This window comes from Tasmannia lanceolata, unplaced genomic scaffold, assembly GCF_043159265.1.
Source record: "Tasmannia lanceolata isolate RefF3 unplaced genomic scaffold, GAP_Taslan_0.1 ptg000012l, whole genome shotgun sequence".
Taxonomy (NCBI): Eukaryota; Viridiplantae; Streptophyta; class Magnoliopsida; order Canellales; family Winteraceae; genus Tasmannia; species Tasmannia lanceolata.
Window position 1 is genome coordinate 51,017,789 of NW_027518689.1, and position 144,179 is coordinate 51,161,967.

The 144,179-nt window shown below is 39.8% G+C and overlaps 2 protein-coding genes and 1 pseudogene across 6 annotated transcripts; 2 read left to right on the top strand and 1 right to left on the bottom strand.

The window, feature by feature from the left end:
* Nucleotides 1-1,272: 1,272 nt before the first annotated feature.
* LOC143888435 (ARM repeat superfamily protein) lies at nt 1,273-79,023 on the top strand. 4 transcript variants are annotated; one of them, XM_077392859.1, is made up of 30 exons: nt 1,273-1,400; nt 5,003-5,195; nt 5,322-5,662; nt 6,174-6,334; nt 7,636-7,701; nt 10,725-10,842; nt 11,001-11,110; nt 11,231-11,326; nt 23,378-23,501; nt 36,634-36,701; nt 42,529-42,615; nt 42,754-42,906; nt 43,030-43,125; nt 43,536-43,595; nt 43,696-43,817; nt 43,897-43,984; nt 45,834-45,938; nt 46,014-46,118; nt 46,203-46,255; nt 46,380-46,443; nt 46,566-46,700; nt 47,797-47,909; nt 48,919-49,012; nt 59,135-59,354; nt 62,539-62,669; nt 68,160-68,306; nt 68,619-68,747; nt 70,104-70,202; nt 77,746-77,784; nt 78,069-79,023. In XM_077392859.1, exons 3-30 carry the CDS (start codon nt 5,422-5,424, stop codon nt 78,204-78,206), a joined length of 3,162 nt encoding a protein of 1,053 aa, XP_077248974.1. In that variant the 5' UTR covers nt 1,273-1,400; nt 5,003-5,195; nt 5,322-5,421; the 3' UTR covers nt 78,207-79,023. The 4 variants fall into 4 exon arrangements, with proteins under 4 accessions (XP_077248974.1, XP_077248973.1, XP_077248972.1 ...); XM_077392858.1 differs by having other exon boundaries at nt 1,277-1,480; nt 5,003-5,225; XM_077392857.1 differs by having other exon boundaries at nt 1,277-1,480.
* A 29,828-nt stretch (nt 79,024-108,851) lies between these two features.
* Nucleotides 108,852-114,296, top strand: LOC143888436 (uncharacterized; annotated as a pseudogene). Its single transcript, XR_013254595.1, has 2 exons — nt 108,852-108,993; nt 110,047-114,296. The product of XR_013254595.1 is annotated as an uncharacterized LOC143888436 (transcript).
* Nucleotides 114,297-127,707: 13,411 nt separating this feature from the next.
* LOC143888929 (uncharacterized) lies at nt 127,708-128,439 on the bottom strand. The gene has a single exon (XM_077393309.1). It carries the CDS (start codon nt 128,437-128,439, stop codon nt 127,708-127,710), a length of 732 nt encoding a protein of 243 aa, XP_077249424.1.
* Nucleotides 128,440-144,179: the final 15,740 nt, after the last annotated feature.

Sequence of the window (144,179 nt, forward strand, 5' to 3'; positions counted from 1 at the left end):
AGACTTACACCGTATAAAATCTCCTTCTTCCGCATTTAAATCAACATCCGTTTGGGCTGGATGGGGTGGAGTGGTGGACCAACTGACCTCTCACCCCACACCCCCTAAATAAAATCCTAAAATCTCTCTCATCCAATAGGAGTCTGATGCATCATGAGCACAAACGTCTATTTACCCATCGCATAATCATCAATGACTGCCTAGTTTCGTGTCGCATTCTCAATAGGACCACAATCAGTATTACATAGGTATTTAAATTTCATAATTGAAGAATTTCAGATTGATTCGTCTCTAATGGTTGTGCAACACTTGTTAAGATGTGTTACTAACTTCAATACTTACTTCAATCCACTATTGATCGATTGCATTTTGGCTAGGGTGAACCTAAAAAACTAGATTGGCGTAAAATTTAGGGGCCGTTAGGATAAGTGGATTTTAGAATCCAAGTTTTAGTTTGAAAGATGTGTAAAAATCTGAATTTTACAATGGAAGTAGATTGCAGATGAAGAGTTTGAGTAAGAAATTCAGGTTTTAGAAATCTCTCCCCATCCTGAGATTTCTAAAACCTGAAATCATGGGACTATCTCCTACTCTCTCGCTAGAAGGAAAGATGGCGAGAAATAAGAAGCGACGGACGGTCTCCTTCTCTTGTCTCCCATTCAAGATTTTGAGGAGATCCAAGATTATAAAATCCGCGTATACAAATGGCCTTTAAGCATTATATTCTACAACGTATTAACACATAAGAGTCCAATGATCTCACTCGCATCCGATCTCCGACACATTTAGTTACATATTCCATAATCATCAATGCCGCTTCCGATTATGACCATTTTCTATTTTTGTCCAGTCAATTAATATAATGTCGGCCGACATAAATCAAGATCATCCTCCTGAAATAAAGGAAAAATTATCAAATTATCAAATTAACACATAAGGGTATCCCCCATTCGAATTGAGGTTCTAGCTAAATGGTCATGGCTTTGGAGGTCGGAGGTCGGAGGTTCTATCCCAACTTACCTACCCCAAAGAATAACATAAGGGGTGTCCTGTGATCACACTCGCATCCAATCCCCTAACACATGCTCCATAATCATCAACGGCGCACATAATCCCATCAGCATTTCCAATCTCCCCACATTCCAATCCGACGGCTAAAACGACCCAGCCAAAATATCACGTGCGCACGTTAGCACATTCAAGAGATAAACACTAACATGTACCGGAGGACCCTTTTTTAAGTGAAAAAAGATCTCTCATATAATCTCGCATCGTGGGAGGAATAAAGCCAATAAATCATGGAGGTTTTTATGATTTCATGCAAGCTAAGAAATTGTTCCCTTATAAAATGCTCAACAATTGGCATCCAACAAATCCCTCAAAAAAATTTCTCCCTTTAGGTTTTTCCTCCTCACTCTCTCCGTTTTTTTTCCCTTTTTTCACAGACGCGTGCCGGAAATCCTCAATCGGGATTTAGCATGTAAGATCACCCGTTTCTGAAATCGCCTCAAGAACACGCTATGTTTTCATTTAATCCTCACTTTTTATTCTTTTTTTCTCACTTTTTTCGGAGTTCTCGATGAAAGTTTCAATCATTAAGCTATTTCGATTTAATGGATGAAGGTAGAACTGCTGTAGAGAGCTCGAATTTCCTCCATATGATTTATTTGTTTGGTCTATTTTTAATATTAGGTTTAGTGCCGATTGATTGCAATTTGTGCTGATTTATTGATGCCCTGTTTTTTGGTTAAATATGATTTGATTGCTCTTTATTTTCTCTGATTTGATATTTCATGCAATTACTAGCTGTGGTTGAGATTATCTATTGATTTGTTAGCTGTCATTGAAGTTTGATTGAGCTGAGTACCGGTTTGATAATTTCATTGGGAAGTATTGAATGCGAAAAATGGGAATCTGATTGATTTTATTTTAACATCCAGATACTTCATTGCTGTTTTATTTGTTTATTTACTTATTTACTGGGTTGAATGGGGGTCATGCATATTCTATCTCATTGCTAGATATGCAGTTTTGGACAATTCCTGCATTCAATGAACATAAGAGGAAGGAAATCTCGTTTTGGTGTTTTGCTCCATTAGCTTTTTTTTAATGACTGGTAATGTGTTACTCCATTAGTATTTTGCATATGTTGTAAGAAAAGAAAGTTGGAAATTAATTTGTTCATCCTGGCTAATGATAAATTGATAACTTAATACTTCTTGTATTCTATGTTGTCTACGATTCTTACTGAAATTGGTAAACATTAAGACCATGTTTGGCCGTGGACGTAGCCACACACATAGTGTAGTGAACCACGTAAATCTCGTGTGCTTTATTTGTGGTTTGGCTTGCACTTTTATTTATTTGTTCTTGCAAATCTACTTTGGAAACGTTGCGTAATGTTAACACACAATACCGGAAACGCACTTTCGTGTTCGGATTGTTAACGGATCACCGCGGAGGGCTATTTGGTGCCCCGATTCCGCAACAAGCTAACCATCATGGTTGGCTTTCTTAAAATAGAAATTTCATAAAACATGGTAACCAAATATTCTTAAAATAGAATATTTGTCAAAATTGCTCTTTATCTTTCAAAAAAAAAAAGAAAAGAAAAGAAAAGAAAAAATAGGCCAACATGGTTATAGACTTAAGTGTAGTCTATTCCTCAACATCGATTATCTAGAGTTTGGACTCAAGGGTGTTCTATGTTCTATTACTTTTGTTTTGATGTTTTGTCACTGACTAAAAAAATCAAATATCATACATTTATTGGCTTTTCCATAAAAAATATTGTGGCTTAAATTAAGGCTTAGCAAAACTTTTCGTTGGGTTGGGAAGTAAGTTACAGTGTTACTTTTATGGCATTTTGCCCTGTTGGACATGGCGTTGCATTTATGTGGTGTATCTTATACTGCAATAAAAAAGACTTGATTTACTATTTTTATCCGTTCTCGCCTTCTCAGCATTCTTATATGTAGTTCAAAGTTCAAACACATTTTTAAATAATGGCTATATTTTCGTGCATTTAGGCCATGTTTGGCAACCATGAATTTTCTTCTTCTTCATGGAATATAATTAGTTTACAAAGTGGTGAGAGAGGGGTAAGGGGAGTGGGAGCGGGAGAGAATTAAGAGGGCAATTGTGAGATGGTCCGATGTAGTTGGAAAATAGGAAAAAATAAAACTCTATTTTGAATAGAGTTTTTCCTATGATTTGTGGACACGGACACGGAGTGTCGGACACGGCAAATCTCCAAAATTTAGAAACTAGGACACGGCTAAAATAGAAAGGATATATATGATACAACAACCAATATTAGTTAAAGAAGAGCTAAAAAGAGTTTATAATCAAAGAATAGTTAATAATAAAAGAGGTAAACACAATATGCAGTAATAAAACGGAATGTCACACTTGACATGACGCAAAAACGTGTTCACACACCCACATGAAGTCTAACACTTAAAGCAGTACATTTAAAAGTGTCCCAAGGAGTGTTGACACGGGTGGACACGCTTGTCGTGTCGGACACGACAAGACACGTTTGTCTCCAGTAAATTCAAAGTGTCGGCCAAATCATAGAATTTTTCTTTTCCTTGATTCTGAGCCACCTCTCACCTTATCCTCACCATTGCCTTCACAATTCTCTCCCTATCCCACCCTCATAGCCCCTCTCAACAGCACTAGATAAACTAATATTCAATGAAATTTTTTTCATGGCGGCCAGACATGGCCTTAATGTTTACCAATTTCAGTAAGAATCGTAGACATCATAGAATACATGAAGTATTGAGTTATCAATTTATCATTGAACCAACTGTACGGGCAGGGTGAACTGTACCATATAAAAAGAGACAATTGAGGCTTCCGGGACCATAATTTCATTGGAAGTCAAAGCTTCTTTTGCAACCAATGTTCTATCTTTACCGTCTGCTCATTCATGCGTACCCATCTTCTCAGCAGATTCAGTTCACCAAACATCATATTCTCTAGTAAAATGGGCAAACCTGTAAATTTTTGAATTGCTTGTGAAAAAATCATCACATTCTGCACTCTTTATGTATGCATGCATGCATGTATGTATACTGTAGATTTTATGTTCTCTCTTCTTCTTGTCCTGAATATATTCTGAATTTTAATCAGGAGTTATTCATTGGGTATTTGCATCTCATATCATGTTAGGTGCATTTCCTCTCATCATTCAGTTTTAACACTTAATGCCGATCATACTTGTATTTCGTGCAGTATATTTTTTCCCCTTTCGGATTGCATATGTGCATGACAATAGCAGTTTTGTTGTCAAAATAGTTCAAACTCGACAGAAACTGTATGGTTTTTTTTTTTTTTTTGAATGGTCTCTGTATGGGTTGATTAATTGACGAAAGCCATGGACTCATGGACTTGTCTCTGCATTTTGGCATAAACGCTCACTTCTAAGGACCTAGTTCGAAACCAATGCAAGGTGACCATGTGTATATGTACAGTGATAAACTTGGACATATAGGAGGTTTATCCCTCCCTGGCCAAACTTTTGATAGTATTTTCTTCAGTTTATTGTTTGCATTTTAATGTTGCCTTTTCTGGCCATCAAGCTTGTTGATACTAGATTTATACTTTTTTTTATACCGGATTTTTACTTTTTTTATGACTTTATCTTTATATACTACAAATCTATATCCATCTGTTGATGCATTTGACCTCTATTTTTTATTGGTTTTTCTCTTTATCTGAAAATATTATACCCGCTTATAACACTGACTTGTAATTTTAAGACATGCTTACTGTCAAGTGATGACATGAATTACTAATGTTGCTGTATTGTCATCACATATAATTAGTTAGCATTTAATCAATGTTCTAAAAAATGGAAACTGATAATGACAATGTGGTTTGGGAATCTTTGTCTTCCACTGGCATACTGAATTAGGCAGATTCTAGTACTAATTAAATGCTTTCATTTTCGAGGCCTATGCGCTGATTAATTTTCCATTGTCTTTTTTCTCAGAGTTGACGTGGAGAGATTCCTTTTGTCGGACCAGTACTGCTATTGGTGCAGATATTTGTTGATGACGAGTTTTATGGGTCTTTTCTCTTGAGTTCCCATTTATATTTTGAGCGTCTCTTGACCATTCTGTAACATGGAACAATTTCGGTTAAATACCGTGCTGTACATTTGTATATAATGGAACATTCCAGTGGTAGTGCTATTCATTCAGCTCTTCAACATGGTTGACATTATAATGTTTTGAATTTGAACCGAGAAAGTGTTACTCAATTATTCTTTTATGCTAAATATATAACAACATTTCATTGGAAATTTGTAGATGTAAATTCGATATACATGGGAAGGAGAAACAATTGACTTCTTTAATCGTGGATTCCTGATCATCTGAAAATTTGGAAACTCTTCTTATTCGTCCATCAATGGAGAGCTTAGCGCAACTGGAAGCCTTGTGTGAACGCCTTTACAATTCACAGGATTCAAGTGAACGAGCTCATGCAGAGAGCACTTTGAAGTGTTTTTCTGTGAACACTGATTACATTTCACAGTGTCAATACATTCTTGACAATGCTGTGACTCCTTACGCGTTGATGTTGGCTAGTTCAAGCTTGCTGAAGCAAGTTACAGAGCACAGTCTTTCTTTGCAACTCCGACTTGATATTCGTAATACTCTTATTCTGCTCATATATTTCTATGCCTACTATCCATGGATGATTCTTACAAAGTGGCGTTTTTTTTATGACATACGGTATCCCCACCCCAATTTTGAGGCGGGACTATTCCCAAGTGGCTATTTTTTTCACTTGCTCACCTTTGCTTGTAGTTTATTGCAGTTAGCACGTCATGCATGAAAACTAAGTCATGTTAGTCTTTAGTGGTTTTCTAGAAGCATAGATTCAGTAATTTCTTCTTTGTTTTCTGGGAATGGTTTTCACTTATCCTTGGCCGGGTGTGACTTATCTTTTATGGATAAATTTGAAACATGTGGAGACTTAAATTGTTTGATGTTTAAACCCTTTCAGTTCCTTTAATGTTATCATATGATTACGCTTCACACGACCTTTATCACTCATTGGTGATTCCTATGTTATTAGCTTTCTGAAGTCTTCTATTTGATAAATATGTATTTTTTTACTTTTACTTTTCTGAATCAACCTGTCTGATTTATCTGAAGGAAACTATGTGATATCCTATTTGGCCACCAGAGGACCTGAATTGCAGTCTTTTGTAACTGGATCTTTGATCCAACTGTTTTGTCGTGTGACAAAGTTCGGGTGGTTTGATGATGACAGATTCAGAGAAGTGGTCAAGGACTCAATGAACTTTTTGAGTCAGGTGAGATAACCTCCATCACTTAGTGTTCATATACTTCAAAGAGATCCGGCAGATCCTTCTCTTCTCTGTTTGTCGAAAATGGCCTCTGCGAGTATTATGCCTTTTCCATCTCAGCATTATGTTTACTTTATATATTTTTACCTGTCTCAGTTCATTATTTTCTATGAAAATATACTGGTTTAGTTAATTCCTTTTGACTTCAGTTTGTTTCCAAATGGTGCTTTCTCCTTAAATTTCAGGTGAATTTTTATTTTCATTGCCTTTTGAAACTCACATCATTCATTTCCTTTCTCTTTGGATTTGCTAAAGAATAAAGATGTTTCTGTCAATGCAACTGCTTTTGCCCAGTTGTTTCTATTATGAATTATGTTGTTGGATATCTACTTTTTAAAAAAAAAAATGGTTTGTTGGATATCTACTTATGGTCCTTAATGGCTTTTCACATTCTGACTGCCTGGCTAAATCCAAAACCTTCTGTTAACCAACACTTACTGAACCTGAGCATCTAAACCAGAAACATGTTCCATGCTTAACCTCTCACATATACTTAACAAAGTGGGGTTGAGCCTCTAGCTCAATTGGTCAAAGGTCGGAGGTTAAGTCCCAACTTACCTACCAATATATGTGTGTGTGTGTGTGTGAAATGAACAAATCAAGGGTTCAATAAAATCATTTGTGACCATTTGATTATTTCTGGCATGTCTTTTGACGATGAGGTTTGTGAGGTTTCTATATACATCAACTGTCTCCTGCTCATAAGAAAGAGCAGCATAAAGAGTTATATCAGGTCAAACCTAAAACATAAAATGAATGCACACGCATAAATAACCATTCAAGTGTTCACTCAGTTTGCATAGTTTACTTTGTGGCAATATTATTTGTGTTACCATTTGACTATTTTCAACATGACTTTTGGCGATGAGGTATGATAAATTTCGATACATGCCGACTGTCTCCAACTCATAAAAAAGAGCATTATAAAGAGTTTAATCAGGCAAAATTTAGAAACAAATGAACACACGCATTAGAGAAAAACTATTCAGCATGTTAACCCCTTTGCGGTGTTTTGGGCGTTTCAGTATAGCATGTTATTTAATTGTTGTATGTTCATAAATAAATCTGCATTTAAAGTTGCCACTAGACTAAGTATATGATTTGTTCGAAAGTAATTATCCTTGGAATACAAATCCTCTTACTTGGTGTAAATCCAACTATTCCTGTTCTATGATATTCCTTGTGGGCAACAAAATGATTTTGCAGCTGTCAGTAATATTCATTCTTATACTTCTTGTTTTTGTCAGGCATCATCAGATCACTATTCTATTGGTTTGAAGATATTAAATCAGCTTGTGTCTGAGATTAATCAGGTCAGTCTTTCTGAATTTGATCACAGTTCTATGGAAAATTATTATCTACACAGGCAAGCCTGTAACATATGCTTAACTTGACTTTCATTCTTAGTTCCATACAAAATTTCATTTATTTTTTTTATTTTTTATGTACTTATTTTTTCTGTATAATTTTTTAAGCCTATGTGTTGAGGCTGTGATCTTGAGTTTTTGACAGCAAGAAAGTTAAAGTCAGATTTGTTGGTTATTGGTCCATTACTGGTTACCTTTCAGTGTAACTAAGTCATCTTCCTAAAATAAGGCTGTTACTTGGGTGAGCTGTATTTTTAGTTGATAAACATTTCTGCTATTTTTCTTTCTAATTCGTGAATAAACCTTGCCACTGAAAACGTTGGAGGCACTATAACAAGGATATCATCAATGCCAGCTTTGGTTTATTGGTTTATTACTTTTATTGCTCAAGAAAAAAGAAAGAAGAGAATGTAGATTACTTGTTACTTTGTTAACCCAAGTGCGACTTGAGTGAGCTTCATTTGAACTTGATGAATAAAACTGTCACTAAAAAAGGTTGTGGAGGTACTGTAACAACTATTCCATGGTTAAAAAGACATTTTGCCGCTTGAGGCTTTTGTGTTTTCATGAAAGGCTTGACGGTGACACATCGGACATTCTTAATAAAGGACTATTTATCTTATATGTAAAACGGGGATACATTGTCAATTATTCTTTCTGATGTATAAAATAACAAACTTCAATGGAAAAACTAGCCGGAGATACAAGTCATAGATCTGTATCATTGCCTAGTAAAATCTATGGAAATGCTTGCGCGCACACATGTGGAGGCATTCTGGGTCCGTGAGTTCTCATTTCTTGGGAATGGCTGTGTCTTTTAATCATAGTTTACCCTCTGTCTCTGGCGTACTCTGGTTGACTGGCTAATGTGGTTATTTTGGGTTTACACTGGTGAACTGGTTAATGTTGTGTTGCCATATTGTGCCCTGTGTCTCTACCATACTCTCGTAGTAAATGTTGAATCAAGAATTTTAGGATTTGTAAAAAGAAATTTGGATGAATATCAGAAATGCACTGCAAGGGTTGCCAGATATAATTATTTGGTAGTGACACATACTCACCCATTTCTGAAGCTCACATCACATATTTGGAAATAAATTTTTACACTCCCTAGTAGGGAAAATCAGATCTCATTAAGGCTTGAGTTGGTTTTGGTAGTGTGGTGCTTCTGTTCCATGGTCCATCTCGCGTGGCACTATTTTTCATAGTTGCTCAAATGAAGGGGTTTCACTTTCAGTTTTTTTTTTCTTTTGTCTTTTCTTGTTCCATTGTTCTTCTCCTGCTTTTAGTTTGGATTTTCCAGTGGAGGGGTTGTGCTTTATTCTTTGTTGTGCTTCTCCAAGCGGAATCCTGTTCTTTTTGCAATTTTTTTCTTCATTTGGATAGATGATGAACCTTGGCTCACACAAATGTCTGAAGGTTCTTTGTGGGCCTTCAACATGCTTGGATAATATTTTTTTATGTGAAACAGTTTAGTTACTTATTAACACCAAAATATAACCGCTCTTGAGAGCAGCGTCTTGTTTGAGATGGCCTCTCTGTTGTAGTAAATCCTTCTTTCCATTTCAGTTGTAGGACAAAAGCTCTCGGGATATTTTCAAAATTTGATGTTTTCCGCAGGGTATTAGTGGGAAAATCTCCTAGACAACAAAAAATCACACACACACACACATTTCTAGAAGGGGAAACACTATACATACCCCCTTATCTTTATAATGTCACACCTTTATTCCTGGCTTATCTGTAACATCCATTAACATCTAATTAGGGAAGTTTTAGAAGCTATTGTAAGCATCTATTAATGCCCTTCCCTATTTGTTTTTTCTCGTTTGGAATTTTAAATGACTTCAAGAAATTTTTTTGTAGAAAAGAAACTATACCTTTGATTTGAAAAAAATAAAAAATGACAAATCTTGCATTAAGTGTTGTGATATTATTGTGGAAATAATTATGTAAAATCTTGCTACATCTTGAAGCTATTCTTGTTGGATCAATGCCATATGTAATGAGAAATCGAAATGTCGGCTGTACCTTTTCCTCATATTGTCAATTTTTGTGACACCGTCACTAACTTCGTGTCACTTCCTCATGTATTTCCTGCTTCTATTAACACTTACCAGGAAGCTTCCGACGTCTCCTGTCCATGGTCCTTCATGTAGTTCTATTTCTCTAAACTGGATCATTGTTTTCAAATCTCCTTTGCTTTCTATATAGCCTTATGTGTTCAGTTAATTTTGAACTATATCTTGAAAAATGATGGGCATGCTTGTGCAAAGAAATAGAAACATTTTTTTTGTCCCCACACATCAAGCAGCATGATTCTTTAAAGGTATTTGCTAGTGTCCATCGCAGAAGGCATTTCGCGGATGGGCTGTTGCATGTGAGAGCAGCCACCTTGTAAATGAAGACAAAATCTGCTGAAAAGTGAGCATATGTAGCTGCCCTCACATGCAACAGCCCATCCACGAAATGCCTTCTGCGATGGATGCTAGCAAATCTCTTCTTTAAAATAGATCAAAATTTCATGATACTGGAGAGTTGCCATCAAAGGTTCTTCTAGTTTTTATATGGTTTAGTGTATGGTGTCGTCTAAGGATTGTTTGGTGAATAGCATCAACTTAAGCTGACATAAAGGGATTTGCTGAAACTATCTCCCATAGTTAGTCTCATATAAATTATAAAGTTCGATGCAGCGACATATGCCTTAAGAACTTAAATATTCTTCATGAGCAACAAATTCGTCTAAATTTTAAGGCTGGTTATTGATCGAATCCATTCTGGCCGACCCCAACTAGTTTGGGACAAAGCTTAGTTGAGTTGTAGTTGAATTGAGTTTATTGATCGAATCCATTCACTTTTTCCTTCTTTTAGTTTTAAATTTTTTCATGCTTATCTGTGGATTGTCACCAGATTTTTTAATCAGATTTTGTCGACTAGCGATTTCTTCACTGACGCTATGAATTTATCAGCCTAATCCAGGATTGCCTTCAACACATCATCGAAGGGTCGCTTGCAATTTCAGGGATCAGTTACTCTTCCAAATCTTCCAAATTTCTTTAACATCACTCCGCCAACTTAAAAATGACGGTAATAATGGCAGGATGTGAATGCTTTTGTCTTGGTATTTTCATGTCAGAGTCCTGGTGCTTGTATATAAATCATAATTATTTTTTTAAATGTTAGAAATCATAATTATTTGTTTTCCCATTACCCGGTGTTTGTTTTCTTTTCCATGTAATGTGCAGTGGCCAGCAAGTTGCAGGAATTGGCACTTTCTCTTTCTCTCAAGTGTTTATCTTTTGATTTTGTTGGGACATCGTTCGATGAAAGTTCAGAGGAATTTGGTACTGTGCAGGTAGTTATCTACTAATAAACACATCTTATTTGTTAAAGTTTTTTTTAATGAAGGTAATTCAGTTCATTTAAAGATATCTTGCTCCACTGTAATTTTGAATATGTTCTGGTTGTCTCCCAGATTCCGTCTTCTTGGAGACCAGTTCTTGAAGATCCTTCAACCTTGCAGATTTTTTTCGATTACTATGCAATAACTAAGCCTCCTCTCTCAAAGGAGGTTAGCACTTGTGAAGCTCAAAGTTCTCTTAATTTTATTGTACATTGCTTACTCCCAAGTGTTAGGAAATTTATTCTTTTCCAACTTACTTTCTCATATGATTTGGGAAAAAAAGTTTCTCTATGGTTGCCTTCTTTGTTTTCTGCACAATGGCAATATGAATTTTTCTCCTTTTTAATTCTCTCTCTAATCTGTCTTTCGGGAGCTGTAAATAGTCCTGCTACTTGATGTGATGGTTAAAATTATTGTCATGGTCCCTATCAGTCATAAGTTTTTTATTTATTTAGTATGTTAGAAGCTATTTTGAACTTTTTAGCTATTTACTTGATTTTCATTTCCTTCCATGGCCAGGTTACACTATCCTCTTTTAGTAAGTAGCATGCCAGAGTGTGAACTGTTGCTCCAATTTGTTTTAGCTATTTACTTGATTTTCATTTCCTTCCATGGCCATGTTACACTGACCTGTTTTATATAAGTAGCATGCCAGAGTGTGAACTGTTGCTTCAATTTGTTTTAGCTATTTAACTTTCAAAAAAATAAAAATTGTTTAAGCTATTTACTTGATTTTCATTTCCTTCCATGGCCATGCTACACTATCTTCTTTAATATAAGTTTCATGCTCGAGTGTGAACTGTTGCTTTGAACGAATAACATAATACTTGCACAAATAAATTGTTGATAAATTGATCTATTGCCTCCTTTATCATGTCGGTCCTGAAGTAGGATGGCACAGATTCTCTCAGGGATTTCTGGCCTATTAGCCTTGTGGGGAGTATCTACGAGATTCTTGCCAAGGTTCTCTAGTCAAGGCTTAGAACGGTGCTTGAAGGGCTTATTTCAACTCTTAGAGCGACTTTATAGCCATACCGGATTTTGGTTGGGTTCTTGATTGCTTGAGTGTATCGGCTCGTAGTGGAAGAGTGTGACAATGTATCTTGTGCATTTTTTTATCTGGAAAGTCCTACGACCTAGTTGAGTAGGGGCTTCCTTGTTTACTTGATGCACTATATGGGCTTTGATGCCTGGTGGAGAGGGTTGATAATCTAGTGAGTCTCCTCAGCTTGGATTTGTGCTTGTTAATGGGTTGCAAAGGGCTTCTTTTGCAAGCCCTCGTGGGCATTGTCAAGGAGACCCTCTTTCCCCATTCTTCTTCACTTTGGTGGCAAAGGCCCTAACCAGTTGGTGGCTAAGGCTTGTTGGAGGACTTCAAAGTGGACTCTTGCAATCTTTAGATCTTTCACCTGCAATGTGTAGATGATAGCCTTATTTCTGTGGAACTTCAGAGTTTCAGGCTTGCAACTTGGTGGCAGTCCCTTAGTGCTTTGAGGCGGTTTGTGGACAACGAATCATGTTTTTTAAGTTCGTGGTTGTGGGAGTTAGGGTGAAGTAGCAGATTCTTGGTAGATTTGCTTCCATCATCTGATGTAGGGTAGATGATCTTCCTTCATCTTACCTCGGCCCCCCTCTCTGTTTTGGGAGCCCTTGCAAGGCCTTGGCCACCTAATCATCGAAAGATTTTTCTACTTGGAAGACGTCTATACTTTGTCTTAGCGGGAGGGTCACTTTAGTGAAGTCCGCATTGGCCAATCTTTTGTTCTACCTCCTCTCACTCTTCCATTGCCTAGCTAGTGTCATGCAGAGTCTTGATTATCTTCAAAAGAACTTTCTTGGAAGTACCACTTGGTGGATTGGAATACAATTTGCCTCTCAAAGGAGGGATCTTTGGCCATCCATTACCTCGAACCATGAACTCGACTTTGACAAGCAAGTGGCCATGAAGTGGGGGCAGTCATTGCATCTCAAAGGTTTGTGGTTGAGCCTGTGTGGAGACTTGTCATTGCGAGGAAGTAAGCAATGAAGTGGGGGCAGTCGGCAGGCATATGATAGGGTGGGATCCTTAGGGTTTGGAGCTTGGAGAGATATCTATCAATGCGGGTATGAGTTTTATAAAAGCATCAAATTCAGGGCTAGAATTGGTGATTGCATTAGGTTTTGGCTTAATCCTTGGTTCCATTAAAAAAAAAAATCCTTGTTTCCATGCCCTTCCCCATGGGATGATCGATCCTCGTTTCTTTCAAATGGATATGGAAAATGATGCGAGTGTTCAAAGTTCTTACATGGCTAGGGAGTGTAGTGTATCTTGGATCATGCATTTTCACTGGAACTTCCGGTGGGAAGTGGATTTGATGGTTGAGTTGATTGTGATCCTTGATTCAGTTTAGATTACGAGAGTGGCTTTGGTTGGCCGGCCTGGAAGTGAACCCTATCAGGATCCTTCTCAGAGAAATCCTTATCCGTATGGTTAGCGGCGGATGTAAGGACCCTTCTTATAGATTTTGGTCTGTCCTTACATCCTTCACGTAGGTCATTTCTCTTGTGGCCGGGTGTCACATTTTAAGCCTTTTAAGGGCATTTCTAGCTCTGAGATAATCCGTATATGGGATTTCTGGTGATTGAACCATTTTAGTAGTGAAAGCTTGACCCTCAGGTGGGCACCCCCCTAGTGGGAGTTGTTTAGTTGAATTTTTGCAGATCCATCCTTGGGAACCCCGGTATGATGGGTTTTGTTGGTTCTTTCATTATCACAATGGGCTGATTAAGTTTGCTTTCTCTTGGCCAATTGGTATCAATTATTCCAATGAATCAGAGGTCCTGGCCCTCCTACCCTCCCATTATTGGCAGGACATGTTTGGGATCATTTGATTATCGAAGCGGCCTCTTGCAACCATCAAATAAATCCTTGATACGGATGGGTACTCCTCGCCGTTCATGAACTACTTTGAAGAGATCATTGACGGTATGACTTGCTTTGACATATCTTTCTAGCACGTTTGTAGATCAGCTAATGGAGATGCTGATTCATTGGCATAGATGGTATCAATTAGAGTTCAATATTTTCCTCTCATGCCTTCTCTTTGGAGGTGAATGGTCTTAGTCATGAGGTGGTTCGACTGTTCAAAGTTTTGAGTAGAAAGAGAAAGATCAACTATCAAACTTGATTTTTCTATAAATGATTTATTAATAACTATTGGCAAGCCTAAGAGTATAATTGTAATTTTATGGAAATATAAACGATAGTCAATGCCAAATCAGTTTCAGGGATGTTTTGGAAAACACAATTTAAATTCTTAAAATTTCAGATAATATCTGTTTTTAATGACTAATCAGAAGTTATTTTTCTAATGAGGGACTTATTCGCAAAAATCCCTTTTTCTATCATATATCTAAGTTTTATTAAAAGAAAAGAAAGTACAAAAAATAGCCACGGTTTGAAGGGACCACAAAAGCATAAAACATATATCACACCATGCATTTTTCTATACATCTGACATGTAATGCTGGGATTGAACCTACAACCTTAAGGTTGAGGAACAAAGCCTCAAGCAAAATTCTACAATATTTAATATTTTTATTTAATTCACATGAGAGTTAGCTTTTGCATTCCCTTTCCTATAAATGGGGAAAATGTGATCAACCATTGAACAATGACAAAAATCTGGGGAGGTCTTTTTTCAACCATTTGATCAGTAGCTTTGGGTCTCCTTTAATCCATGACTAGTTATTCTTAAACATTTGAAAAAACTTTGTGCTGCTATATATTTTCAAAACTTTGATGGCTGCTCACTTGGGAACCAAGGACCGGCCGGTATTTCGTGGAGTTTTCTGATACAGCAATGGGACAACTTTTTGGGGAAATCTCTGTACCCATTGGCATCTCGGATTGATGAGGTAGGGCGTTATGGTCTGGCCCTCAGATTTTCAGTGCCAGGTTTGGTGGGAATCTTGTATTCGAAGGTGATTCACATAGTGCTGTGAGCTGGGGTCCGGTTTATGCAGCTGGCCATGGCGATTGTCACACATAATAAATGAGATAGGGAACCTTACTAGAGGGAGTAGTTTTTACTTTTTACCTTTCAGCATCTCCTACATGATGCCAATGGCTGTGCTGAGTCGTTAAAGGGTAACCTCTGCATCACCATAATAAATGAGACAAGAAACTTACTAGAGGGAGTTATTTTACCTTTCAGCATCTCCTACATGATTCCAATGGCTTTGCTGCTTCGTTAACTAAAAGCGGTGTTAGCGGGGATCAAAAAGTAACCTTTGCATCACCAGTGATCTCATGCTATTAGTACTTTGTTTTTATGAAATAAGTTGTTGCTTCTCAAGAAAAAGATGGAGCAAAATATTATATAGTTTTTTGGTTATAAAATTAGAAAAAAGGAAATAAGAACCATAGTTGCCAGCATGGGAAACAGATTCGGAAAGCGAAAAGGGAAACGGAAGCGGGAAACGCAAGAAAAAGAAGAAGAGGGGAAATGAGAAACGAGAAAATAAAATAACATAACAAACCGTACGAGAAACGTTTTAGAAAACACATTAGAAACATTTTAGAAACGATAGAGAAACATTAATGAAAACTCATGTGAAACACAAGGAAAACATGAAAGGTATGGTTTTGTAGATTTAAATTTTGTTAAGTTCAAATTTCTTTTTGGATATTTCTTACTTTTAGTTTTTATTACGGTATACTCTGTTGTTCTCCTTTTTAATATCTTTTCCACAATTTTTTGTTTTTTATTTATTTATAAAAATGATTTTTGTAAGTTTCACACATATTGCCCACACATTTCACATACGTTTTCTATAGGTTTTTCATACGTTTCTCACGTGTTCCATGTAAGTTTCTTATATGTTTCTCATGCATTTCGGAAATGAGTTTCCCACCTTTTAGGGGAAACATCTTTTTGGAGAAACGAGTTTCCCACCTTTCCGAAACCTGTTTTAGGGGGAATGGGTTCCCCACCTGCCTAAGGAGTTTCCGGCTACTATGATCAGAACCAAGGAAGCAGGATTCTTTCCTAGGAGTGGGGAACCTCGATTCCCAGGTTCTCGAATTCGAAACGGGAATCTTCTCGAATCCCCAAAAACTGGGAATCCCGGTTCTGATTCGCCGGAAACCCGAATCCCACTTTTGGGAATCGCGGTTTATGATTGTCCAAAAATCCGATTCCTACTTTTGGGAACCACGGTTTAATGTTATGTCAAATGGGTTTTCCGGGAGATTCCTTGCGATGCCCAACTCCCCAGCGATTCCCCGGTGACTCTCCGGCAACTCTCCGGCGACCTCACGATTCCTGCTTCCTACCATCCTGGGAGCCTTCGATTCTCACTTTCGATTACCGCTCTGGCAACATTGATAAGAACAACTTAAATAACATATAAATATTTAATTACCATTCATCTACAATCCATTCAATATTACTTGTCAATTTTAAAGAGGAAAGCAGGAGGAAAAAACCGGCATATGAAATATATACCTCAATGGAAGGCTGTGATATCCCATCTCGTCACGACATGTCTGAGGAAGGAGGGTGCTCAAGTTCGAAATGGAAGGGGGAGTAGGATTTTCCGTCCATAGAAGATGATCTAAAACTACTGAAGGAACTGGAATATGAGGAGCGATTGGCTTCTGAAGATCTCCCACGCCGAGAGAAATCTCAATGAGATTCTGGAATAGACAATGGAAGCAATTTAAAAAGGACGCAAGTGTTAATGCAGAAGAGTTTTTCAGGATCACCGGGGGAAAAACTGCCAAGGAATTATTTTTTCCTTTCTATAAACTCCCCCATTTCAAGCAAGCTTTGGCTGAGGAAAGGCGGGTTCGGCGTCTCCGCTAGGAAGAGGAGAAAGTGGCAGAGATAAAGCGGTTGGAGCAGTTGGTGGTGAGTTTGGATAAGGGCTCTATCAATTCTCGAGATTTGAAGGACCTGGAAAATAGCTGTTTGATTGGAGAATCTTTGGGAAAGGGAGAAGAAAACAAAGGTAAAGGAAAAGCTTGTTTTCAGGGGTAGCTATAGAAGAAGGGATTGTTTCTGAAGAGCCAGTTGAATCGATGTCAATAGGAGATGTTTTTGGAATAGGGTTTGGGGATGGCAATGGGGTGAAGAATTTATTTGTGGTGTTAGCAGAAAGAGATATAAAGGAGAAAGGGAGAAAGAGAAGGAAAAAGTAAAAGGGAAGCGGGAGGCCTTGCCTTCTGAAATCTAGTGGTTGGCTTGTTTTGGTGTAATTAGCTGTTGTGTAGGTTTTGGTGTTTGACCTTTTTTTATTGTTTAGCTGTAACGACCTGGCTTCCATTGCCTGGGGTTGCTATGAAAAACCACAAGATTTTTTTTAAAAAACTACAACAAGATAAATAGCGGAAGCGATAAATGAAACTTAATAAATTAAAACCTTTCCATAAATATCGTTCTCAACAACTAAATTATAACCGGTTCTCAAATTTATAAACCACTATCCTAAATAATTAAATCCAACCATAACAATTTAAAACCAACTCACTAAAGTCTTTAAACCAAAAGTATAAAAAAGAAACTAAAGTCCACTAAAGACAACTCTCGGTAATGACATCATGCCACACCGAACTTCCGACACCGAACTCTTCTCATCCCGCATTGGTTTCATCAAATGTTTTCATTGGCGAAGGCTCCTTCCTCGACACTTACATTCCCTGTAGGGTAAGTGGGTTAGAAGCAAATATTGAAAAGGCTCAAAGACTAAATCTAAACAATTATCATGATATTTATCAATCAAATCTCTACAGAAAAAAATAATAGTTTGGTAAATCACAATTTTAAAATAATTGGAACACATTTAAAATAATTAGGAATGCAATGCATGACAAAATTAATCTCCTTTTTCCCCAATGATCATGCGGCAATCCCCATCGATTTTCTTCTCATGTTCCGCGGTGGCTTTTAGCTTGGCCGGTGATCATTGACCATCGAGGACCCTCCGTTCCCTAATGGAACGTGATCCACTTTAGGATCAAGGTTTTAATTTTGGTTTCGGTACCGATTTCGGAGCGGAGCGAAATCCGAAATTTCGGCGAAATCTGAAATTTCCGGCCGAAATTTGGTATTTCAGTTCGAAATTCCGGACCGAAATTTGGTATTTCAGTTCGAAATTCCGGACCGAAATTCTGAAATTTCGCCGAAATTTTGTAACACTTTTTAAAAAATAAAATAAAATGGCATTTTCTCGAAATTTCGGACCGAAATTTGAAATTTCGCCAAATTTCGGTTTCGGTAATTTCAGTTTCAGTGTCCACCAAAATCCGAAATTTCGGATTTTGATCGAAATTTAAAACCATGTTTAGGATTTCTATCGGTTCACCACAAGGGTTCCTCCCAATGCATCGCCTCCCAGCTGTCGTACGCTCTCGGACTGGTCGGCTTTTGGCTTTTCTCCCAAGGTTGGATCCAAGAGTTCTCCTTAGTCCTCCCTCCCATTTTTCCAATCCTAAGTATGATAAAACTCTTTTGATAACCATGCGTGTCTTCTTCTTTTTAACTTAAATCTTTTCTTTTTACGAATCTCCTAAATGCAATCTACTCATAATAATTTACGATTCAACTTATAACAGAGTTCATAACAAAATTTCCATTTAAAACAAGTCTTTCATAAATCATGCAATAATTTTATAACAGCTATTATCATGGTAAATATTCGAAAGATAAACTCAAGAAAATTAGAATAGCCTTAGTGATTGAGTCAGCCCAATACTTGCCTTGTTGTCTGAATTGGAGAAATCTGAAGTAGCCTCTAACAAGAGTAAGAAAGAAACAGTCCTGGAAATCATAGAATCATACGTACTAAGTTTTCCATTCACGAGAAACTATAAGTCTCATCCAAAATGAGGTACACACCCTAAAGACAGTCCTTTTACCCTAAAAATCCCCTTTTTCATAGCTATATAGTAATTATGTTTTATCCTTATAAAAATCTATAAAAAATTGATTTTTTTTATAACTTAAGTGCTAATTTCCTAAATGATGTAAGTTAGAAAATAAAATCTTTCACTTAATAGGAATCTCTTCACAAAAATAATTTGTATGTTTCCTATTACACATATACAAAAATGTTTTTCCATAAGATCCTTAACCATCTATAATTACACACAGGTAAAGGGCTGTTTTTATAAAAAAACAGTTAACAAAGTGAAATAAACATGTACAAATAGTGCTGATTTTGATTAAAATAACACCCTAAAACATGTAGATTACATATATACATCATCCCTCCTCCGAAAAACAATATTTGCACTTTACATAACAATTTTATAAAAAAAAATTACTTAAAATCAGTCCTTAAAATCAATGATTCTTGCTGATTTTTTTAGGAATCAGCCCCTTAAAAGTTTAAAAATATCATATATAAGATATGTACCATACATACAGCAATACCTATAACTTAAACAACACATAAGAAAAGAAATCAACCCAAAACAATCCCTATTCACATTGCTTATCTGCTGATTTTTGAGAAAATATACACTTTAAAACCTTTATAATACACTAGCTTATCCAAACCTATATGAATAACAAACATACATACACAACACATCGAATATATAGTAGATTTCTTTGAAAAACAGCAGTTATTATATGCTGATTTTTGTATAAAAACCTTGAAAATCATTCAAAAAAATACATATATAGATTCTTGTCACCCAAAACTAACTTCCCAACTCTTAAACAAGATTATTACACCCAAAAACCCTAAAAAGAAACATCAAATTTCCTTTCTTGATCCAAAAAAAGAAAACCCAGACTTATTCGAATGAAAAATAAAGATTAATTTCTTCTGGCACTTGATGATAAAAGTCAAATTGAATTGAAGTTCCCAACTTTTCTTCTCCTCTTCTTCTCTTCCCTCTCTTTCTTTTTCTTTCTTTCCTTCTATCTCTCTATTTCTCTCCTGGCCGTACCCTCTCTCTCCCCCAAACGTATGAAATCTTGGGAAGAGAGAGGGTCGTCCAATAATATATAGAGTGTGTGTGTGTGTGGTTTCCAAATTTTGGTGGAAACCTTTCCCAAACTAATTCCCTATTTGATTTTAATTCTATTCTCCTACTTTATTTCTAATTGCATATCCAAGGAGAATAGAAACTTTACCAAACTCTACTTGTAAGGAGAAAAGTGGCGCACACAACAATTAATAGAAGGTTTGGGAAACAAAAACATGCGCACGTCCCACCTTGGGAAGCGTGCACGCCTAAAACATTGTGGAGATTTGTATATCTCCGAAATTGTAGCATCTTGTTATAATTTCTCCTATTTACTTTCCTTCTTTATATATTTAGATCTTTTCTAATCTTATTTTTATGCCTGCTTTTATATATAATATAATATACATATTGGGATTTGTGAGCCCACAAGTGGCGCCACTCCAAATTTGGAGTGGGCGGATATATTTTTGGGAAGGATGGGGATTTTGGGGAGGATATGGGAATGAGCCTGATCTAAAGGGATTTGCAAATACGATACTATTTTTGGGGAGAAAATAGGGTACATGGCTATTTTTTTTGGAGATTGAGCTACGGCCAAAAATTGGAGGCCTCTAAATACGAAAGGAAATTTCTACATTTAACTTTGCAAGTGCCAAAACTACCATTAAGTCAATACTTGAGCAATATACTAGTTAGGGTAATTTAGTCTCACACTCTTTATTAAAATTTTGGGTTGTAAGTAACAAATTTTTAATTAAAAAAAACCCAAATCAAAGTGTCGGTTGTTACATTAGTCCTCCTTCTTAGTTGTTGCTTTAGTAGTGTGTGTCCCTCCTTCGCGGGGATTTGGGTTTCGAAAAGTTCTTGGGTTTTTAGGAATCATCCTGGAAATTGGGTGTCGTCTTGGAAAGCTAGGCACTGATAGAGTGTAATCACTATGATTGTTATGGCTTTTAGAGGGTTCTTTTTGGTGATTTTTATCTTGTTGCTTGCTCTGTAGAGCATGGGCTTCTGGCGGTTAGATTCAACATGGTTTGCGATTGGGAGAATGCTAATGCTACATCCAAGTATGCTTGAGGAACCTTGTTCTTCGCTGCTTAGGGAACTTTTCCCTGGATTCTTTCTCCGATGTTTGAGTTCGTAAAATCGAAAGGTGTGTAAAAGTCTTGATCTAGTTGCCTGATTAAATTCAGGTTTCTTTTGTCCTTTTCTCCGCATGTTTGAGGTAGTATTTGGGATTTGGTTATCTTGGTTTTAGCTGGTGGGTTGGATTCTGTCCTCTCTCGGTCAAATGTGGCCTGAAAGTATTTCAAGTGTTCGGTGGCCGGTAGACTTCATAGATCTCTTGCTGAGAGGAACACCTTTGGGAGTCTTAAGGCATTATTTGGAGTGGTTTCATTTTGCTGAAAGGAGAATCATTGTAATGCTTAAACAAGACACTTCTTTCTTGTAGTAGTTTTTTGACTGCCCCTTAGGGCTTATCCTGGTTCCTCATTTCTTGTAATTGCAAGCTGGGACCTCTTGTCCCCAATGTAATTGTTTTATATGAATACAATTGTCATTTTTCAAAAAAATATTACTAATGAATTTGTCACATGAGTTTTATGTTTTATTATGCAAAAAACAGATTGAAACCTCCAATTTTGAAGCATGACATTTAAACCCTATATATGAACGACTTAAATCAATGTACAAATAAGTGTTTTGCTAGATCTACCTTCCATCATGAATTTTATCTTTTATTATCTCGGAATATGGCATTTAAACCCGATATATCCAGGCTATCAACATTCACTAGAAGACCATGGTGGCTGATAGTCCTGCATGAATCATGACAATACCAAACTCCTTCCAGATGTAGAACTGAAGTATCTCTCCAAAGATGTCTGCCAAATCAATCATATGCCCTCTCAATTTGCTTTGGTGACCCGGAGAGTTACTGCAATCCACTGTCTGATCTCCAGAAATCCTTTGCAGTTATCCTCTTTGGGTCTGCCTTACCATTTCTTCCCGCATTAGATATACTCCGGTCCATTTCTTAAATCTTTTCGTCATCTCATAGGCTCACCATTCTCTACTAAAGTCTCTCAATCATCATCAGAACCTCATGCTACCCACTTCCTCAAAACACGCAAAAGCCTTGTCTCTCAATATCTGTTCAGTGTTCACCCCTTTTATGGTGTTTTGTGTCGTGGGGGATCATTGATCTTGTGGGCCACCAAGGGACCCCTATGGTGTCCTTTGATCACACCCCAAAGCGCCTTGATTTGGCAAGAGGTTTTTTAGGCCATTTGCTGGGAATGACCGAACAGTTAGGATCATCAGTTTTGGGTGATACTCGCGAGCACAAGGTCTACTGGTGTACCACCATATCAACACCCTGATCACTATATACATGTGCCCATGTTCACAAATATCTCTGATATTATTTTAAAGTATCTCGATATTTTGTTATGTTCTTATTAAACTACAAAATCCCAAAATTTTCCCAAGATTTTGGAAAACTGTCGAGATATCTTCATCTTTTGTTTTTACCGTGAAAATTTCACGAAAATATTGCTATAAATTCACGATATTATTTTTTATCCTAATTTTGTTCATAAATTTAATATTGTTTTAATTTTTTATTATTATAGTTTTGCCCGATATATACCTTAAAATTGCAAAAAAAAAAAAGTTAATATGTCCCGAGATACACCTTGCCTAAAAATTCTCCAGACAAAAATTTGTGACTGTGTGCCATATGAGAGCAAATAATTGATCTTGGGGGTGCATTGGTTTATAGCATTTCTTTCTGCATGTGTTTGATTGGATTTTGGACTAGGTCTTCTTCTTTTTAAACCCCCCCCACCCCAGCTCCCCCGTGCTTAAATTTTACTTTATGTTGCTGCCTTTTGCTTGTTTGCTTTTACTTTATTTCTATGCCACTTGAGCATTTTTTAAATACCGTATGCAGTTTAATCACGTACCAACTCTTATTTTTGTATGACACTTTGTATTTATCTAACTTCATTTGTTGGACACATGCTGGTTGAAAACTCGACATCCTAAATTTTTAACATTTTTGTGTTATTATTAATGGTTCACTATTTTTTCTTCTGAAATTTTTATCTTTTGAATTATTTCTTTGCACAATTCTTAATTAAAGGTGACAGAGAAATCGTTTCTAAGGTCTCATGTTTCCTTTGCTGTTTTTGTTCATAATTCTTTGCTCTATGTCCCTCAATTTTTAATGTTAGATGCTCTCTTATTTTCAGGCTTTGGAGTGCTTAGTCCGGCTTGCTTCTGTAAGGCGGTCTTTGTTTGTTAATGATACTGAACGATCCAAGTTTCTGGCCCATCTAATGACAGGAGCCAAAGAAATTCTGCAAACAGGCCAAGGTGCTATTCAATTTTACATAAACCAGATTTTTTTTCATTCTTCTCCTTTTGTCTTTTCTTCTATCGTTTGCTCACTATTCAATAAAACAAAATACAGAGTTGATACTCAATGCAAAACCAGATTATTGCAAATATAAGGGGGATAACAATGATGGAATGTGAATACCTGTATTAAACATCAAACTTAAGCTTGAAAGCTTGAATAAAACATCCATCAATATAGCTATTCATAAAAAAAAAAACATTTTTGTAATACCTTGCATAAGCTGCCATGCCTCTCAACTTATTCCTCAAGCTGCCAAATTCATTAATCTACTGGTCACATTTCTCTTCCATCAATATAGCTATTCATAAAAAAACATTTTTTAAAACCTTGCATAAGCTGCCATGCCTCAACTTATTCCTCAAGCTGCCAAATCCATTAATCTACTGGTCACATTTCTCTTAGATGACCTCCACCAAAACTGACTTAATGCATTTTGAAACCCGACTAAACTTACCAAAAGTCATAAATGTAACCAATATGCGCTGTCAAGTTTTAGCCCAAACATGACCTAGGGAGTCGTAAACTTAATTGTGAAAACACCATCCTTCCAACTCGACCCAACTCAAAACCCACCTAAACTCATCCTTAAAGTCATTAAAATCACCAGAACACCCTTTAAATTAAAAACAATCAAACTCCTTAAGTTATCTTTTGAAAAAAGCTATGATTTGGCCGACACTTTGAATTTCTTGTTGACACACGTGTCGTGTCGTGTCCGACACGACACCTGTGTCCACATGTGTTGACACTCCTTTAGACACTTTCAAATGTACTGCTTAAGTTTTAGTAACTTTATATATATGTACATGTTTAAATGTGCCACTATTTCTAGATTTTTAAGGGTTTCCATGTCAGATATCTCATATCCGTGTCAAAACTCGGCACACGAATCCTTATCCACAAATCATGATTATATGTAATTTCTATTTTAGCCGTGTCCCCGTTTCTAAATTTTGGGAGTTTGCCGTGTCCGTGTCCACAAATCAAAGCAAAAAAGTAAAATAAAAATCAAACGAAGTGAAGCTCTTTGGAGTCTAGAGTCTAGACTCCCTTCTCCTCTTGTAGGCTGCACTTGCATCATTGTTTGAGTTTCAAATCTCTTTGTTTTGTTTTTTTTTTTTGCTGCTTTTGTATCATTTGATTTTTAGCAATTAGGATTGTACGGGACTTCAAATTTTTTTTTAAAGATTTATTTTTAGGAGCAAAGCTCAGCGACAGAGAGAGATTGTATGGAAGTTATAAGAGCATACTTATTTAAAAAAAAAAAAAACGCTAAAATTTAACTTGGGACCCGGACCAACACCTTAATTTTTTTTTTTTTTTTTTTTTTTTGAAAATTGACACCTTAAATTTTATTAATATGAAAAAAAAACAATACAAGAGGGGAACATGCTGCCTTACCTCTAAGTCCAAAAGATAAACTAGAAACAATATCAGTTACTTCTATAAGAGCATGCCACTTGGTTACCTTCTATACATTAGTGGCAAGTAGTGGGAACTATAAGCTTCACCAAGTACTTGATCTCATCCTTATAATAAAGAATCGACCAAGGGATATTTCCTTTACCTTGAATGCTATCGACCAAGACCTGGCTATTGGATTCATTCCACACTCCATGGATCTCCATAGTCTTACAATATCTAAGGGCATCCGATAAAGCCCTACATTCGGCCTGCATGTTAGTTCCTTCTCCATTGTAACGAGAATAAGCAAGGATGACATTAGCCTTACTATCCCGAAAATCCCTACTATACCATATTCTCCTGGGTTGCCGTAAGAGGCACCATCAATATTCAACTTGATACAAGATTTGGGTATTTAGCAAATGACCCAAATACTTAGGTGGAGAGATTTTGATTTTATCAATGCCATTATAAGCAGACACTTGCCGCTCTTATATTTTGGTAATTTGTAGGGCAAGTCTTAGTATAGGAAGCATCTTTTTCGTTTCTATTGTAAGAAGAAGCTAATCTTGTACAACGCACAATGATCTGGTTAGATATTATTTCCAGATTGCTTAGTTTTTCTATCAAAGTTAATCTTTTTTATTACCTACATTTATGTCAAAAAAAAAAAAAACATTTGTCAATTTTTATTTGCTTCTTTCAACCTTGAGCACTGATGTTATCATTTTTTTCTTAACTTAGTCACACTTTTTCCATTAACATCAGAGATGGGTGTGGCCCCATCTCATAGTCTTACGGTCTATTTGTTATGGTTTGGCATTGTATGTCAGACGATGATACTGCAATTTCAAATGTCCATTAGGAAGCTAGTTATGTGGTGAGCAGCTTGGAAAGCTTGGTCTTGCTCTAGTAGAGTGATGTAGCCTCCAATGTTAAAAAAACAAAGAAATTTAACTTGATGCTGTGAAGATATAGAAGTACCTCTATATGTTAAATAGAATGCTCAAGGAAAAAAATTGACTGATTTCATTAATGTTAAACAGCCACAGGCCGACCTACAAGCTACTACACTCGCTCGCGGTCCATCCATTTTCTTAGTTCAGCATTACACAACTCACAATTCTCAAACTTGTTAAAACTTAAAAGACACCCCCTTATGATTATTTAGATTTAGCTCTACCCTTTCTTAGTAAGTAATTATTTTACGTAAAAGATTACCCAATCCTTATCCAATTCTAGAAAATCTTTCTATTCTTGCAAAACTACATGATAGGCTTTCCATACCAACTTTCCAGCAAATCTGACCACTCGTGCAAAATCTGCAATACAAGATTTCCATTTTATACAGAATGTGCCAGCCTGTACAAATATCCATATTCTTAGACATGCTACCATCATGTAGGCATCACAATAGATGTTGAGATGTGCTTACTATTTTTCTAAGATCTGCATAGGCCCATCCATGCCCGCCTTGTTTAGAGGGGTTTGGGTCTGCAACAATTTTCTCTCGGCTGGCAACAATTCGACTCTGATGCATTGATAACCTTATGATATCTTCTTCAAGTTTTGGACAAAGATATTGCAGAAACCACTTTTGTCAAATGAGGTATATAGAGTAAAGTTCAATACCTTTCTTCACATATCCTTTTATGTAGTTTAGAAATTCTTGTAACCAGATTTTCCAGATGTGCATATCATGTTTTCGAGGGAAGTTCATAGGATCATTGTGCACAATGTATTCAAAACACTGTTTCAAAACTACATACATGCATCAATCGTCGATTCATCCAAGTCGGCTTCCTTTTGCCGTGGTTGAGCTCTTGTTCGAGTACGCTATTTTTCTCTACGAAGTTGATCAAAACTTCTCTGACTCTCCCATGTTATGACCGCATCAACCTATTACTTGACTGCATCAACCGAGTACTCAACTGTGCCATGCCAAGTCAATGAGGATTTGCTTTGGCTGGGTTTTGGCCCACATCCACGTTTAGAAACACTGGTTCAAAAGCCTCCTCTTCTTTGAGAAATCCATTTAAAATTCAAGTTCCTACAGTCCTAAATTCTCGATATTGAATTTAACCCGTAATTAATAATGAGACTCCATGTGCTAGGTACTTTTCATCCTATTCCCTAGATTCTTCAATTTCTTTGTCATAAATTCTCTTAGCGAAATTCGCTTATCAATCCTCTTCATTTAAATGTTCATCAGAAATGAACTCTTCTTAAAATTTCAAATAATCTATGCCCTCTTGTTATGGATACTTATCGTAGTCTAGATCATCAATGCCTTTCGAAAGTTGTTCATAACTTCATCTCTAGTAGCTTGCTTAGTGTATATGAACTTTTTTTTCTTTATTGTAGGCTTTACCTTCGATTTTGGTCTGTCGAGGTAGGTTCCTTATAAAGATACCTCTAACATGAGGATTTGGCTGTTCTGTCTCACCTCTACCTCTGGTATCACTTTGCAATTGAGTAGAAGATGGTTTACGCCATACTGACGTTCCAATTAATTGATGGAACAGTGAATAGGATTATCAACATTTGTTGATTGAACTTCAGTTCATTCTTGCATTAATACTTGTGTTTCTTGAGCCATCCCATCTATCCGCTTATCCATGGCTTCTAGTTGCCTCATCATAACTAGAGAGAGATGTAACATTGTTCCTCCTCACATCAATTTGGTACTACCCATAGAGAGAACAAGGGAATAAAGACTGATTTCACAGACGGAAATAACCACCAACCTTATTTAGAAGCTTATCTCCTTTGGCTTCTAACAAAAAGAAAAACCCTAAATAGTTTGGGATTTTTCCTTAAAAACATGTTTCTTTTCTTGAAAATTTCTGGAAAACCCTAAGGCCCTATTTGGATTGCAGGAATTTTCTTCAAAAATTTGGAAGGAAAATAATTCTAAATTTTCTTAACTTTTTCAAAAATATGACTTTAACCAACCCTAATTTTTACTTGTGGGACCTTCAACTCAGACTCAACTAAGCCTTTGTCCCAAACTAGTTGGGATCGGCTAATGAGTCCTTTAGAAAATTTTCATGAAGAAGGTGAAAGAATCTACCCGGCTCTAATTGACCAAGTCTAATCCTGACACTAGTTGGGTTCGTCTACATGGATCATTTTCTTCCATTAATACCTTTCTAATCTAAATTTAATCATATCATTTCCTCTAAATTGAAGGAAGAAAAATTTTTCCCAAGAAAAAAATCTTCAGTTAAAAATGTTTTTCTTGCAATCCAATCCGGGCTTAATTTTGGAATTTTTTCTATAATTTTTACTAAAGCCTTACTTTTTCTTTAAAAGATAAAAAAAGGAATATTACCTGGAAAAGGCAAAACTTCCAATTTTTACTAAGAGCATGTTTGGATCTAGGTGAAAGAAAATTATGGAAAATAATATTTTCTTGATATTTTTACTGTTTTTTACTAAGAGCATGTTCACATGCAACAATTTTCTGGATTTTTTAATATTGTTTGGTTCCAAACTTTCTTCCTCTCCCTTCCTCATCAATATCAGATTCCCTATATTGCACCTCTGCAAGTCATCATCTTCCCCATCTCCCTTCTCTGTCATCTTCCCTTGATTTTCTCTCCTAATTCATATTCCCTAGATCTCATAACATATGCAGTTTCTCATATTTCCTCTCCTCTCTCCTTTCTTTCTCTCCTGGTGCAGAAACGCAACACCTTGCCTCTGCAATTTCTCCTCTCCCAACCTCTACTTCCCCACTCCAGAAACCCTACTGTTATATAAATCCTAATTAGAATTGCTTTTAGAACGTCTCATGTTCTTTTATCTGAATCTCTCAAATGCCTCCTACATGGCATCCATCATCACTGCAACTTTCTTTCTGGTGTTGCAGTTTCAGAAACCCATGTTAGATCAGCATGGGACTAATGACACGTTACTCTGTGGTACTGACACAATAGAAACTCAACTCAACTAAGCCTTTGTCCCAAACTAGTTGAGGTTGGCTATTCATTTCTGTGGTACTGACACAATAGAAAGTGCTCTAAAAAACAAAAAAACTATCCCATATATCCAAAATAGGAACAAATGAATTAGTAAGTCTCCTAAATATGGATCACCAACTGGATCACATCAGTTTATTTATGAAAACACTAGAATGTAAAATAGATTTCAATCTATGTATTGTGGATGATATGAGCTTCTATGACTTAGAGGAAACAGACTATGGACTAACTGAAAATCAACTTAAGAAGCTGCAAATAAGCAAAAGAGAGGAGGATGAAATCCCTTGTCAAAATTGAGAAATTAGAGTCGCCCTTGCCTAAATCACTTTCCCTTGTGAAAGTCTTGTATAACACAATCATCAATCGAGATTGAGGCAGAATATCTGTTCTCATGTATTTGTCCAATTGAATGTAAATTTATTTTTTAAAATGGGAACAAATAACACTGTTCAGAACAAAGGTATGATCAGGTGAGATAGAATGGGATACAAAACCAAAACTGGAGATGAATAAGTGGCCATCATTAGCAATTGTAATTTTCTGGTGACTGATATACTGATGGATGAGAGAAATATTCTTGTGTACTCCAATCCATGGTTTTAAATTTCGATCGAAATCCGAAATTTCGAACTGAAATTTCGGATTTCGGTGAGTAATGACACCGAAACGTACCGAAATCGAAATTCTCGTTCGAAATTTCGTCGAAATTTATGATAAAATATTAAAATTTTATTCTGTTAAAGAATTTCGATTGAAATTGCCGAAATTTAGTCCAAAAAAAAAACTGGATTTCATGGTTAATACCAAAATTCGCCCGAAATTTCGGTTTCGGATAAGTTCGAAATTTTAGCCGAAACTGAAATTTAAAACCATGCTCCAATCATGTGACTAGATGCACCAGAATCTAAACACCATACAAATGTAATAGAAATAATGATTGAGCGATCAGAGTTACTTGAAAAGCCAGATGCAGCGAGGGTCTGTCGAAATAACACTGATTAGGGCTGTTGAGATGCTCCAACCAAAATCTAAATCCCATACAAATGGAGTAGAAACTAATGATCGAGCGATCATAGTTACTTTAAAAGCCAGTAGCAGCGAGAGTCTGTCGAAATAACTCTGATTAGGGCTGTTGAGATGCTCCCTTGGGTCATCTTCTGAATAGAACCAGGAGGTGGGTGAGTCGTAGTTGTTGTCTGGTCTATGCGTGGAATTGGGGTAGGTTGATAAGCATGATGAGCTCCACCACTGACCCAGTTGTCCTTGCTGCTTACTACCTCCACGAGCCTCAGGTCTTTTGAAGCACTCAATAATGATATGTTTTGATCACCAAAAATAGCGGCAAATATTCCTCTTCCTGCAGTTCAATGTTAGGCTTTCAACTTAAAACCATAGAATTGAACCTTACTGAAATAAAGCTGTCTCTGTTTGCCTCTATCACAATGGAGAAGAAATATACTGAGCGGAGGGAGGTCCCACATTAATAGTGGCTTATGTGTGGATCCACATCTCAACACAACATCTAATAACGGATACATAGCTGACTGTAGATCTAACACTTGTCCTTGAATACTAATAGGGCAACAAACAAGGGAGAAACTTTGCTAGCTCAACCAATTAAGTAAACATTGGACACGGGATCGGAGGTTCTTTTTCTCTCGTCCTCGTGGGGTGGTAAGCCTTTTTCTTACTAATAGAGCGCTTTTAGGGGCTAGCAGGCTTTTTTTTTTTTTTTTCCCGGGCGGGCTTGACTTCCTTCACTACGCTCATGGCGGCCCGGGCTTTTGCTTACTGGCGCTTAAGGCGACCGAAAGGCTGGCTTTAGACAGGCTTACTAGCAATTAAGGAAGACTTCAAGCTCCTGCTATCTGGCCTGAAGGGTTTATGTCATTTGCCCATGTTTTCTCAAACTCTGGACGTACTTGCATGAGGACTTGATGTCCTGTTTTGTCCATAGTACCCTAACTCCAGAAGTAATGCGACTGAATGTCCTTACTCCACTGGGAAAATAATGCTCACTGCTTGAACCTTATTCCTTCATAGTAAACTATCCAAAAGCTCAATAAGTGTTTCGAGTTTGTTCAAAAGGTCATAATATACTCAAATAAGTCAGAGAAATCAATTTTAACTATGCAGGAATTTTAGATCAAAATATGATGGTAAGTTGCTCACAAATCAGATGTTAGCACAAACCAAAGAACCCTCCAACAAGATTCCAAATCCCAAAAACTGAATGAATTTTGGATCCTCGGGTTTTCTTAATCCAACATCACAAAAGGTTGAGATCACATACCACAAAGTGCTTTCTCATTGCACGAATTTAATGAGGATTTCCTCAACCAAATCTCACAAGAAAAGGCTGGAACAGTCCACAAAATCTAATCTGATAGGTCGAAGCAATCGAAGACAGCAGTCTGATTATATTAAATTATTAATACGATTGGAATTTGTAACGACTCGGATTTTTACTGCACGGATCGCTACGGGCAACAAAACATATTTATTCCTGTAATTACACAGCGTAAGGTTAAAGTACATCCTGAACTTACAAAAATCTCAAGTATGACATATTTAAAACCTTTTTACATCTGAGGAGATTGACTAGGTTCATCATTTCCGTATTTCCTCAAGTTGCTTTCACACTTCTCATAACTAAGGTTCCTCATTGACAAATACTCCCGCATCCAAATTTTCAAATCATGGCGGGAAAAAGTGGGTTAGGAGAGCAGGTATATAGAAGTTTCGATAAGTAGCTGAAATCAATAATAAGAGACACTTTTATAAAAATATGCAAAATTTGTGTAGAACATAATGTGAATTTAAAACTAATACTAATAGGATTTTTTTTTATACAAACAATTTAACCAGATAGTAAAACAAACCATTTAAAGCCCAATAGTTTCCAACTGTTTCTATTTCTGAAGTTTCCTGTAACGATCCGCCTCACCCTCGTATTGTCCGCTTTGAACTTGGCCCGCTTCCGCTTTTGGGTAAGTTGATGGCTCATAGGTACAAACACGTCACACGAGAGAGACTATCGCACATTTACCTCTTCCATTTCTTTCATTTCTCATTTTCGTTCAAACTTTTCGTGCATATGAAATCAAACATTTCATTTCATTTTCCATAATGAAACACATTTTATCATTTTGAAACAAATATGATTTGATATTTCTCAAATGTAAACAATGAATATTCGAAGTAAAACAGATAAGAAATATCTGAATAAAACAACATATAATCATATCCCCATCACTTTCATTGAGAAAAGATACCAGTCGAGTCTATCTATCACCTGCCTTATCAAACCTGAGAAGTGGGAATTTGAAGATGCTTGACCTTGAAGATGACAACGATCAGGAAGAAGTGATTCTCCTAGCCTTTTCCTTTTTCTCCCTCTCTTCTTCCCTTTTCTTTCTCCTTCTTCCTTTTCTCTTCATGGCTGCTCTATTTATAGGAAAAATTGAGGGGAATAGTAACATGTGAATAGTTTTTTTTTATGCATAATAACTGTTATTTTTACCGGGTATTACAGGACTTTTCCTGTCCGTTCAGTGCCTTATTAATAGAGGGGGGGAGCAGAAGGGATAGCGTGATTAATGGTTCGGAACTCAACCGTACTTCACAATGAGAGGGAGGAGGAACAACCCTTAATCGCGTCTGATTTCCCAATTGAAGTTATGGTTTTCTCAATCCAATCTCATTCAGAGGGAGCAACCACCCTATGGGTGCTCAATGATGAAAATCAAGCCCAAGGTTTTAAATCTCGGTTTCGGTTTCGGTTTCGGTACGAAATTTCGGACGAAATCTTGTAAAAATTTCACCGAAATTTCGGAAATTTCCGAAACGTTTCACCGAAATTTCCGAAATTTCACCGAAATTTTGTACTTCACCGAAACGTTTCACCGAAATTTCCGAAGTTTGGTACTTTTCCGACTCACAGTGAATTTCGTTTCGGTTTCGGCCGAAATTTAAAACCATGATCAAGCCACACGAAATTCCAGATCTAGGCTCCGAGGTATGGATTATAGTCACACCAAAAGAATGAAGCAATCTCCATGGCTAGATGGATATGACTTTCCTCTTGAAAATTGTCCTAGGTCCTCTTCATAAGTTGTTGATGCAGATCTTTACTAGCTCACATACCCTGCCAAATCCTATGAACTGAAGAAATTAGTGAAGAAGAGATGGGAAAAGAGGAAAGAACCCCAGGCAAACCACACATTGTTTGAAGAGTGAGGAGTTCAACTTAAGTCTTACACTTTCTACCCTTTTTTATATAAGTTAAACCAAAGTACACCAATTTCCCATTGGCCATACACAATTTCTAGGAATCCACCTAATTGACTAGCGTACACTAATGAACATATGTATATATCATATACAGAGGTATTAGTTCCAATCGAACCCCACGACTCATATACTCCATACTATGATGTATGTAAGTCCCATATAGATGCTACTCTCCACCCCGAGTTGATTTTATTCTATGATTTAGCCGACGCTTTGAACTTTCAGCAGACACGCCTGTCAACGTGTGTTTGGACAAGTGTTGACACATATCTACACTCCTTTTGACACTTGCAATTGTACCGCTTGAACTTTCAGCCTTAATGTGGGTGCATCAAGATATTATTGTACCCATAGTTGTTAAACTCTTAAGAGTCATACGAATTAACTTTCGAGTCGAGTTGAGTCGCTTGGTTTTCGAGTCGAGTAGTATGACGACTCGCCTTTGTTGAAGACTCTTACGAGTCGCTGCGAGCCGAGCCAAAAAACTAAGACTCTTACGAGTCAAGTCAAGTTGCTGGGCCTGGGCTTTCTTGTTTTGATGTTTGAAAACTTGTAAGTTGAAATTTAGAACTTAATTGCTATTTTAATGGTTGGCAATTGCATTAAATGCGAAAAAAGACAAAGGAGGTATATACAAATAAAGAGAGAGAAAAAGAAAGAGAGGAACAACCCCACTGCAAGGGTCAAGGAGGAAAGGAATCAAATAGCTCAACTCTCTCCCTAGAGACACCATCTCTAGCTAAACTGTTCGACACACCATTAGCTGACCGCTTAACACAATTGAAAGGAATCGATGCATCCCCCACCCTGTCTTGGATCTCATCGAAGAAAGAGGCAAATCTCCAAGGGAAGGAATGAGTGCCACTAAGCCACCTTATCACATTGAGCGAGTCTCCTTCTACCACTACCTTATTCAATTCTTCATTCTCAAGAAACTTTATTCCTTAGTAGATAGCACACACTTCAGCTTCATTAGTGTCTGCGACTCCAATGGGACCCGCAAAAGCCTATTTCATTCCTCCAAATTCATCCCTCATGACTCCCCCACAATTCTGGCAGGACCAGGGTTCCCCATGCTAGACTCGCCAAAGTTTAGCTTCAAAAATCCGTGTGCGAGAGGTTCCTAAGTCTTGGACAATCTTGGGTTCTTGGCCTGAACCACTACAAATCTCCTCCCAACCATACAATAAATCATGGGTGGATGGTTTTCACCCATGATTAAGTTCCAACCAGAACTCAATTATTTTTGTGCATGAGAGTTACAAGCATATAGTTATTTATATTTTTGGCGTAGTGCTTTATCTATATGATATTGGGTTATATTTTTTACAGGCTTCATTTTTTGATATGTAATTATATTTTTTCAATTAAATTTATGTTATTGTCAAAAACTCTTACGAGTCACGAGTTGTGTCTAGTCACGAGTCATAAAATTAAGAAATCAAGTCACGAGACACGGGTTGACAACTATGATTGTACCGTTTTAAGTGAAATACTACTTATTGTTGAATATTGTGTTTGCATCCTCTTCTATCAGTAGTTCTTATATTATTAATAACTCTTCTTTAATTAATATCATTAATCCTCTTTTATCATTGTGTTGGCATGTCAGCTAGCGTCGTGGGTTTGCTCCCCATAGATGCGAGTTCGATTCCTCTTAGAGTTACCTGATGCACGTGGTTTACGCGTGATTTCATGCATCCGTAGGGATTAGTCCCGCCCTAAAAATGGGGTGGGGATACCCTATGTCATAAAAAATAAAAGGAAAAAAATTAATATTTGTTATTATCCCCCTTCCGCAAAACCAAAATACTAAACACACTTTTTCTAGTATTATATTCATTTTATCATATTGGTATTTCCTTCTCGATGCATATGGGAGACTGAATATAATTAGACTAGATTGATGAATAGACTGTTATTTGATTATCTCATGTTTCTTTGAGACGTATAGATGCTTAATTCTAACATTTATTAGTTTGTTAAATGAATACCATATATTTTGTTGCAAATTATATAATGTGGAGTGATAAATCGACCCCCATATATTTTAAATTGACCCATTCTAACATAAAACGTTAGGGCATGTGAATAAAGTTGCCCGCCGTTAAATACCGTACAAGTGTACAACTCACACGACCTAAGGTTTTCCGTACAAGGGTCAATTTAATATATATGTGGGTCGATTTATCACTGCCCTTATGTAATCAGTAATTGTATAAGTAAGAGTACGGGCACCCCTTTCTAGATTATTAGGGGTTGCCATGTCGGACAACTCATTTCCGTGTCAACACTCGACAAATGAATCTGTGTCCACAGATCATGGATTTTACTGCTTGTGAATTGAATCAAAGCAAATGAATCTTCATGACATGAATCACAAGTATCATTAGACAAAAGTTGACTACTAGGAAAATGACTTGGAGAGGATGGAATTCGAATAGGGATAATAGAACACAATAACATGAAAATGTGCAGGAACTGTTTCATTGGTATCTGCAACTATACATGTCTGTGTGTGTATTTATACATATTTGTATATGAATATATATGATATCTATATCTATAGTACATATGCATGTAAATGAAAAGTCCAAAAAATATACACTCCTATATTGCTAAAATTTAAAAAATCCAAGTCAAAATAAGGTAGAAACTAAAAGTTAGTGCCCATCACTCTCAAAACCTTCTTGTATATTTAGATAAAGAAATTTTAGAACTTGTCCAATCCTCATAGCAAACTTCAAACTAAAGATGGGACCGATTGCTGACAATGCTCCTGTCTTCTAATTTAAAATAGTCCTTGGGTCTGCATTGCAATTGGCTATGCATCATCAAGATGCAGAGACTTCATATTTGAAGTATCCGAAGTATGTTTAGGATTGCATGGATTATGATTCCCAATGTGTAGATTCATCTATTATTTGGATTCAATGCATCATGCCCAATATTTCTCTCACCTTTTATTTTTTTATTTGGAACTGGGCACATCTGAATTTGTATGTAAGTTTATTGGGTTGACCTCCCCTGCTATACACAATAATTACCAATGTTTAGACATTGATAGTTTCTTGATTTAGCATTTGTGATCATTGTTCTTATGTGATACTTTAACTTTAGATCATGGTTTTAAATTTCGTTGGGACCGAAACCGGAATTTCACGAAATTCGAAATTTCGTTCTGCCCAAATTTCCAAAATAATAAAATAATTTTTTTTCTTTACCGGATTTTGGCCGAAAATTTGGGATTTCGGCCGAAACTGAAACCAAAACCGAAATTTAAATCCATGCTTTTCATAGATCGGCAAATAATCCATTCCATATTCAATGTTTAAGCATTTCTTTCACCTTTCTTAAAGTGCTGTCTGCGGGTTCTTATTATTTGTATTGGGATGAGATTCAGGCCTTGCTGATCATGATAATTACCATGAGTATTGTCGTCTTCTAGGGCGTTTCAAAGTGAACTACCAGGTATCCTATATTTTTTTGCCTTTTCTTTACTCGAACGCGTGATACCTCCCGCTGCAGATATTCCACTTTGCTATAATTAGGTTGTAGTTTTTTTTTATTAGTGATTTTTAATGTTTAATGATAGTTTGCATGTGTGGTTTATTTCCTTGAACCCATGTGTTTTGTTCCAACTTTTAAGGCCAAATGGGATGATATTTTATTTTGATAAGGAACACTTACTGATTAGGAAGAGAAAATAATTACAGAAATTATACTAAGGGCAGATATTGTGCACGCAATTCATTTTGGTAATTCCAACTTGCCTCCAACTGCCTGCACTTTTTCTTAGTGCAGGTAGTAAAATTATAAGCGATCCCTTTAAATCAAACACCTTTAAGGTATAAGTACACAAGCTTAAATTTTCCAATTGGGCATGAGCCTTAACTTTTCCTGAATCTTTTACGCCTAGCCGCCACTCCCCCCCCCCCGAATTTAAGAATTTTCTTTAACTTGATATATCCAGCTCCCCTTTTCCCTTGATATAGGCCCACGCTATAGGATGATCCAAACCGTCCATTTGATGGGCCACAACGTAAATATGTTGTGCCCCCAAAAATCATTTCCATACGATGATCTTAGCCATCCGATCTATAGGGAAATTGCATATTATGGAAACCTCTATAGATTGGAGGGTTAGGATTATCATATGGAAATGATTTTTATGTCCCCTGAGCTGAGGACCCCATCCCACCCGACATTGGGTGGCCCAATCTTTATGTCCCCCTGAGCCTAAGTTGGGGATTTTTACTTTTGAAGCCTTGAATAAGTGGAGTTTCCAATCTCTCTCTCTCTCTCTCTCATGTTTGATTTGTTTAGTATGAGATGAGTTCTAAACTATCCTCAACCATCCTTCCAATGCTCATCCTCCTAACCTGCGCACTGCTCTACATCTGTACCTCCATCCTCCCCCTTTACTCACTTTCTTCAAAACCCTCTATCCCAAAATCCCAAACCCACCACTCATCAGACCTAAATAACCTATCACCTCCTTGCGATTTCTCCAAAGGACAATGGATTCATCAACCCCATTACAAACCCTTCTACACAGAAGACTGCTCATTTCAAAGAAATTCTTGGAATTGCTTGAAAAACAAGAGAGAAAACATGGAAAAGATCAATTTGTGGAGATGGGTTCCCGAAAAATGTGTTTCTCGCGAATCGATCCGGTCCGATTTCTGGGTTTTATGAGGAATAAGAGAATTGGCCAATTGGGTTTGTTGGGGATTCCCTAAATGAGAATTTTTTGGTTTCTTTCCTCTGCATTCTGAGGGTTGCTGATGAAGGGGCCAAGAAATGGAAGAGAAAGGTTTGTGATTTTTCTCCCTTTGTGGCTTTGTGATCAACGTATGTTTTATTGCTGAAACTAAAACGGATTAGAACGAAAACCGAAACCGAAAATCAAAAATCGAAAACCAGAGAATCTGCTGATTTTCAGTGATTTCGGTTTTTCAGTTAAAACCGAAAAACCGATTTTGGTTTTCGGTTCGGTTCGGTTCCTCCCCTATTCGGTTTTTTCGGTTCGGTTTTAACCGAATAATCACCCCTACCAATGGACACACGTGATCCCTGAGTAGCATTAGAGGAGACTTCTTTTTATTTCATTTTAATTAATCTTCTATTATATTTAAATGTTATTCTAGTTGGGCAAAAAATGTTAAAGTTTATTCTAGTTGGACAAAAAACGGTATTGGTTTAACTTTGAGTAGGGGGCTTAAATGAAGCGTAATTGTGTCATTTCACCTTTTATCTACCTTTTCATAAAAAGGAGAAGGGAAGGGTTCAAATTTTGGGTTTATTCTAGCTTCTATTTTTTGGAAGAGAGCTCTTCTCTTAGTTGTCCTCCAAAACATGGATTTGGAGTGGAGCTTGGCTGGATTTTGGAGATCTTCCTTTGGGTATTCGATTATCATATTCTCTTTTTCATATTTCTTGGTTAGGGTTTTCATCTGCTGTTCAAGTGAATTTAATCTTGCTCGGTCAATTTCTTTTTTTAAAAAAAAAAATTGAATTTAATCTCGCTTAATCTCTTATTTTCTTCCCTTGATTTTTTTTCTTTGGGTACTTTTGGTTATTGTTTTATTTCGTAGCCCACTTGTCATAGGTTATTTACATATGTGATTTTTTTGGATGTGCTCCGGCAATCATCTTGGGCAGATTTAACACGTAAAAGCCTTTATAGGACTGCATCAGTTGGTATCGCATCTTTGGTAAGGCTGAAATTTTGTTAGAATAAATTTTATATTGGTGCAATAAGAGCTTGGGGTAGAGGGGTTCTCCAAATCCCTCCTGTACGGATGAGAGATGAATAAATAGAGACACTTAGAAGGCAAGTTTAACAGTATTACGGATGAGAGGTGAATAATTAGAGACACTTAAAAGGCAAGTTTAACATTACTACAACGATTGGATCACTACGAGGTTCAAGAGTGTGTTAATAGAAGTCATGCATCAGAAGAGCTAGAGTTTAACCCCTTCTTTGACCGCATTTCGCGTATTGAACCAAATGAGTCCTAGATTTTTCCAATTTGTTGAAAGAGGCCCAAGGGATTTTGATTGAAGGTTGATATCCTTGCTTTTTAGAGGGGACAGGAACCTGAAGATTTTTTTTTGATTTTTTGAACTCTCTGGAACGGGTGTTTGATTATAAGGATGTGCCAAATCATTAAAAGTTAAAAAAAGGTGGCCATCAAATCGAGGAAAATGTATCAAAATCGAGGAAAATGTATCAGAATGTTGGGAATGACTCAAGGCAAGGCGAGAGCATATGTGGAAGCCAATGATCAGTTTATGAGAGTAGATGAAGAAATTGTGAGACAAATTTCTGTCACACAACTATTCACAACATTTATATATGATGATATACATCATTGAAGAAAGGGGATCAAGGTGTGGATTATTTCGTGAAAGAGTTTCATCATCTCATAGCCCGAAGTGATGTGACAAAGAAAAGAGCAGATCATGACACGTTTTGTGGGAGGACTGTGCTTCAATTGTATTGTTCGTAGGATGATGCATATAATCAGCGATCAAGGTAGAAAAGCAACAAAAGATGACAACATGACGTAATGCGATCAAGATGGTGAGGAAAATTCCAATTGTGGGGAGCATGTTAATTGCCAGAGTGACAATAAGGGCAAAGTAGTTTGTGTACGAATCCTCGAGTCTTTAGAAAGGGGAAGCTATCGATTTCAGCAGGTAGAGATGCGCAAGAGGCTATAATGCATCAGTATGGTACGAGTGTCGGAATCTGACACAAGTATCGAATTTTGGATTCAGCAAACCTCAAAAACAAAGATTCGTGGATTCGACAAAATATTTTAACCGATTCTCAAAGTTCAATGTTTTTACATAATAATGTGGTTATAACAAGTATTATATTGAAAATTTTAGTAGGTTAAGCAAATTTGATGTTTTATTTTCACTTAAAACACTTACTATTAGGATGGATAAAACTGCGGTGGTTGTGAATTTGTCGTAGTAGTACATAGAAAACATATAAAAGAGATCTAGAAGTGTCATAGCTAATACTGGAGTCTTGGAATCCGACACGTGTCTGATACTGTTCTTCGCCCATTTAGATGAATCCATGTAGCTTGGGCGAGAAAATAAGTATATACTAGGCATGCAAATCTTTAAGGAGGCATAAGTATATTCTAGCCATGCAAATCTTTAAGGAGGGCATTGTTAAGTGCTTTAAATTCCTTGGATTTGGGCATCTATCACTGGACACCAGGTTGTCCAAACAGACAATTTGTAAATCTAGACAAGGAAAATATGAGGAGGAAGACGTCGGTGATTCAGTCTAATGAGTCATGGGGTAGCAGATCAAGTGGTCAACTTTAGTTGCTCTCAGTTTTGTTATTTCTTTTCTTAGATTTAAGTACACTGTTTATGTACTGCATGCTTGAAACCTTATGCCTGGATGTGCTCTGGCCACATACAACCGGAAAACCAGCATGGAGTACTTAATCATAATGTAAAGAAATTTTAAGCCAAGGATGCTTGAGAAGAGGTCTAACTGGTATCTGGGTACTGATTTGTTCCCCTAGGCCTTCCAGTGATAAGGTTTTTTTTTGGTCCGCCAATAACAAATGGATTTGTTAATTACGGATTGACTACTACTGGCTCTGTAGGTCTTACACTGGATGTTGTATTCTACGACATGCGAGCCAAAATGTATTTGATGCCAACCTGCTCAAAAATGCTATTATTTGTTTGGAAATGGTGATTGTTGTGGTGGAGCCTCGAGGAAACCCATTAGATAAACTTACATTATATGCTAATTTGGGTCGTTTTTCCTTCGGGATCGAGCATCATTGTCTTTATGTCTTTTAATGGGTTTGCAGTGTATCTTATCTTTCATTCACATGTTCGCCACCTTGAATATTTTTGGGATCTCCTATATGGATTTGGATGTGAATCTTGAAGTGAATGCTTTAGCCTAGTTGCCTTAGTTCCATGTACAGTATTAAATGCTCGCGTTGCATCTAAAGAATGGCCTCCAGTGCTTCAATTTTGATCTGTATTGCCCTTAGTTTTATTATTGTAGTAGTTTATTGATCTAAGACATATTAATAACAAAATATGAATCACCATTGTCTTTTGGTATGTTTATTTGGCATCACACATGAACCTTTAGGGGCCGTTTGGATACGCGGATTTAGATTCTTGGATTTTTAGAATCTTGGATTTCCTCGAAATCGTAGAAGGGAGACGAGAGAAGGAGACCGTCTGTTTCACTTCTCTTTAGAATCTTGGATTTTAAGTAAGAAATCCAGGTTTTAGAAATCTCTCCCCCATCCCGAGATTTCTAAAACCGGGAAACATGGGATGATCTACTCTCTTGCTGACGGAAAAAAGGGCGAGAAACCAGAAAACTAAGGCTGGTCGCCTTCTCTCACCTCCCATCTACGATTTTGGGGAAATCCAAGATTCTAAAATCTGCGTATCCAAACGGCCCTTAAGGCCCTTAAGGCTCCCGTGTCATGACTTGTCGATGCAATGCGAGGAATGTGCATCTTTACTGCCCTAGACCAAAGTATAGAACTGCTTTGACAGTTCGTATTATGTTTCAAAAGCTATATGCTCTAATTATAACTAGGAGGATGGGTTTGCTGGGAATGTTTTGGCCACTGTTATAATGGTATTTCCACTTGATATAGGGGTCAAAATTGTACTGAGTTTGTTGGCGGCTATTCTTTAAGCATATTTCCAATCGAGTATGATGGGGTCATTATGAGTATTCTGGGTTTAACTGTTGATATCACCACACAGGTTGTCAAGCAGGATTTTTGTAGTGATATATAGTTTATATACTTCCAGCAGTATTTTGGAAGAATTTTGTTAAAGAGACTAAAATGTCATTTTGAAGAATGGATCCTTATCTCGCTTTGTGACATTTTGTCCTGATTATGGAATTGGTATATTTCTTTGTTTCCCGAAGGTTTTGTGCATTTTCACCCAACTGCTCAGTGTATCTTGGGCTAATTGTGTTCCCTTGCTTATTTGAGTGTATAATTTTGGTGCTACTGAACATAGTAGGATGCTGTTAATTGAATGATGGTCTTTCTGGATCAAATTAGTTTCTGTTACTCGTGCTCTGTCAGTTCTCCTAATTTCGTTTTCTGAAAATTGCATGTGAGATTTTCTTGGTAGTTCACATTGATGTTTTTCTATTAGGCAATTAACAATGACTTATTCAAATTTAATTTTTCATTTATATAATATATTCAAATCGTAAATTTTTACGTATCATTGTTTGAACTGTGGAATTGTATTGTTGTCACAGTTGTCAGAGCTTGTGAATGTAGAAGGCTATAGCGACTGGATACGCTTAGTAGCAGAGTTCACGTCAAAGTCTCTGCAATCTTGGCAGGTTCCGTTATTGTTTCCTGCTCTCTTCTTTCATCATTTTTTTTTGAAAGTGTAAAGTATTGACTTCTTAGCGATTACCATAAGATGATGAGCTTTTGAACTTTCAAATACTTATTCTCCAATTGTTTCTGTTTGTTAGTGGGCCAGCAGTAGTGTGTACTACCTTTTGGGGCTTTGGTCCAGATTGGTGACATCTGTACCCTATTTGAAAGGTGATACACCAAGTCTACTGGATGAATTTGTACCTAAGATAACTGAAGGTTTTGTCACGTCAAGGCTGGACTCTGTGCAGGTTTACATATTTTCCCTTATGTTTCCTTCAATTTACTGCCAATTGACATACTTTAAAACTTCACGTACTTTAGGAAGTTGACACACTCACATTTCTCTTTTGTTTATGGGGTAATTATTGCAGGCTGGATTTCCAGATGACCTATCAGAAAATCCTTTGGACAATGTCGAACTTCTTCAGGATCAACTGGAGTGCTTCCCTTACCTCTGTAGATTCCAGGTTTAGATCTTCATAAATGGCCTTATCAAACAAGGATTGAAATTTCAGTTTTGGTTTCGGTTTTGGCCTCAGCTGAAAATGAAATTTCGGACAAAATCTTATAATTTCAGCCGAAAATTTTAAATTTCAGTTTCGGTTTTAAATTCAGTCCTGGATGAAATCCGAAATTTCAGTATTTGGGCTGAAATTTAAAACCATTTTATCAAATTTAAAGATCATGTTGAAATAAACTTGTCTTTTTTTTTTATTGGTAAATAAACTTGTCTTCTTCTTAACTATTCTATTAATTCTGAGCTGCTTCTCTTGCGAGGGCAACATTCTTCAGTTTATCATCGTATCTATTAATCGTACTGCTTATAGAAAGTTCCACATTGCTTACAAAGTCTTTGTTGGTTTCTCCTCGGTTGCAGTATGAAAGAAGCAGTTTATATATTATAAAGATTATGGAGCCTATTCTGCGAAGTTATTCAGTATGTTTGCTTGACATTTATTTATTTTCGAAATATGGATTGGTAATGGTTTTTCCCATAGGACACTTTATTTATATCAATTGTTCATTTAATATTGCAGGACAGAGCTAGGCTTCCTCCCAGTGGAGATGTCAACGAACTTTCAGTGATTGAAGGACAACTTGCATGGATAGTTCATGTTATTGCCGCCATTCTTAAGATCAAACAGAGCACTGGTTGTAGGTAGGGTAACATCTTTCTGTGTACACATTTCCAGTGCATATGATATTTATAATCTTATTTCACTTTTGTTTTTTTGCAGTGCTGAATCACAAGAAATAGTTGATGCAGAGCTTGCGGCACGTGTTTTTCAATTAATAAATGTCACGGACAGTGGATTTCACACTCAGGTCAGGACAGAACGCAATTTTCCAGGTTTAAAATTTATACTTTAGCTCATATGCTTAGCTTGAAATACCACAACATGTATAATTAATTATTTTTATCGTATGTATACATACTCATCTTATCTATTCATTTAAATAAGATGAAAGCAAAATTGGCATGGTTTCCCAGTCCACAATGTGTTTGTTTCAAAGTTCTTCTTAGGGTAAGGACGGCTTACACTGGTGACATTCGGGAATCTGTAAGGAGTGCTTTTACATAAACTAGCAGAATCTGAACTGGAAAGAAAAAGACGGACTGTAGGTAGTTAACTAACAGAATCCAGGTTCACTTTGTAGGGGATTTAAGGTTAGGCTGAATCTGGACTGGTTAGGGTTCTTGGAATATCTTTCGAAGGTTGGAAGCACACACTAGATCTACAGTCCATCTCTGTTTATAAAATTCCCAGAGCAACACTTCTAATTTGCACAAGAAATTCAGAATTTGAGTTGATTGTGAGGGTTAGATCAAATCCAAGCAGTTCTTGGGTTCAGAAAACCTTCGAAAACAGTCTAATATTGCTATAATAAAATTGAAAACCGAAAATCAATTGGAGTTGAAAATTGGAAGCAAAGAGAGAATAAGCTTAAACAACTTGATACCCTAAGATGTGGGCTCTCAACGATGGAAGCAAATAAAACCCTAATCCCACAAGCTTCTCATTTAAAACTCAATGAAAATAAAAACTAGCGACAAAACACTAACATGTGCATGAATAGTGAAACCCTAAAACAGATAACTAGTTCATCCCAATTTCATTAATATTAAGAATCCCAATATGACCAGTGTACCCCTATAAAAATAAGACAATTATACGCATACAAATAAAAGAGAAAACCTAATGCACTGCTAATCGGACCCACTATCATAATTAGTATCTTTTCTGATTTTCATGAAGGATGGTCCTGATCAAATGGGTTAGAGGGTAAAATCTTAACTTGATTGTAATTATGTTACTATGAGATACAGAAGGAAAAAACAAATAAAGAAAGAAAAAAAATGAAAGGACTCTCCCCATGACTCGTGTCTGGAGTGGCCAACCTGCATGCGCTACGTGTTCAGTAGCAGCTGGGTGAACACGCTGGCCCAGTTGCTCATTAATGCTCTGTTTGGTTGCCGGGTTTTTTTTGTTCCTGGGAGTTTTGTGGGAGAGTAAGTTAAATTTTGGTCCCATCCCATGTTTGGTTGCCTTTTAGCACTAGGTTTATTTTAATCCCACTCTTGTAATGATTACTTGTGGGGTGAATTTTTTAATCCCACTTTTGTAATGATTGCCTTTTCATCCCATCCCAAGATAAGCCCAGGAACAAAAATAAACTCATGAATAAAAAATAAGCTTGAGAAGAATTTTTTTCGACCCAACAGTTCAAGCAACCAAACAAAGGTTTTTTTTTTTCCCACCGTATCTCCCAGGGTATTTTTTTCTCCCACATAACCAAACATGGGATTTTTATTTTACCAGGATACTTCCAAGACTTTTTTTTTTCCCACCTATCTCCCAGGGTATTTTTTTCTCCCACATAACTCCCGGGACCAAAAAAAACCTGGCAACCATACAGAGCATAAAGCAACCAACACATGGCAGATGAGAGTTGGCCATCTGGGAAGTGCATCTGGATGGAAAGTCTTCAATGCATGGCTCATAAAGAATAAAGATGTAAAATCCAAGGGCTAAAACCACTCTTTAATAACAATAATATTCAACAACAGTCACAATGCTCCAAACCAAAGCGGCTCATGTTTTCTTATATTTGCACTGCTTTCCTTCTATATTGGTTGATGTACTAAAATTTACCATCATTGTTTTCTTGACAGCGGTATGCTAATATCAGTAAGCAAAGACTTGATCGAGCTATTATCGCTTTCTTTCAGAATTTTCGGAAGTCGTATGTAGGTGATCAAGCTATGCATTCTAATAAGGTAAATTTCTGTTTTTGGCCTCTCTCTCTCTCTTTGCTATTTGCATATATGTTGAGCCTTCTTTCTTTGATGCAGCAGTTATATGCCCGACTATCTGAGCTTCTTGGACTTCATGATCATCTTGTATTACTTAATGTCATTGTTGGAAAAATTGCCACGAATCTCAAGTGCTATACAGAGGTAACTATACGACTCATTTTTCTTGTCGTTTGTTTGTTCTAGGAGTTGATTTGGCATCATACCATGTTTCATCTGTATATGCAGAGTGAGGATGTAATTGAGCACACTTTAAGTCTGTTCTTGGAGTTGGCATCTGGGTTAGCTTTATTACCTTATGAAATCTGCTTATGAATTGGAAATTCAAATTTCCTTTTATATTGATCTTTAATTCTTCATTTTTCTCAATGATATTATATGTTTGACGACTCTACCCTTGTACAGATATATGACTGGAAAGCTTCTCCTAAAGTTGGACACGATCAAATTCATAATTGGGCATCATACTGTAATTTCAATTACCATGTGACTTGTTTAGTTTATTCTGTAGTATTTCTGGTTGCTCTTGGCAGTGCATATTGATGGAACTACGGATTACTTAACATTAATTTCCTGGTCTTTTATGTTCAGAGAGAGCACTTCCCATTTTTGGAAGAATACAGATGTTCTCGGAGTAGAACAACCTTCTACTACACTATTGGTTTACTGATCTTTATGGAAGATAGTCCTGTGAAATTCAAATCTTCTATGGATCCACTATCGCAGGTATATGAAGTCCTTTATATTTTCCATTTGAAATTTGTTCTGCCATGTATTAGAAAAATGAGTCCTTTTTTACGTTCATTCTTTATAAATAAGCTTCTATTTTACTTCAAAATGCCTTTCTCGACATTCAAATCTTAGGTGACACAATATTATTTCAGTTTATTGGGCTTGCTTGAAGCATTGCCAGCTGTATTCTTCTATGGGAAGCATTTGTCTCTTTCGGTGTCTGTAATTGTATTTTTTGATGCAAGGAAGAAATTCCAGCAAAATATAAGTAAAAAACTAGAAAATAAAAGGAAGCAACTTTTGCCCTGTCTAATATTACTGATTTTACTTCGAATTAACCGTTTTTTAAATCTGAAAATCAAAGCAAGTACAAGAAAAGTTGTTTGATTAATAGAATGAACAGCATCACACCACTCGGGTGTGATAACGTTACATTAGCAAGCATGTTGGTCCAGTCTAATATTGCTAATTTTACTTCAATCTTACTGTATGGATTGACTATTTAATTTTGAAAGTTGCATTAAGTTAAAGAAAAATTGCTTGATTAATTGCTTGAACAGCATCACCGTAAGAAAACATCACATTACCAAGCAGTTAGCATCACACTATATCGAATTCTTGAGCTTCACACCTGAACGTAAGAAGAAATTCTTCTTCCGTGTCAAAAACTAATACTGTTTCCAGCCAGAGGACAGTGTAAGAGCCCATAAGTCTCTGAAACCCTAGTCTGATGAGAATTTATTTAGGAACTGTAGAAGCCTCAATTCAACGTGAAAAGAAACTCCAAACCTCCCTACATCTCTCTATTTCAAGCTCCAGTTTCAGCCTTAATCTGTTATTCATACTTTTCCTTGACAGGGCCATGCAAACTTATATAATCTAATCTAAAGCTCAATTAATAATCACAAAAATCTCTAAAAGTCATAAAGATGACGCCGACAAAATTTCACCCTAAATGAAGACCTAATGAATAGCATGATTCCTTGCTACCTTTGTTTTTTTAATTGTGTCGAATACATTTTGATTTGTGACTGTTCCTATGAGCTTTGCTTTTTTTCTTTTTCTTGGAGTAATATTTATGCCATTCCAGGCATTCATCAATTTGGAATCAACTCCTGATGCTGTATTCCGGACTGATGCGGTGAAGTATGCATTAATTGGGTTGATGAGGGATCTTCGAGGAATTGCAATCGCAACAAACAGGTGATTAGTTATTTTATTTTATATGTATTTTTTTGCTAAGCATAGTTTGCAAGCAATATTTTCTTGTTTGTTTTCTACTCAACTCAACTCAACTCAACAAAGCCTTTGTCCCAAACTAGTTGGGGTTTGGGGTCGGCTAAATGAATCCTTTAGAAAAATTTCATGAAGAAGGTGAAAGGAATCTACCTGGCTCTAATCCTAGCTCTAGTTGGGTTCTTCTACGTGGATCATTTTCTTCCGTTCTATCCTATCCAAGGTCATGTTCTCTGTTATGTCCCTAGCTATCAAGCCTTTCCTCACTGTTTCTACCCAAGTTGTTTTCGGTCTGCCCCTACATCTTTTAACTCCATTAACTTGGCACAAGTCGCCTCTTCTCACTGGAGCATCCAAAGGCCTATGTTGGATATGTCCAAACCATCTTAAGCGGTGCTCTCTCATCTTCTCCTCAATTGGTGCCACCCCCACCATTTTACAAATGTCTTCATTTTTAATTCTATCTAACCTTGTGTGGCCGCAAATCTATCTAAGCATTCGCATATCTGCTACACTCATCTTATGCACATGCTGCTTCTTGGTGGCCCAACATTCTGAGCCGTACAGCATGGCTGGCCTCACAGCTGTCTTATAAACTTTCCCCTCAACTTGGTAGGGATTTTACGGTCGCACAGAACTCCTGAGGCAAGCTTCCACTTCAACCAACCTGCTCTTATTCTATGGTTTACATCCTCTTCAATCTCTCCTTCTTTATGTAGAATTGAACCAAGATAATGAAAGATATCCCTCTTAGGTACCTCCTGTCCCGTCATATTTACTACATCCTCGTCCCGCCTCCTTTCATTACTAAAGTTGCACTCCATATACTCTGTCTTAGTCTTACTCAGTCTAAAACCTTCGGATTCCAAAGTAGTTCTCCATAACTCTAACTTAGCATTTACTCCTGATTTGGTTTCTTGTTTGTTTTCTATTGAGAAAAAATAATCTATGTTTTCTTTTTTATTGACTCATTCAGTCGTAGAACATATGGGCTCCTGTTTGATTGGCTATATCCCTCGCACATGCCTCTACTCTTAAAAGCCATTTCACATTGGACAGATACACCAGAGGTGAGGCACAACATTTATGGGTTTTTTAGTTTGTTGAAGCAATTCATTTACATATCTTGTTTCTCATTTCACGGATATGAGAATTTCATTTCTCTCCTGAATGCATAAAATTTTAAGCATTTTACCTCATATGGAATTTCGTCTATTGTAAATTGTAAGGATCTGATGACAGAAGAAGTGAGAACATGAGTTCTGGAAGTGTGGGCTGGCAGAATCTACTTTTTTTTAAACTCATGATTGGGCTTCTCAATTTGTTGTATTCTCCTAATCATTCTCTAATTGTATTAATAGAAGAAAAAATAAAACTTGTTATTCTCCCAATCATTTTCGATACTAGAACAAAAATAAACTTGTAGAAACCATGAGTACTATGAGTAGGTACAAAACAATCAAGAAAGAAATTTGATAAAAATGAAAATTTATGAAACAATCGATATTTAATTGGTTTCGGCCAAAACAATTTAATTTTAAAAGTGTTTAATCATTTGAGTCTGTTCTTTTTACTCAGGATTGGGCTACTTAAGTTGTTGTATTCTCCCAGTCATTTGCTAATTGTATTACGAGGAATGCTAGATTGAAGAGAGCCTTGCAGAAAACAAGTGAAAGGGCTCCCCCATTAGCTGGACGTCAGCGTCCTCTTTGATTTTGCAGTCATTATTAATGATAGATGGTGACGTCCAGCCAATGGGGAGCCCTTTCACTTAATTTTTGCAAGGGCTCCCTTCAGTCTAGCATTCCTCTTGTATTAATAGTCATTTGCTAATCGTATTAATAGAACAAAAATAAAACCTTTTTTTGTAAATGGAAAAAAAAATAAAACTTGTTATTCTCCAAGTCATTTTCTAATTGTATTAATAGATCAAAAATAAAACTCGTTGAAACTGAATAAGTGGAAGTTGAAATTTTATTGAAAGAAAAATAATAGAAATTACAAACTAAACGAGTACAAGGGAAATGCTTCAAAACATGACAAACTATATATCAGCCCATTTTCTTATAGCCTATGGGTGTATACCATTAAACTTTTAGAGTGGCATGGGCATTTAAAATAAGTATTAAAAGAGTTTTACTACATTGGAACAGATGCCATTTTGGAGACATGGGGCAATCTATATGGAAAATCGTTCCGTATGCCTTAATTTGGAACATTTGGAAAAAGAGAAACAGGAGGATTTTTGAGGAAAAAGAGAAGAGATCGAACCAAAACTCTTGATAGCAAGCTTGCCCCTTTATCGTGGGCAAGTGAAAAGATTGGCACACCCTGTACCGTAGGGGAAATTCTCATAAATTGGCCCTCAGTTGTTAGGAAGAAGACTAAAGAAAAACTCTCACCTAAGTGGAAGGCCCCTCCGGTGGGATGGTTCAAACGCAATTTTGTTGGAAGTTCGATCGGCAATCCGCGGCCCGGTATTTGAGGGGTTATTCGTGAATGCAAACGGTGTTGTTTGCATGTCCTTCTTGGGACCGGCGGGCTTTTGTGATGCTAATGAAGCGGTAGCGAAGGCCCTTTTATTCACTCTAAGATGGTATGTGGAACATAACTTGGGCCCTCTCATCAATTAAGGAGACTTGTTGAATGCGTTAGCTTGGGCATCCGACAAGTGTAAGGGACCTTGGAAACTTGACATCACCGTTGAAATACTGGATTTGGTTCATGTCATTTGCTCCAAAATACAACATATGAGAAGGTCGGTCAACGAAATGGCTGATCGAGTTGCAAAGGATGGGGTTGCCTTCCATGGCGGTGGTGCTTAATACCCATCATCATGGTGTTGGATAGCCTCTTGCCTTTTGCATGATAACTTCTTTAGGATTTCTAGGCTCTATGTATCCTAGGTTTTTGGTATTTTACTTGTACTCAGATCCCCTTGCCTGTTGAGTCGTTGGACCCCTTTAGAATTTCAAATTCAAATTCCCCTGCTGTGAGGCCTGAGTAGCTTTTCCAGAAAAGGGTATGTTGGGAAACGAGCAGAGAGATAAAGTTTTTTCGGGCATGTCGGCGAATCCCAAGAAACCTACCCCTCAGAACCCTCAGAACCGGCAGAGGCCTCCTTCCTACGTCAGGAAGAACTTTGTGAACCGTGCCCTTGGCGGTCATTTTAATGTTTCTCTCTCAGAGGGGGGATCAAGTTCCCAAGCACACTTCATTATGAATAATCTGAGTGCTTTCCAGGGCTCCAAGCCGGGTGCAAAGAAGAACCTCAATAGATTAAATAGACTTCTAATCTTGTGCTCTAGACTCCCTAGGTTTGGACCCATCTATAGTTGAATCTACTGTTGGGGCGCCCGAGGTTGAATAAGTCTCAGTCAATGAAGTAGGTGGATGTATTGATTTTGACATTTGAAGGAGGCGTGTTGTCAATTCGTAACTCTCCTCTAGGATTGGAGTTTCCAAGGCTCTCCAATCCTTTGTTTCGTCTTTAAAAGGCCTTCCACTCCATCTGGATATATAGGTTTTTATTTTGATTTCCAGGAATGGCCACCTGTGAGGTCCTGGGAAAACCAACCTCCCAAGTAATCAGTGTTTATTCTGGGATTTTGTAAGAACTTTGGGATTGTCTCTTGGGGTTGGGCGGAGGCATCATTGGCTCTGAATGAAGATAGGACTTTGCTGCAAGATACAAGCAGAACATATATCCAGCGCTCCTCTGGATGTCCTGATCCAGGATTCTGGGGTTGTATATCTGCTAGAGCCCCTGACTCAGTATAGCATGGACGAATCCTTTCCGATGTCGATGGCTAGCCTACATCACCAAACTAAATAACCATCTAAAGGGTGATGACAAATCTGCTTTGAGGAAAGCCTTGCATGAGAGGCCCCCATATTTGGCACTTTTCGCGGGATGTCCTTTTTTGGGCTCTGGGGGCTGGCAAGGCTCTCTTGGTGGTGCGTTCAGTTATTAGGGATGGAAGGCTCCTGTAGAAAGACAGTTTATGGATGGGTGGTCCTAGCTGTAGTGGATGATTAGTAGATTTTCTTCGTTTTTTCTGGCCCAGGAGTATGCTCCTGGCCATCCTTAATTGATTCAATGTAATGCAGGTTGGGACCCTGGTCCCCATTGTATCGCTCATAGTATTAATAAAATTGTCATCTTTCAAAAAAAAAATAAAAAATCAATCAAAATATCAACTGATATGCCATTAATAAAGAGCTGACCTTCAATGACGGCGCTAGAAGCCGCTGTGTCCTGATGAGTAAGAGCGAAGACTCTGTTGGTTGGGGATGGTGGAGTACACTCTTCTTTTGATTATGAAAACAGCCCTGATTTCCCTTCCACTGACCCTGTTGCGGAGGTGGTGGAGGGCGAGGTTGAGTATATTGTATCGCCCTAGGGCAATCCTTCCTTCTGTGGCTCGGATCTCCAAAGTGATAACACGCGCTCATGGTCCTCCAACACTGCCCTGCATGAGTCTTCCCACAATGAGTGCCCGATACCTTTATCTGGCCCGACCCCCCTTATGTTCTAGGCTTCTTCGGCGGGGGTCCCTGATTACTGTGAGCTAGAGGATGTGACCTGGCTGCCTATAAATCTCATTCGTCCGCTTCTGCCTCTTTGGCCTTCTCACAGGTCTCCACTAAGGTGTGCGATCCAAAGTTCACGATATTTGCCATGATGGTGGGGTGAAGACCGTCAATGAATTTCCTAACCTTGTCTCTTTATGTGGCGGTATACCCCGGTGCATAATGTGACAGCTCTCTGAATCTTGCCCTATACTGAGCCACAGTCATGTTACCCTGCTTCAACTCGGCGAACTATCTTGCTAGCCAATCCTTAATATGTGCTGGAAAGTAGTGCTCATTGAAATGAGCCTTGAATTGTACCCAGGTCTCTCCTCTAACAGCAGGGTAAGCCTGCTCCATAGTCTGCCACCATATGCCTGCCTCTCCCTGCAGTAAAAAGGAGGCAAGGCGAACCTTCTGTGCATCAGTGCACTCCATAACAGCAAAAATCCTCTCAACTGCCACTAACCAGCGCTCTGCCTCCATCGGATCGCCTGTCCCATAGAACTCAGAGGATGGAAATTCCCGAACTCTCTATGGATCCGAAGGCCTCATCCCGAAATCTAGGCTCCTGTCAAGCTGCCAAGTGCACTGCGATGGTCTGCAAGGCTGTCTGGTTTGTAGCTTGGTTAGCTGCATGAGTCTGTGCCTGATTTCTAAGGATCTCTGCCAACATCTGCAGCCCATCCTAATTTTGACCCTGAGCTACGTCAGGAGTCAGGACCATCATTAGCAGGCGCATTAGCCTGGTTCGCAGCTCTCCTCCTCTGATGCATCTGAGGAAGCATAAGCACAATTTTAGAAAGGAAATGACACGTATGAATTTGGAATGAGAATCAATATATTGCATATTTAGCGTGTTATAACATGTATTTGTCCTTTATGCACTTCATAACTTATTATTCAAACAATGTATTATGGCAGTTATTGCCTCTTAAGTGTCTTATGAGGGATCATACATGTGATGTACATTAAATTAAGTACAACCTATCTACCCTTTCCTATGACGCACCCACACTCACGCACCAGGTTCCTCGCCAAAAACCTAGGGCTCTGATACCACAACTGTAATGACCCAAATCCAACATCGGGTTGCTACGAGCAAGCAAACCTGATAGAAACCACCATAATTTTTTTTATAATAAAGTTAACTGCTAACATGACCATCCATAAATCTTATTTCATGATTTAAAAGGAGAATCCTGCTACATTTATTCAATTTTGAATGTCTAAAATAGAATGCATAAACTAAAGGTCCATCATCTAAATACTTCTCCAAACTAAGAAATTAAACTGAAGAGATTGACATGTATCGTCATCTCCAACGCTTATTCGCCTTCAACCCACCCCACGAACTAAGTTTCTTCATTTGCCAATGCTCCCTCTCCTGCACTCTCCAACCCTGATGATGAAACAGGGTTAGAACAGCAGAATCATATAGCGACCCAAAAAAGTAGCAAAATTCAATAAAGAGAGACAAATCCAGAAAATTATCTATCACTTGACAAGTAGAAAGTAGAAACATAAGATGAGTCATGTGAATCAACAAAACAAATAGAATCATATAAAGTAAACTAGCGAATATGAAATAGAGCGAGTTTTACGTGAGTTATTTAGATGTGAAAGTTATCCCAAGGCACTCAGCTCCCATTAGCTTGTTACCTTGGCATACACGGTCAATTCTGTGAGGTCTTATTATGGCAGATCACACCGCCTTAGAGACTCATGGTCTTCTGAGGATTCCACATGAACAAGGGGTTTGCGCATATCACCCATGTTGTATCATTATTATTCGGGGATGGCTCTATGGCCTTCCATCACCCATCGCTGTTAGAGATTTCATCTCTTCTCTTTTCCACTTCTCTTCTTACTTAACATTTTCATCCATACGTGATACAAATTTTCATTTCATTTTCTCGGAAGTAAATAACAACTCTTCATTCTTGGAAACATGCTTTAGGCATTTTAAGAAGGTAATCAATAGAGATCTAATTAAAACATATATGAAGAAATAGAATTTGCATAAGAAAAACAAAGATAATATAATCTTCATGTCCCTGTAACTTCATTGAAAAGCGATCCAATTTTAAGTCTAGCTATCACTTGCCTTGACTTACGAAGTTAAGGTTTTTTGGAATCGATCCCGACCATGGTTTTAAATTTCGGCCGAAAAGTTTCGTTTCGACCATAATATTTCGGTTTCGGCACAAACCGAAATGAAATTCACATGAAGTTGTTTCTTTACAAGATTTCGCCGAAATGTCACCGAAGTTTCGATTGAAATTTCATTTTTGGACTTTCTTACAAAATTTCCACCGAAATAGCTGAAATTTCAAATGAAATCGCCGAAATTGACACCGAAATTTTAAACATTTCGGTCGAAATTAAAAAAATAAACGAAATCATAATCATAATTTTACATGATTTCGGCCCAAACCAATTTCGGTTTCGGTGGTTGCCGAAACCGACACCGAAACCGAAATTTAAAACCTTGATCCCGACATGGAAGTGAGAGGTAATTATCCTCGACTCAATTAATTAATAGAACGTTGTCAAATAAGCCTAGGTTTAAGCTCCCAATTCATGCATACAACAAGTCTCAAATCTGTGCCGTTTTAAATTTTATGTCTAATACGTCAATCCAACGATCTTTAAGGTAAAAATTTATATCCGAATTCTTATTTGATCGACCTGAAATTTTAAAGCAAGCTAATATACTTATAAAAGAACACATATCCAAAGTTCAGGTCATTTCAACGATTCAATCTTAGGATATAACTGTTGTAACAGACTGTCCAGAATCTGCCAAAAAATTCTGGCTTAGCATCTTAAACTAGTAACCTTAATCATCCAAACATATACTAAATCTGATCCAATCATCCTGAAATTTTAAACAAATATAAAATACATATCTATCGAAAACATATAAAAATTTTAGCCTATTCCAACGGTTTAATCAGTGATCATTAACTTAATAAACCATATACGAAATCTACTCCGATTGACCTGAAATTTTAAACACGTATAAAATATATATAGATCGAAAACATGTCAAAAATTTAGCTCAATCCAACGGTTAAATGGGTTAAACAAAGTGACCGAGACGTTGAGGGCGCTCCCCTTTATTATTATTAGTAAGATAGGGTGGTTGAGAAGCAGGTTGTTATTATTAGTAAGATAGCGCTCCTCTATATTCGAAATATGCCTTGATGTATAATTATTTTAACGGACTGATAAGAATCTGTCAAGAAACTGTGGGTTTAATAGAAAAAGCAATGTTCTTTAGAATAATAAATCGTATATTAATTCATATCTGATCAATCTAAAATTTTAATCACATATAAAATACTGATACATAGAAAACATATGAAAAGTTTAGCCTAGTCCAACGGTTAAATCATAAGATATAACTGTTATAACACAAAATCATACAAGATTTCATCTTGATGACTTATGGAAATCAACTGTTGAAATCAACACTACAAAAGAAATCTCCTTTTTATTACTCATACACGCATACACAACACATACACACACCACATATACTTTGAGTTTTATACACAATATGGTTATGGCACTTGTTCAATAAAGTAGAACAATGGAGTTGAATGTTCTCTATGGATCAATCCAAAATCAATGGCTTCACTCTCTTCTTTCTCTTCCCTTTTTTTTTCCTCTTTTATTTTTTTCCCTTCTATTCTCACTGTGTGCGTGAAAATGGTTTAGGAGTGAGTTTGTGGGAGCCAACGATTTCAAAAGTCAAATTTATTTTGAATTTGTTCTTGTTGTTGAGATTTTATTTCTAACTCAAACTCCTCATTGGTGGGTAAGTTCCCTAGTTCTATAGGTCTCTTTAGATCTTATCTTGCTTTCCAAGCTAACTAATGAATAAGATTTCCTTTTTCCTTTTTTTTTTCACTTTTTTTTATATTGACACCCCTCCGAAATGTGCACTTTATGGCACACGCACACTCCTTGTTGGGAGTTTTGTACGGCCACACCATTTAGGGAGAAATCTCCTCCCCAAATGTTTATGAAATCCCACTTTTGCCCTTCAATATTTGCATATTTCCTTAAATACCCTTTTATGTTTGAGTAAAATAGTCTATTTAGTTAGTTTTTTATGGTTTTAAATGTTCCTAAGTGGGCCCTACCAAATTTTATTTATAAATAATTTAATTATTAGAGTTAGATTCAAGGGTGGGTGTTACAGGCATAGTTAGTTGAGGGATCGATTTTCGTAGGAACTTCTGGAACAAAGAATTAAAGTGTGTGGCGCAACTAATGGAGACCCTAGAACGGTTTTCATCAAGAACAAAAAAGACGTGAGAGTATGGATATGAGACCAATTGGATATATTATTTGTTCATTTGTTCTACAAGTGACTAATACCTAATATGCCTTCTTCCTCAGCAGGCAGAATATGGAGCATACTGGCCCCTTGTAGTGTTTGTGCATTTTCCTGGATGGTATGCCTTGATAAGATCTTGATTGTGGATCTCCTTTGGAGAAGGAGGATGCTTATGACAGATCATTGCTGTCTTTTTTTTAGTTGCAGGGGAATCAGTGGACCATCTATTCATTCATTGTAGGTTCGCCAGAAAAATATGGGCTTACGCGCTTAACCTCTTTGAGGTGCAATTGGTATTTCCTCATCAGAGGTGGTAGAGGAATGGTCATTTGCCACTTCGACTAAGAGAGGAAAGATCCTCTGGTACCTGGATTTAGTGGAGGTCTTTTGGGCTCTATGGACAAAATTTCTATTTGCATATCAGCGTATATCAAAGTCCTCTATTCGTAGATCGTAGAGATAAGAATAAGCAAGATTTCATCCAGTAAATCTTCTCCTAGATGGGCTCCCCTTGCCTGGCAAGATGAAATTGAACTTTGAAGGTTCTACCATAGGAGCTGGGCTAAGTAAAACGGCTATTCTTTTTTACCTTCACAGAATTCTCTGTCACAGTTGACCTGGAAAAGGGACTCCCAGATATCTCGTGGTTCCCATGTTGCTGCCGCGTGCAGGGGCGAGATTGTCCACGTTACTTCCACGTTGAGTGGGAGATTAACACCTGTCCGACTGGCATGAGGTGATATTCAGATAATCAGATGGCATCATCAACCTTACTTTTTCTGGCCCTCTAGGAATTAGGGACCCAAATGAAGCGGAAATCAAGTTTTATTAACCGGGATGCTAGGTAAAGGAGGATGACTTAGACCCATTGATTTCAGGAGATTCTCTAAATGATGAAGCCGAGACCAGTTTCCCTTGGAGGTTCACCGATGATTTTGAGGAGATTTGCGATGACATATGAGGGACATTAAGTTCCAACAAATTTGGCGTTCCACAAACAGTGATGCGGACTAATTGACTAGAACCGGAGTTCTTAGACCCGGGAATGGAGATTTTTTACTCTCTTACCCCTTGAAATGCTGTATTTTTTCGCTTTTCTATACATGACCACCTCGGTCACCAAATGCAGCTCTTTTTTCGTTTAATACTGAATCATTATCATGCCAATAAAATTAAAGGGCTTCCCGTCACCAATTTTATATTTCCCCTAAAACATTTCTTCTTTTTCTCTTTTAATTGTTTATAATTCATAATGTAGAATTCGTTAATAAAAAACCCACCCCTTGGAGGACTTGTAATGAAGTAATCAGCTGTGCACTTTTTTAGGAGACCACGAGAATTTTTTTTTTTTTTTAAAAACTTATCACATCCTGCAAGTGAATGAAAACCATCAAGCTTTGGTTTATCTTATCATGCCATATTCACCTTGATGAAGGCCTCCAATTAACAGAAATTGTCAGTGACAAGTATGGTACTTTTTTTGTCACCTAGCTGAAGGCCCTTCCAATTAACGGAGAAAAGCATTACGCTAGTGAGCTATTTGTAGATTGAGTACATTGTTTTAGTAAAATCTCGAGTTAGAGGATGTTCTAGAGGTGTTTTTTCTTAAAGGAGGCATGTTCACTTCAAATGTCTCAATTTGAAAGAGGTGAATGAAGGAATGCCAAAGCAGCCAATCCAATAATGGACTGCCAGTTTTCTTGTACAGGCATAACGGTGGCCCCGTCTTGGGTTAGACCCTCCTATGTGGGATTCGTTGGGTTGGTTCCACAGTCGTACTTTTCAGTCAAGAATATATAACGAATTTTAATGGCACAGACATTCTTGTTTTTTTCAGGAAAATAAACTAGATGTTCTTCAAAAGGAATAGTTATTCCGGAGCGATGTAATATCAACCAGCCAACTTGTGTGAACTAATCCATCAAGTCTGACCTTGTTCAACTAAGTGCATGCATAGGGTTCTTTTAGGTCTTCATTGTCGACATATCATTATGGAATTGTTTTTCACGTCTATTTTTTTGCTTCTTTTGTCACCTATTGTGTCATGTGCGTTTCATGTGATTGTGGAAGTGAAATAAAAGGCTTCCTATAATTTTGGTTGAAAATATGAAGTTAATTATCTTCTCATTTTTTTTCTGATCACATCTTATTAATGGTTTCCTTAGTCTTCTTTATGTTGAGAAGTACTCTTGCACATTCACACTTGTGGACAATTTCATATTTTCCTATCTTATAGTGGCTGATTTATGATACAATTCAACAAATGCAGGTTACTACCCCGTTGTTAAAATTTATGGCAGAGTTTGTGTTAAACAAAGCTCAACGTTTGACTTTTGACTCATCATCTCCTAATGGAATTCTTCTTTTCCGAGAAGTCAGCAAAATAATTGTGGCTTATGGGTCAAGGATTTTATCTATTCCAACTAGCGCTGATGTTTACGCCTACAAATACAAGGGAATATGGATATCCTTAACTATTCTTTTAAGGGGTAAGTATATCAGCCAATGAGTTTTCCATGTGCAGAATTATTTATTTGCTCAAATCCAAAAATTTAAACCATATCTGCCCTAGTTGCATGCATGCTAACTGTTAGTTCCTTCATTGCAGTTAAATGCTATATTCTTTTCTGAATTTTTTCTGAGATAAACGCTAACTAGAAATATATTCCTTGGGATGTTATCAATAATACATTAGACAAAAAATGGAAACCAAGGAACTTGGACTGGGTATAACAATATTTGTTGAATTGAGTTATTTTCAGTCAATATTATTGTTAAAGTATAAAAGATTAATAACGCCTTCTCCAACAGCTTAAGCTTTTGGAGTAATTGGTAGTTTCACATCGTATCAAAGCAAATGCCTGGGTTCAAACCTCCTTGATAGCAAAATCCACATGCAATGGCCAAATCCAAAAGTGGGGCCACATGTGCCACGTGTAGGCCAACCCAAAGAAAGAGGGGCCCCACGTGAGGGGGAGTGTTAAAGTATAAAAGATTAAATAACGTCTTCTCCAACAGCTTAAGCTTTTGGAGTAATTGGTAGTTTCACAATTTTCATGCCAGAAAGTGTTATCTCATAATCCAGAAATCTGTAAACTGAAGTGTTACCAGAATTTATATTAGCTTGTGTTAATAATCCACGAGTCCATCTATGACTGGCAGATATATAATGGCCGCTGGTCTCAGGCAGAAATATGGATCTTTGTCCCATTTATTACTCTGCACACAAAACTGTTTATCAATGATAAGGTGAATCCAGATAATTTGACAAGTCAATAGAAAGGGAATCCTGTTAACTGAGCATTTCTCTGCCAGCATCTAAGGAACCAATAGTATATCAAGTTTGGGAATTATCCGATACTCGTTATGGAACACAGTTGAGCAATTTCTGGTTTATCCTCCTCATAGGGAATATACCTTGAATATCCACCTTGAAAAAAAAATTATTATTACTGTAACTGTACTCTTCATCTTTACGTCATGGGCTTTTCAATCATAAGTGAACTGTTAAAAACTGTCATTATGATGACTTTTTTGAATATTAATTGGCTCTGAACTGCTGCATTTCTTGGACAGGGACGGCTTTTTGAATTTCTGTTTCAGTTGCAGGACAGGGCTTTCGAATTTCTGTTGGATTTATTAGGCTAGCCTTTGCATGGTTCTTTTTTCTCACATTCACTGTGAATTCAACACTATAGGCGATATAGTAGCAAATTTTAATGTTCTTTGTAATGGTATAGTTACTTGGGGTAAAATGTCTATGTTACAGTGTGCTTTCCTCTGCTTCCTTCTTCTTTTTTGTTTTTCCTTTTTCTTTCTGGTTTTTTCTTCCTGTTGATTTGTAGAGGTTTTTCCTCCTTTTACCTTTTATTGCAACCATTTGTTAAAAAAATGTAAAAGAAAATATAAACAGATTTCTTCCTCCATACAAATTCTCTCTCTCTCTCTCTCTCTCTAGGCGTCCCACCCTTGATATTTGATCCAACAGCAGCTTACTATTTGAGAAGCTGCTGTTATATCAAATATCAAGGATGGTACCTCCACCGTACAAAAGGCCTTACACCATATAATTTCTTGTAACAGGTACCTGTTCTTTTCTTTTCTTTTTTCTTTTTGTGAATGGTAACAGAGGTACCTTTTCTTCTTTTCTACTTTTTTTACTTTTCACCTCCTCTCTCTCTCTCTCTCTCTCTCTCTCTCTCTCAATTTCTCTATACTTTAGATCCACATCATTGCCAATCTTCAATCTTGCATCTCTCCTCTCTCTCTCTCTCTCTCTCTCTCTCTCTCTCTCTCTCTCTCTCTCTCTCTCTCTTTCTCTCTCTCTCTCTCTCTCTCTCTCTCAAAACCCCTTAGCCCTTAGGATTTTGGTCCCCTTTTCCTTCATTTTCGACCCAATAGTTGAATTCTACTTTCTCCTTTTCTAAATGCACCTCAATGGAGGGTCATGTTAGCATATAGAATAAGTGAGGCTTTTAAATTTAATAAGGGCCAGCCGTCATAACTTTTAAGTTAGCTGCATTTTAGCACCCGAACTTTATAGCTAGTGTATGTCAATACCATTCACTCAAAAGTTCCCCTTAGAAAGACTCACCCCTTTTTCACAAAAAACCCCCCAACCCTAGTCCCTTCTTTTGAACATGGTTTAAAATTTCGGTTTCGGTAACCGTTTCGGACATTCGGAAAACCGAAATTTCGACCAAAATTCCGAAATTTCGGTCGAAATTTGGTACTCCCGTTTGAAATTCCGGACAAAAATTTTGTAACATTTTAAAAAAAAATAAAAATTGCATTTTCTCGAAATTTCGGTCCGAAATTACCGAAATTTCAGACCGAAATTTGGTAAATGGCGAAATATTCCAAATACCGGTTTCGGTCCCCACCGAAATCCGAAATTTCTGATTTCGGTCGAAATTTAGAACCATGCTTTTGAAAGCCCAGGTTTTGTCTCTTTCCTCTATTTCTCTCCTCATGGCATCTCTTGAGTTCTTTCACTTCTCAAGTCCTTTTCCTTTGCTGTCCATGGTAATTTTCTCCTCCGAAAATGACAAATCCTCCCCATTTTCAAGCCCAGGGTATCCTTGATCACCTTGAAGGCATAGCCACCATTGTGGCCTAGTGGTCACGGGTTCGAGTCATGGAAACAGCCTCTCTGCAAAGCAGCCGTAAGGCTGCGTACATCTAGCCCTCCCCAGACCCCGCAATGGCGGGAGCCTCGTGCACTGGGCCGCCCTTTTTGTTGTAGTATTCATGCGATTAATTCTTATGGTGGCACATTTTTGTGAGTTAAAATCAGTGAGTTGCGGTTTAGCCAATGGAAATCTGGAAATAATTCTTTGCATCTGTTGTGGCATTTTTTATTTGTGTTCTTCAAGCATTATTATGGATCATTCAATACTGCTTTCACTGATTCGCTTTTGACTATATTTCAATTGAATAACCATTTAATTTAAGAATGGAGGTGAGACTTAGAAAACATGATCTGACATCCAAGTAAAAAAAAAGGTGGGAGTCAATTCCTTTTCTTTGTGTTTGTGGCATTCAATTTTCATATTATAGCTTGTCCAGTTATGTACTGCATAGTTTGATATTTTTTTTATAGGATTCTTTGCATTTCGTAAGATGCGGTTATTTATTTACTACTTTTAATGTGATATAATTATCAAATCTCAGCAATGGCCGGAAACTATGTCAACTTCGGTGTATTTGAACTGTATGGTGATAGAGCACTTGTAGATGCCCTCGATATTACTCTGAAAATGATGCTATCAATTCCTCTAGCTGACATATTGGCATATAGAAAGGTATGTTTTACTACTTTAGGTTTGGGTGTACAATGCTCCTGTTATTGTTATGATCTTTCATTTGTGTAGGAACTCTATCATATTTAGTATCTATAGTTTCCTAAATACCTTGTTTTTGTTTCTAATAGATATTTTAGATAGGCAGTATTTGCTGGCACTTCGTAATCTTATGGAATTTTGTCTATTAGTAGTGCAAAATATATTTTCTCCGAACTCATTTTTTCCATATGAAAATATTACGGGTAGTGTTGAATGAACATGGAAGAGTTTGTATCTGGCATAGACCAACTATTCAGATTTGACAAGCCAAAAAATAGCTACTCACTGACTAGTTTGTAAAAATATGTATGAAAAAAGGAAAAAAAAAGTAATTAAAGAAAAAATGAAAAGAGAAAAGAGAAAAAAAAAACGAAAAAATTAGAAAAGAAAATTTTAACAAATTTTTTTTGTTTAATTTGCTTAAATTTAAGTTACTGTACAGTTAAGTTCATTACAGAAGGGTGATAAATATTTGGGAAATGATAAATGCGCCCCTTTTCATTACATGGGACAGCCAACTGCACTGTACGTGGCAATCAAATCCGTTGAATCCTTCCCATGGGAAGTACAACAGCCCCTTTGCAATCATAGATACACTGCAGCTGGGTGTCCCAAGTAATTAAAAGGGGCGGATATATTACTTCCCTAAATATTTTCTTAAATTTAAGTTATTGTGCAGTTAAATTCATTACAGAAGGGTGACATATAGTATTAATAATTTTTATACATTTATGCTATTAATATAATAACTGTTAATTCATTACTTATAAGTAAAGAAGAATGATGTTCATAATGATATTTATAACATAGATTTGTTTTATTGCATATTTAATAAACTAATAATATACACAGTTATGTAGTAAAAAACTAAAAACTTTGCTAGAGAACCTGCTCTGCGACCAGATATGGCAGGCATAATAGCCAAGAAAAATTCCATTTTTAATACAGGGAAAGGCTCCAAATGAAATATAACCAGTAGAAGAGAGATTCGAATACCAATTTCAACAGAGAACCACAATTGAGCCAACTAGAAACTTCTGCAAGGGTTCTATTTGTGCTGGAAATCTTAGCTAAGAAAAATTAAGTATCCTTCTTCTGAATTATCATAAGAGAAAGACAGTACAACACATTAGGTTTTCTAAAATATCCTCCATGCCCAATACAAACTAAATTCAGAAGTAAAAAAGAACTATTGCCTAAAGTATGTTTGTATTGCAATCTACGGTTATGGGTGTCTCATACCAGATAAGACCCAAGATATAAACATCATAAACCTAACTAGATCTAACTTATAGGATGAAACTAATAGTAAATATAAAGTAGCATGTATCAGACTTGCATGTTCAAAATTATAATTGCAAATATGCGCCACTGAAAGCGAAAGGCTTTACGGAAGTGATATATCCGCCCCTTTTGATTACTTGGGACACCCAACAGCAGTCATTTGATACACTGCTGCTGGGTGTCCAAAGTGATCAAAAGGGGTGGATATATCACTTCCCAAGCGTTATAGTTATCAAATAGGGTGACCTATGTTTCAATCATTTTAGTTATTTTGACCAACAGAAATATCTATAAAAAAATATCTAAGTGTTATTGTTATCCAAGTGTGTTAGACATTGTATGTCGGGCCCACACCAATAGACAGGTCAGATTATGGTTTAGCATGAAGTGCAATTGAATGAGTACATTGAGAATAATAAAATAAAAAATCTGAAATGTCTGTGTGAATGCTGATGGAGACATCAACAATGGGCATGAATTCAAGGTTTACAAGCGTAGACGTGGAAGAAACTAATGGTGGAGACTCTAGTACGGGCCATAGACATGGGCATCCTTTTTCTATTACTTATCTTCTATTTTCGTCATTTTATTTGTAGCCTACTCTTTAGGCATCAAATCTCACCCATTTGGTGTGTTTTTGGTATTATTAGTAAGGTTTTTTCAATTACCTATCTAATGAGCCCAAGATCACATGGTTTGGATGTGATATGAGCAAGTTATGAGTGTTTTTAGGAAATGTTATAGGTCTATTACGAGATTATTATTTTAGGTAAGTTTTTAACTTTATTTAGTTTACTTTAGATTAGATGAATGGTTGAGATTAGTTGATTAGGTTTTAAGATATCTTCCAGGGTTTCTTTTCTTATAAATACATCTTATGAAAGCAATGTAAGAGACTTTTGAATATTGAATAAAATTGACGTTTTTTTGTGAGAGCTATTGTGGCTTCGACTTCTTCTCTTCTCCTCTTGGTGGCTCGGAGCCAATCTTTCTCACTCTCCTTTCTTCTTCTCTTCTCTCAAATCATCCCCAGAAAAGGTAAGACGTCAAATCTTTCAATCTTGTGTTTCTTTAAACCCAGAGTTGAAAATCCTAAATTCCAAATAACTTCTTTAATCTTCAAGATCTCGACTTGAGACTTTGAAGGACTTTATTTGGGACTAAACCTCAGCCAAAGCATCCAAGATCCATAGCTTTAATCCACTTTTGCAGCCAATTGAAAATTCGTACCCTTTTCAACCCTAGAACACATTTTCTTGGAAATTGATGGTACAACGGCCATCAAAACTGAATCCTAGGCCTGAAAGTGGTTTTCTTTTCATCTTTTAGATCGTACCCTACGAACCACCAGCCCTAAATTCTGAAATTACATATCTGTCCAAATTACCAAGATACCCTTTTGGCCTAAATTGGACCGATTTGACCCCGTTTTGTTGCTGCATAAATTTATTATTGTTTTTCATTGGATTATTGCTGATTTCTCATCAACGTAAGGTTTAATTCATAGGTTTTTGGAACTGTTTAATTATTTGACTTGGTCTCACGCCTAAAACCCCATTTTTAGCCTAATTTTGCCTTAACTAGTTACCCGAAAGGTCTTCTAACTGCTGAGTACGTTGTGCAAGGTTTATTTAATTGTTAATTGTTATTTTTTCCATCTCTTATTGCTGTTTTAAGCCTTGATATTGCTGCTGTCCGTAAAATAAATTCGCAATAAATCAGCCTTAGTGGTTCTCGTAGGTGCCTCTAGCCTTTAGATTCAGCCCTAAGGCTAAGAGTTCCTATAGTCTTTAATCCCATTAGGAGTGTAGGATTTTTCCCTTATTTGGGTATTGTCTTGCATCAAATGCATTTGTTTTCCGTTTGTCAAGGGCATGAGGAAGTTGGTGTGGGGATCCCTATCCATAATTTTGCCATCCAAACATGAGAAATGTGGTTTCAGATGCAACTTTCTTAAGAAATTATACTACAAGACACATAGATAGAGCTGCAACAATTGCCTATTCCAATTTACTGTGAACATGGATGTTAGTTTAGGATGGAATGATAGTGTCTTAATATTTCTCAGATATAACACTGCCACTTGGTGTCTATTCCATTTCTAACTTCATTTAGTAATACAATATTATTTTATGAGGCTGTTTCACCTCCGTCTCGACTAAGTGTGTCACCTGAAAATTAGCCATTCACTCTTTTTATGAATGGCTGAGATTAAAAAACATGATTTTGAGTGGGATTAATCTCAGTCCATTCACAAAAAAAGTGAATGGCTGATTTTCAAGGACTCACTTGCTCGCGACGCAGGTGAAACTAAGGGTGCAACTCAGGGAGGTTGGGTCGGGTTGAGGCCAACCCGAACCCAACCTGCTTAGATTTTTATCAATGCGAACTAAACCTGAACCCGACCCGAGTTGCAGAAAATAAATCATGAGAACCAAAAAATAGAAGAAGAAAAAAGGGAACTTGTTCCTGGCTGCTGGTTCTGGTACAACCACATAGGGAGGTTTAGAGCAACATGCATCGTGGATGGGATGCCGAGCACTGTTGCATTCAGGGAGAAAAATAAAAAGAAACAGAAATCCTATTGATACCTATATCACCCAACCCTCAACAAATCGCTTACCACCCTCTATTTCTCCCATTAAATTAGTCTCCCAATGAATCTGTGATTGAAAGTACCCAAAAAAATCTATTATTAAAATGGAAAATGACTGACATGGTAAGCATCTCCTGCATTAACATTAGGATCCAAAAGAAATCAATGGGAGTTTAGGCTACCTGATACACCGGAATGAGATAGTCTCAAGTCCCATATGAACCTTAGAAAAGAGGCAAATACAGAGTATCCTCATTAAGTTTTCCTGAATGACCTAAGTGGGAAGAAGAAATCTATGAAAAGTCTGGAGCTAGTGGTACACTAGAATAGGATTTCTTAAACTTTACCGAAGTAAAGTAATAGAACAGATACTTCCTATTACTGTGGTTTCAATCCTCTTTTGTACTCTGCCCCACATTGTTTCAGATGCCAGTGACAACAATGGTGATGGAACTTGGAAGCACGCACCACTGGGATTTCGATCCTAGCAATATTAATGAAATGAAATGATAAATGAAATGCTCCAATTCGCCCTAAATTCATCCTAATGATGGTTAAATTTCTAGAATTCAAATGTAATGAAATGAATTGTTAAATGAAATGCTCAAATTCGTCCTAAATTCACTCTAATGAGGGTCTAAATTTCTAGAATTCAAATGGAAGTTGGCCTGACCTGTTGGAGAGCGTGCTCTCGTAGGCAATTGCGCTGATTGAAAACGGACAAAATTTAAGTACAGCTGGAAAATAAATTAGCTGCCACTGAAAATTTTTCATTTTCGTATGTGTGTTTGGGTTACGGGGTTGGGTCAGGTCGGGTTATTTGATGCTCAACCCTAACCTAACCGAAAATGTAATTGGGTCGTTTTTTCCCCAAACTTAACCCGACCCGAATTATAGTTTGGCCAACCCAACCCGAGCCGAAATCAGGCTGAACCCAACGGTGCGGGTTGAGCCCGACCCAAGTTGCACACCCAGGTGAAATGGAGTTTTATTTTACATGTTTCTGTATTTTCCTGAAATCTTTTATCTACATTTATATTTTTCGAAGACTGCATATATTTAATACTCAATACTTATTATTTGTTTTATGTACTGTTACAAGTGTTATCTTTTTTTTACTATGATTCTTTTATATGTTCTGTATTTTCCTGAAATCTCTATGTACATATATATTTTTCGAAGACTGCATATATTTAACACTCAATACTTATTATTTGTTTTATGTACTGTTACAAGTGTTTTCTTTTTTTTACCACATTAAAGAAGAAAAGGTCAGTCTTATTTCTAATAGCCAAAGAAGACAATGCAGATACCTACATATTCTTGGAATTGTTTCATCAATGCTTTGAAATATTTAGAGAGATAAAGATTTCATAATGCAATGGTGTACAAAAATTTGTTGGGATTTTGTATGTTGAGACATATTTAATAATCAACTGACTATAGAGCAATTTTAGTTTCAAAAGTAATATGTTTCTCTTTTCTTTCTGTAGTTTTGTATGTGATATCTCTGAACACTGCATTTTATCTTCCAAAGAATTTTTTTTCTCAATTTGTTCATTTTTTTCCAGCTTACAAGGGCTTACTTTGCATTCTTGGAAGTTTTATTCAACACCCATATCAGTTTTATTCTGAATCTGGATACAAGCACCTTTATGCATATTGTTGGATCTCTTGAATCTGGTATCAAGGGTTTGGATACCAATATCTCATCACAGGTATGTGTCATGCTAAATTTTATTTTAATTTAGCTGTTTCTTTCTTGCTTCTTATATATTTCTTTATTTGTTGACTGCTTCAAAATTTCAAGGTCATTACCACAGTGCTTTCTCTATAATCTTTAGCAATCTCAAAATTCGTCACATGAAATAAAATGTAAATAACATATCTTTTAAGCAGGCATGTCCTCTAAGCCAACAACTTCTTTCAGTGCTACATTGCTTAATTTTTTTTTGTACTTCTGTGTGCATTTGGAGTGTGCAATATTTCTTCTGTCTTCCATTGTAATAAACCTTGATTTTTCCTCTCAGTGTGCGTCGGCTGTTGATAGTTTGGCTGCATTCTACTTCAACAATATTACAGTTGGAGAGGCACCCACATCACCTGCTGCAATGAGCCTTGCCCGACACATTGTAGAGTGCCCCAGTTTGTTTCCAGAAGTAAGTTATACTTTGTTTCTTTGGCTAAGAATAACTCTTCATTTGCTGAAGACAACCTTTGAGTGGATTCCTCCGACACATGTTCGTCCGTGGAGGGCTACATAGTGTTGGCAAGGTTTCAGGTTTTAGTTTCTATTGTAATAGAAATGAAAACATGTCGGTTTCATATAGAAATTTCGTTGGAAATCCTTTAAAATTACGAAAATGTATGGAAACATATTTAAGATGAAGCTTCAAAGTGCTAGAGTAAGCACAAATGCACGCTGAAAACCATCACATAAGCGAAAAAACCACCCATAATGGTTTAACAATATCTAACACCTTAATTTAAAAAAAAAAAAACAAAAAAACAATATCTAACACGTATTGACATGCATTGTCAGTGTCACGCATGTCTAATGATTCATTTCATACCATATTTTACATGCAATATATTAAGTATTTATACATAATATGTACACCACATTTCTCATGCAATTCGTATAAATATAATTGTGTAACACATGCCGAAACGTTATACTACTAATACACTTACGATTTTGGTTTTGGCATGCATCTCGGTTTCGGTGGGATGGAAACAGAAATATTTTAGTTATTCCATGTCAGTTTGGTGGAAATTTAAAACCAAGAGTTTTGGAAGATAATGTGCGCTTTTTGGAATGGCTCTTGCAACGATTATGTCCCCCCCCCAAAAAACCCACACACACACAAAAAAAAGGCCATCCACCCAGTCTTCTCTATGAACTGATAAATATCTTTGCTTCAAAATACTTATAATCTCTGAGAGTCTCTGACTTGTCCCATTAATGACATTGAGGTGGCCTCACTCTAGATAGGTTGGTTATTGAAAGCAACCATAATTCTCCAACAGTACCATGGGACTTTTGATTTAACATTATACGAGAAAGTGTAATTCAAATCCAGGTGGCTAGCCTGATTTCAAACTGTGCCACCATGTTCCGATTGGATGGCTTTTAATCTTCTTAGGAAGTTGCATTAGCTTTGTGATTCATATTGTGAATTGCAACTTTTTCCAGCACACATTTTCTTCTATGAAGAAATGTATAAGATGCAATCCCAATACTACGGTAAAAAAAAAAGGAACACTAGGGAGGATTGCTTTCTCATCATTCCACAGCTGGCAGAGTTGGTAAGAGACTTTGTTTTTTTCCTCACAAGCACCAAAAAAAGATAGAAACCATTGATACATTATAAATTAAATGGTTGAGAAAGTCAGAATAGGATTTACTAGAAGCGAACATATATAGGTAAATTGGGCAATACTATGCGACAAATGCCTCTTCTGGTTTCTTATTATTATGAAGTTGTAATGTTATGTTGCCCTTGTTTGGACAGATATTAAAGACTCTGTTTGAGATTGTTTTATTTGAGGACTGTGGCAATCAGTGGAGTCTTAGCAGGCCGATGCTGAGCTTGATACTTATAAATGAGCAGGTAATGTAGAACCTGTGAATTAATAGTTATATGCTTAAAACAATTCTCTTAATTACAAGTTTGTCAGCTAGAACTACTTTCTCATATGATTTATTTTTTGCACCTTGCACAATAAATTTTGTAAATCTGATGCTGGCACATTTCAGTGTGCATGACATTTTTTATTTCCGTCTGTGACCCATTATTTTAGGCATCTTCCCTACTCAGAGGTTCCTTCGGTTGTTGTTTATTTAACTTCAAAACCAGTATAGTGTTGCTACCCTGCTATATCGTATATAACTTCTTAGATATTTGTAGAAAGACTGTCCATTTTTAAACCATGAAAATGATAGACTGCTTCAGTTATGTGAAGAAGTGAAAATAAAAAGAATAAAATAGAAGGGGAAGGAGGAGGAGATGGAGCAGGGTTTGGATTTTTACACTCATTCATTCTATGAAAGGGCTACCAATCAGGGTGGAGCCTCTAGCTTAATTGGTTAAGGGTTTTTTCTTCAACGGTGAGATTCGTGGTTCAATTTGGAGAAAGGAGTCTTCATTCCCAGTTTTTTTATTGAAATTTACTATTAGCAAGTGTTGAGAGAGGAGAAGAGAAGAGAATGAGAGAAAATGAGTGAGTTAGGGAGATGCTCCCCCTCACTTATGTATTTATATTAAAGAGAAAGAGTACAAAGATCATAATGCCCTGAGGCAAATACATACATTTTCTAACACTCTCGCTCTAGTTGGAATGTAGATATCATACATTCCTAGCTTGTTACAAATATCATGTAGCTTAGCTTTACTCAACATCTTAGTAAATACATCAGCTAGTTGATCCACTGATCGAGTGAAGGAGACGTGTATCTCTCCCTTTTGAATTCTCTGGCGTATGAAATGACAATCAACCTCTTATGTGCTTGGTTCTCTCATGGAAGACAGGATTGGTAGCAATGTGAATAGTAGCCTTAAAGCTGGGCTAGAGAAGGTGAAGGGAAACCAATCTCTGATAGGAGAGATCGCAACCAGATAAGCTCTCCACTCGTATGTGACATGGCTCGATATTCTGCTTCTGCACTTGGAAACTATGTCTTGTTTCTTACTTCGCCATGACACTAAGTTACCCCTAACAAAAGTGCAATAGCCAGTTTCCCATTCATCTATAAAAGTTGCAAGACTTGGGTATTTCGGAATGACATTTCAAAGGAACTGGAAAATTGGACTTGCGCTTTCAATGGATGTTTGGGTCAGGAGCTCTGGATGGCATTACCGTATGCAGTTTTGTGGCACCTCTGGAAGGAACGTAATAGCATGGTCTTCTCTGATATAAGAAAATCAGCATACCTATTAATTCTCGACATCAAGATTTCTATTGTAACATGGGCCAGAGCTAAAGGCAAGTTACCATACCCTCCTGGTGTTGCATTGAGGAGGTGGAAGGTGTTACTGACGGAAAAAAGGCAAAGGGTATTATATAAACCGAAATCGTTTCCTCCTTTTGAAGGTTTCTTTAAACTCAATTTTGACGGCTGTTCCAAAGGAAATCCCAGCCCTGCTGCTTTTGGGGGTATCCTGCGTGATTTGGATAGCCGTCTTCTCATGTCTTAATCGGGTTCGGCGGGGATTTGCGAGGCCAATGAAGCGGAAGCAAGAGCGCTCCTTTTCGGTTTGAAATGGTATATGGACCACAATTTAGGACCCTTGATAATAGAAGGAGATTCATCAAATGTTATTGCTTGGGCCTCAAATCTGGCGGGTGGACCATGGCGTCTTTCCAATATTCTATTACAAATCTGGGATTTGGTAGCTGTTTTACACCCTCTGCATGTACATAGAAGAAGATCCGCGGACTCAAAGGCCGACTTGTTAGCTAATGAGGGGGTTTTTCTATCGTGTCGGGTTCGGAATTTTTGGATAGTTTATTGTAAAAAACTTTTGTATTGTGGGCTGATGTCGCCTTTTGGTGGGGACTGCTCGTCCCTGTTGTAAACTCTTTTCTTCTAGAATAAAAATTGTTTCTTTAAAAAAAAAGTGCAATAGCCAGTGGTGGATCTCCTATCTGCGGGAGACCCTGCCCAATCTGCATAAAAAATCCTTCCAACCTTGCATGACCATGCTTCTTGAAAAAGAGGCCTTTCCCTGGAGCCCCCTTCAGATAGCGAACAATTTGAACCACTGCTGCCCAGTGGGATGTATGTGGAGTACTCATAAACTGGCTAACTACCGCAACTGCTTATGAGATATCCGGGCGAGTAGCAGTGAGATAAATGAGCTTCCCAACTAGTCGGCGGTACCTGCCAGGGTCATTCATCAATTCTCCCTCATCTGAAAGTAACCTTGTATTTGGGTCCATGGGAATAACAGCCAGTTTCATCTCCCATAGAACTACTACTAGAATAAGCTACCTTAATCCCCAGAAAATATCGTAGACGCCCAAGGTCTTTTGTGGAAAATTATTTCTGCAGGAAGGCTTTCAACCTCTGTATACCAGTTGTATCGTTGCCTGTAATGATAATGTCATCCACAAACTATGAGAAGGACATGCCCAGCATCGGAACGACGACTAAAAATAGAGTGATCAACTGCACATTGCCTCACGCCAAATCGCATGATAGCATCACTGAATCGCCCAAACCATGCTCTAGGAGATTTTTTAAGCCCATATAAAGACTTGTGAAGTTTGCATACTGAGGAGGACATCTCCCCCTAAGCAACATACCTAGGAGGTTGCTCCATATAAACCTCCTCAGTCAAGTCGCTATGGAGAAAGGCATTCTTGACATCAAGTTGATAGAGGGGCCATCCTCGGTTAACAGCGACTGAGATAAACACTCTTACAGAAGGAATTTTGGCAACCGTTGAGAAGGTCTCTATGTAGTCAACCCCGAAGGTTTGAGTGTAGCCCTTGGCAACTAAGCGCGCCTTAAGGCGCTCAACGGTTCCATCTGGTAAGTATTTGATGGCAAAGACCCAACGACAGCCAACAGCCTGAGCCCCATAAGGAAGCGGAACCAAATCCCAAGTGTGATTGGCCTGAAGAGCGGCCATCTCAGTCTCCATAGCAGCTCGCCAGCCTGGGTGAGCAAGAGCCTCGAGTACCGACCTGGGAAAGAAACAGAAGAAAGGGACGAGACAAAATTGCGAAACATATGGGTGAGATGATCAAAAGAAACAACAGAAGAAATGAGGTGAGCGGTCGTACAGGACCGAGTATGTGATGCAATCGGGGAATCTGTAACAACATCAGGAGAGGCAAGAGAAGGTACCTGAGAGGTAGGAGTCGGTATCTCTGGCTGAGAAGACGATGCCTTGGGTGCCTCGAGTGTAGAGTGATGAACATCTGGCCTCGAACGCCGCTGACTCCGGCTCACCTTCCTCCCCCAGCCCGTAGGGCTGGAGGAGGAGGAGCTGAGACAGGTAATGATACAGAATCTGACACAGGAGGAGCCACTGATACCTCTAACGGTGGAGAAGAAAACACAACTGGGTCAGGTAGGACTGGAAGGGGAAGAGGAAACTGAGAGTCGGATACAATGAGACTACTCTCAGTAGGAGCACTAAAGTAGGAGACGGACTCAGAATGTGACATTGGTGGAAACAAATAAGCTCCGTAGTCGAGGAATATAACCGGTAAGTGTGATAGTACCCGAGAAAGACACACCGCTCCGCTCGAGGAACCAAGTTATCCAGGCCTGGTGAGAGGTTGTGAACAAAACAAACACAACCAAAGACACGTGGAGTGAGGGGAAAGGGATCACCTTGAGGGTGTAGAACCGAAAGAGGGGAGGTACCATCTAAAACAGAAGAAGGAAGCTGAGTTACCCGTCATATGGATGGAGGCCCCTGAATCAATGATCCAATAGTTGGAGGTAGTTAGGAGAGAAGTAAGTGAACTATCATGTTAAGCAAACAATGTAGTAGGGGCTCGGCAGTGCGCACGTAGGTGGAAAAACTCATCATAGTTGGCCCTTGAGACAAGAACACAATCATCAGGTGCTATTGAGCCAGCGGAGGAGAATGTAGAGACATCAGGGAGGCTGACATATGTGATGTGAGCAGAGCAGGGGGATGGAAGTAAGGGCGTCCACGCCCACCAGCGACACGGTCGTCGATAAAACCACGACCACAAACACGGCCTCGACGTCCCAGACCTCTCGCAAAGCAACGACCGCCACGGTCAGAATGATCACCACCAAGATATGCGCCAAGAATAGAGTGTCAATGAGGCACTAGACCCATGAAGCCACATAAAGCGCGACGCACGAGGGCAGGACCCGTCAAGTGGGACGGAAGTCATCTGTGGGAAAGTGGTCTCTACAGAAGAGGAAGAAGTAGAGATAGTAGACGAAGATGAAGAGGTCGATCCGAGATTATGAGGCGAACTATCATGAGGATCCATGAGGACAGAAATAAATAGAGATGCTCAACCACAACGATGGCAGAGGATAAACAATATATAGGATGAATCAAACGACGGGCCCGTCCATGATACAACGGCTCTGGTGGAAAGACATAACATAAATAGAAATATGAGCACTATCCAGGATAAGAAGAGAGGCTAGAAGATGAAATCGAAGGCACAACACCTCACTTGGACATATCATCGAACACGTGGCGTGCACCGCGGCTCCGAAGAAGAGACATAGATAAGGAGATATAAGCACTAGCCAAAGAAAAAGAGAAAGGTAGGCGAGGGGGCGAAATCGGAGCCGCAGAGATGAATGAGAAGAACATCAACGGGAATTTAGGCCATGAAGAAGAGAGAAAAAGGTACGAGAACAAGAAAAAACCCCTTTAGAGATGGGATTTAATAGGTTGAAGGCACAATGGGTTGGTGAAGAGGATTATAAGAGAGGTATTAGAGAGAATGTAGGGTTTTCAACTAGGGTGGAGGGAGGAAGATGGTGGTTGGTGTGTGCGAGGGTTAGAGATGAGGGTCACGTCGGGTGGGGTTAGTGGGTAAGTGGTGTGGAGGGTTTTGCCGTTAGGGTTTTGTGTGGACGAGAGAAGGAGTTGTGGCGAGTGGAGATGTGGAGGATTAAGGAAGAAGAAGAAGGAGAAGGGAGGGGGGAACAATGGTGGTCCCTAGGTGATCAAAACTCTAGGGCTTTGATACCATGTTGAGAGAGGAGAAGAAGAGAAGAGAATGAGAGAAAACGAGTTAGGGAGATGCTCCCCCTCACTTATGTATTTATATTAAATAAAAAGAGTACAAAGACCATAATGCCCTTAGGCAAATACATACACCTTCTAACAGCAAGTATGTAACTTGATCTTCAATTTTAAATATAAGTAGTATTGATAATTCCTTCACACGGGGTATTTTCTTGCAAAAAGAGAATCAATTTTTGTGTGCTTGATTTATTAGTGGAAAATTTCATTTGCGGCTTTACTGGTAGCACTTTGATTACTGCAAAAGAAGCTATAGTGCAACAAGTCCCAGCTGATCCAAATAATTTCCCCATACTCAAATATAAACACAGACACAAACCTACGACCAAAGATACACTCGTCATTTTCCAAAATTAGGAAGAAGAGGTTTTATTAAATTGGTGGGATGTACACTTTTGGCTTCTAACGGTTATTAATCACATTTCTTAAAGAAATAAAACACCTTTGATTATTCGTCACGACGTTCCTATCTAAATATAATCAAGAAATGAATATTTGTTAAGTAAACATTCATCTTACAAACTTATTTTTGTACAAAGGTCCACTCGAGAGATGGGCCTTTTTTGAGTTGGAGAGAACCTTAACAAAATTTTCTTTTCACCTCTTTTTGTAAGAGAATTTTCATGGGAGAAAATTATTTGTCACATTATTTATTTTGACTCTACTTTTGTAATGGGGTCTTCCCTGAAAAAGAACTCCTCTGAGTCATTTTGATAACGTGTTTCTCATTTAGAGTGTGTGGAATGAGACCCCTCTTCATATGTATCTTCGAAGGAGTCTTTGCTAATCCATCTTCAGGATCCCCATATCAACGTCTATGATTATGTGGAGATCAACTAAAGCTGCTCGTCAAACGTCTACCATAGATATGATCTGGAGATTGATCGTGTTAGTGATTTGGACCTCTATTGGCGAGAACACCAGACATATAATGGTGTGACGATTTGAAAGTTGTTCGGTGAAGTGATCTTCAATGTGATTGGCTTGCTTTCATTGCTTTGTAGATGTGATCATTTGAAGATCCACTGGAGGGAGTCGGAGATTGATGAGAGAATAAAAGGGCAGCCCAGTGCACGAGGCTCCCCCCATTGCAGGGTCTGGGGAGGTCTAGATGTACGCAGCCTTACCCCTGCTTTGCAGAGAGGCTGTTTCCGTGACTCGAACCCGTGACCACCAAGTCACAATGGAGCAACCTTACTGTTGCGCCAAGGCTCGCCCTCTAGATTGATGAGAGAATCTACGATAAAATCCATTCGGGAGGCTATTTGAAAAAGAATACTCAACTCAACTAAGCCTTTGTCCCAAACTATCCGAAAAACAATGGTGCCACGAATTGCAAGTTTGTTGGTTTCATAACTTGCAAATTGATTGGCTTTACAATTCTCAGCTTTAGGGAGTATTAATCCGAATATTGATGATTTTCGATAAAACTATTTTGGTTCTCTAGTACAATCTTTTTCTTCATCAATATCCATGTTTCCGGGTCTTCCTAGAGGAAATCATGGAGGCCTCTCACTAGATGTTCGATGTGACAAAGCCAATATGGATGCCTTTCTTACTTACGTGATGGTTTCTAAGTATGTGTTTATGCTTATTCTAGCATTTCCCAAAGTTTCATGTTAAAATTTCATCATTTGCATTTGTTTCCATACATTTCCATGATTTTACAAGATTTCCACCGAAACTGAAATGTTTCTATTTCCGTGCCAACCGAAATCGGAACCGAAATTTAAAACCTTGGGTGCTCTAGATGTGTAGTCCATGAACATCTGCTTTCTTCTAGTTTTCTCTTGCTGATCATCTGCATTTGATATGATAGTTTTCTAAATTAACTTCTTTTCTAAAATAAAACAAACCTTTTTCCTTTGCTCTCATTGATCATCTTCATTAAATGATATAGTTTTCCAAATGTGCTTCTTTTCTAGGATACAAAGTCCTTTAAGTCCCGACATTACTTAAAGATAGTTACAGTTTTAAGATATTACCCTGTTAGCTAGTATCATGGCCATTGCACTGTTACTGTTTTTGGTAGCGTTCATATTTGAATGCCATTTATTCTGTCTACAAATGTTTATAAATTGTTTAGGTACTTGACATCTCTGATTCATCACAAGTTAACTGTTGTATCCTTTCATACAACCAGTAAAAACTTGATTAAGTCCTCAAAACACTTGGCAAACATGTTGAAGTATCTAGAAATTAGTAACATCTTATTATAAGATGAGGTTTTTAAACTTGAATGGTTGATAAGTATATTGATGATTTGTGCTAACTTGGACTTGGGCATTCAGCGCATGCAAGTTAAGTTTTGAGTTTCTAATCTCTAACTTATGCAACCAATGTGATCTTTCCACTCATATTTGTTTATTACTGACATAATTATTTAATAATGCAGATATTCAGCGATTTGAAAGCTCAAATTTTGGCTTCACAGGTTAGCTTCAAATCCCCGTCTTTAGTTATACATGGTATTCAGTTTTGTTATTTGAATAGGTGGCAGTGATTAGGTTTCACGTTCTATCTCTTTTCTAGTGTTAAAGAATATAGATTCTGAGGTGTAGGCGATTGAGAGAGACATTTTCAAAATAGTGAATTTTGCAGCTGTTGGGTTTGAGGATTTTACTGTTGGGGGATTAGACAGTCTTTAGGATCGAGACTTTTGGGTTAAGTAGAGTCGAAGTTCCAACTATGACACTTTTTTCCTCTGCTGATTTGTAGCCATTGGATCAACAGCAACGCCTTTCTCTTTGTTTTGACAAGCTGATGGCCGACGTTACGCGGAGTTTGGACTCAAAGAACAGAGACAAATTCACCCAAAATTTAACAATATTCAGAAATGACTTCCGCATCAAGTAGCCCATGGCATCTTTGCACCAGTTACTACTTTTGGAAAATCTATCCTGACTCAATCCGTGTGGTGGAGTCATCCTCTGGTCTTTTTTGAACATTGATCATGAAATGAAAGCATCATTGTCAACTTCATCCTCCAGTCTTTTTTACAGTTATGGAGTTGCAGATTACCAAAGATTGGTTGGCATTGTTTGAAGCAGCTCTGCATGTGAATTTACTGTCGTGATATTGTATGGTGGTCTTATTCAGGAATTCGAGAAGGTTGGTAAAAATGCTACAATGGTAGTTTTACAGTAGGGTTTAGTCTTACAGAAGATTCATTGTAAAGGGGCTTAGCATAGAGCTTCTGGTCAAAAAGTCAGGTCCATTCTTTACGTCAGAAAAAAGGAATATACAAATGGTTTACTGTTCTGTAACAGATGGGTCATTAGAGATTTGAATTTTACCTTCTTTTAGTGTTGATAGATATGAATTGGAGTGCCTCTGTTAGCATTTGGGTGCATGTACAGCATGTGCTTACAAAGAATATATTGGCCGTCTCCTTATTGGTTTTTAGGCTGATAATTGGTGGATGTATTACCAATACCATTGTTTCAGGGTTTTACTTTGGCGGGAATGATACTATTGCATACTTGTTTTTAGGCGGTGCATCGGTCTACATATTTCCAATGGATTGTTCTTAGGGTTTGTATTGGACAGAACAAATACTATACTTCGATGTGTATCGGAATGGCCGATACCTTACCATATGAATTTCTTATTTATATTTTTCAATTTTTCTGCACTGGCTATAAAAGGGATCTGATAGAATTTTGTAAGAGAATTTACATCTCAAGTGTGCATTGTTTTGTTGAGAATCTGTGGGATAAGTCATTATATTGCCTGTAGTATGTTCAGTTAGTTTTGATTGTGAATGATATATAGTAGTTTGTTTGCATCATATTGTGGTGCAACTCACATATAGGAAAAATGTAGATGGTCTAATAATTGATCTCGGCTTTTCATTGGTCGAGCAGCCTGGGATGTATGGATCGGTATGCAAAAGCCACTCTGATTGGAAGATCTAGTCCGTCAGAATGGTTGCATGAAATGGTCTTCTAAAACATGTGATTTCTTGTTTTGAAGAAAAGATGAGCAAAAGGGGGTGTCATTATCATTTTCATATTTGTATATACCGAACACAACCATGGAATTGCCGTCAAAGTCCATACAAAAAGCTATCCCAAAGAGAACAAAGAAACACCCCAGGTCCCACAAATAAAAAAGGGATTTGCTAGCGTCCATCGCAGAAGGCTTTTTGCGGATGGCCTGTTGGATGTGAGAGCAGCACACAGGCTTACTTTTCAGCAGATTTTGTCTTCATTCATGAGGTGGCTGCTCTCACACGCAATAGGTCACCCATAAAATGCCTTATGCGATGGGTGTTAGCAAATCCCAGTAAAAATTATAAAATGGCAAGCAAAACAAATTTCTCCCAATAAGTCCTCCCAGAATGGGTTGGTGCTTAGTGCTCTGGGCCGCCCATTTTCAGCGGATAAAGGCTTAGTTGAGTCCTCCCAGAATGGGTTGGTGCTTAGTGCTCTGGGCCTCCCATTTTCAGCGGATAAAGGCTTAGTTGAGTTGAGTTGAAGTCCTCCCAGAATGCCGAAAATGAAGAAAACTACTGAAACACAACAAAATATGATAAACCACCTGAATTGTGAATAGAGAAGGCATACAGAGGCAACAATAACAAATAGCCCACACACACAAGCAAAATCCGCTTCTCCTGATATTATAGCTATTTTTTTATTTTCAAAACAACAGGCACTACAAAGTCTATCAAACATGCCCTCGCAGCTCAATTAACAGTTTCCTCAGCCAAATGAACAACTGCTTCTCTATGCCGATCTACATGGAGAACAACATGGGGAAATAATATCAGCACATCTACATTTTGATATTTGAGGTAACCTATCTTGTCTTCTAGTATTTAAAGAGTTGTCAAAAGGGTATTAGAGCTCTCCAAAAGCTCTCCCAAACCAATTTAAAAAGGGAAATGATATCCCCCCCTAAACGGATAAAATCCTCCCCTTTAACGGTTTATGTGAGAATGGTTCATTGCTTGAGAATAAATTCACCCCCTTTAATGTTTTTCTTTGCCTTTAAAACTTAACGGGATAACGTTAAAGGGCGGAATTTGTCCGTCAGAGAGGAGGGGGAGAGGAATGTCATTCCCCTTAAAAAAGAAAAGACTCTCTCTTGTCCTCTTATTTTTCCAATGTGGGACAAGATATATCACTAAAAAGCCAAAAAATGAGGAAAATTCGCATAATTATGAATTACACAATGACTTTTTCCTTAAAAACAAGAAGTGAACAATCTCTCACAATTCAAAACTATATGATAAAGAGAAAATCAAGAAGAGACTACTGTGATCGAGGCAAGAGAATAAATCATGCATCTGCGTAAGTGTCTCAGACACTAAAACTATCTAAGGAATCAAAAGATACAATTCCTCCGGCCAATTGACACTTTGGGCAAATTAGAAAAATCCTCTTCCAGTTGTTGAAATGCCATAAAATTTAGACCATATACCCTTCATAGGGAGAAGGGATGAAACTGAAATGCAAATGATGTGTTTTGAAATCATCACGGATCAGGGTTAGATTCCCAAGTACTCATATGGAGCTTGCCCATATGAACATAGCAGTCCATGAATCTGGCTTTAATGACAGCTTTTCGGTTGTGACCCCTTGCTTCCCAGCACCCAACCCCCATCATTGAGCTCCGTCTTTGGTGTTATTTTTCGACATGACCCGAAATCTTGGCGGTTGTTCTCCATATAGATCGCACTCTATAGTGAAAAGCTCCCGGTGTTGTACTTCATAGAGAAGCAGTTGTGTCGATCCACAATCATTTTTTCTGTCATACTTGACCAGAACATAGCCACTGCCCCATTTTCCCTGCGTCTTCTTACCACTTTTCTATGCATCTTCTCGCCGGAAACCACTGCCCCTTGTCAACATAGCTAATCGGCAGCCCCTGTTCGATCGCTCACCGCAAACCCAACCATCCTTCCATAGTTTCTGACAAACGTTTGTCGAACTAGAAACACCCCAAAATGTGAGCTCCTCAAGGACGACATTAGCCACAATAACTCATGATTGTCAAGAGCAAGCGATCCAGCTGCTAGTTCTCACAGCAACCACTTGGGAGCAGCACAACCAGGCCCACCAGTCCCCTGTTCTCATTGTTTGTGAACCTCCAACCATGGCAGACTAATAGGATTCTTAAGCTCTTTGGGTTCACCATGAGAATCTATAGGATTTAGAAGATATATAGAAATAACAGAAAAAGGAAGATAATATGGTTGCCTATATTCGATAGAAATAACAGAAAGGCTCTCTGATGGGACACAAATACGGCTGTATTCTCAGATATCGCCACGTGTCGTCCATGCACGAGCAGAGCCCAATCATCATGAAGAAAGGCATTGGAAAACGGCAAAGACCACACAATCATGACACGTGTCACCCCCTCGCCGTCCAGGCCTCATCATCACAATTCATGGAAGGAAATGGCTGCCAAAGCCATGCGCGCCGGCGAAGCAGGGGGACGGCCCAATCCTGCAAAAGAAGGTTTTCTCTCCATAATGATGAAAATGGCCGCGCGCCTCCCTTTAAAAGGGAGGAAAAGGAAGAAGGAGATGAGGCTGGTCCGCTGAGAAAAGGACTTCACCCATTCTCCACTCCAGATACCGGAAAAAGAGGCGAGGCAACAACAGAGGAGGCTAGGAACTCAATCCTGCTCTCCCTGCTAGTCCCCTCCGACCCACTCACTCACGCACCCAGAAAAGATTCCGCACGCTGCCCCTGGTAACCCTGATCGAAACCCCTTCCCCATCTCGTTGTTCTTTATGTTGATTGGTCGAAGGATCTGACTTGGGTGTCGAAGTGGTCGTCCGGGACCCACCCCAGACCCCCTGACCCCCTTTGTTTGTGATTGTAGACCCCGCGGAGGCCCTCTACCGACAGCGCAATCGCAGGCCCGGATTCAGACGCCATCATATTGGCGCCATCCGTGGGACTCGTCGAGTGCTGAACGCCTTATGGCGATGAGAAACCACACCCAACAGCAAGAGATAGGGGTAATGACCAGAAGCCAGGCTCAACGCGCCCGAACCCACGACCACATCGTGTATATAAAAAAAAGGGGGGAAGAAAGTAGAAAAAGGAAGGAAAGAAGGAGAATTCAAAAGTTATTACAGACCCCGCAAGAAAAAGTAAAATATAAGGTCCAAAATACATCATCAGTCTGTCAAGGGGAAAGGAAGGATCAACCTCTTGAACACGCCTCCGGCATTCAGCAAAAGCATCAATCTCAACATCCACACTAAACGCGGCCGCAGCCCTAAGAAACTCCACTAAGCCACGCCATTCCTCCCTCGCCTTCGCCAGTTCCCGGGCATGCATTCGACGAGCCACCGCCAATTTGTCCACCGCACGACGTCTCCCCTCCATAGTTGTCCAGAGGTCTTCCCGAAGTCGAGCGTCAGTATCATCAAAGGTCGTTCTCTCCGCCCGGGCTCTATCCAAATCCTCGCTTAGCTGCCGGTTTCGCTCCTCAAAGGCACTTATCTCAGCCTCATCCTCGAGCAGGCACTGCACCATCCTCCTGGCATAGCTCTGGGACTGCAAAAGCAACATATCAGAAAGTTTCCAACGTACGTTCTCAAAATAGCAAAGAAAGAAACGTACAAACAGAAAACCGGCCACCCGGTACTTACGCAAGATGTTGATTGAAAATACTGAGCCCCAAGGGCCCTACGATCGTAGCCCTCCAACTCAGCCTCGTCGCCAGGAAGGGCGGTCGTCACCCCCAGCTCCACCCCAACCCGGGGATTCGCAAGTACGCTATCCTCAATGCCAATCTTCCAGTTAGGCTTAAACAGCTCTCCTCGCGCCTGGAAGCTCTGCGGAGGAAGCACCACCCTTTCCAGAAGAAGTTTGGTCATAACCGCCTCCTCCATCCGACTTGGCACGTCCTCCGCAAAGGCAGGAGAACGTGCCACCCAAACAGCATCCCCCTGCCGAGCGCTAGAAGGGGCAGCCCTCTTGGCGGACGGCTCCGACTCCGAAGGACAAAGCCTAGCCGTCCCCTTTTCTCCGACGGCTCGAGCAGAGGGGCTAGAAGGCACGGATGCCGCGAGTTTCTCTTGCGACAGGCCCAGCAGGCACGGATGCCGCGAGTTTCGCTTGCGACAGGCCCAGCCTGGCCGCGGCCATGAAATCAGAAGGGATCTTCTTGTGACTCATCAGACCCTTCGTCACCACACGCACCGCCACCAGCGCCCCCGAAAAGAAGAGCCCCCCGAGCAACCATAGGCCCGCGAACAGCCACCCACCATTATCGAAAAATTCAATATCATCACGGGTGGGCCGGCAGCGGGAGGGCCGACAACCGCCGGTCGACGGGCATATGCTGAACGTGTATTCTCCTTGGATATGCCTTCCAAAAAGGCCCGAACAGATCTTCCCATGAGGACCAGATCATCACTTTCTCCAACAACGACCTTGAAGGGCGACAGGTCCCGCATGACGACGCACTGGTCATCAGGCTAATCGTCGCCAACTTCGACATAGGAAAAATCCTAGTCGACCACAGGAAGCTCCGTCAAAGTGCTGCACCTCGACACTTTCGAAGAAATGAAACTGGGCAGGGAAAGGTTGAGACCCGCGGAGTATTCCATCTACGGGTTCTCCGGTGCGTCCGTACGGGTGGACGGCAAGATCGACTTACCCGTGACCTTTGGGACATACCCACTCCAAAAAACCATCCTGACCACCTTCCTGGTTGTGGATATACCATTCACTTACAGCGCCATTATCGGGCAACCCGCTCTCAGAGATTTGGGAGCAGTAGTCTCCACCCCCCACCTCAAGATGAAATTCCCTACCCCAACCGGAGTAGGGGAGGTCCGGGGACATCAAATGATCGCACGCCAGTGCTACGCAGCAAGCCTGAGAGGAACCAATGCCCCGGCCGAAAACTTCAGCCGAAGAGAGCCCGCCGAGGATCTAGACTCCATCCCCATAGCCCAAGATCAGCCGAAGAGACAAGTCCGGATCAGTTCCCTACTCAAAGGCCCCCTACGAGACCAGATGATCGACTTCCTCAGGATCAACAAGGACATGTTCACATGGTCCGCTAAAGACATGCCTGGTATACCCAAGGAACTAGCCGTTCACAAGCTGAATGTGAACCCAGCCCTTAACCCGTCCGGCAGAAAAAAAGGAACTTCGCGATAGAGCGCCAAACTCACATAAAGGCTGAAGTGGAAAAGCTACTACAAGCCGGGTTCATCAGAGAAATCCGGTATCCCGAGTGGCTGTCGAACGTCGTCATGGTCAAGAAACCTAGCGGAGGCTGGCGGGCCTGTATAGACTTCACAGACCTAAACCGGGCCTGCCCAAAGGACCCCTACCCCTTCCCGCGCATAGACCAACTCATTGACGCCACATCCGGGCACGAACTTCTCACCTTCTTGGATGCGTTCTCAGGCTACAATCAGGTCAAAATGCACGAGCCAGACATCTCGAAAACAACGTTTATCACCGATCAGGGCGTCTACTGTTACACTGTTATGCCTTTCGGTTTAAAAAATGCGGGCGCCACCTACCAGCGGCTCGTAAATAAGCTATTCCAGGCGCAAATCGGAAGGAACGTAGAGGTGTATGTCGACGATATGTTGGTAAAAAGTCTAGAAGCCTTCAGACACATCTCCGACCTTCAGGAAACTTTCAACACCCTGCGACGAGCCCGGATGAAACTAAACCCCGCAAAATGCCCCTTCGGGGTAACTTCTGGAAAGTTCTTGGGGTTCATGGTCAGCCAGAGAGGGATCGAGGCCAACCCCGAGAAGATCCAGGCCATCCTAGACATGGAACCCCCGGCGACAGCGGTAGAAGTACAGAGGCTCGCAGGTCGAATCACGGCCCTCGGCCGCTTCATGCCCAAATCGGCAGAAAAGTGGCAACCCTTCTTCAAACAATTAAAAAACACGCGAGAATTCGAATGGACCCCGGCCTGCCAAGAGGCTTTCGACTCCTTGAAGCAATACCTTCAAACACCACCCGTACTCGCCAAACCCGAGCCGGGGGAAGAGCTATTTTTATACCTAGCCGTCAGCCCCACGGCGGTAAGCGCGGTGTTGGCCAAACAAAGCGACAAAAAGGAACACCCGGTGTACTACATGAGCAAGACTCTCCACGGTGCAGAAATCCGGTACCTAAACATAGAAAAGTTCGCCTTCACAGTCGTCAGCGCCGCCCGAAAACTCCGCCCCTACTTCCAGGCCCACCCCATTGTGCTTCTGACTGACCAACCCCTGAGGAAGATTCTCCAAAAACCAGAGACCTCGGGAAGGATGGTCAGTTGGGCCGTCGAGTTGGGAGAATTCGACATACAGGTCCGCCCGAGGCCAGCTATCAAATCCCAAGCCCTCGCTGACTTTATAGTGGAATCCACGGCCCTGGCCGCGGAACCAGCAACAGCGGAGGACGGCGAGGGCCCCACCGAACAGACGGCTCACAACGACGTCGTACTAGACTCAGCCAGGCAAAGCGACGATGTTCATTGGACCCTGCACGTTGACGGCTCAGCCGGCAAAAAAGGGCACGGAGCGGGAGTGGTCCTCCACGGCCCAGCTGCAGGGGATGGGAGAGGTAGAGATCCTCCAGGTACCACGAGACATGACCAATCGAGCGGATGCATTATAAAAAATGGCGGCCGAAGAGACCCATGACTTCGGCGCCGTGCTCACAGAAATACTGCCCCACCCCAGTATTGACGAGGTGCAAGTTTTTGAAATTCCACCTGGACCAAGCTGGATGGACCCCATCATGCGATACCTGAAAGACGGTATACTGCCCACAGATAAGCTGGAAGCCCGGCGCCTAACTGCAAGAGCCGCCCACTACGTGGTCCACGCGCCCAGGCTCTACAAACGGTCATACACATGGCCGTACCTCCGATGTTTGGTGCCCTCCGAATCAGACTACGCGCTACGAGAAGTACATGCGAAGAGACCCATGACTTCGACGCCGTGCTCACAGAAATACTGCCCCACCCCAGCATCGACGAGGTGCAAGTTTTGGAAATTCCACCTGGACCAAGCTGGATGGACCCCATCATGCGATACCTGAAAGACGGTATACTGCCCACAGATAAGCTGGAAGCCCGGCGCCTAACTGCAAGAGCCGCCCACTACGTGGTCCACGCGCCCAGGCTCTACAAACGGTCATACACATGGCCGTACCTCCGATGCTTGGTGCCCTCCGAATCAGACTACGCGCTACGAGAAGTACATGAAGAGATCTGAGGAGACCACGGAGGCGGCAGGACTCTCGCTCAGAAAATCGTGAGGCACAGCTACTTCTGGCCTACGATCCTCAGGGACGCCAAGGAGTTCGTCAGGAAGTGCAGCCCATGCCAAAGGTACGCGACCACCCCCCGCCAACCGGCCACACCATATACCGCGATAGCAGGGCCCCTGCCTTTCGCCATGTGGGGCATGGATCTACTCGGACCCTTCCCGAAAGCTCCCGGGGGGCATACAATGTTGTACGTCGCCATCGACTACTTCACCAAATGGGTCGAGGTCAAAGCCGTGGTAAAACTCAATTCCAAGGCGACGGAGAAGTTCTTCTATCACGACGTGGTGTGCCGTTTCGACATTCCAAAGATACTTGTAACAGACAACGGTCCCCAGTTCGCTAGTGCTGAATTCAGCAGATTCTGCGATAACCTAAGCATCGAACATCACTTCGCCTCCGTAGCGCACCCGCAGGCCAACGGGCAGGTAGAGGTAACTAACAGGATCTTGCTCCAGAGCCTCAAGAATTGACTGGGAGAAGCCGAAAAAACTGGGTAGAGGCGCTCCCTAGCGTCCTCTGGGCCTATCAAACGACGCCCTGGACCGCGACTGGAGAATCCCCTTTCAGCTTAACCTTCGGGGCCGAAGCGGTCATTCCACTAGAAATTGGCCTCCCCAGCTTCCGCACCGCGAATTATGACGAACAGGGAAATTCCGAGCTCCTTCGGAACACCCTCGATCTCGTGCTCGAAAAAAGAGAGCAAGCTCTTCTCCGAACCGCCTCCTACCAGCAAAAGGTGGCACGCTACTACAACGCCCGGGTAAATAAACGCTCGGTAAAGCCCGGAGACCTGGTGCTACGGCGTGCGGAGGTATCCGACCCCCGCAACACCGGAAAACTCGCCCCTAAATGGGAAGGACCGTACAGGGTCGTTCGAGCACTCCGCCCCGGGGCCTACCAACTAGAACGCCTTGACGGGACCCCAGTCCCTCGCAGCTGGAGCATGGACAACCTCCGAGAATTTTACCAGTGAAAAGACAGGATAAGTTCCGTGTTTTTCTTTAAAAGCATGACGAATGTTTGTTTGTTTCTTTTTGTGTCTCTAGAAGCAAAGATGTATTTTCTCCTTAAACAAATCAATGGAATAGCGTTTCTACTTAAAACCATACGTATCTCCACTTTCCGGCCCATAATAAACGAGGGACCCGAAAGAAGACAGGGAGTGAGACAGAGGTAGCATCGGGGCCGATCCCCCCGAGAATACCCTAAAACGCTCCCCATGAAGAAAAGACCTCCCCTTAAGGGGCAGGCGGGACCCATTAACCCCGGACTAATCACCTGAGGGGAAGATAGTCCTTCCAGACACCCCACGGGGTGCACCAGAAATATTCTCGACGGTCAGATTGAAATTCAATACCAAAAGGCTCGGACCCGTCACAAGGGTCCGGCACACACATTCACAAGATGGGAAAGACCACGTTCGATGGCAAAGAGCTCAGAACACTTCACAAGGGGACGGTATGCGGATCCGTGGGGTGGAAAATACGGCGTAAGGCCAAGAAAGGCTCAGAGCAAGTCCCGAAGACACGACACACGGTGCCACCAGGCAAATAATACCAAACACAGCGAAAAGGCTCAAGTCGCGCGGGAAAACAAACGCGTAAGGAGAAAGCAAACATAGGATATAAGTTGTAAGAAGCAGAGAAAAAGACAAAAAGAGCCATTCATAAACCACTTCCTTCTGGCCCACAGGCCTACAAAAGAGGGAGGAGTGAGGACAGAAGGCACGCAGGCCCGGACCCCCAAGGCCCCTAACAAAAAGAAAAAAAAGAACACAGAGAAAAGAGGCTTCCTCCAAAATTCTACTCATCCCGCCACCTCGAGCTCAGAGGGATTGGCCGCTAAAAGAGTTCTCTGCATCGGAGAGCTCCTTATCACTCTGCTCCCCCTACGAAGAGCTCCCCCAGGGGAGACTCTCAGCAAATCGGGCCCGGTCATTCAGCCAGCGCACCCGATTCCTCAACAAATCATTTTCCGCCCGCAAGGCCGCAATCTCCCGATCCATGTCAATCATCCGACTGCAAACCGCCATTTCCCTACGATGGACATGGGAGAAGAACGACCAGTGGCGATGGACAAAAGCTTCATGGGACTCCCTCTCGTAAAACGGGGGAAGGGGAGAACGCGGGAAAAACCCTGGAGGCGGGTTCCTCTCAGGAATCGCTTGCCGGGGCCCCAACCCATCGGGATTACTCTCGGGACTGTTGGGAGGACTCCCCTAGGTAGCCACTCTCCCCCCACCGCTAATAGAGAGACCCTGGAAAGACGATGACATCTCTGACACGCCTGAAGAAAGGCTGGAAGAAAGCAAAAATAAGAAGAACGACGAAGAACAAAAGGCAATCTGCATGAAAGCAGGAGAGCCCACCCCTTATAAAACCCTATGGGAAGCCCTGGGGTAGGAAAGCGAAGCGATTGCCATCCGCGTGCTCGTTTCCTATTGGACGACCGAGCGGCGCCGCGTAATGGCGACACAATTCCTAGGGAAGGAACCGCCGGACGAGACAGCACGTCCTCTCGTACCCCAAAGCTCCCATAAATGCCTTCGTCACGATATTCTTTAACCAAGCAAGCAAGCCCGCTCCCCGGGACCAGTCAATGGACTGAAGGTAACACCATGATGAGACATAAAGACGGCGCTATTCCTAGAACACGCCACGTGTCGCCCCCACACCTATATAAAGCTTAAATTTCATAAAGAAGGGCGATGGGACACGCCAAGACCATACGAATCCAACACGTATCGCTATCTCGACCCCACGCAGGTTCGGGGCCCGGAGCGCAGGCATTCAAAAAAAAAAAAAAGAGGAAAGAAAAGGACGAAGCCCAGGTGCAAGGCCACGACACACGAGCATGATGAGCAGTGGGGATTAAAAGCGACAGAAAAGGCTCGGAATCCAGCGTAAGTTTGGTCAGAACATCGCAATTCCTTACAAACAAAGATAATATCTATCAAAACACAAAAAGCAACACAAAAAAACACACGGCACCAATTCATGAAGATCATCCATTCACATCCTCCTGGCCCACAGGCCCACAAAAAGAAAGGGAAACGAGGAACAAAGCACGAGGCACGCAGGCCCCAAAAAAAAAAAATCCCCCATCCCACAAGGAAGGGGAAAGGCACGCACAAACACAAACAGAGCCAGGGATTAATCGGAGCAAGACTCCTCTCCCGAAGGGTTCCCCTCCTCCTCCCAAGAATTTTTCCAGCAGGGGTCCACCTCATATTCAAACAGCTGCTCATTGAGAAGGTCAACCTTTTTCTGTAGAGCCTTGTTCTCCCGCTTCAAGACCTCGATCTCCTTGCCCATCTTCACAATACGGCCACGTAATTCCGTCCCCTGGTGATAGGCTCGGGAGAAAAAAGACCACTCCCTGGCGACACGGGAACGAGACGACTTGTCGTCCCTGGGCAAGGAGGAAAGGCGAAGGAGGGGGGGAAGCAGAAGGAAGAACCCGGGTCCCTCCTAGCCTTCTTCCGACGAGCCGCAAGATCCTCCTTCGGATGGGAAGACAAGTCGGGGTCACTCGACGATTCCTGGAGGAGGCGGGCCTTGCCCCTAACTCGCGAAGGAAAACCCGACATGTTGTTGAAAAAGGCGCGAAAGGACACCTATTGCAAGGCGCCAGGGCGATCCCCCTTTTAAACTCAAGAAGGGAATCCTGGTACCTCGAAACAAGGCAACCCATTTAACGACGCTACCGATTCCCGGGGACGGCCGCTGAATAAAATGGCGCGCCTCCTCGATCCCCGGAGCCCTCGTAAATATCCTCATCATGACTTTGCTCGAACAAAACGTTACTCCCTTGGCCCATTCAATGGACCAAAGGAGTAAGGGGGAGTTATGATGGGACACAAATACGGCTGTATTCTCAGATATCGCCACGTGTCGTCCATGCACGAGCAGAGCCCAATCATCATGAAGAAAGGCATTGGAAAACGGCAAAGACCACACAATCATGACACGTGTCACCCCCTTGCCGCCCAGGCCTCATCATCACAAATCATGGAAGGAAATGGCCACCAAAGCCATGCGTGCCGGCGAAGCAGGGGGACGGCCCAATCCTGCAAAAGAAGGTTTTCTCTCCATAATGATGAAAAGGGCCGCGCGCCTCCATTTAAAAGGGAGGAAAAGGAAGAAGGAGAGGAGGCTGGTCCGCTGAGAAAAGGACTTCACCCATTCTCCACTTCAGACACCGGAAAAAGAGGTGAGGCAACAACAGAGGAGGCTAGGAACTCAATCCTGCTCTCCCTGCTAGTCCCCTTCGACCCACTCACTCACGCACCCAGAAAAGATTCCGCACGCTGCCCCTGGTAACCCTGATTGAAACCCCTTCCCCATCTCGCTGTTCTTTATGTTGATTGGTCGAAGGATCTGACTTGGGTGTCGAAGTGGTCGTCCGCGACCCACCCCGGACCCCCTGATCCCCTTTGTTTGTGATTGCAGACCCCGCAGAGGCCCTCTACCGACCGCGCAATCGCAGACCCGGATTCAGACGCCATCACTCTCCAAATCTTTCATTCAATGTAAAATACTCCCCTTTACCATTCATAAGCTTGCCTTATTTAACATCAACAAAAGCATAAATCTGGTCCAAGGAAATGGAGATGACTATCTAAGAATCCAATCAACTCAAGGCTCCTAAAAGATAACAAAGTGAGATAAGAAAATATAAGAGATTTCAATAGAAACTTCACAATCCATCCCCTTCAAAGAGTACCTTGGCCGCAAAGTGCGAAGTTAGGAAAATGTTGCTGGAACGTGGCACCTTCAGGCGCTATGTTGTACTGCTCTATCAATCATTGGTCCAAAATTTTGTATTTTTGAGTTCTAAAAATGCACTTATCTAACATTGATGATTTTGTATTGTTCTACTCATAAATGCCCTGTCAAATCTCTCCTCCCACCCGCTCTACCTCTTTCTCACCACTTGAGAAACTAAATTTTTCTTCAAAAACAATTCATGGTTGCCAAACATCGCCTTAGATTTTAATTTTTTTTTATGTCCCCACCCCCTTCGGGGATAGGACTATTTCCCTACGGATGCGCGCAATCACCCGGAAACCACGCGCATCGGGTAAGCAAGGGGGGGTTCGAACGCTCGTCGCTGGGGAGCAAACCCATGACTTTATGCCTTAGATTGTATTGAAAGATGTGTTATGTATCCACCAATAACCATTGGCCATTAGGACTTTCTCCCAATATAAGTGGATAATATGTCCGTATTAATAGCACCACACACAGTCCTGATAGTATTAATTTACGCAAGTTTTACTATGTATATAAATTATTTATTTTTCTAAGAATGTATCTCATCCTTGATATTTGATCCAACAACAGCTCACTTTTTGAGGAGCTGCTGTTGGATCAAATGTCAAGGATGGTACTTTTATCCGTGTTATACGGTCCTTCGTCATATAATTTCCCTTATTTTTCTTTAGCTTAAAATTTTATTTCTCATTTATTAATGTTTTGATTTTTTAATTTTGATTTTCTTTTTCAATTGCACTAAAATGATTAGAATACATAAAAGATATATAAAAATATTTTATTATAGATTTACATGTTAAGTTTTGGGAAATGATAAATGCGCCCCCTTTCATCACTTGGGACACCCAGCAGCAGCGTACGTGGCAATCGGCCCCATTGAATCCTTCTGACGTGAAGTACATCAGCCCCTCTCCAGTTATTTATGCAGTGCTGCTGGGTGTCCCAAGTAATCAAAAGGGGCGCATTTATCATTTCCCTAAGATTTAGGGTGTTCAAATTTCGATATTTTTAAAAATAATTGTAGAAACCAAGCACAAGAGAAGAAAACATAAAAACCCCTTAAAATAGATTTATGAAGCATAAAAACGAACAAAAGGATCTGTGTAAACATCCAAGAATATGGCAAAGTACCAGGGGAAATTTTGTAAAAATAAACATAAAAAAGAAGTAACTTGTCAATAAAATGTGGTAAAAAAACACATATATACATCCAAACTTCTAAAATTCTTGTCATTAATATTCTCAAATCTAAAATTACATCACGTAATGGAACAATTCTTCATCATATATAACTAACTAAATAATAAATTCAAAATTAAAATATTTTTTGACTTATGAAAGAGTCTCACAGTGCTCACTACAAAAGTTATGCCCGGCTCGTTTTGGATTTTGAGAACTTATTTTGAGTCCAAAACTGACTATTGGACCAAAAATTACATTTAATTTTCAGTCTAAAATTGGACATTTGAGTCAAAATCTAACATAAATTTGAGCCCAATAATCAGTTTTGGCCTCACAATCGAGTTTCGAAATACAAAACAGACATGGCCTTAGTGTAAGCATAACTAGAACATTATTTTGATGCACTTTGAGTTTGTAGTGTATGAGAAATTATATGGTGAATGCGCATGTAGGTCGCCTCCCTGCGCACCAGCAGTACGGGCAGCAAGCACCCTTTATTACTAATATGATAGCCATAAGCCATACGGTTGTTGCTGATCTGACTCATACAGAACTCAGTCGATCTTGTCGACCTAGCCTTCAGAAGAAGTTTCCTAGAAGTAGCTAGGGGTTCACCACTATCAGCGTTAGGGACAGAGGCGTCAGAAGGGGAGGGTCTGAAAGAGGCATATTCCCTACTTGTAATACGATACACCTGAGAAGGAAGGTCACCCATTTCATTGAGACGGGACACTCTAAATTGGTCAATAGGTAGACTCAGCTCTCCCATCACACGCTTCCCCCATACACTACTAAGCTCATAGAATTGGGAGAATTCGCAACGACTCTGATTTTCCGGGGATGCAAGAAACGATAATGGATCTCGCCGTTAAACGAGTACAAGCTTTAGCTCAACATACGTGGGAGTTCCTATGAGGAAACACTTATGCTACTAGAACTTATGCCTTATCGAGCATCTCATCCAATTTTTAAATTGGTTTATTCTGCAGCAGGAAATGCTAGTCATAATAAGGGTTTCAACGAAGCTGATTTAGTCATTAATAAAGCCGAAGTCTATGGGGGTACTATCGTTAAAAAGTAAAAACCTCAAGCTCGAGGTCGTAGTTATCCGATAAAAAGACCCAAATTATATAAATATCATTTTTAAAGATAAATCTAAAACGAGAACTGAACAAGATTTAGTTTTAGAGAAAATGACCAAAAAAAAGGTCTTTATTATGATAATGACGTGTCCAGAGGGGAGATTTGAAAATGACTAATATAGAGTGATAGTGACTTGTTTGGGTGTTTTAAGACCAAAGTACCCCTCAGTTGAATTTATTTTTTTACTTTGGGAATGAGTAAAAAGATATTTTCACAAAGATATTTTCACCTCTCTCTCTCTCTCTGTCGCAATCACCAGCCTTTCTCTCCGGCCTCTCTCTCCAGCCTTTCTCTCTCTTTACTCTCTCTCTCTCCTGCACTCTCCGTCGACGGCACGTCACCCTCTCTCTCGACGGTACCCTCTCTCTCTCCGGCCCTCTTCGTCGACGGCACGGCACCCTCTCTCTCGACCTCTCGACGGCCCTCTCTCTCAACGGCACCCTGTCGCTCTCCCTCTCTCATAGGTTGGTACTCTCTCCCTCTCAGTTGTTTTTTGGGATTTTAGGGTTTTGAAAAATTAGGGAAACCAAAAATTAGGATTTTAGGGAAACCAAATTTTTGGGAAACCAAATTTTTGGGAAACCAAATTTTTAGGATTTTAGGGAAACCAAAAATTAGGGGTTTTGAAAACAAAAATCAGTTTGAAAATCAGTTTTCTCAAAACCCCTAATTTTTAACCCCTAATTTTTTAGTAAATCTATGGTTTAAAGTCCTAAAGGTTGGTTTAAACCCCTAAGTTTTTACTAAATGTATGGTTTAAAGCCCTAAAGATTGGTTTAAACCTCTAATGTGTTACTAAATCTATGGTTTAAAGCCCTAAAGGTTGGTTTAAACCCCTAATGTTTTACTAAATCTATGGTTTAAAGCCCTAAAGGTTGGTTTAAACCCATAATGTTTTACTAAATCTATGGTTTAAAGCCCTAAAGGTTGGTTTAAACCCCTAATTTTGTACTAAATCTTTGGTTTAAACCCCTAAATGTTCGTTTAAACCCCTAATGTTTTACTAAATTTATGGTTTAAAGCCTTAAAGGTTGGTTTAAACCCCTAATTTTTTACTAAATCTATGGTTTAAAGCCCTAAAGGTTGGTTTAAACCCCTAATTTTGTACTAAATCTATGGTTTAAAGCCCTAAAGGTTGGTTTAAACCCCTAATGTGTTACTAAATCTATGGTTTAAAGCCCTAAATGTTGGTTTAAACCCCTAATGTGTTACTAAATCTATGGTTTAAAGTCCTAAAGGTTGGTTTAAACCCCTAAGTTTTTACTAAATGTATGGTTTAAAGCCCTAAAGGTTGGTTTAAACCCCTAATTATTTACTAAATCTTTGGTTTAAAGGCCTAAAGGTTGGTTTAAACTCCTAATGTTTTACTAAATCTATGGTTTAAAGCCCTAAAGGTTGGTTTAAACCCATAATATTTTACTAAATCTATGGTTTGAAGCCCTAAAGGTTGGTTTAAACCCCTAATTTTGTACTAAATCTTTGGTTTAAACCCCTAAATGTTCGTTTAAATCCTAATGTTTTACTAAATTTATGGTTTAAAGCCTTAAAGGTTGGTTTAAACCCCTAATTTTTTACTAAATCTATGGTTTAAAGCCCTAAAGGTTGGTTTAAACCCCTAATTTTGTACTAAATCTATGGTTTAAATCCCTAAAGGTTGGTTTAAACCCCTAATGTGTTACTAAATCTATGGTTTAAAGCCCTAAAGGTTGGTTTAAACCCCTAATTTTGTACTAAATCTATGGTTTAAAGCCCTAAAGGTTGGTTTAAACCCCTAATGTGTTACTAAATCTATGGTTTAAAGCCCTAAATGTTGGTTTAAACCCCTAATGTTTTACTAAATCTATGGTTTAAAGTCCTAAAGGTTGGTTTAAACCCCTAAGTTTTTACTAAATGTATGGTTTAAAGCCCTAAAGGTTGGTTTAAACCCCTAATTATTTACTAAATCTTTGGTTTAAAGGCCTAAAGGTTGGTTTAAACCCCTAATGTTTTACTAAATCTATGGTTTGAAGCCCTAAAGGTTGGTTTAAACCCATAATGTGTTACTGAATCTATGGTTTAAAGCCTTAAAGGTTGGTTTAAACCCCTAATTTTGTACTAAATCTATGGTTTAAAGCCCTAAAGGTTGGTTTAAACCCCTAATGTGTTACTAAATCTATGGTTTAAAGCCCTAAATGTTGGTTTAAACCCCTAATGTGTTATTAAATTTATGGTTTAAAGTCCTAAAGGTTGGTTTAAACCCCTAAGTTTTTACTAAATGTATAATTTAAAGCCCTAAAGGTTGGTTTAAACCCCTAATTATTTACTAAATCTTTGGTTTAAAGGCCTAAAGGTTGGTTTAAACCCCTAATGTTTTACTAAATCTATGGTTTAAAGCCCTAAAGGTTGGTTTAAACCCATAATGTTTTACTAAATCTATGGTTTAAAGCCCTAAAGGTTGGTTTAAACCCCTAATTTTGTACTAAATCTTTGGTTTAAACTCCTAAATGTTCGTTTAAACCCCTAATGTTTTACTAAATTTATGGTTTAAAGCCTTAAAGGTTGGTTTAAACCCCTAATTTTTTACTAAATCTATGGTTTAAAGCCCTAAAGGTTGGTTTAAACCCCTAATTTTGTACTAAATCTATGGTTTAAAGCCCTAAAGGTTGGTTTAAACCCCTAATGTGTTACTAAATCTATGGTTTAAAGCCCTAAAGGTTGGTTTAAACTCCTAATGTTTTACTAAATCTATGGTTTAATGCCCTAAAGGTTGGTTTAAACACCTAATGTTTTACTAAATCTATGGTTTAAAGCCCTAAAGGTTGGTTTAAACCCATAATGTTTTACTAAATCTATGGTTTAAAGCCCTAAAGGTTTGGTTTAAACCCCTAATTTTGTACAAAATCTTTGGTTTAAAGCCGTAAAGGTTGGTTTAAACCTCTAATTGTTTACTAAATCTATGGTTTAAAGCCCTGAAGTTTGGTTTAAACCCATAATTTTTTAAAAAATGTATGGTTTAATGACCTAACGTTTGGTTTAAGCCCTAATAATTTTTCAGAAATCTATGGTTTAAGCCCTAATAATTTTTCAGAAATCTATGGTTTAAGCCCTGAGATACAATACAATCGAAAATATATGGTTTAAACCAATAATTTCTCACACCTTATTGGTTTAAACTCTAAATCTTGAATAATATATGGTTTAAATCAATAATTTATGACAAATCATTTGTTTAAACTCCTTTTTCGAAAATCAGCCCCTAAGTTTTGAAAAACAATGGTTTAAACCAATAATTTATGAGAAATCATTGGTTTAAACCCTTAATATTTGAGAAATCAGTTGGTTTAAAGCAGTTGTTAACTTTTTTTTCACCACATTCTGTTTCAACAGGTCGAAATCTGATTTAGTGGATTTGATTCCATCTTTTCCCCCTAGTGATCATCTCATCAAACCATGGTAATGCCTCCGTTATTCTTTTAAGCCTTGTATTTTTAAAAATGTTGTATATATCTAATAATGGTTTGTTTTGCAGGCGTCTTATGCTACGTCGAGATGCTGCCCCTCTAAGTTTGACGAATTCTTCAGGTCCCTTGACTTGAGGAAAGCACATACCGATATGCTAGAGCGCGGCCCATTTGGGGCCTTGCTTAATTTGGAAGGTCTGAAATTGCACAAGGCAATTTTGACCGTCCTCGTGCGATGTTGGATACCCAAGTCAAGGGCATTTCAAATAGTTGCATATTACTCCCCTTTGAGGTAAGGTATTTAGCATTGGCATTGAGCCTAAGCTTGGTAGGAGATAGAATACGAATAGACTGGGATTCGACAGAGGAGGTCGAAGGTTGGAGGTTTTCCGGTGCTTGGGCGAGATTTAGTGAGATTGCAGATGTTATAAGGGCGGAGTCGAGATCGGATGAGATTGCATCGGTCCACGCAACAGTGAGACATTTGTTGCTGCTTCTGTGCTGCTGTGTGCTTTTTGCCCGAGCTGACCCTGTGGATCACAGGACAAAATCCTGCCTCTTCCCTTACTTAGGAGCAGAGACCGTGGGAAGAATTGCTTGGGCATACCCTGTGTACGACTTCCTGGTAGACTCATTGGATTCATATTCGAAAAACGGGAAGACAGGATATATCACCGGATGCGCTATTGTGCTACAGGTGAAGAGTACATATATTATATACATGATTACTCTTTTGTAAGTTTGGTTTTTTCTTCTCTAAAGGCCGACTGTCTGTCTTCATTCCAGGTGTGGCTCTTTGAGCATACTACCTTGTGGGCACCTTCAGCACCAGATGCACATCCACGCCTATTAAAGTGGATCACAGGGATCGATACACGGCGGACTGACCATGCAGCCTTTATCAGACAGATCCGTGATGGGAGGCTAAAGAAGACCCAGGTAAGACCTAGAGCGTCTGTACTCCCCTAGTACTCACTTCTTGTAACCGAGATTAACTATTTGATTTCAGGTTGTGAGGTGCCTACTACCTCTTCCTCGAGAAGAGGGCCTGCTATCTTTCACGGCAGATGAGGCTGATACTGTGATGGGAGAGGTAACGAAAATGACTCTCTTTCTTGCATAGGGTCGTTATATTCAAGTTATCTAAATTTTCTGTATTGTTGATACATTTTCTCTATTGTTGATACATTTATAAGAAAGAAGCTTCTGCGACCGCCCCAACAGTTGAGGAATGCCTCCAAGACATTCGGATTTTAGAGAAAGAAACGATAGCGTCTCTGAGTGATATGTTACGTAAGGTACTGAATTTTAAGTCTATATTCAATTACGATATAGTACATTCTCTGAGTGATATGTTAATAATTTTCCATTTCCACTTTTCAGAGGAGCATACCTTTTAAGGGGAGGACAGGGAGAAAAAGAGATGTTGATAGGGAAGTGAAGGAAGACCATGTGTCTATAAGCAAGGTTGATTTTGATTTGTTAGTGGAGAGGGTTAGAGACCTTGAAAGGAGGTCAGTACGACATGAAAATGAAATAGCCGAGCTTAAGAGGATCATTGCCTCGGGTGGAATGGAGGCCGAATCACAGGATGAAGGAAAGGGGGAGATGATGGAAGGGGATGACGGAGGGGTGGCCGAATCGCAGGATGAAGGAAAGGGGGAGATGATGGGACGGGATGACGGAGGGGTGGTAGTCATCCCCAGCCACGATTCGTTGGAGGAGGAAATAAAACGGAATGTCATTTCCATCCCCGACAGTCCACTGAAACCTGTGGCAAAAGTGATTTGGAGTATTGAGAGATGAGTGAGGCTGCGTTTGAGGAAAAGTAAACCCTCTAAACATACTACTTCGCCGTATACAGCTTTCGGGACTAAGAAGGTCAATGATAAAGCATTGCTGGTGGCAGACCCGCAATGCCATCGGTTGCTCCCAAAGCTTCTTGCGCTTCCCCCAAGGTAAATTGGATTGAAGCCCTTTTCCAATATAGTTATCTAGCCTTTGTAAATCCTAAACTATCAGGTGTTTTGCAGCGAACGAGTTATACAGGTCAACGACGACTTCCTGTGTGCCGAGGACTTGGTTATCCTTAACAACCCCAATGAGTGGTTAAGTTCTCCGGTAAATAATTTGGTTATTTATGCTAAAGCTGAATTCTTTCACCATCGATATTTGTCTCAAATCTCTATATGTTATTTTACGTAGATTATGAATGTATACGCCGAATATCTAAACATTCGGGACGAAAATAAAAGAAAGCCTGGAGAAAGAGCCTGTGTGGCCATTACTACCTTCCTCTATGTAAGAATAGATAGTTTTTCATTCCCAATCACAAGTTATTTTTTAGAGGTGGTTGTTCACAAGGTTTGAATTTGTTTTCGTCACTCCATTAACTTCTCTTGTATTATGTTTTTAGGATTGTCTAACTATCAAAGACTACACTGGCGGAGATCGTCTTATGAAGTATGTGAAACGATTAAACGACTACCCGCCGGATACCCTAAAAAGAGTCTTATTCCCGCTGCATGTCCCTAACCATTGGATTCTCCTGGTCCTCGATATGGTGGATGAGAAGTTCTACATCTTCAACTCCTTGCGAGAGCAGATCTACTATAGAGATGTTCTACCATTGGTGAGTTCGGGTCCCACTTTCCTTGGTTATATTTCAATGTATATAAAATCCTTAGCTTGTATGGATTGTTTTATAGATACGATACCTTGAACGGCTATACATAAGTATGTGGGACTTCGATGTAAGCAAGTTTAGAGTGGTGGAAGTCGAGAAGAGGCCCTTACAACTCAACAGGTAATAAAGTTCACTTAAAATCAGTTTGGAAGTTTAAATTTATTGTGGAAGAGCGTGGTCGATGATGTGTTGTTGTTTTGCAGCAATGATTGCGGGCTGTTTGTGCTTAAGGAGATGGACTGCCTCGTACGTGACGTTCCGCCTGAGTTCAGTCAGGCAGATATAGCGCTGATGAGACGACAATTGTTTGAGGATTTCTTAGAAGGCCGGTGTGGCACGGTTCTGAACTTGTAGGAGTTCATGAACAGGCAGGCTTGGCGAGGTTGAATTCCATTTGAAATGTAGGCTTGTAAGAAAAAATATCCTTGTAATGTTTATATGTGGGTAAAGGCTCGGAAGAATTCCAAATCGTTTTTGATATCAACATTGTATTTGGTTTGTCTTTTTCTACCAACCAGCAGAAAATGCTGTTGTAAATAAGATAGGCTTTACACGGATATGTAAGTGGTATACATTCCAACACGAAAACATCTCATCTCTGTTGTTCTATATGTGGATCTTATCAAATACATGGATGATGGTTTTTACTCTATAAATTTGTTTTAGATTTTGAGATCCAATGTAAGCCGAAAGTTGATTACTTCAGTCGGTAATAAATTTGTGACCAATAATCAGTTTTGAACCCAGAATTCCGTGGCCAAAAATCAGATGACAAATTGTGGGCAATAATCAGTGAGAAATTTGTGAAAACATTAAGCAAGGAAAAAAAATTTCGTGGGAACCTTACTGCGGAATTCCGAAAAATGCTTCGGAATTCCGAAATCGGAATTCCGCGTTATCTTTCGAAATTCCGCATTACCCATATCCCAAACGTCTACATTCGAATTTCGTACTGCGGAATTCCGCCATTTTTCTCGGAATTCCGCAGTAACCGAAATGACAAAAAAAATGTCTCGGAATTCCGAATGTCTTTTTCGGAATTCCGAGATTCGGCCCAGGCGCGCATAAAGAGTGGACCGACTCGTTTTTCTCATTTTTTGTTTCTCCCTTTTTCTCCTCCATCTCAAAAACCTCCTTTGTTTTTTATTTTTTTCCCCTAAATCCACCATCCATACTCCCTCCATCCTCGATCCTCTTCTTCCTTACGAACCCTACATTTCTCTCCTAAACCCTACCCACACCATTTTTCTTGAAACCCTTTCCTCTTTCTCTCATTTTTCCATCTTTTAGGTGTCCCTTCCTCTTCTTTTCCCCAATCTCTCCTCTCCATCCTACATGCAACCCGTTTTTCTTCCTTCTCCCCCCTTCTTTCGTCATATTCTTCCATTTAGGGCTTCAAATCCCTCTTTTTCTCTCTTTTCTTTCCTTCTCTTCAAAACCCTAATTTTCCAACCATGCCTAGAACGAAAAATCCTAAGTTTGGCCGTTCCTCCGGCGGCCGAGACGATGAAGGACCATCAAGAAAGAGAGCCAAGGCTAAAGCTCCGCTTCGGGAAACTGAGTTTATTTCCGATTCATACTTCTCCTCCGCCCAAGCCAAGAAGACATGGCCAAAACTGGCTAATCGGGGCATCCTCACCGGCCGATTCATTGAGCCCGACGTTCTCCACCATTTCGACTTTCAAGCGCGATTTGATGCCGTTGGGTGGACCCAATTTCTTCATCTCAACGAGCTTGTCTACCCTCGGTTAGTTCGTCTTTTCTATACCAATCTCACTATCACTCCCTCTTACTTCGGAATTGAATCTCGTGTCAAGAACACCCCCATCAAACTCAATATTCATCAACTTGCTGAGAATCTCGCAATTAGTTCCGACGGCTTTGACCATTACTTTTGGCCAAGCAATGGAATCCATTCCCTCCCAGATCTTGATCACGACACTGTGTTTGGCCGAATTACGAAGCACTATCGGCCCAACATGCTTGTGCAAACTTCTCACCTCATACCCGTGGCCAAAATGCTTCATAACTTCATGTTCAACAACTTCACCCCACGCGGTGGCATGACCGATGCCATCCGACCCCTTGAGGCATACATCATATATTGCATCCTTGAGGGTCGCCGGCTTTGTCTACCATACATCATCTTTCGCTTCACGTTCCAGACTCTTTCTCGACACCGCGCCTCATTGCCGTATGGCATGCTCCTTACCTGTGTATTTCGCCACTTCGGTATCACTCTAGAGAGTGAGGCAACCGACACTCCCACCGTTCCTTTTGATGATCGGACCTTCCGGCGCATGGCACTTGCGAATCAAGAAGTTGCCGTTGACCCTGATGAAGAAGTTGCCGTAGACCCTGATGAAGAAGAAGACGAGGACGCTCCGGACACTGAGGCCCCTGCGGCGCCCTATGCCTCTTCGGATTTGTCTCAGGGTTTCGCAGCCATGCAGGAGGCCCTTGAGCGATCTATGACCACGCAGTTTGAGCGGCTCACTACCCATGTTGACACAGAGATGTCTACGCGTTTCCAATCGCTCTCGACTCACGTTGACGCCCAGTTCTCTACCCTTTATCAGTACCTCACCGGTGGTCCGTCGAGTAAGCACCAGGGCAGTTCCTCTTCTTATCCGCCACCACCTCCTCCAGAGCAGTAGATGGATGCAGTTATTTGCTGATGGCTCAATTTTTTTGGTCCGACTCCTTTGCTATATTCTGAGTCTCTTTCTGGATGTTTTGGGATGTATTAGCTTTATATTTCTACAGCTGCTATATGATGGTTGGATATTTTTGGAGCTTTATATTTATATAGCTTTATACTTTTTGACAGTGAGTGTGCTTGATCAAGGATACCCATTTTAGGCAGAACAAAACTTGCCTTCATAATTGCCCCCATTTGCAAATGGCATGAAAGTAGCATCTAAAATGAAACCTGTGTTGCAAACTTCATTAATCAACCATTTTGTAGGTACAAATTGAAGGCTGTACATTATAGGGTATCAAACAGTAAAATTTCTCAAAAATAGACTACACATAATTCTAGGCCATTCCCATATAACTTCATAATCTTCAGATGAATCCAAACTTCTGAATTGCGCAGTGCTTCATTGGTCCTTAGACCAGAAGTTTTCGATAAAGCATTAGATGACGACCCTCGAAACAGTTTCTATCAACGAAATCCAAGTCCCTTCAATTCAAATGATCCGAAAAATAGAACAAAAGAATCCTACTTAAAAGAACGGAGGCGGGCGGGATAGGACGGGCCTGCAATCAAATTTAGTAGAATAGTTTCAAGATGGGGCACGGATTGTATTGAGGATCATAATATAAGAGTAAACAGAAGTTCAAAAATTACATACCAGTTTTCCATTGCTGCGGAAGGCCCGATTGGGACCACGTTTGGCTGAGGAGTTACGATGGGCGGATTCTTGCACGATCTCTTATTATGTCCAAGTTGACGGCAAGTACCGCACTTATGGTGCACTCCTCTTTGCATCCCTCTCTCCGTTCTCACTTTTTTCGGTCGGCCTGGCTGTCGTCTTGATTTTGGCGGCAATACCAACAGCAAAGGATGGGTACACTCCGGCCATTGCGATCGGTCTAACGTGAGATAAATTGCTCCATCGTAAGTCCTCCGATACGTATCGGCATGATACCATTCCCCGCAGTAACTGTATGGGTCTCGTTGGTCCAGTCCCATGGCTGCTATTGCATGGGAGCACGGCATTCCCATCGTTTGAAACAAACGACACGTACATGTTTTCTTTTCCAAGTCCACCTCATCAACGTGGTACTTGGACTTCACCTCATATACGATCCAACCACACTGGTGCGCCATATAAGCACCTGCTAGAATACATTGTTCGGCCAACCAGTCTTCCGCGTTTGGGGTCAAACGAGTCGTCCACTTCGTACCTGCCTTCTGACGGTACTGAAAGAAGTCAGATAGTTTCCATCTTGTCTGTTCGACAAGTGCTGCAATAGGCAACTCCCTTGCGCCCTTTAAAAGTGCATTGAAGCTCTCAGCCGCGTTAGTTGTCAGCACGTTATATCTACAACCTTCAAAATAAGAGCTGGCCCAATTTTGTTTAGGAATCTCCGATATCCATTTCTCTGCGCTTTTACTCATGGTTTTAATACTCTCCATCGCATCCTTAAAAACACCCTCCCTTAGGGAATATGCAGCATTCATAAAAAGTTTCCGCAGATCTTCACTCTTAAATTTTCCATGGAAGTTGGCACTGAGGTGGTGGATGCAATAGAAATGGTACGACCCTGGGAGAGCTTCCGCTACGGCTCTAGGCAACCCCTTTATCCGGTCAGACCCAATCGTGATGACATCTCGTCCTGCCGAAATGAAATTCTGACGGAACAAATGCAAAAACCATACCCAGCTTTCATACGTCTCGGCCTCGACTACTGCAAGTGCCAGCGGGAATAACCCATTGTTGCCATCTATCGCAGTTGCGGCTAGTAGAGTCCCCCTGTACTTCCCCCGCAGATGGGTCCCATCAATTAGGGAGAGGGGCCTAACTGTTCGGTTGAACGCACTAATGCTAGGGCCAAATGACCAAAAGAAACGCCCAAATGTATCATCCCCTCTTGGCCGCAGGTCTCGAGTTCGGCACAACTGCACTACTCTGCCGGGATTCCTTCTTACCAACTCATCAGCATATGCAGGCAGGATGCGATATGACGCTTCGGCATTCCCACACATAATTTCCTGTATGATCATCTTTGCCATGTGGGCTTTTCGATACGACATTGTTATACTCCAGTGGGCCTTGATGTACCGTCTTATCATAGGAGCCCTAACATCTTCTGGGCTTTCGAATAAGGCTAGAGAGCACTCAGTAGCCCACTTTGCTGTGGCCATGGGATGATCGTTCCCTTTCATTGTGCTTGAGCATGTGTGCTGAGGGATAAATGTTTTTACCTTAACATAATATGTATAAGTGGTCCCTGTGATACGCCATGGGCATGTACGATCCTTGCATCTAACGCCGTACTTTGTGGGATTTGTCTCTTGTGGGACAAACACAAACCGATGCCGGATTGCGTACTCTGTGACTTTCTTCTGAAAGACTTTAAGATTTGGGAAGATTGCCCCGACCGTGAAATCCTCAGGTCCCACGATCACATTTACTTCATCACCCCCTACAACCATTTCATCCGCTTCCATTGGCTGCCTTATATTGGTATTTCCCAAAGCATCGCCTACATAATTACTAGGTTCATCCTCCTCCTCATGACCCAATTCATCATCGTCACCGAAGTCCTCTTCATCATAACGGAATTCCTCTTCATCATAACCGAAGTCGTCTTCATCATAACCGAAGTCCTCTTCATCGTCGTCATTACTGCCATCGTTCGGTCGAACCAAATCAATATCATGAATATCACCTCCAAAATCCCTACAGAAGTCCCAATCGTTTATGCCTGGTTGGCTTTTCTCAAAGTCGGTCTCAATCGCGCCGGTCTCATTCAAAGTGGGATCTTCAAAATCCTGATTCAAGTCCACTTCATACCTGCAGATCGGTAGCCAATTAAAGTTAAAGTAATTGATGATCCAATGAAAGGAATGAATATTAATCGCACCCAACGTTCAATACTATAATTTACCGATGTATGGTATGAATACCGCCAAGCGTTCTTTTCTCTTTTCGACCAACGGCCGTTACAATCGGTGATGCAGAAACCACGGGGACAGTACTAATATTCGGCCTCGAAGCCTCTGCAAATGAGGAAGGAATCGTAGGCTCCGGAGAATTGTTCCCTCCGAATCTGAACTCTTTAGTTACATATAGGCTCACAGTGTTAATGACCGTACTATCAAAGAGCATCATTACTAGATCAAGGTCGTTGTCATCTCGAATATCATATAAGATGATATGAGATGAGTCGAAAACATATCGACACTTTATAAATAGAGAAACGTCACTTCTATTGGTCCCAATTTTCCTATGAATTAGATTCTCAAAATCTCTATATTTTGCTCTCCGACCAACAATAAGAGGCAACATCTTGCCGCCCACGTATTCAAATGATAGCACATCCTTTAGAGTGCCGTCGATGTGTAAGACAAAAGAAGCCCTTCGTTCCTCTCTCCTGTAAAGACAAAATTAAACACTTATTAGAAGTTGTTTAATGCAATTTAAATGTGCTAAAAATGGAAAGAGAGGAGAATGGAAAGGGAACTACATACCTTTTCATGGAAGGGAGGTTAGTATTGGTGCAATGCAATAGAATGATACTTTGGAGTGAACCAGTCGAATGGTGGTTTATGCCCCTACAAAGGAAGCAATGGAATGGGGTGTAAACAAATAATGTGTGAGGAATTATTGATTTAAACCATTCATATTTGAAAAATGAGGGATTTTCTCAACTGAGTTCTAAATTATTAGGCGTGTAAACCAATGATATCCCACACATTATTGGTTTAAACAATTGATTGTTCAAACTTTAGGGTTGTAAAGCAATAATCTCTGAGAAATTATTGATTTAAACCATTGATATTTGAAAATTTAGAGGTTTTCTCAACTGAGTTATAAAATATTAATGGTTTAAACGAATGATATCTCACACATTATTGGTTTAAACAATTGATTGTTCAAACTTTAGGGTTGTAAACCAACAATCTGTGAGAAATTATTGATTTAAACCATTGATATTTGAAAATTTAGAGGTTTTCTCAACTGTGTTATAAAATATTAGTGGTTTAAACCAATGATATCTCACACATTATTGGTTTAAACAATTGATTGTTCAAACTTTAGGGTTGTAAAGCAATAATCTCTGAGAAATTATTGATTTAAACCATTGATATTTGAAAATTTAGAGGTTTCCTCAACTGTGTTATAAAATATTAGTGGTTTAAACCAATGATATCTCACACATTATTGGTTTAAACAATTGATTGTTCAAACTTTAGGGTTGTAAAGCAATAATCTCTGAGAAATTATTGATTTAAACCATTGATATTTGAAAATTTAGAGGTTTTCTCAACTGTGTTATAAAATATTAGTGGTTTAAACCAATGATTTCTCACACATTATTGGTTTAAACAATTGATTGTTCAAACTTTAGGGTTGTAAAGCAATAATCTCTGAGAAATTATTGATTTAAACCATTGATATTTGAAAATTTAGAGGTTTTCTCAACTGTGTTATAAAATATTAGTGGTTTAAACCAATGATATCTCACACATTATTGGTTTAAACAATTGATTGTTCAAATAATCTGTGACAAATTATTTGAAAAATAGCTGCTTTCTCAACTGAGTTGTAAAATATTAGGTGTTTAAACCAATGATATCTCAACTTCTTACAAACTGTAGGTTTAAACCATTGATTTTGCAGAAATTACGAATTTTCCAATTGATTTTCTACAAAATTGTGGTTTAAACCATGCAGATTATGGGTTTCAAAATATACTTCTGACAAACTATTGCTTTAAACCATCTCTTAAACCATTGATCTTTGAAAAATGAGAAAATATATTAAGGGTTTTAAAAAACGATTTTTCACAAATATTGATTTAAACCATTTTTTCCAAAACTTTATTGGGTTTTACCTATTGATCTTTGACAAAAGAGAGGGAGAAAGTCACGGTGAGGCCATTTCCAAAAAAAAAAAACCCATCTCAAAAAAATAAACTCACAGTGAGAGGGGTACCAACCTCTTTTGTGCCGGTGGCGGGGAGAGAGAGGACCGGCGAGAGAGGTAGAGAAGACCGGCGAGAGAGGTAGAGAAGACCGCCGGAGAAGACCGCCGGAGAGGGAGAGAGAGGTGGGTGGGTAAAGTGCTTTGGTTTTCTGAAATTTATATTTCCAACATCTGAAAGTAATCATCATAGTTCTCAGTTGATTTGATAGGGGAGAGAGAGGGAGAGAGAGAGAGGGAGAGGGAGAGAGAAAAACGTATGTAAGGAAGGGTATTCTCGTCAAAGTCACTCTATATTAGTCATTTTCAAATCTCCCCTCTGGACACGTCATTATCATAATAAAAGCCTTTTTTTTGGTCATTTTCTCTTAGTTTTAACATAAAAATGTATTTACAGATACTATAATAGACAGATATCTAGAGAGAGAGAGAGGGGAGGGAAAGGAAAACTTTTTTAAATGCCTCCTTCAGTTTCCAAATTGGATGGTACGCCAAAATACTGCCCTTGATATCTGATCCAACGGCAACATCTTAAAAGGTGCGGTGATGTTGGATCAAACATCAAGGGCGATACTGTTAATATTGACTTACATGCGCATCCACCATATAAAATCTTGTAGTGTATAATCAAATTGAATTATTTATAAGGAAACACTAATTTAGAGCAAAATCAAAAGAAAAACATTTCCTTACTAAGTTTATCTTATCAAAAGTTTTTCTTATTAAAAATGGAAAAATTATATGATGGGTGGCCATGCAAACCCGTGATTTTTAAAAAGTGTGGTACTAGTTCGGAGGGCTAGGACCATCCTATTGAAATGGTTTTTGGGGTACAACCTCTTGACGTTGTGGCCCGACAAATGACGGTTTGGATCATCGTATGGAGTGGGCCATAACATTCTTTTTAAAAATCACGGGTTTGAACAGCAACCCATCTTATAATTTCTCATAAAAAAACAATAAGACAGAGTTCTATAATTTATATTTTCTAATTTTTGAAATTTTGTTGAAAATAAAAGAGGAAGTCTAAACTGAAGGGAGCCCTTTCAAAAAAGAGGTGAAAGGGCTCCCTCATTGGCTGCAAATCACCATCATGTTTGACTTTTCGGCAGTTATTAATGCATGATGGTGATGTGCACCCAATGGGAGAGCCGTTCCACCTTTTTTTGTAAGGGCTCCCTTAAGTCTAGAATTCCTCAAAAAAAAATTCTATAATATAATGTGCATAAAAAACGACCTTAGACAAGCCCTTGCAAAAAAACAGAAAAAGGGCGCCCTCGGTCTTGCAAGGGCTCCTGTGAGTCTAACATTTCTCAGACGATAGATACCATATAATTTCTTACACACACAATTTTTCCATAGAAAGACTAAAATACCCTTATGAAGGTCGGTGAGACTCTCCTCCAAATACGAACTATTTATCATTCTACCTGCGAAAGGAGTGAAGAGGAGAGAGAGAGAGATTTCCAACATCACAGAACCCCCAAATGTCAGTGGATTTCATAATACTCTTTGATTTTGTTTCTTTCATCTGTAACTTTGAATTTTTGGTCTAAACCTAGGGCTTTTTTTTTGGTTCATTTTCATGTTATTTCTCGATAAATCCTCTGATTCTATGATTTTGAGCGTTGGATTCTGATAATTATGTTTTTCTTAGTAAACACTTTATGTTTGTCCCTGGATTTTAGAGTTCTTGCTATTCTTTCCTTGTTCTTTTGCCTTTTCTTCTTCCAAACCTGAAAATCTAGGGTTCGGTTGCATTTCTCGTTGGAACATCGTTATCACAGTTTTTGGGTTTTCAGTGCACTTTGAAATCTTGTTTTCATCACTTTTTATGTTTCTCTTGTGAAATCTGGTTGTTTTCCGATGAGTGAGGGTTTGAATTTGGTTTACTGAAATCTAGGGTTCTATTGTTATGGTAACTCTGTTATTTTTTTTTTTTTTTTTAAGAATTTTGAGAACTTAGGAGGGTTTGAATTCAATACGATCGGAATATTAGCTTTTGCAATTTTTTTTGCCATCCAAATCGCTAGTAGATTGATGGTTTCAGAAATATATTTGTTTGTAGTTTAATCGTTGGTGAAAATCTGGTGCTCTCTTCTATTCTCTGTGCCATTTCTGTATTAATTTTCTGTTTCTCTATGTGAAAGCTTTTATTTTCTGATGAGCTAGGGGGTCAAATCTAATATATCATCTGAAATTTTGTTCCAGAATTGTTAATTTGTTTGGTTCTGTTTCTGATTTGACTGGGTTCGGTCTTTCTTCCTATTATTTCTTTTTTTCTGTATGGAATGAGAATAATCTAGGGTTCTATTTCAATTATCCAGAACATAACTTTCTGAAATCTTAGTGTTTCTTAAGTTCACAGTTCGAATCACTGATTCACCGGTCAAATTTCTGCTTCTTAACTGATTCCCTATGTACAAACTATTTGTTTTCTAAGGAACTGGTTTTGACATTGAATTTTCTTTATCCATCCCTTTTGATTGGTTTGAATTCTGTTTCTGATTTGTTTTCTGGTGTTCTTTTTCTGTTACTGCAGGTCTAGGGTTAGGGTTTTGAGGAGTTTGGGATTTGATCCAGGTGGAAGAGAAGTAGTGTTTTGAATTTTCGATTGAAAAAGGAAAAAAGGAATATGGGAGCGATGGATGATGACATAGCTAAGATCCAAGAAGAGAGGAAAAAGAAAGAGCGAGAGCTTGCTTCTCTCACTGCTGTCACGTTTGATGCTGATCTTTATGAGGGCGGTAACCGCTTTGAGGGCTATGAGCGTTCGATCCCCGTCAATGAGGATGAGGAAGATCAAGATGCCGGGGAGCGACCGGCGGCCAGGAAAATAGCATCTTACACTGCACCTAAGTCGGTAATGAAAGAATTACCAAGAGGAATGGGTGGAGGCGATGATGATTTGGGTTTCAAGAACCCACAGAAAATCATCGATAGAGAAGATGATTATAGGAAACGGAGGCTTAATCGGATAATATCGCCTGATAGAAATGACGTTTTTGCGATGGGGGATAAAACACCCGATGTGTCGGTGAGGACTTATTCAGATGTTATGAGGGAGGAAACATTGAAGAGAAAAAAGGAAGAGACGTTAAGAGCAATTGCAAAGAAGAAGAAAGAGGAAGAGGAGAATAAGGCTTCGGAGAGGGAGAGAGATGCTGGGTCCACGCCTTCTCAGGCGACACAGAAAAGGAGGAATAGGTGGGACCAGTCTCAGGAACAAGAAGGTAGTAGCAAAAACGCAAAGGCTGCTGCTTCATCAGCATCAGATTGGGACATGCCAGATTCAACACCAGGTATTGGCCGATGGGATGCGACTCCAACACCTGGTAGGGTAGCTGCCGATGCAACACCCTCACTTTCACGACGAAACCGATGGGATGAAACTCCTACACCTGGCCGTCTAGCGGATGCTGATACCACTCCGGCTGCTGGTGGGGTCACTCCTGGTGCAACGCCAGCTGGCATGACTTGGGATGCGACACCTAAGCTCGCAGGGCTTGCGACTCCAACTCCCAAGCGCCAAAGATCAAGATGGGATGAGACACCTGCAACCATGGGGAGCGCAACTCCATTGCCTGGTGCAACTCCAGCTGTAGCCTTTACCCCTGGTGTGACCCCAGTTGGGGGAATTGACTTAGCAACCCCAACCCCAGGAGCAATTAATCTCCGTGGTTCGATTACTCCTGAGCAGTATAATCTTCTGAGATGGGAGAAGGATATTGAAGAACGGAACCGGCCATTGACTGATGAAGAGCTAGACGCAATGTTCCCGCAAGAAGGCTATAAGATTATAGATCCCCCGGCCTCATATGTACCTATCAGAACCCCGGCAAGGAAGCTCCTTTCCACCCCAACTCCGTTAGGGACTCCTCTCTATGCAATTCCTGAAGAAAATCGTGGCCAGCAGTTTGATGTTCCAAAAGAAGCACCTGGTGGGTTGCCATTCATGAAACCAGAGGATTACCAGTACTTTGCTGCACTTTTGAACGAAGATGACGAAGAAGAGCTGTCACCAGACGAGCAGAAAGAGCGCAAGATCTTGAAGCTGTTGCTCAAGGTTAAGAATGGAACTCCTCCGCAGAGAAAAACAGCGTTGCGGCAGCTCACAGATAAAGCCCGTGAGTTTGGCGCCGGCCCGTTGTTCAACAGAATTCTTCCATTGCTGATGGCACCAACTCTGGAAGATCAAGAGCGTCACCTTCTGGTTAAGGTCATTGACAGGGTGTTATATAAATTGGACGAGTTGGTTCGGCCATTTGTACACAAAATTCTTGTGGTGATTGAACCGCTATTGATTGATGAGGATTACTATGCTCGTGTTGAAGGAAGAGAGATCATTTCCAATCTAAGCAAAGCGGCGGGCTTGGCCACAATGATTGCTGCAATGAGACCCGATATTGACAACATAGATGAATATGTTAGGAACACCACTGCGAGGGCTTTTAGTGTCGTTGCATCCGCATTGGGTATTCCGGCACTCTTGCCTTTTTTGAAAGCTGTGTGTCAGAGTAAGAAGTCGTGGCAAGCACGGCACACGGGAATTAAGATTGTACAGCAAATCGCGATTCTAATGGGATGCGCGGTTCTTCCACATCTGAGGTCTCTTGTGGAAATCATAGAACATGGTCTCAACGATGAAAACCAGAAAGTAAGAACAATTACAGCGTTGTCTCTCGCTGCCCTTGCTGAGGCATCTGCCCCATATGGGATAGAGAGCTTTGATTCAGTCTTGAAGCCTTTGTGGAAGGGTATTAGATCACACCGAGGGAAGGTTTTTTTGCAGCTTTCTTGAAGTCAATTGGTTTTATCATTCCCCTCATGGATGCAATGTACGCAAGTTACTATACAAAGGAAGTGATGTTTATATTGATCCGCGAGTTCCAATCTCCAGATGAGGAAATGAAGAAGATTGTAATTAAAGTGGTTAAGCAGTGTGTTGGTACGGACGGGGTAGAGGCTGACTATATTCGAAGTGATATCCTTCCCGAGTTCTTTAAGAATTTCTGGGTTAGAAGAATGGCACTGGATCGCAGAAACTATAAGCAGCTTGTGGAAACAACTGTTGAAATAGCTAACAAGGTTGGTGTTGCAGATATAGTGGGAAGAATTGTCGAGGATCTGAAAGATGAGAGTGAGCCGTACAGGTGAATGGTGATGGAGACAATTGAAAAGGTGGTTGCAAACTTGGGGGCTTCAGATATTGATGCCCGCTTGGAAGAGCTTTTGATTGATGGGATTCTGTATGCTTTCCAAGAACAGACAAGTGATGATGCTAATGTGATGCTCAATGGATTCGGTGCCGTGGTGAATGCCCTTGGACAGAGGGTGAAACCATATCTTCCTCAGATTTGTGGTACTATAAAGTGGCGTTTGAACAATAAGAGCGCAAAGGTGAGGCAACAAGCAGCGGATCTCATATCAAGGATTGCGGTTGCTATGAAGCAATGCCAAGAAGAACAGTTGATGGGTCATTTGGGTGTTGTTTTGTACGAATACTTAGGAGAAGAGTACCCTGAAGTTCTGGGTTCTATACTGGGAGAGCTGAAGGCCATTGTCAATGTCATTGGTATGACAAAAATGACAACTCCTATAAAGGATCTGCTTCCCCGCTTGACTCCTATTCTGAAGAACAGGCACGAGAAAGTGCAGGAGAATTGTATTGACCTTGTCGGCCGAATTGCTGATCGTGGAGCTGAGTTTGTTCCCGCAAGGGAGTGAATGAGGATATGTTTTGAGCTTCTTGAGATGTTGAAAGCCCACAAGAAGGGGATCAGACGAGCAACTGTAAACACGTTTGGATACATAGCAAAAGCAATTGGGCCACAAGACGTTTTGGCAACACTATTAAACAATCTAAAGGTGCAAGAGCGTCAAAATCGTGTGTGCACAACTGTGGCCATTGCAATTGTTGCAGAAACTTGCTCTCCATTCACAGTGCTCCCAGCTTTAATGAATGAGTACAGCGTACCAGAACTTAATGTCCAAAATGGGGTTTTGAAATCTCTCTCCTTCCTCTTTGAATATATAGGAGAGATGGGAAAGGATTATATTTACGCTGTGACGCCACTGCTTGAGGATGCTCTCATGGACAGAGACTTGGTCCATAGACAAACCGCTGCTTCTGCTGTTAAACACATGGCTTTGGGTGTTGCTGGGTTGGGCTGTGAAGATGCCTTGATCCATTTGCTGAATTATGTGTGGCCAAACAGTTTGAAACGTCTCCCCATGTTATAAATGCGGTCATGGAAGCAATAGAAGGAATGAGGGTGGCACTGGGCGCAGCTGCAGTTTTGAACTACTGTCTACAAGGGTTGTTTCATCCGGCGAGGATTGTGAGGGAGGTGTACTGGAAGATCTATAATTCACTGTATATTGGAGCGCAAGACACTCTAGTGGCTGCATATCCTGTGTTGGATGATGAAGATAGTAATGTATATAGCAGGCCTGAATTGGTGATGTTTGTCTGAGGTTGTGTCGGGAGAAAACTAAAGAAGCGATTTGGTGTTGTTGATGATGACATGGAAATGGTTGAACTGGATTTTGTTCTGAGGTTACTTTCATTGTCTTCTCAGTATTATCATTTTGTAATAACCAGAGGGTGTCTAAAGACAGAGCAAATATCTTTAGACACCCTCTGGGTTAAATGTGTTGTATCATCATTTTGTAACAAAGTCTTTACACATTCTTCCTTTGCTCTCCTTTCCCAAATTCTCACTGGATTTTAAAGTTCTGCAGTAGCTCTTCCATAATGCATTTAGATAAGCTGTTTTTTTTGTGTGTGAATAGCTTATATTGTTCATCACTTTATCTGGTTCTTTTCGGAATTTCATTGTCCAGCTTACTGCCTTCTGTGGTAAAAATCTTTATTCCCTTCAGCCTCCATCTTAAGGGGATAAGCTGCAGTCTCTGGTGCACTAAAATGCCCTCGTACTTTTTAACGTACACTTTTCTCATGTTGATGGTAGAATCACGCTGGCTTATGCTTGTGATAATTATGCCGCCTAGTGTTTGTATGAGAGTTGGTTTAACTGCCCTAACTATGGTGGAATATTTCCGGGGTTATTAATGTTTAAATCAGGCTGAGTTCTGTTCATTACATCCATTAGTATACAATATCTCTCATCAATATAACTATTTTTTTTTTTTTTTGGGGGGTGGGGGGGAGGGGGAGAGAGATAATCTTAAACGGCCTTAGATATTTAGATGGACTAAAGGATTCAGAGAGAGAGGCCAACAAGTGTCAACGTGTGCCGAAGTTGATGTACCGGCCATTCCTAGGCCCAAGTCACATGCATTGACATGAAAATTCAAGTAGTGGCAACAAGCTACGGCATCCAGAGACATACAAGGGGTAATGATAGAGAAGATAGGTTCAACAAAACGGGATTAGGAGTGTCGCAAGTTTTGGTGTGTGTGTGATTGTGATTGTGGTGGTGGCGGTGGATCCAAACAACACAAAATCAAATTTTCGTGGAAATCAATTTCACTCAAAATAGCTTTACCTCCATTGAATGCCTATTCACAAAGGTCTTTTCGATGTGGTGGAAAAAAAAAAAATTTCTCTTTCCATTTTTCCATTCTCTAAATAATTAGTGAACAAATAGTAAAAAACAGTAATTGTTTGGTTTTTGTTAGAGAAGAATTGTATAGGGCAAATGATGAAAAAAATGCAATGTTTATTCGAAAATCTGAAAAAAGGATAGTAATTTGTAAATTATAAAAAAAGGGTGTGAGGTGAGAGAAGATTTGTATGAAGACAAATATACCCTTATATTTGGTTTTAACCATTTACACTGTTTGTTTTTTCTTACTTTCGTTTTTAACATTTGACACTGTTTGTTTTTTTTACCTTTGTCTTCTCCGACGAGAGTTGTCACCGCCGGTCGAGAGACGACCTTTGTCACCGTCGTACATCGGCGTGAATCTCGGTGACGCACGAGCTACTCGCCGGAAATCTGTTTCGTGCACTATTCCAAGGTAATTTTTAAACATTTTCATCTAGGGTTTTGTTAATTTGGGGTTTTTTTCGTCATGGGTTGGATCTCGCATAGAAAGCTTCCCCTCTTGCTGGAAATCTGTTTCGTGCACTATTCCAAGGTAATTTTTAAACATTTTCATCTAGGGTTTTGTTAATTTGGGGTTTTTTTCGTCATGGGTTGGATCTCACATAGAAAGCTTCCCCTCTTGCCGGAAATCTGTTTCGTGCACTATTCCAAGGTAATTTTTAAACATTTTCATCTAGGGTTTTGTTAATTTGGGGTTTTTTTCGTCATGGGTTGGATCTCACATACCAGGAACTAAGTTTGTTGGTATGTGAAGCTCTTTTAAGTACCTCTTTGGTAGTTTGTGACAGGGATTTGCATGAGTATGTAGTTTTGAAGCCTTTGAAATGCTTTGCAAGGGGTTTCATTTGTATGGATTTAGAGAATTTTGGATTTTAATGGGTTGGAACCATTAATTGTTAGAAAGAAAATATTTTGATATAGGGTTTATAGGTTTTCAATGATTGGGATTTGATTTTGTGTTTGAAAGGGTTTCGTTGAGGGCTTGAAATGAGAATAACGAGTAGGAAAATCAGAGGAGATCTAAATCCCAAGGGGCATTGCCAATCTTCCGCCATTTTTCCTTCGCTAACGATTTGGGAGTATTTTTGAGAAGCAATTGCATTTTGAATCTGTCTCCTTGTATGTTCCTTCTCTTTGCTGAATGAACTCAATAGTAGTTATCTACAAAGCACCTACATGCAAATACACAGATATGTATGTGTATTAGGAATTTAGGAGTAATATTACAGAGAATGTTGTTTCTTGATATGAATGGGTTCTGGTTTTTCTATTATTTATACCCAGTTGCTATCTGATCTTCTGTAACTTGGGATGGTTTAAGGTTCTCTACACAAGCACATACATGCAAAAAAAAATTTGCTTTTAGAGTTTCATATTGGAAATGTTTTTTTTAAAATGTTAAATCATGAAAGCCCAATATTTTATTGTAGGGATTTATAAGTCAATTCAACTTTCCCAGACCTACTTACTTTTAGAAGCATTTACCAAAACTTTCTTGAAAGAGATGTCTTCACTTAATATCAGTTCCAAGATTAGCTTACCCTTCAAGTAAATATAAGAAAAAAAGGAATATTTTCCATCTCAAACTTATGACAACCTATGCAACAATTTAGCACTCTAGCAAATGGAAACAGAAGTAGACAAGAACCATCTCAAACATGTTCTATATTACCCCCTCTCAAACTTGTTTTGTATTACCCCCTTCAATTCCATAAAATGTTTAATCTATGCCATAGTTTCAAAACTCCCCCACATCATCATGGACTCACCCAAGTGAACTCTTTTTAACTTGGCTGTGTTCTTGTCCGAGTCCGCGTTTTGTCCTACAAAGTCCATCAAAGCTCCTCTGATTCTCCTGATTTATGACCCCGTCAACCGAGTACTCAGTCGCATCAACTAAGTACTCAGCCGCATCAACCAAGTCGACTAGGATTCACTTTCGCTGCATTTTCACCCCATCGGCATTTTGAAAAACTGATCCATACTGAGTTACAGAACAACCTGCTAATCATGGAGCAACTTTGCCTGTATTTTTTCCCTTTTAAGATTCCCTCCTGTTCTTGAATCTCTTTTTGTTGGTTAAGGTAATGCTAGCCTCGAACAAACTTGATGATTTGAAGTTCTAATTGCCATTGTGATGAATATTTGTTGTCCCTTTTGTTCTTCAACATCTATAATGAAACTTTGATGTAGTTAATGTATTTTTTTTTAGAAAGGGAAAAATACAGATACACCCCTTGTGGTTTGGCCATTTTCCACTTTTAACCCCGTGGTTTGGAAGTTACCAATGACACCCCCTCAACTTTATGAGATTTTTTAGTAGACCCCCGCTGTTGACGGTCCGTTAGTTTAACCTGACGAAATGACTAAAACTAAACATGGTTAGTATTTTGAGGACAGAAATACCCTTATAACTGGTTTTAAGCCATTTGCAGAGGGATTAGGGTTACGCCATTTCCCACCGCCACCTCCTTCCACCGCCACCTTCGCCATCTCCGGCCACCGCCATCACCTCCACCACAGACAATGAAACCCCACCCCATGGGTACATTAAACCCACATTTTAAGAAAAAAAACATTGATAAAAACAAAAAGAAGCCCTAAAATATTAGGGTTTTTGTGCAAATCATGATAATGATGTGAATGAAGAGAAATAAAACCCCTAAATCGAGGGTTTGTGTTGATAAATAAATGAGTTGAAAACCCTAATTTTTAGTTGGGGAAGATGGGGGCAGTATAGCCATTTCCCCCTCTCCATCCACTCAGTCACGTTAAAAAAACCCATGGAAAGTTGAGGGGGTGTCGTTGGTAACTTCCAAACCACGAGGTTAAAAGTGGGAAATGGCCAAACCACAGGCTTCTCTCTTAACTCCACCAAAAACAAGAAATGTAACACCAAAATAAGAACTCTTTATATATATCAAAACAACTTACAAAAGATTTCTACACTTGTTCTCCCTTAAGCTTTCACCCTTGAAGCTTCTCTCTTAACTTTCCCTTGAAGTTCTTAAGCTTGCAATCTCTACAACACTACTCCATATTTGTAGACTGAAAAGACTCCTAAAAATAGTAAATACATTAAACCATAGTTGTAGTTCCCATGAGTCATCTAGGAAGTGTAAGCAACTACATAGGAATTCCACATTTGTCTCTATGATAAATTAGCTACACAAATTCTCCTTACATTTTCCATGCATAATAAATAACCTAGAAGACTACATAGACTTTCCACAAAACCATACTAATATTAATTTTGATTTACTATATCCAACACCCCTCCTTAAATGAAAATCCCAAAATATTTCTAGTCTTCATCAACATGATCTTCATCTGAGCTTGATGAAATCTTCATTTTCAACATAACAATTTCGCCATCAAGCAACTTGATTCGATTCTTCAAATCCACCACACGATCTCTTTCTTCAACTTCAACCGAGGCTTTGAAAAAAAAAGTTTGAGGTCCGGTCCTTCTTTCCAAACACTGTAAATGGGAGGTTTTAACTTAAACTTTTCTGAAGCTTCCATTAGAAATGCTTTGAACAAAACTTGCACAATAATTGTTTCCATCATGGTGCATCAAACATCATAACCGTTGCCTTTTTGCAAGACCAACGGTATAAAGAAGAAAATTGTTCTTTTCCCAACACTCATCGGGCCAATAAGAGAAAATCGTTCTCTTTCCCGGAACAGAAAAGAGGACACTTCTCCTTCCAATCTTGAGAATAAGAGAAGAGTATCGTTCTCTTTCTCACACCATAAATTTTGCACCACCCAATGAAATGAAAATACCACAAATAGATATAGAGAAGAGAGTCGTTCTCTATTGTAACAAAAAAAAAATAAAAAACCTTAAACAAAACCTCCTCGTTAAACCTTTAAATTGACCATAATCCTTTCAACCCAAACACTTGAAGGAACATTCAGATCTTGAACAACAGTCAACTTTCACATATGTGTGCTCTTTTGACAATAACTCTTTGTAGGAAATTCCGATTGACGATAACACGCCCTATGCTCTGATACCACTTGTTGGCCCCAATAAACATGGATCGATTATATTGTGTTGAGGTCAAGAGAGAAAGGTAAGGGGGCTTGGAGATACACGGGCGAAGGGGACGCGTAGAGCTCCACGAAAAACAAGAAAGTTGAGGGGGTGTCGTTGGTAACTTCCAAACCACGAGGTTAAAAGTGGGAAATGGCCAAACCACAGGCTTCTCTCTTAACTCCACAAAAAACAAGAAATGTAACACCAAAATAAGAACTCTTTATATATATCAAAACAACTTACAAAAGATTTCTATACTTGTTCTCCCTTAAGCCTTCACCCTTGAAGCTTCTCTCTTAAGTTTCCCTTGAAGTTGTTAAGCTTGCAACGGTTTCATTTGGGGTTTCCATGGTTTTCAATGCTTTTCAATGGTTGCATTGTTTTGAATTTGTTTGAAGGGTTTCAATTATGGGTTTGAAAGTTAGAACTGTTATTCCATTGAAGTTGGAGCCATGAAACCACATATTCTGCCCAAGTTGGAATCAGTATTCCATGGACCCTGTATCCAGTATTACTGGTTCAAACTGTATAATTTGTGGTTCCGTACTTCCTCTATCCAGTTATTGTGGTTTGAACTTTCTAATATGTGGTTCCACTAATCGTATTTGTGAACTTTCTAATATGTGGTTCCGTAGTTCCTCTATCCTAACATTGGTTTCAAGTGGTTCGAAGTCTCTAAATAGTGTGTTTTGTACGAACTTTCTGAAACATGGTTTTCTTCGAAGTATCTTTAATTTCAACATTTCAACTGTCTTATTCTCCTGGTTTATCCTCCTCCAAATTTCAACTTTATACTTGAAGTATCTTCCCCTCCAAGTTTATTCTCCTGGTTTCTGCAGATAAGGACCGGAAGCGGCTCCCCTTTTACTTTGTGAACCCCATTAGGGACCTAACCCAAAACCCCTATAGTCATGCAGCGCGCGAAGCAAAGAAAGAAGAATGTGAATGTAGATGAAGGGTCTTCCACCCGCAAACGGCGTGGGAAGGCTATCCGTGAGCCCTCCCCTAGTCCTCCTACCTCTGACGAGGATATGGGCAATGAGGATGCAGATGTAGAGGTTGGGTCCCTCGATCGTATAGAAAGGAAGGGCATACTCCGAGGTAGGAAAGTCATTTTTAAAGATGTCGAAGTTTTTAATGTGAAACCCTTATTTGTGACCTTTGGATGGGTCAATTTTCTCGAAATTCACTGTGACTCGTACCCGACTCTCGTCAAGCAATTCTATGCCAATTACAGATTCGACAGAGATTTGAAGGTGTTCCAATCCAGAGTAAACAATAAAACCATCCATATGACAGTTCAAAAGTTTTGTGAAGTTGTCTCTCTTCCCACCACAGGCGACGAAATCTACTTTTGGCCCGGAACCATGGATGACATTAGTGCCTGTATACATGATCCGGTCGCCGCCTATGGGGACCTTGGTTGCGAAGGCCCACCTACTGACGGGTCAACCAACGTATCCTACAATTCCCTCACCCCTATGTGCAAAGTCCTACACAAGATTCTGACGAGCAATATCACGCCTCGCGGAGGCAATGCTGACATGGTCCGGCCTTTTGAGGCTTTTATTATGCACCGACTTCTTCGCGGCATGCCCCTTCACCTTGGCTATATCCTCCGTAGGTTCATGGAAGACACGAGGACGAAGGCCTTGGCTAGTCTACCATTCGGGATGCTTCTCACGCATCTCTTCAACCATGAGAAGTTGATACAAGGTGGTGAAGAACGCCTTAGTCCCTCTACTGTGTTCAATGCTAAAACTATAAAGGCCATGCGGCTTGATATACAGGGCCCTGCTCTCCCTCCTCGTCAGCCGGCTCAGCGTTTTGCATCACAGGAGTTTGTTGCGCAGGAGCTTCGTGCGCATCGTCAGTACCTTGACGGGCAGTTTATCGCGGTTCATCAGCTTCTACAATCCCATCATCAGGAGCAATTGGCGAGTCAACAAGCTTTGACTGGGGTACGCACCGAGGTCTCCACCCTCCGCCAGGACTTCGGCACAGCGGTCACCTCACTCACGGAGCAGGTTTCTTCACTCACCAACTTGGTCCGCCGTCTGTTGTCTCCAGATCATTAGACCGTTGTTGTGGTTGATTTATGGATAGATGGATGTTATGTTTTTTTTTTTTTTAATTATAAATGGTTGATGGATGTTATGTTATATACGGGTTTCATATGTTATTATGGATGGATGGATGAAATGTTATTATCGTTATATTTCTGTGTCTTGCTTGCATCGTATGTTTCTGATGGTTCTTATGAATTTGATTCAAGTATCTATATAGCTATGGTTGTTTTAAGTAATTTTTGGTGGTTTAAGTTTGAATGGTTTAGCTTCAGTCTCGTACGGTTTGTTATGGTTGCTATTAGTTGGGGAGCCATATGTTGTTTGAACCGATGTTTGATTGTTTAAATTTGAAGGGATTAGCTACGGTTGTCATATATGGTGTTGATGATCTTTACGTCTAGTTGTTTCAAGTTACTTGGGGAGCCCTGTGTTGTTTAAAGTGATTACATATGGTTTCTCTATCCTTGTTGTTTCAATGGAGTAATACTGTGTTTGAATAGACTAATATTGTGTTTCAAGTGATTGTTGCTGCTTTCGACAAATACAGACGAAGTTAACAAAATTGTTGATCTTTCCCATCAATTCTTTCCATCTTCGTCATGGTGAGTAACCCCAGATCATTTTCCATCTGTATATGAAACCTGTTTCTAGCTCAACTGTTTAATAGTGCCATTTTTTGCAGGTGAAATATGTCTTATCTAGATGCTGTCCGTCACGCTTTCACGAGTCCTTACAAAATATTCGGTTACGGGATGTGCATAGGGATTTCATAAAGGATACCCCATTTACATATTTGATTCTGCATGAGGGCCTCGAAGATGTCGAGTTGCGGAAGAAGATTTTGACGACAATGGTAAATAAATGGGATCCCAAACGGAAAGGTTTTTGTTTGGGCGGCATCGTACTCCCATTTCTAGTTAGTGATGTAGCGAAAATATTAGGTTTAAGTATGATTGGGGAAAGGCCGCAATTTGATTGGTCTAGCAGGGATACTGTGGATGGTTGGAGGTTTTGGGGTCCAACCGCCACCTTTGATGAGGTGGTCAAGGTTATTCATGCCGATATGGATTCAGACGAAGAAGACTTCGTGAAGTCGACTGTGAAGCATTTGATATTGTTATTCTGCAGCACTGTCTTGTTTGCGCAGAGGGACCAGAAGGCATGTTCTTGCCTCTTCCCGTATATTGATCTGCAGACTATAGGAAATGTTGCATGGGCTTATCCCGTTCATGAGTTCTTGGTCAGATCATTAGATTCACATGCTGCACTCCGTGGAAAGGGACATATATTGGGTTGCTCTATCCTTTTACAGGTAATTTTCCATTCATTGCATATAGTTTTTTTCTTTCTAGCTTATGCGGATCTAATCTAGTTTCATATCAGGTATGGCTATTTGAGCATACCACGTTATGGGCACCTAATTCTCCTCATGCGTATCCGCGTCTATTTAAGTGGACCGCTCAGATGAATACGAAGAAGATGGAGCATCAACAGTTGATTAACTGTATTCTTCATGGGACGGTGAAAGCCTCAGAGGTGAGAGTATAATTCATGTTGGTCGGTGTATGTCTTTCGTGTTATTTTTACAGTCGTATTTGTAATTAATAATATGGAATGTATTCCAGGTGGTTAGGAGGGTCGAAGCTACGGCAAGGGAAGAATCTCTACTTCGACTCCATGATCAACACGACGATGGTAGTATTCCTTGCGATTCAGTCGGTTCAATTGTGGTCGCAGTGGGGGATTGCATGGGTCAAACTCTGCCTGTATTGAGGAATCCAAAGAGGCCAATTGTGACATATCAGAGGAGGGAACGAAGGAGGAGAAGTAGGAGAGGAAGAGGGGAACATGGGAAGTCTGAGGTACATGACTCCGTTAGAAAGAGGTCAGTGGGGGATGGCATGGGTTCAATTGTGCGTGTAGTGGGGGATTCAATGGCTCCAACTGCAGCAGAGCAGGGGATGGAAAGAAGGAGGAGGAGTAGCAGAGAAAGTGGGGCACATGAGAAGTTCGAAGTAGATGAATCTGTTACAATGAGTTCATTGTTGGAGAGGTTAACCAGAGTTGAACGTGAAATGAGGGAGGTAAAAACTCATTTGTTCGGGAGAGATTCCAGAAAGAGGGAAGGTTTGGAGTCAGGGAATAATATCCCAACGAAAATAAGGAGAAAGAGGGAACAAGAGGCCGACAATATGGATGGGGAACCCGAGATAGTGACTGCGAAGGGGGAAGTAGGGGATGGTGTTTTTGTAGATGATATGGGGAAACACAGAGTTGATGATAGCGTAGAACATATCTCTATTGATAGCCTAATTACTAGGGATGTTAGGGATGCTACAGCTAAAATGGTTATCTTGCTTGACAGTCCTGATTTGAACCTCAGTAAGAGTAAGAAATCAAATAAGAAAGAAGATGAAAAAGTCATTGGGAGCATTGAAAAAAATGTGAAGCAACGTCGAAGGAAGTTACAACCTAGTAGAGCAGCCAGTTCACCGTATGTCATAAGCAACCGAAAAAGCATGTATGCTCTTCGCAATATCACCGGGCCTCCAGCGATGAAGGTGGATGCACTGGGGGCGCTAGAACCTAGGTAAATTTTTGTACAACCTACATTGTTTTGGAATTCTAATTTCTTCGATTAATTTCATACATAGGTTGATTCAGTACAATTATATGACCAAAGGTTCATAGAGGTAGGTGACTTTTTACTCGATTTGCAGTGAGAGAGTCATTCACAGTGATGGGTACCACATGTGTAAAGAAGACTTGCTTATACTAACCGATCGTAGAGGGTGGATATCATCTCCGGTAAGATGTTATATGGTTCAATTAGTAACGTAAAGCGTGAATAATGCGTTGGTACACATATCTTCTTAAATTCCTTCTCATTGACCTATGCTCTGTTCTGTAGATTGTTAATGTATATACGGATTACTTGAACTTGCGGGACGAATGTTTGAGAACAACAGAAAAGGGATCATGCATTTGCCTTGCTACCCATCTACCTGTGAGATTAAATTTACTTATAAGTAATGGTTTTTGTTTTTGAACCTGCGGGCAATTCTAACATTTCTTTTTCTGGTTGCAGCAACTTATTCTTGACAAAAGATGTGAACGTCCCGATGCATGTTCCAGATTCGTAACTCGTGTAGAGAACACCCCTCTTCAAGAGATACGAAAAGTACTCATTCCAATTAACATTGATATGGTTCATTGGGTACTTCTCGTGTTGGATATGGGGCATCGTACCTTCCTTCTTTACGATTCTCTTTACAGTCGCACGGATTGTAGGAAGGTGCAACCCCTTGTGAGTACTACTCTTTACTTCATTCGTATGACAATTATTAATTAATTTTTTGTTACTACTGCCCTAACGTACGGAATTCTTGATTTGTAGGTCGATTACCTTGTTAAATGGTTCAGAATGGTCAAAGACATTGATATAAGTACATTCCCCATTGATGTAGTGGTAGATCGGCCCCTACAAGGTAACAGGTATGTTACGTGCAATTACTTTAGTTTACGATACCTCCGTAAACGATTAATTCATCTTTGTTGTTGGTTGCTTCATGTTTTGCAGCCATGTCTGTGGGCTGTTCGTTTTGAAAGAGATGGAATACATTACCCGTGACGCTAGGCTCGATTTCACCCAGAAAGATATTACGGCTATGCGAGCTTCCCTACTTTCGGAAATGTTGAATGGGGTCTATGGGAAAGTATCCCTATAAGTTGTTCACGTTCTTACCTCGGAGTCATTGTTGTTGGTTGTACATGCATTAGACTTCAATTGCTTGGCGGCTGATCCGATACTTGGTCTCCTCATTCCTGAAGTAGGTGGGGGAAATCAACCTGCTAGGGTGAGTGGATATTTTGCAAACAATTGGGAAACATCAAAATGTTCTAGTTATTCATTATGATAATTGTGCTTGTTTGCAGGTAAGGGTTGTTCCAAATCCTGGCTCTCTTTAGCGTTAGTGCCAACTTGAAGAAGTCGCGGATGAGGAATGGCTTCAACATCTGCTCCTTCAATAGCAAGCTTCTAAGTGACCAGGATCGGGAGAAGCGGAAGAAGTTGCAGGAAGAATGGGGGAGATGGGAGAAGCACTGGAGACAGTTGCATGAGATGGCGAAGGTAGTGATGAAGAGGAAGAATATGAAGCCAAAGAAGTGGAAGTTGAAGAAGTCGTGGATGTTACAGAAGAGATTGTCTCATATGATTTTTTAGTAGTAGTACTCATTGTTGACACTGAATTTTTTTTTTTTCTTTTAACTTCTACATGTTGATTGTATCTTTATTTTGAACCCATAACTGACACAGCTAGGACTTTTTGTTTCAATCCCTATGTTCAATGAAAGCAAGAGGCAGGTGCTAATTTTTCCCCCGCCATTGGTCTCTCATGGGTCCATAAATGTAATCTGTAATTTATTATTTTCGCTGATATTGGCAGTACAATGTTTTGATATTAGGGCGAACTCCTCTTAAAAGTTTCATTTTCTATAAGGTAGTCCGACACAAAAGATATGTGCTTTTAAGATTAAGTTCTTCACATCACGAGTTTCCCACCCAAATGATCATCATTAATATGTATTACACTTATGATCTTGGGCCACAAATGATGTACACATGTGATGAAGACCATTGAATTGGTAGATCCTCGTGAAATAACCTACATGAACCCGGTCGTACACCACATGCACACTCGGCCTTGTATATGATCAACTCCCACAAAAATATTAGGGCGAATTCCACCATATTCGCTGTTGTAGTGGACTTTCTTCGAAAGTCCGAACCTTTGTTCGGATGTCCGACTCGGAAATCCGACCAACCGTCCGGAAATCCGAAGGAACTCCAGTGTAGTTGCCATGGTACTGGACTTCCTTCGGAATGCCGAACTAAAATTCGGAATTCCGAACATAGTTTCGGTCTTCCGAAAGAAGTCCAGAAAATGTCAAATCTACTGGACTTCCGTCGGAAGTCCGGACGTTGGTTCGGAATTCCGAAGGAAGCCCAGTACCATGGCAACTATACTGGAGTTCCTTCGGATTTCCGGACGGTTGGTCGGATTTCCGAGTTGGACATCCGAACAAAGGTTCGGACTTCCGAAGAAAGTCCAGAACAATGTATGCTTTCATTTGTCTCCCGTCGGACGTCCGAACACGTTATCGGACTTCCGACGGGAGACAAGTGATATTGCACTTCTGCTCTCATCATTCGGAAGTCCGACGCTGGGTTCGGACTTTCGAGTAATCGTACGTACACTTTGTTCATCCATAGATGGAAGGATTACGATGATTCGATGGACCTGATTATTTGAGCACACCCTATATATGTGACGGCGCATCAAATGAACGATTTAGAGGATCCAAACAATGTGGGCCGACTGACGTTTCGGTAGTGAGTAAAAACCAATGATATTGCCAACACCAATGATACATTGATGATCACTTTTACAATAGTCACGGTCAGCTGTACAACCAATGTAATACTATAAGTCTATAATAACGTTTAATTTATACAAATTCTGTGTGAGTAAATATTTATGTGCAGTATGAAGAGTCCCAAAATCAATGTCACTTTGTACAAACAAACCAACAACTCCATCCCTAAGCAAAGAAAGGAGGTATGAATGAGACACCGGACCTACAAGAAAAACATGCAATAATCAATAAAATTATGGGTTTGATAGAGAAATCATATCGAGTGAGTAATAATGGAACATACGTATTTTCTGTAGGTGCGGATGGACCGATGGGCGTCATATTTAACTTAAGATTTACAAGGGGGGGATTTTTGCACGTTCTTTTGTTGTGTCCAGGTTCCCCACATGATTTGCAGTTGTGATGTTGTCCAAATTGTAGCCCTCTTTCCATTCGTACTTTTTTGAGTCGTCTAGACTGTCTTCTTACTCGTGGTGGCAACACTACTTCTAAAACATGGGATGGCTCCGGCCATTGTGTGCGATCTAAAGTAGGGTGAATCACGTCGTCATATGTAGTCCGATAAGTTGAAGCCAAAAACCAATCCTGGCAGTACCTATATTTGTCTAGCTTGTTGACTCCTGGCATGCCCACACGGCAATCCCATAATTTGGAAAAGACCACACGTACACGTTCTCTGCTCTAAGTCCACACGATCCGTATTAGTTGACGATATCACTTCATATTCATTCCAACTACACGGCCGGGGTGTAAACTTACTGCCATACAGACATGATCTGGCTAACCATTTTTCTGCATTATGGGTCAAATGCGTTTTCCATCCTGAAGCAGCCTTGCGGCGAAGGTGGAAGTACTCTTGTACTTTCCATCTAGTGTGATCGACTAGAGCCGCGATCGGTAACTCCCGTGCGCCCTTTAATACGTTGTTGAAGGACTCCGCTGCATTAGTTGTCAACATATTCCACCTAGACCCTTTAAAGTATACATTAGCCCACTTTTCTTTAGGAATCTCAGATATCCATTTTTTGCGTTCTTCGCTTTAATACATTCTATCGTCTCCTTATAGTCTCTCTCCCTTAAAGCATATGCGGCTCTGGAAAAAAGTTTCCAAAGTATTGGCTCTTAAAGGTCTTCAGGAAATTGGCATTGAGGTGACGAATACAGTAGCTATGATATGATCCCGGCAATGCTTCATCTATAGCTCTAGGCAAACCCTTCATCCTATCAGAGGAAATAGTGAATTCGTTGTTGTTTTTTTCTGCTGGTATCACCCTTTGGCAGAGTAAACGAAGAAACCATAGCCAGCTCTCATACATCTCATTCTCAACCACTGCATATGCTAACGGAAATAATCCACCGTCACCATCTACTACAGTCGCAGCTAATAAAATTCCTTTATACTTGCCTCGCAAATGTGTCCCATCAATTAGTATCAGTGGTCTAATTGTTCGACTGAAGGCGCGAATGCTAGGGCCGAATGACCAAAATAAACGACAAAATGTATTATCTCCACCCGTCCATAGCTGACGACTTCGATATACACACATAATGGTGCCAGGATTGCATCTCTCCATCTCTTCAGCATATGCAGGAAGGATGCGGTAAGACGCTTCGGCATTTCCACACATTTTTTCGTGTATAATGACCTTCGCATTGAAAGCCTTCACATAGCTTATGGTTATACCCCACTTATCCTTGATGTATGCTCTTATCAAAGTAGGCCTCACGTCTCCTGGGCAGGGAAATAACCCAAGACAGGTGTCTGCTGCCCAAGCTGCTGTGACAAGGGGATGGTCATTACCCCTCATAGTACCTGAGCATGTATGCTCTAGCACAAACCTTTTTATCATAACATGATCCAAAGAAATTCTCCCACTGATTCTGAAGGGGCAACTTTTATCCTTGCATCTAACAACATACTTTGTAGGCTTTGAATTTACTGGGACGAATACAAACTTCCATTCAATTGCGTACTCTTTCACTTTGTTCTTAAATACTTTCAAATTCGGGAAGATTCCCCTCACCTTCATCTCCTCAAGTCCTATACGTCCCTCATTTAATTCATCTACAACCATCTCATCTACTTCCAACCGCTCCCTTCTATATGTATTACACAACGGGTCGCCCACAACGTTCTGTAGACCAACGAGGGGGCGTACAGCTTCTCATCTTCCTTACCAAAGTCACCTTCGCGCACACTGTCCTCAACGAAGTCATCATCACCAAATGAATCATCACCCTTTATACTGTTACCATCCTCGCATTCAATGCCATCACTAACATGCATATCACTATGGAAATCCCTACTGAACTCTGCATCGTGCCTGCACAGTAGGGAGTACGTTAGAATGAATATTGTATGAGAGAAACATAGAACTGGCGAAGTAAATGTAATTAGTAATTACAAGATCACATGGCAGTGCTCAGATGTTACCATGTATTTTCCTCTGTCACATTAAAAATAGGGCCCTCATAGTCTTCGTTCAAGTCCACTGAATATCTTTTCGGATTCCGAGGAATATTGGTATCTTCTCGGTTTCTGCCCAATATTTGTATGTTCTTCGGAGCACCAACGTCATTTCGATTAGGTGTTGCTGACGCTGCACAGATGGATTTATTTATGAGGTTCAATGGCGGTTCAAGAGGACGAGAAGAAGGTTCACAAATATTTCCATATAAAATAGGATCTTCATAATGTTGAATTCGATCCCTCATATTCCTGAGCAATGGCAAATTTCACATCACCTAATAGTGTAATGGAATGAGAGTTCAAAGAATGAAAATTTCCACCTTACTGAATATTTTACCTCCGGATGGGGATCAGTGCAGAACTAATTCCTCCTACTCTGTACTCTTTGGTTATGTACAGGCTCATACAATTGAAGAGGCTATTCTCAAAAAGCATCATCACCATAGCTAGGTCATCGTCATTTCGAATGTCGTACAACACGATTTGATATGGATCCACGACATATCGACATTGTATAGATTGTGAGATACCGGTTGCTGTGGTATGGATTTTTTGGTGAACTAGAGACTCAAATTCTGCAAATTTTATATTCCGATTCACAATTAAAGACATCTTCGTCCCGCCAATATACTCAAATGATACTTTATCCTTCAAGTACCCATCAACGTGTAGCATAAAAGAAGCCATTCTTTCCACCATTTTCGCAAACCCTATTAGGATAAGAACCAATATTAAACCCTCATAAAATTAGAATACAAAGCAATATATGAACAACCATTTACAATGATATAACCACAATTGGAACAATAAGTTACACTCTTGGAAGCACACTTTTATTCCTTCGAACCACAGCGGATCCACATTTTATACCTCGGAACCACATTTTATACCCCGGGAACCATTACGGATTCACATTCTATACCTCCGAACCACTACGGAACCACATTTTATACCCCACAACCACTACGGAACCACATTTTCTACCCCGGAACCTCTAGGGAACCACATTTTATACCACATAACCACTACGGAACCACATTTTATACCTTGGAACCACTACGGAACCACATTTTAAAACTCGGAATCACTACGGAACCACATTTTATACCCTGGAACCACTACGGAACCACATTTTATACCTCGGAACCACTACGGAACCACATTTTCTACCCCGGAACCTCCAGGGAACCACATTTTCTACCCCGGAACCACTACAGAACCACATTTTATACCCCACAACCACTATGGAACCACATTTTATACCTCGGAACCACTACGAAACCACATTTTCTACCCCGGAACCGCTAGGGAACCACATTTTATACCCCGGAACCACTACGGAACCACATTTTATACCCCACAAGCACTATGAAACCACATTTTATACCACGTAACGACTAGGGAACCACATTTTATACCTCGGAAGCACTAGGGAACCACATTTTATACCCACTTATCCACTACGGAACCACATTTTATACCCCACAACCACTATGGAACCACATTTTATACCTCAGAACCACATTTTCTACCCCGGAACCTCTAGGGAACCACATTTTATACCCCCGGAACCACTACGAAACCACATTTTATACCCCACAACAACTATGGAACCACATTTTATACCACGTAACCACTACGAAACCACATTTTATACCCCACAACAACTATGGAACCACATTTTATACCTCGAAACCACTACGGAACCACATTTTCTACCCCGGAACCACTAGGGAACCACATTTTATACCCCGGAACCACTACGGAACCACATTTTATACCCCACAACCACTATGGAACCACATTTTATACGTCGGAACCACTACGGAACCACATTTTATACCCCAGAACCACTACGGAACCACATTTTATACCCCGGAACCACTACGGAACCACATTTTATACCCCGTAACCACTACGGAACCACATTTTATACCTCGGAACCACTACGGAACCACATTTTTTACCCCGGAAGCACTAGGGAACCACATTTTATACCCTGGAACCACTACGGAACCACATTTTATACCCCGGAACCACTACGGAACCACATTTTCTACCCCGGAAGCACTAGGGAACCACATTTTATACCCCGGAACCACTACGGAACCACATTTAATACCCCACAACCACTATGGAACCACATTTTATACCACGTAACCTCTACGGAACCACATTTTATACCTCGGAACTACTACGGAACCACATTTTATACCTCGGAACCACTACGGAACCACATTTTCTACCACGGAACCACTAGGGAACCACATTTTATACCCTACAACCACTATGGAACCACATTTTATACCACGTAACCTCTACGGAACCACATTTTATACCCCACAACCACTATGGAACCACATTTTATACCACGTAACCTCTACGGAACCACATTTTATACCTCAGAACCACTACGGAACCACATTTTCTACCCCGGACCACTACGGAACCACATTTTATACCTCCGAACCACTAGGGAACCACATTTTCTACCCCGGAACCACTAGGGAACCACACTTCATACCCTGGAACCACTACGGAACCACATTTTCTACCACGGAACCACCAAGGAATCACATTATTACCCCGGGACCACTCGGGAACCACATTTCATACCCCGGAACCACTACGGAACCGCATTTTATACCCCGGGACAACTACAGAACCACATTTTATACCTCGTAACCACTACGAAACGACATTTTATACCCTCGAACCACTAGGGAACCACATTTTCAACCCTGGAACCACTTCGGGACCACATTTTATACGCTGGAACCACTAGGGAACCACATTTCATACCCCAGAACCACTAGGGAACCACATTTTCTACCCCACAACCAGTACGGAACCACATTTTATACCTCGGAACCACATTTTATACCTCCGAACCAGTAGGGAACCACATTTTCTACCCCGGAACCACTACGGAACCACATTTATTACCCCGGGACCACTCGGGAACCACATTTCATACCTCGAAACCACTAGGGAACCACATTTTCTACCCCACAACCACTACGGAACCACATTTTATACCTCCGAACAATTACGGAACCACATTTTCTACCCCGGAACCACTACGGAACCACATTTTATACCCGGGAACCACTACGGAACCACATTTGATACCCCACAACCACTACGGAACCCCATTTTATACCTCCTAACCACTAGGGAAACACCTTTTATACCCCGGAACCACTACGGAACCACATTTTATACCCCACAACCACTACGGAACCACATTTTATACCTCGTAACCACTACGGAACCATATTTTCTACCTCGCAACCTCTAAGGAACCACATTTTATACCTTGGAACCACATTTTATACCCCAGATCCACTTGGGAACCACATTTTATACGCCAGACCCAGTAGGGAACCACATTTCATACCCTAGAACCACCACGGAACCACATTTTATACCCCTGAACCTAGTATAGAACAACATTTTATACTCCGGAACCACTTGGGAACCACATTTTATTCGCCGGAACCAGTACGGAACCAGATTTCATACCCCGAAACCACTACGAAACCATATTTTATACCCCTGAAGCACTACGGAACCACATTTTACACCTCCGAACCACTAGGTAACCACATTTTATACCCCGGAACCACTAGGGAACCACATTTTATACCCCGGAACCACTAGGGAACCACATGTTATACTCCAGAACCATTACGGAACCACATTTTATACCTCGTAACCACTAGGGAACGACATTTTATACCCTGGAACCACTAGGGAACCACATTTTCAACCCTAGAACCACTTCGGGACCACATTTTATATGCTGGAACCACTAGGGAACCACATTTCATACCCCAGAACCACTAGGGAACCACATTTTTTACCCTTGAACCTAGTACGAAACCAAATTTTATACCTCGGAACCACTTGGGAACCACATTTTATACGCCGGAACCAGTACGGACCGACATTTTCTACCCCAGAACCAGTACGAACCAAATTGTGTAGAAACAAGTAATGGTCGTTTTCCAACAGAGAAAATGGTGGTTCTGACTTTCTTTTAAAACCCAAGAAAAGAATGAAAACAATTATACAACCTACAACAACTTCGGTAATTTCTCTATTTTTTTCAACACAAAACAATTGGGCTTTTCTACTTCGGAACCCCTTTCGAACCACATTTTATACCCCGGAACCACTACATTCTAACATGTAACCAAACATGATTGTATGCATAGAGAGAGATAAAGAGAGGTCAAGATAAACATTGCAACCAAACAAAGAGTCTCATAAATAGGGTGAAAAAACTAACCACAAAAAACATGAAAACATTAACAGAAGATGTTAAACCTAACCGAAGCTATGTTGACCACCCAAATAAGCAATGGGGATTTTTTTCCCAAACTACAATGGCGCCATTGGAGCTATATCGCGTTGGCAATGGCCTTCTTTCGAAAAGTACAATGGCAATGGACCTTTATCACGTTCCAAATGGAGTTTCTTTTTCAACACTAAAATGCTACTGGAGCTTGGAAACATTTGCAATGGAGCTTGGAAACGTTGGCAATGGAGTTTTTTTCCAAAACTTCAATGGCAATGGCAAGCTTCAAAAACCTTCCATCAAGCCTTGAGGAAGAAGAAGGTGGTAGGTAAATGGCAACCTTCAAAACCCTCTCATGGAGTTTTGCACGTTACAAATGCCTTGACGAAGAAAAAACCCTCCCATGGAGTTTTCCACGTTACAGATGGGTTGAGGGAGAAGACCGTAGGTGAGAACGTATAGGGATAGGGGAAATAGTGGAGGGAAAAAAGAGGAAGAGGGGTATATTTGTCCTACATCCCATCTTCTCTCACCTCACTACACGTTTTTTCTAATTTTCAAATTACTACCCTTTTTTCAGAATTTCGAATAAACATTGCATTTTTTTCATCATTTGCCCAATTGTATATGTTGGAGATGAAAGAATAGAAACCAGTTTGCTTCAGGCGCGAAATCGCTTTCCTTAAGATAGATTTCGCCCCCACCAGAATTGTGCAAAGGGGATCCGCGAACTACCTCCAAGATACAATGAAACAAGTAGGAAATTCCTACTAATATCGATGATGTTGTGCACAAGTGGAGTCAAATCCGAAATACCTGTAGAGAATAACAAGCCTTAGAGAATCAGTCTAATTACTGTTTCTGCAGTATAACAGCAATTAGATAAATAGCAATGAAAACAGTATGTAAAAATGACAAGATACAATGAAGCCAGTAGGAAATTCCTACTAGTCTCTGACGACGATGTGCATAAGCATAGTCAAATCCAAAATGCCCGCAGAGAATAACAAGCCTTAGAGAATCAATCAAATTACTGGTTTTGCAAAAAAAGAGTGCATTAATGCACTGAAACTTTTAAGAATTGCACCAGAAATATTTGAACTCTGGCTGTTAGATCGCGCCCATTCGCGATTCAATGATCCAGATCAATCCTAGAGTGATTGTTAGGATATTTAAAACCCCTCCTCCCCTTAACCGTTAGATCGCGACAGATCGCCAATCTACGATTCGGACCCAATCGCCTCTTGACCTTTTGGAAGTGACTCCTCACAATCCAGATCGCAACCGATCAATCCGATGACTCAAATCGCAACCGATCAGGCACTAGCCATTGGCACATCCGAGCACGATCCTATGGGTCTAGATCGCACCCGCTCGGAACCACCATCGGTGCGCGTGTGCAAAGTGCAAAGTGCGCCACTAGCGCCCTACTGGCGTCTACAGACGGTGCAACCCGCGTTTCAACCCAATGGCTGAGACCCATTGTGCAACTAAACAAGAGATGAAGAGAAAGGAGTCGGTAAAGTAATATCTACCCATCTCCAACTTTTCTCACAAGGAATGTGGGACTATCTTCTCAATGCACTTCTACACTCTCTACAAAAACCAAAAGAAAAAAGCAACTTTTTCAAAGAAGTTTTTCTTTTTCCAAAACAACTTTAAGAAAATATTTTCCAAAACTTTTTTTACCATAAAACACATGATTTTGAAAAAAACTAAGGGTGCCGTTTGGATACGTGGATTTTAGAATCTGGGATTTCTTCAAAATTGTAGCTAAGAGAGTCGTTTTTTACTTCTCGCCCTTCTTTCCGTCAGCAAGGGAGTAGCAGATCCTCCCATATTTTCAAGTTTTAGAAATCTCAGGATGCATGAGAGATTTTTAAAACATGAATTTCTCACTTAAAATCCAAAAAACGTTGTCAGGACAGCATACAACAGCTTGATCATGATCCCTCTCTTACACTGTGGTCTCAATTACACATACAGTTTCCCATGCGTATTCAACTAGCATCCCCAACCTATAATTATTGATTATTGATGTTGGCCATGCTTAGATATTAGGAATGCCTCATCTCAGAAAAATAAAAATAAAAACTTGATAAACTTTTATTGGGCACTTGCCTTCTTAATGCGGACCCCTAGCTCTTTGAATCTCAGGGAAAACTTTTCTTGGATATTTTTTGTATTGGAAACCAATGAATTTTTTCATAGAAAATAAATTTTCCAATGTTTGGTAAACTCATTTCATGATATTATTTTGGAAAAATTATTAAAAAAATGCAAAGTTCTGTCTAAATTGTAAATAAAGTGTAGCGATTTGAAATTTATAAAAAATGTGCTGTCAGATGAGAGAAGATGGCTTTTAGGACAAATATACCCCTCCTACCTCTTTTTCCCTCCACCTTTTTGCACCTATCCCTATGCACTTATTACCTTCTCACCTATCACCTTCTTCTTCCTCAAGGCTTTTCTAACGTGGAAAACTCCATGGAAGGGTTTTGAAGGTTGCCATTTACAATAGGGTTTCGTATTCACGAGGGTTTATTCATGATAAACTTATCGAAGCAGTGTTACAAATTGCAAAGAAAATAGATTTTGAGCTTAAAATTGAATTTTGTTGTTTTTCCGATCTTCAAGATAAATCCATTTTCTTTGCATTTTTGGATTCTAAAACATCAAAACCAAGCTTCAATTTATGGTTGCCTGCATGACACTAAGATCACAACGTATATCCCAACTATCCTTGGAATTATTACTCAATTTGAAGATAAAAATCCTTGGAATTATCCCTATTCTATTGGCTTCCGTCGGAAGTCCGAACAAAACTTCGGACTTCCGAATGGAAGCCAGTATACATAACCAAATTAATGGTTCCATTCGGAAGTCCAAAGGTTTGTTCGGAATTCCGAGTCGGACTTCTGAACAAACGTTCGGACTTCCGACGGAAGGCAGTAGATTTGGTTCCCTATTGGTTTCGAGGTATAAGATGGGGTTACATATTGGTTTTGGGGTATAAAATGTGGTTCCCTAGAGGTTCTGGGGTATAAGATATGGTTCCCTAATGGTTCCGGGGTATAAGATGTGGTTCCCTAGTGGTTCCGAGGTATAAAATGTGGTTCCCTGGTGGTTCCGGGGTGTAAGATGTGGTTCCCTAGTGGTTCCGAGGTATAAAATGTGGTTCCCTAGTGGTTCCGGGGTATAAGATGTGGTTCCCTAGTGGTTCCGGGGTATAAGATGCGGTTCATAAGATGTGGTTCCCTAGTGGTTCTGGGGTATAAGATGTGGTTCCCTAGTGGTTCTGGGGTATAAAATGTGGTTCCTTAGTGGTTCCGGAGTATAAAATGTGGTTCCCTAGAGGTTCAAGGGTATAAAATGTGGTTCCCTAGTGGTTCTGGGGTAGAAAATGTGGTTTCCTATTGGTTCCGGGGTATAAAATGTGGTTCCCTAGTAGTTCCGAGGTATAAAATGTGGTTTCACTAGGGAACCACATCTTATACCCCGAAACCAATAGGGAACCAAATCTACTACCTTCCGTCGGAAGTCCGAAGGTTTGTTCGGAAGTCTGAACAAACCTTCGGACTTCGAATGGAACCGGTAATTTGGTTACGTATACTGGCTTCCATTCGGAAGTCCGAAGTTTTGTTCGGACTTTCGACGGAAGCCAGTAGAATAGGGATAATTCCAAGGATTTTTATCTTCAAATTGAGTAACAATTCCAAGGATAATAGGGATATACGTTGTGATCCTAGTGTCATGCAGGCAACCATAAATTGAAGCTTGGTTTTGATGTTTTAGAATCCAAAAATGCAAAGAAAATGGATATATCTTGAAGATCGGGAAAACAACAAAATTCAGTTTTAAGCTTAAAATCCATTTTCTTTGCATTTTGTAACATTGCTTCGATAAGTTTATCATGAATAAACCCTTCCATGGAGTTTTCCACTTTAGGAAAGCCTTGAGGAAGAAGAAGGTGGTAGGTGAGAAGGTAATAAGTGCATAGGGATAGGTGCAAAAAGGTGGAGGGAAAAAGAGGTAGGAGGGGTATATTTGTCCTAAAAGTCATCTTCTCTCACCTGACAGCACCTTTTTTTTAACTTTCAAATCACTACCCTTAATTCACAATTTAGACAAAACTTTGTATTTTTTTAATAATTTTTCCTAAAAAATATAATAGAAGGGGCGCCTTTTATCATTTATAGAAAAGAAAATCTTTTAAGAGCCTTTGCCTGATACTAAGTGAAATTCCAAGGGTGGTCCCGAATTGGCAACAAACGAGGAGGGAAGAAGTAGGTTTCTAACAAGTTTTAACTCTTTTGAAAACTCAAACCAAATTTTGGAAATTAAGAGATCAACAATAAAATTCAAGCACACAAGTTAAATCTACAGTGCAAATGCAAATAAAGAGCAAGAGTAAGAGAGATTGCAACCGAGATTTAAAGTGGTTCGGTCCTCGAAACGCAAGGCCTACTCCACTCCACCAACCAAACCCGTTGATGGCTTCACTATGTGATCTTCTTAACTCCGGCGAAGATCGGTGCCGATTACAAATTCCGATTACCTTTAACCTTGGTGGCAATCTTCACCACGGAGAGTGGGCTACGCTTCTCCGAACACTCGCCCAATACAAGTTCTTTGAGTAAGAAAGAAAGAACAAAAAATCCCTCACAAGGGTTTACAAGATGTAGAAGATGTACAAATTTAGCCTATGATCCAATCCTAATCTTTAGAGGATGAGAGGCATAATCAAGTTTGATTCACTCTTTGGATGTTCAAATGAAGTTTGAGAGTGTTAGGATTGATGGTCTTGAAGTTTAGAATGCCCATATATATAGGAAAACCAAAATATGACCGTTCAGTGGCATTGTGGTAATTCCTGGAAAAACACCAACGGATATAAATCTGACCGTTATTGGTGTTCTCGGAGTTCCGAGAATTTCTCTCGGAGTTCCGGGAATACAAACAGAAGATGAAAAATGTTTACTGGACCAAATCTCAGAACTCCGAGAGAATCGGAGCTCCGAGAATTCTCTCGGAGTTCCGAGAAGCCTATGTTGAGCAGATTTTCACTTCTGTTTTGGGCTTCCAATTCTCAACCAAGATGGGATTGCTATGAGGGTTCCAAGGTGTTGGAACACCACAAGGACAATCACTTATATATTTAGGGTGTGTGAGATTTACTTAATTATGTCTTTCAAAATCCTAAACTAGGATTGGATCTTAATACAATCTAATATAACTTTGATCTTCAATGCGATTCTTCAAGTCTTCAATCGTCTTGGACTTCGATGTCTTTGGCCTTCATGATGTGGTCCAATGAGAGCTTTTTTTGGCCTTAATCCAAGCAATCTTGTCTTAGCACCAATGTGATCTACAACTTAGACAATCAAACACATTAGTGATCATAAATCACTTGTGTATTGGAATCATCAAAATAAGATGGGAATGCCGAGGTGGAAACCATTGGGCTTACAAAAATATAACTTGCATTTAGAAAATTTACAGCCCACAAATACTGTTACATTGGCAAATGATATATTCACCACTTTATCTTACTTGGGACAGCCCCACTAGTGTAAAAGAGTTGCCATAATGTGGACCCCGATCCGAGGGCGGCGAGGGAACGGGTCCCTAACACCCTCTAGATCTCCACAAACGTGAAGGAGAGCTCTGCCAAGGAACTCTCGAAACGGATGCCACCCTCACAGCATAGCATGAGTGACGATATAAAAAGAAAGAGATACATCCTGATCCGGAGCCAGGGCTCGAAACCAAGATATATCTGAAAAATAACTCAGAGTCGCCATCCATGGATGCGCCAAACGGATGTACTAGGACCATGTTGTAGCCATATAAAATGAACTACCCTAGTCTACAAAGGGGACAAGGCTCCAAACTCTAGGCTGCACATGTGTGAGCAACACATGTTCGACCCTTATATGAATGCAATATACTTATATAAACACGGGTACTTCCTAGTTGGGTTTCACTAGGTCAGTAAGTATATACATAATATATAAAACAAAGTAGGGCTCCGGACTCAATCTATCGGGTACTATGCATATGACCATACCCTTGATGTATAACGCCAGCACGCCCAGCATTATACAGAGTATGTTCACCGCTCATCGGCTGCTGTGGAACACCAGCACACCCAGTGTCTACGGCTGCAGCTCCGGCGCATAGCTTGGAAATAGATTCAACAGCACCATCAGGGTGTAATAACATCCCAGTCGGGTACGCATTGAATCTATCCCGTGGAACCAATAATAAAAAACAATAAAAAACAATTAAAGAAATAATAAAAAAAAATGATTATGCATGATGTGAGTGTGTGAATCCCTTGTTTTAATTACGCACCTATCTGGTGCCCCTGGATTCTAACGATAGAGTTCCCATTTAAAATAATTTTAGCTCAAATTTCTCCAAAGTTAGTAAAGATGGCATTTTTAAAGAGTTAGGCAATGTTCCAAGAACTCCCCAGCAGAGTCGCCAGCCTGTGGACCCCGATCCGAGGGCGGCGAGGGAACGGGTCCCTAACACCCTCTAGATCTCCACAAACGTGAAGGAGAGCTCTGCCAAGGAACTCTCGAAACGGATGCCCCCTCACAGCATAGCATGAGTGGCGATATAAAAAGAAAGAGATACATCCTGATCCGGAGCCAGGGCTCGAAACCAAGATATATCTGAAAAATAACTCAGAGTCGTCATCCATGGATGCGCCATGGAACCAAAACAAATGCTCTGTTTGCAATGGATAACCAGAGATACAAAGGTCCGTGCTTGATGACGAATGGAGAAGGTCTGAAGAGCGCCCCCAATTCGCCCGAGTGCGAACACTTGGTCTCTTATGCCATTTATTATTAACCTCGAAGAGTTTTGGGCAAAATCATGTGAAATGGGAACAAAATATCCCCGGGAAGACGTCTACCTAATCATGCATGACCAGGGGATAAAATAATAAGCACACACAAAATAAAGTAAAAGATGTGTCACCTAATGACAGCTAGGTTATGAGTGACATGCCTAACTGGTGTCTAAGTTCTGGTGAACAAGCACATAAATGCTACACCTAAAGGTATAGGTCTGCACAGGAAAGTAAGAAAACACAAAAAAATATAAAATATACAATATAACACAACAAATCCTAAGACTCTAAACGATTTAGCCTGAGTCCTCGGATGGTCTGATGTTCATCCAAAGAAGCCTACGTATCCCCGCCTCCACGAGAATCAAGGCAACGTAGTTCTTCGCGCCTATTCTAAATTATGATGCCTAAGACACCTAGACATTTATATTAGACTCGATCTAAAAGACCGGACTAATTATTAAAGCTTCTTGAACGATTATTTAAATTCCAGTGAATTGTAGATTTTAGGACACCCTATATGCCCTAACTAAATGCAGGTTAGCCCTAAGCTAATGCAGGTGGTTCCTACAACCTATGTGTAACTAGGATGTATTTCCTAAGGAAAACAATGGGGTCACTAGCGCATTCTAGACCTAGTCATCAGTCGGCGATGTGAATCGCCCACTGACTGGACGGAGGCGCTCCTATAACTCTAGGACAAACCCCTAACTCTAAAACAAGCACACAACAAACAGACAACAAATCAAAGTCAAGACCATAACTCTAAAACTCTCTATCTAAGACAAAGTCCTAACTCTAGAGGAAGAATTTTTTCGAAAACAATGTTTTGGAAGATTTTTGGTATTTTTAAAAGGGTTAAATGATTTATTTACAAAGGTTTGGCTGGACCTGGGATAATAATCCCAAGCTGCACTACGTACCTCGTGAAAGAGGATCAAGCCAACGTAGTTCGAAACGAACTCTCAAACTACGCTTCTAAAAGAAACACTCAACACTTTAGATTTTTTTTAAGGTTTTTGATGTTTTCAAATGTTTTTGAAGTGTTTTTATATTTTTGATGATTAAAAGTGTGCTAACACCCTTTCGGCTAAAGGGGATCCGATAGAAGAGCCTCCTTACCCACCATACCGCGGTGGAGTAATTTCGAGGGAAACGGGATCCCTAAAGCCTAAGGGGAAAGAAATCAAAACAGGGGGACTAAAATCCCAAAGAAAAGAACAATCTCGAAGAGACGAAAACAAAACTAACGAGCCCTAATCAATCTCCAAAGGAGACGATATCTAACCCGCGAGGGGAAACCCTAAACAAACGATAGATGAAAAGCTTCCTAAACAAAAAGGGACCGACAAAAACTTTATAAGAAAATCTAATAAGCGATCAGTCACTTAGGAAGGGTCCTAACTGGCTGAACACTCTAAGAGGAGAGAATCCCTTAACCTCCGAAAACTCTAAGGCAGGAAGGGAAGAGGCTGGCTCAAGATACGTTCCATCGTCGCCAAACTCGAGAGGAACGTTCTAAAAAATCGATGGAATCCCTTGATCAATGAAACCTGAAAACGCACAAAGAGTAATCCTAAAGAACTGAGGTAGATCGAAAAAGAAAGGGATGATCCTAAAAATCCTAAGAAACCATGAATCTGAGAAGATTACAAGAACCCTAAAATAATCCCAAACACCGAGGCAAGGCCTGAAAGAGAGTCGAAGAGGAAAAGGCGAGGGGCTTGCCGCCTTGATTGACTTGTTCCATAGGAAACGAAGTCAACTCGACTAAGAGGGATCAACTATCCCGATCGGCCTATTCTACAAGGAATGAATTCTATTAGAGTAGGGTGAAAAGATGATCTGAGCCCATACATGCACCTGTTAATCAAATGATTCGTCTGTTTGTACCCTCAACATGGGGCAACGAAACGAGATCAAATAATGCATACAATCAAACCCTCGACACGGGGTCTCCTGTGAAATCAGATGATACTCATACTCATGACATGGAGTAGAGTAATAATCTGATTTCCTACATCAATTAAGCCCACATCCCTCTACCATCCATTCATCACCAAAAATAAATAAAAAATTGTCATCTCACATTCAAGAGCCAAATTAGCACTCGATTCATGAATCGCTGCTATAATATCAGAAAACAAGGTAGATATCTATGCAGAATTTCAGCCATACAAAGGTTTAGAAGAGTTACCTTGTGCTGGGTTCAGAATAGCACTGCGAATTACCAAAATTGCTAGAAGCCCTCAACGAAGATGACCGCCATGATCATAAATGCCGACGAAGCCAACAAAGTATATTTCAATGTTATGGACGATGATCTGAGCTCCGATTTACCAGAGCAAGGACATTTGGCCAAGAAAAATGACTGGAATTGGATCTCTACCAAAATCGAGGAAGAGAAAAAGCCGAAGCCTCTCTCTGATTTTTGGGAAATGAAAACCCCCTTCTCTCCTCTACTTCTCTTCCTCTCAAACCCTCATATAGCCAGACATCTTCCTTTAAAATAGTGTAATGAAAAGTAGCAGATTTCGACCCGGATAAATAGCAACCTAGGACCGTGAAATGGGTGGGTTTATGACCCATGCTCTGGTCGTTCTTGCGCGGCCGGTTTTAATGGCTTCTTGTAACATCCAAGCACATGAAACTCAAGCATTAAGTCTGAGAGAGGCATAGTAGGGCGGTGGGGAAAGAACAGGGGATCAAATAAATGGGGATACGGCACGGCATGGCGTGGGAGAGAGGGAGAGATACAGTAGTCCGGCGGAAATCCCAGGAGAAGGGTATGGCGAGAGAGAGCAAGGAGGTGTAGGGCTCAAAGGGAATAGGTTTTAGAGGAAGATTGTGGTGGTTGAGATGGATTTCCAGGGGAAGAAGAAAATGGAGGTCTTCGGATTTGGGTTTTGGGTAAATGAGAAAAAAAAAGGGTTGGTTGGATTGCAGAAATGGGTGGAGATCGATTGAAGTGGGTTTGTGGGGAAGAAGAAGATGTAGGTGGGTGGCTCGAGGTAGTGGTGGTGGCGACTTGGCCGGGTTCCGGCCGGAAGTTGGTCGGAGGAGACGGTGAGGGTTTACAGAGGTGGTGGAAAATGGGTATGGAGGTGTCTAAGGCGTACGAATCTTGAAGAAGATGGTGGTCAGTGGCTTAGCTGGTGGAGATTAATGGGTTTAGCGGGGGATTTATTGGGGAAATGGGAGATGAGGCCGTGGAGATGGCAGCTCCTCCCCTTCTCTCTCTGTTTTTCTCTCCCTTGCGGCTGTAGAAATCTGAAATGGAAGTGGGTTTTGGGTTCAAGGAAGAGGTTCAAGGAGGTGGAGGAGATGGTGGTGGGAAGATGGGTCGGAGGTGGCACGGCCGGAGTGGGGATCGGAGATGGGTATGGGTTCAAAGGAAAAGGTTCAAGGAGGTGGAGGGGAATCGGGTAGGGGTGATGGAAGAGGGTTTTGATGTGGGTTTGCAGAGGGGTGGTAAAGATGGGGGTATTGTGGCCGGTGGTGGCGATGGTGGTGGGATTGGAGGTGGGTTTGCCGGTGGTGGAGATAGGAAGTGTGAAATTCCACTTAGCAACCCAAGAGGGGGTGAATTGGGTTTCTTTTCTAATTTTAAGATTTTTGAAAACTTAGATTGCACTAGTTTTAGATTGAATAGGAAATCCAAAATAGTATTCAAAGCAATAGTGAAAACTTACCACACAAGAAGAGGAGAAGAGGCAAAGAAGCTTTGACACAAAGATTTTTATAGTGGTTCGGTCTTAGCTCAAGACCTACTCCACTCTTCTCAAGTTACTTTCCTTGAGGATTCCACTATCTTCTCCAAGGAACTTAAATACGGCGTTCCTTCCGCCTTGTACAAATCGAGCTCCACGCTCCAAGGGTCTTCTACGGCGCCCTTTGTGCCAAATACAAA

Bases quoted from the DNA above. Each gene is read 5' to 3' on its own strand.
- LOC143888435 (XM_077392859.1), top strand. From the start codon at position 5,422: ATGGAGAGCTTAGCGCAACTGGAAGCCTTGTGTGAACGCCTTTACAAT. The intron at 6,335-7,635 runs GTGAGATAACCT...TGTTTTTGTCAG, and splicing joins CAATGAACTTTTTGAGTCAG to GCATCATCAGATCACTATTC. The intron at 42,907-43,029 runs GTTTACATATTT...TAATTATTGCAG, and splicing joins CAAGGCTGGACTCTGTGCAG to GCTGGATTTCCAGATGACCT.
- LOC143888929 (XM_077393309.1), bottom strand. From the start codon at position 128,439: ATGAGGGGTAATGACCATCCCCTTGTCACAGCAGCTTGGGCAGCAGAC.